General features: G+C 39.0%; 2 protein-coding genes and 2 pseudogenes across 7 annotated transcripts; 2 read left to right on the forward strand and 2 right to left on the reverse strand.

Moving 5' to 3' along the window:
- Positions 1-25,215: 25,215 nt before the first annotated feature.
- Positions 25,216-61,618, reverse strand: LOC104588746 (eukaryotic peptide chain release factor GTP-binding subunit-like; annotated as a pseudogene). Its single transcript, XR_016076347.1, has 12 exons — positions 61,432-61,618; positions 60,817-60,870; positions 60,624-60,698; positions 59,085-59,135; positions 58,858-58,956; positions 58,237-58,313; positions 37,745-37,807; positions 37,479-37,634; positions 37,321-37,385; positions 25,949-36,409; positions 25,786-25,858; positions 25,216-25,701 (listed from the first exon to the last, which is right to left on the reverse strand). The product of XR_016076347.1 is annotated as a eukaryotic peptide chain release factor GTP-binding subunit-like (transcript).
- A 13,039-nt stretch (positions 61,619-74,657) lies between these two features.
- LOC104588732 (uncharacterized) lies at positions 74,658-87,396 on the forward strand. 2 transcript variants are annotated; one of them, XM_010246790.3, is made up of 5 exons: positions 74,658-76,199; positions 76,316-77,115; positions 77,219-77,308; positions 85,313-86,107; positions 86,778-87,396. In XM_010246790.3, exons 1-5 carry the CDS (start codon positions 76,091-76,093, stop codon positions 86,919-86,921), a joined length of 1,938 nt encoding a protein of 645 aa, XP_010245092.1. In that variant the 5' UTR covers positions 74,658-76,090; the 3' UTR covers positions 86,922-87,396. The 2 variants fall into 2 exon arrangements, with proteins under 2 accessions (XP_010245092.1, XP_010245093.1); XM_010246791.3 differs by having other exon boundaries at positions 74,664-76,199; positions 76,403-77,115.
- Positions 87,397-91,860: 4,464 nt separating this feature from the next.
- Positions 91,861-92,181, reverse strand: LOC104588745 (SKP1-like protein 1B pseudogene; annotated as a pseudogene).
- Positions 92,182-113,383: 21,202 nt separating this feature from the next.
- Positions 113,384-117,618, forward strand: LOC104588731 (WRKY transcription factor 72A-like). Of its 4 annotated transcripts, none has more exons than XM_088888701.1 (6): positions 113,384-113,707; positions 113,886-114,008; positions 114,096-114,431; positions 114,556-114,669; positions 114,809-115,502; positions 117,449-117,618. In XM_088888701.1, the coding sequence occupies exons 1-6, from the start codon at positions 113,483-113,485 to the stop codon at positions 117,493-117,495; spliced, it is 1,539 nt and encodes a 512-aa protein (XP_088744827.1). In that variant the 5' UTR covers positions 113,384-113,482; the 3' UTR covers positions 117,496-117,618. The 4 variants fall into 4 exon arrangements, with proteins under 4 accessions (XP_088744827.1, XP_010245089.2, XP_088744829.1 ...); XM_010246787.3 differs by having other exon boundaries at positions 113,387-113,707; positions 113,871-114,008; positions 117,449-117,612; XM_088888703.1 differs by lacking the exon at positions 117,449-117,618 and adding an exon at positions 116,562-116,689 and having other exon boundaries at positions 113,387-113,707; positions 113,871-114,008.
- Positions 117,619-144,179: the final 26,561 nt, after the last annotated feature.

The following is a 144,179-nucleotide window of genomic DNA, read 5'->3' on the forward strand; positions in this document are numbered from 1 at the left end:
TTTGATGTTGCACAATCTGGGCACTCCTAATTCGCTGCGAGTTGGCTCCTACCTATGATGGACGACACCTAAGAGGATGAAGAAAGTGAAGGGTTCCCGGGGAGCTCTCCCGGTGGGAACACTCTGATGGCTAAGTTAGAACTCAGGAGAAATCTCAAGGAAAAATAGAGAGTAAGAGTGCTGAGAGTGCTACATTCAATACCTTCGCTTCGTGAGGGTTGGGGTTCTTTTATATCGAAGCTCGGTGACATCTGGCATAACCGCCACTCCCCTAGCCGTTACTGCCAGGGCATGCGTGGTAGGTGCAGGTTGCTGCTACAGGCTACTATTGCAAGGTACGGACTTGCCAGGCGTGCCATGCTTTTCAGAGACGGCAAGCAGAACACAGCATGGCATGCAGAATGCCGCTTGGCAAGCAGGACGCCGCCTGGCAAGGGATCAGAGCCCTGCCACTGGATCCTGAAGGGATGGGATATCCATCACATGGATGCCCAAGTCTTGCGGAATGGATTGGGCGAATTTCAAAAATTTCTCCCATCTTTGCAGGGATTCGAATTCCCTATTTTAGAAAAACATATTTTTCAAGGATCAATCTTGAACCATGAACCAAACCAGATCTGAACCAAAAGGAGTAGGAGGGAGGATGTACCTGATACGGAGAATTAGTATCTCCCAATGGAGGTGTTCACACCCAAGGAAGGATCCAAAGACTGCTCCCACTGAAGATGGTGCAGTGTAGGATGAAGCAGAATCAGCAATGTTCTTCAAAAGAACTTGACCCTTCGCAAGAATCAATAGGATGGCTTGTGAGTACAGCTCCAATCAATCTTTTCCCAAAAGATTGGTATCAAGATCAGATCTTGATTTCTCCCAAGAACTGGAGAATGAACTGAAGGTAATGGCGGCGGCAGGAAAGAGGTAGCAAGAGAGTATTCGTAGGGTGTAGAATTCTCTCTTCTTGTGATTTCAGCTCTGAAGAGAATTGAACATCAATCCCCAAAGGCTGCCGCCCCTTTCTCCTTTTACAATCATAAAGGGATCAGCTCCTAATCCTATTAGGAGTTGCTGATTGAAACCATATTTGGATTAGAAGTCCCTTTAAGTGATAAGGGAGAGCCCTTATGTTATCTGCAGATTAGATCAGTCTTCTCCTAATCTTATTAGGAGGCTTCCAGATCTAAATCTTATTTAGATCTTGGACTCTCTAAGTGGATAGGGTCTAGGCCCAATCCTATCAGCTGATCCATCTCAGAATTCGCCCCCGTTTTATTGACTGATCAAATCAGCCCAGTTCGAAATGGGCTTAAGGCCCATTTAAGGTTATGTACTCACCTAGCCTTCCAAACTGCTGCCCAGTTGGGCTTCCTTGTATGGCGTGGGACCCAAACATTGATCTACACATCAGCCACATGGGTTCAGCCCAGCTTTTGTTACAAGGCCTGGCCGAATACACTGTTATGGACAGTGCACCCCCTGAAACCCATCTTATGGGCTCTATGGGCCCAACACTTACCCTAAGTGGTCCTTGGGCCAAGCCACCTTGTAACACACAGGGACTGTGGGCAGATGCAAGATTAGCCCATCAGTTATTATCCTCAATGGTCTTACACTTAACCTCTCAGCCCATAATGATCAAACACTGCCCGACAAGGGAGGACCTCTCCCTCGACTGCAAGGAACAATGTTTCACTCTCTGCTTACATGGATCCCAGGAATTAAAACCTTTTGCAAATCATTTCGAAACCATAACATATATATATCTTTGTATAAATATATTTTGCAAAGCAAAATCTCAACAATTGAAATTGGTTGCCGGTAGTCTTGGTTTCCATCAGAGAGAGTGCATCCCCGATCATTACCTTTGTCCGAAAAAGGGTCTGATCCTGTCACTATGATCACCCACTCAGATGAATTCTCGGACTGTCCCAACATACCCAGGTTTTCACCCCGCTAAGGATCTCACTGATTGGTACATCAAAGACAGCCCAATCTGACACCTAGTGTAGTATCATAATCGAGTCTAGGGGTGAGGTGTAACTTTCCAGTTTTGCCCATCTATCTCCAAGGTCCTAGGCAATACTGAAAATCTGGTCCGGTTCAAAGGTTCTATTAATCATACATTGCATGTGCTTCAGGTCTCACCCTGGTAGCTGAGACAAGCCACCCCAACAGTTGGCAGCACACCAGTGTCAGCCTTGGCAGGATAAATCTCCCCAGACTTTCCCAACGGCTGTGAACATTCTAAACTAACACAAGTCTCATTAAGTGTCCAGTTTAAGGGTATTACACAGAAACACACCACAGGAACATGAATCAAATGAGTACTTTCTTCATTTACAATAAATTCATAATGTACATATTTCTGATTGAAGCTAAGGGCATACAACTATCTATCAGCTCCCACTTGCACTTAGGTCCAATCTGGTATAAGCCGGAGTCTCATACTTTCCACGTGTTTCTCGAACACTTTCTGTGTCCGTGGCTTAGTCAATAGGTCTGCTACATTCTCTGTTGATGCTACCTTCTGAATCAAGATGTCCCCTCTACCAACAATCTCCAGGAGTACGTGGTACTTCCTCTCAATGTGCTTCGACTTCGAGTGGGCTCGTGGCTCCTTAGCCTGAGCAATCGCTCCATTGTTGTCACACAACAATGGGATGGGTGATGTGCTGGACGGAACTACTCCCAATTCGTGAACGGACTTCTTCATCCACACGGCTTCCTTGGCAGCTTCACTAGCAGCAATGTATTCGGCCTCGGTTGCGGAGTCTGCTGTGGACCCCTGTTTGCTGCTTTTCCAGCAAACAGCACACGATCCTATCATGAAAACATATCCAGATGTAGACTTTCTATCATCCGGATCCGACTGGAAATCTGCATCTATATACCCTTGGATCTGTAGTGAACTACCATCGAATACCAGACAAAACTCTTTTGTCCTTCGAAGGTACTTAAGCATGCATTTGACAACAGTCCAATGCTCCTGCCCTAGGTTGGACTGGAATCTGCTTACTACACTCACTGTCTGGGCAATGTCAGGACGAGTGCACATCATGGCATACATGATACTCCCTACGGCTGAGGCATAGGGAACGTCTTTCATACTCTCGATCTCCTCAGAGGTCTTTGGAGACATCTTCTTGGAGAGATTGACTCCAAGCCTGAAAGGAACATTTCCTTTCTTGGAGTTTTCCATGCTGTATCTCTTGACTATTTTGTCAATATAAGCAGATTGGGATAATCCTATTATCTGCTTCGATCTATCTCTATAGAGTCGAAGACCCAGTATATAGGAGGCTTCTCCAAGGTCTTTCATGGAGAATTGTTGTGATAGCCATACTTTTATCATACTTAACATTCCTATATCATTCCCAATGAGTAGAATATCATCTACATACAGAACCAGAAACGTAACCTTGTCACCACTAGTCTTCCTATAAACACAGGGTTCATCCAGATTCTGCTCAAAATCAAACCTTTTGACTGTAGAGTCAAATCAGATGTTCCAACTTCTAGAAGCTTGCTTGAGTCCATATATGGATCTATTCAACTTACAGACCATGTGTTCCTGACCCGCAGCTATAAAACCTTGTGGTTGCTGCATATAGATATCTTCAGTAAGATCTCCATTCAGGAACGCAGTTTTGACATCCATCTGCCAAATCTCATAGTCATAGTAAGCTACTACAACTAGCAGTATCCTAATGGATTTAAGCATGGCCACGGGCGAAAAGGTTTCCTCATAATTGATGCCTTCTTTCTGAGTGTATCCTTTCGCCACTAAACGAGCTTTGTAGATCTCAACCCTGCCATCGGGGCCCTTCTTCCTCTTGTAGATCCATTTGCAACCAATTGCTTTTACCCCGGAGGGCGGATCCACTAGAGTCCAGACTCCATTGGTCTCCATTGAGTTCATCTCAGCTCTCATGGCATCTACCCATTTAAGGGAGTCTATGTCCAACATAGCTTCCGTATAAGTCACGGGATCCTCTTCACTAGTCAAGGTTTCGACCAGGTAACTATCCTGATCGTAACCAAAACGGATCAATGGCTTGGACACCCAGGTAGATCTTCTAGGTTGGTCATTACCTGGAACTTGTGGGACGCCTCCCACTGCATCTGAGCTCTCCTCATCAAGAACAATTTCCTGACGAATATTGTCCAGCATGTAGTCATTTTCCAAGAATTGTGCATTCCGACTACAGAACACCTTCTGCTCACTTGGATCATAGAATAGGTAGCCCACTGAGCCCTTTGGGTAGCCTACAAATAGGCAATGGCTTGTCTTGGATTCCAATTTGTCCGGATTCGTTCTTTTAACGTGAGCCGGACAACCCCAAATCTTTAAGTGTTGTACACTTGGTTTCTTTTCGGTCCAAAGCTCATAGGGAGTCTTAGGAACTGATTTGGTTGGAACTCGGTTCAGCACGTAAATCGTAGTCTCTAATGCGTATCCCCAAAAGGATGTGGGTAACTCTGAATGGATGAGAAGTGACCGGACCATATCTAATAGGGTCATATTCCTCCTCTCTGAAACACTGTTAAGTTGTGGTGTAGCAAGAGGAGCTAACTGTGATATTATCCCATTTACCTTTAAGTAGTCCCTGAATTCGTTAGAGAGATATTCGTTGCCTCGATCTGATCGAAGGAACTTAATTTCTCTCCCTAACTGTTCCTCGACCTCTTGTCTGAACTCTTTGAATTTTTCAAAGGATTTAGACTTATGTCTCATTAGGTACACGTAACCATACCAAGAATAGTCATCAGTGAATGTAATGAAATACACGTGTTGGTTACGGGTCCTAACACTCAGGGGACCACATACATCAGTATGTATAAGGTCAAGCGTGCTTGTACATCTTTCAGGCTTACCATTAAATGGTCTCTTTGTCATCTTACCCTGAAGGCAAGGCTCACAAGTGGGAAGATATTCTATAATTAGAAAATCCAAAGGACCATCCTTTACCAATCTTGTGATTCGATCAATACCGATATGGCCAAGTCGGTAATGCCACAGGCACGTGGGATTAACTGTATCACGTGCTCTTTTCTTGGGGATTTCAGCCGACGTAGTTTCGACTATGTTTGTTTCTGGAGAAGGATGTAGAACATAGAGACCGTTCTCCAGTTTCCCATATGCGATGAATTTATTGTTTCTTTTAATGGTAATTGTATTACTGAAAAAGACAGAATATCCATTCGCACACAGTTTTGAGACAGAAATCAAATTTCTTCTTAGATTTTGCACAAAAAGAGAATCTTTAAGTACAATATTTCCTTCTCTAAATTTTAATTCTACAGTGCCTATTGCCGTAGCTACAACGCTTGCAGAAGTCCCCAAGTAGAGCATCACTTCTCCATCATTCAGCCTTCTGCTTACCTTGAACCCCTGCAGTGAGTTACACGCATGAGTTGAAGCCCCAGAGTCAATACACCAGGACGCAGAAGCCACCAATAAGTTGGTTTCTATGACACAAGATTCGAAATTACCTTTCTTGGATTCCAGGTACTGAGGACAGTTCCTCTTCCAGTGGCCGGTTTGTTTGCAGAAGTGACATGCATCTGTTGTCCTGTCCTTCTTCCGCTTCTTGGGCTTGGTAGTCTTCTTCTAAGACTTCTTTGCTTTCCTCTTTTTCTTGCCCGTTTTGTTAGATTCAACAAGCATCACCACAGGCTCATCCTTCTTAAGTAGGTCCTCGGCCCTTTGCAACATATTGCTGAGCTCTTGGACGCTAACATTCGGCTTGTTCATATTGTAGTTTAATATGAACCCATTGAAGGAAGAGGGCAAGGAGTTCACAATGGCATCCACTTGAGTGCCAAGATCTAGCCCGGATCCAAGGGCTTCCAGCTCGTTAATGTATCCCATCATCCGAAGACAATGGTCGTGAACTTTTTACCCCTTGGACATCTGAGGGGTCATAAACATTTTCAAGGCCTTCTGCCGAGTAGAACGGTTCTGCTCTTTGTAGATTGTTTTCAGACTGTCCAATATGTCCTTAGCAAGTTCGATCTGATCGAACTGCCTCTGTATTGAGTTGTCCAAAGAAGCAACGACATAGCAGCGGGCTAGGGAGTTTTTATGCTCCCAATCTTGGAATTCTCTCCTACAGACTTCGGAAGCTCTATCACCCGAACGATCCAGGGTAGGAGACTTGACTACCTTGTCCAATTTTTTAGATGTTAAAGCCTGCATTAGGTTACGGTACCAATCGGCATAGTTTGGGCCCTTAAGCTTGTTGTCGTCAAGAAGCTTTGCAAATTGTCCGTTTGTCATTTTCTGATAAAATAACAAATATCAGTCCACAACCTTATTTGATTCATGTTCATATCACAGACATGGAGTTTTCCCTCCTTCTCAGGGACGGAGACAGCGACTTGTCTCTGGAAATGTGGGAAACCACATAGGGTGCATGGAGCTAATTGTTTCAGCTGCATAACCCCACCACCTTTGTATGAATGATCATATCCACTTATCACATGAGCTTTCCCTTTGGCCTCTGTCAGACAAGGTTCAGAGCCGTTTTCAAGTAAACATTTCTGTCCAGTGATTGCTTACCCATCATGTTCGTGAATGCCAAGGTACCGTGAAAGAGTTCTCATTTTCCGGTGAAACGCCTCCCGCATCGATCTATGACACCCCTATCATCTTATGAAACATTCAGACAAGCCCAACAACAAATGGAAAGCCCATTTTCTGGTGCGTTTCCTCATTACTAAAGGACCCATCCTCATGCTAATAATGGAAGGCCTTTAGAGAGTTCATCACATGAATCTCCCTATCACGTGCACTCATATTTACTAGAGGGAATAAGAATTACGCCCTAGTTTATTTTAGGTCAAACCAAAGTGGCTCCCACTGACTTTCATAAAGCCAGATTTCGGTGAGCCTAAATCGGCTAGGGTTCCACACGTAACCTCTTCAAGAGGTGTGGGGCCCACCAATGAGGGAGCTCATCCAATGACCAGGAGGGACACCATGGCAATGATGTGCATTCAGCCATGCAGTTTCACAAACTGTAAATCGCAGGTAGCGAATGTCCCATCTACGAAATCTCCTTCCTTGTGCCGCCATCTTTGATAAAAAATAAATAGAAACAGAAAACCTAATTTCTATTATAATTACATCAGATCGAATACCTAATAAATTGAGTCTAAAAAATAAAAATATTTATTTACAGACCAAACGCAATGAATAAATTAAGAAACTGCAAATCTTGTAGGTTCCCTGCGCAAACCAAGAATTCGATCTCCTCTTGTACGAACAGCCCATAAATCAAGAAAATCATAAAGAACTATTCTAAACAATAATCAGATTTATATAAAATTTAATTTCAGATTATTCGCCCATAATTTTGGGAGCAAATTCCCAAAAACACTTATCTGCGCAAATTGGGTAGAACACCTTCTGCCCATTTGCGCAGGTTCAGATCGGAATTAAAATGGTTCCAAGATTTGAACTTGGCTCTGATACCACTGAAGGGATGGGACATCCATCACATGGATGCCCAAGTCTTGCGGAATGGATTGGGCGAATTTCAAAAATTTCTCCCATCTTTGCAGGGAATCGAATTCCCTATTTTAGAAAAACATATTTTTCAAGGATCAATCTTGAACCATGAACCAAACCAGATCTGAACCAAAAGGAGTAGGAGGGAGGATGTACCTGATACGGAGAATTAGTATCTCCCAATGGAGGTGTTCACGCCCAAGGAAGGATCCAAAGACTGCTCCCACTGAAGATGGCGTAGTGCAGGATGGAGCAGAATCTGCAATGTTCTTCAAAAGAACTTGACCCTTCGCAAGAATCAACAAGATGGCTTGTGAGTACAGCTCCAATCAATCTTTTCCCAAAAGATTGGTATCAAGATCAGATCTTGATTTCTCCCAAGAACTGGAAACGAACTGAAGGTAATGGTGGCGGCAAGAGAATATTCGTAGGGTGTAGAATTCTCTCTTCTTGTGATTTCAGCTCTGAAGAGAATTGAACATCAATCCCCAAAGGCTGCCGCCCCTTTCTCCTTTTATAATCTTAAAGGGATCAGCTCCTAATCCTATTAGGAGTTGTTGATCCAAATCATATTTGGATTAGAAATCCCTATTAGTGATAAGGGAGAGCCTTATCTTATCTGCAGATTAGATTAGCCTTCTCCTAATCTTATTAGGAGGTTTCCAAATCTAAATCTTATTTAGATGTTGGACTCTCAAAGTGGATAGGGTCTAAGCCCAATCCTATCAGCTGATCCATCTCAGAATTCGCCCCCTTTTTATTGACTGATCAAATCAACCCAGTTCGAATGGGCTTAAGGCCCATTTAAGGTTATGTACTCACATAGCCTTTCAAACTATTGCCCAGTTGGGCTTCCTTGTATGGCGTGGGACCCAAACATTGATCTACACATCAGCCACATGGGTTCAGCCCAGCCTTTGTTACAAGGCCTGGTCAAATACACTATTATGGACAGTACACCCCCTAAAACCCATCTTATGGGCTCTATGGACCCAACACTTACCCTAAGTGGTCCCTGGGCCAAGCCACCTTGTAACACACAGGGACTGTGGGCAGATGCAAGATTTGCCCATCAGGTATTATCCTTAATGGTCTTACACTTAACCTCTCAGCCCATAATGATCAAACACTGCCCGATAAGGGAGGACCTCTCCTTCGGCTGCAAGGAACAGTGTTGCACTCTCTGCTTACGTGGATCCCGGGAATTAAAACCTTTTGCAAATCATTTCAAAACCATAACATATATATATCTTTGTATAAATATATTTTGCAAAACAAAATCTCAACAATTGAAATCGGTTGCTGGCAATCTTGGTTTCCATCAGAGAGAGTGCATCCCCGATCATTACCTTTGTCCGACAAAGGGGTTGATCCTATCACTATGTTCACCCACTCAGATGAATTCTCGGACTGTCCCAACATACCCAGGTTTTGACCCCCGCTAAGGATCTCACTGATTGGTACATCAACGACAGCCCAATCCGACACCTAGTGTAGTATCATAATCGAGTCTAGGGGTCAGATGTAACTTTTCAGTTTTGCCCATCTATCTCCAAGGTCCAGGGCAATACTGGAAATCTGGTCCGGTTCAAAGGTTCAATTAATCCTACACTACATGTGCTTCAAGTCTCACCCTGGTAGCTGAGACAAGCCACCCCAACAGTTGGCAACACACCAGTGTCAGCCTTGGCAGGATAAATCTCCCTAGACTTTCCCAACGGCTGTGAACATTCTAAACTAACACAAGTCTCATTAAGTGTCTAGTTTAAGGGTATTACACAGAAACACACCACAGGAACATGAATCAAATGTGTACTTTATTCATTTTCAATAAATTCATAATGTACATATTTCTGATTGAAGCTAAGGGCATACAACTGTCTAACAGATCCGGCAGGTACGGATGTCAGGAAGGCACGGATGTCAGGCAAATCTCCCTACAGCCTGCCGAGCTATTGTACACCGAACCACCTGGGGAAGGTTTGCCTTGCACCGAGGTGCCGAGGTGCCTGCACTGGAACAGGAGTCTCGACGGTGCTGCCCTGAGGTGTTTTTCCCTCGGGACACTTAGCCAAAAACCGGGGTGCTCCCTTCTTAGCAAGGGAGAGCTCGGGGCCTCTTAGGAGGAGCTCGGGTCTCAAGGGGAGCTCGGGCTCTGAGGGGAGTTCGGGGTCTCCCATACTTGGTAGGAGTCAAGGTTGGTAGGGCACTAGTCCCTGGCAAGTCGCTTAACCTGCCGAGTGCCAACGTTGGACTCGATAGATCCCTCCCGTCGAGTCACGGTTGTGTTGTTAGGCTGAGCTGTTCATTGAGCCAGGTCACGCACACGTTTCCTTATGCTACGAGGTCGGGCCAAATCACCCTCCATCAATTGCCCCACACTCCCCGTGCTGGGGGTGCTGACCCAACACGGGGAGTTCACGGTGCGACAGGTGGATTTGGCTCGGCACTTATACCACCCTATCGGGTAACCCGTTGGCCAGATCGGTATGGCGCTCGGTTCACTCGGAGGAAAACTCGGGCTGCGTACAACTCACGCGTGGACGTCATGCGATATAGACTTCGCGGATGCCAAAAAATGCACTAAACTGATTTTACCTCAAGAGCCTCGCAGCCGGTTTTCTTGACAACCGTCAGATTGCTTTGATCTTGACCGTTGGTGCCTGGGCCTAGCAGCTATAAATAGTGGGGGACCCTAGCCATTTTCTTCCGCCACTAAGTATCCTTCGTCTAGCTTAAGCACGCGTCTAGAGTCTTTAGCTTGGGTCTTCTAACTCGTCCAATTCTAGTTCGGTTGCGTTTTTCCTCAGTGAGTCCCCGAGCCTCCCTTTCTCTCTTTTCAGTTCATTTCATTCAATGTCTAGCGGGGATAGTCTCTTAGACAAACCTGAGGTGGGCACCTCGGGTCAGGGTGACCCCGCTGTTGCCCAGCCTTCCCATGAGGCGCAGGTGACCTCGGGTAGGTGGGTGTCCACCTCCTGTCGAGTTCGGGTGCCGGATCAATTCGGTCCATCCACTATGATGCTGGAGAGACTTCAGCACCTCATCCAGCACTTCAACCTACCTCAGGAATACACCTATAGTCTTCCTACCGGTCACTTCCCTTGGGAGCACGGTCTGGATGAGATCGTGGTCTTTAGGGAAAAACTCATCGGCGGGCTTCGTCTCCCTCTTCACCCTCTTATCCGCGAGGTGTTGAGACGCTTTAACGTCACGCTGAACCAACTCCACCCAAACTCTATCCGAAACGTGGTCAGGACTATCTCCCTTTGTTTCGAATACAACCTTCCCTTAAATATAGATATCCTTTGTACTATTTTGTCAATAAAGAAGAGCGCCTCGGGCGTTCTCCCTGAGCACAGGCGGACTTACTATCTGTCCCCTCGCCCGGGCTTCAAATTCTTACATAAACTCCCAAGTAAGGTCCCGGCCTGGAAGCGAGACTACTTTGTAGTCCGGAGTAGCACGAGGTGTCCCTTCCTTACTAGCTGGAGGGTGGCTACCCAAGACCCCGGCATTATTCTCGATCGGAAGACGAGGGAAACACTTCACTCATGGGCTCAGGTTGGGTTCGATCACAAAGATTACATTGCCGAAGAGAAGCTCATTTAGGCCAGTTTGAGCCCGGGTAGGTCTATTTTTACTTTAGCGTATCGCTTAATCAACTAAGTGTTTTCAAGCTTACTAACGTCGAGCTCTATTGCAGGTCCCTTGGAGGAAGAGAGAATTACCGGTCAGAGGCTCCTTCGCCAAATGAAGAAGAGGAAGAAGCAAGCCACCAAGAAGGCGCGCATAGAGCCTCCGAGTACCCCCACCCTGGAGCCCAACCTCCCACAGGCTCCCATCTCAGAGCCTGAGCTCCCACAGGCTCCCGTCTCAAAACCCGAGCTCCCGCAGGCTCCCGTCTCGGAACTCGAGCTCCCTAATGCCCCTCCAGTGATAGATTTGGAGGGGGACTTTCCATCTCAGGAGCCTAAGGTGGCGGCAGAGCCGGTCGTTGAGCCAGTTAGGGCTGCTGCCGAGGCTTCCGAAGAATCGGCTCATTGTGCTGCTGAGACGGCGGTGTCCAGCTCGGGGAGCCAGGAGGAGGAGGAGGAGAGCATCTTGATCCCCCAATGTAGCCTTGAAAAAATTAAAGGGGTTGTCTACCCCGCAGAGGTTATGGACCGCATCAATCTCACTCCTGGTCAGCTCGGGGCCCGTGCTACAACCCACGCTATGGTGGTGAGTTCACACTCTAAGAATCGTCATTTTCGCATTCTTTCATTCTTCTCTATGGTATTGACCGACCTCCTTTTGTCAGGTGAACACTGTCATGCACTCGTTGACCCTTCAGTCTGACAGACATTTGCAACGGGCCTTGGTTGCTGAGGAATCATCTCGCGTAGCTCATACTGATCTGAGGGCAGCTCGATGTAAGATCCATCAGTTGGAAGGTGATGAAGGGATGAGAGATCCATCCTATGGACGCCCAAAGATTGCGGAATAAGGGGCGAATTTCAAAATTTTATCTCTCCCTTCAACTGGGAATCGTATTCCCCATTTAGAAAATCATATTTTCAAGGATCAATCTTGAACCATAAACTGAACCAGATCTGAACCAAAAGAAGTGGGAGAGGATTATACCTGATACGGAGAAATACTATCTCCCAATGGAGGTGTTCACGCCCAAGGAAGGATCCAAAATCTGCTCCCACTGAAGATGGCGCAGTGAAGAATGGAGCAGAATCAGCAATGTTCTTCAAAAGAACTTGACCCTTTGCAAGAATCAACTGGACGGCTTGTGAGTACAGCTCCAATCAATCTTTTCCCAAAAGATTGAAATCAAGATCCAATCTTGATTGCTCCCAAGAACTGGAGATCGAACTGAAGGAATGGCAATGGCAGGAAGGTGGCGGCAGGAGAGAATTAGCAGTATGCAGGAAATCTCTCAATCTCTCTTTCTTTAAGAGAAGCCTTCCCCTTTTATAATCTTAAAGGGATCAGCTCCTAATCAGATTAGGAGCTGCTAATCCAAATCATATTTGGGTTAGAAGTCCCTTTGTGATAAGGGATAATCCTTATCTTATCTGCAAATCAGATCAGCTGTCTCCTAATCTAATTAGGAGGTTTCCATATCTAAATCTTATTTAGATCTTGGACTCTCTGAGTGGATAGGGTCTAAGCCCAATCCTTTTAGCTGACCCACTTCAGAATTCGCCCCCTTTAAATGACTGATCAAATCAGCCCAGTTCGAAATGGGCTTAAGGCCCATTAAGGTTATGTACTCAAAAAACCTTCCAAATTGCTGCCCAGTTGGGCTTCCTTGTATGGCGTGGGACCCAAGCATTGATCTACACATCAGCCACATGGGTTCAGCCCAGCCTTTGTTACAAGGCCTGGCCGAATGCACTGCTGAAGACAGTGTACCCCCTGAAACCCATCAAATGAGCTCTATGGGCCCAACACTTACACTAAGTGGTCCCTGGGCCAAGCCACCTTGTAACACCCAGGGACTGTGGGCAGATGCAAGATTAGCCCATCAGGCATTATCCTCAATGGTCTTACACTTAACCTCTCAACCCATAATGATCATACACTGCCCGACAAGAGAGGACCTCTCCCTCGGCTGCAAGGAACAGTGTTGCACTCTCCACTTATATGGATCCCGGGAATTAAAACCTTCTTGCAAACAATTTAGAAACCATACATATATACTTTTATATCTTATATAAAATATATTTTGCAAAACAAATCTTAACGGTTGAAATCGCCTGCCGGTAGTCTTGGTTTCCATCAGTGAGAGTGCATCCCCGATCATTACCTTTGTCCGACAAAGGGGCTGATCCTGTCACTATGATCACCCACTCAGATGAATTCTCGGACTGTCCCAACATACCCAGGTTTTGACCCCCGCTAAGGATCTCACTGATTGGCACATCAAAGACAGCCCAATCCGACACCTAGTGTAGTATCATAATCGAGTCTAGGGGTCGGGTGTAACTTTCCAGTTTTGCCCATCAATCTCCAAGGTCCAGGGCAATACTGGAAATCTGGTCCAGTTCAAAGATTCAATTAATCCTACACTGTATGTGCCTAGGGTCTCACCCTGGCAGCTGAGACAGGCCACCCCAACCGACTTGGTGGCACCACAGTGTCAGCCTTGTCAGGATAGATCTCCCCAGACCGACCCACTGGCCGTGAACATTCTAAACTAACACGAGTCTCATTAAGTGTCCAGTTTAAGGGTATTACACAGAAACATACCAAGGGAACATGAATCAAATATGTATCTTTATTCATTTACAATAAACTCATGAAGTACATCATTCTGATTGAAGCTAAGGGCATACAAAACTGTCTAACAGGTGACGCTACAGCTCAAAAGAGCTTCATTGAAGCTCTGTTGTCAGAGAAATAGGAGCTAGCCCGCGAGAAGGACAGGTTGAAGGCTAAGGTGAACGGGCTCAGACCAGGCCAGGAGGCCTTAAAGCTTGAGGTGGAGAGCCTCAAGGCGGGTCAGAAGGCTTCGCAGCTCGAGGCGCAGGCGCTTAAGGAAGCCAAGGGGGCCCTAGAGCACGAGGTGGAGTACCTCAAGGCTGACATTAAGGAGAAGACCGAGATCTTCGATCAAGCTCTCAGGGAGACGAAGGTCCAGGCCGTCATCGACTACGTCAAATCATCTAAGTTTGATGATGTGATGTCGCAGATCTACCGTAGGGGGTTTAAGCTTAGCAGGTGGTTGATAAGGCATACATACCCCGACCTCGACACGAGTGCCATCACCACATGGAGGATCACGGACGACATGGCCCGCTAGGCCATGAATGACGCGGACTCCGAAGAGGAGGACGGCGATGAGGAGACCGGTGCTACCGACCTGGCTGACACTCCCGAAGAGGCTCCGCGTGAGGTCGACCAGCCTTCGAAGTAGTTGTGTGTTCCTTGTACCTTGGGCCTGCGAGCTCAGTTTTACTTTCTCCTTTTATTGATCCTTTGTACTGAGGGTTTTGCAATGGAAACACATATCATGAAATGAAAGTACATATTTTGTAAAGTGTTTGTGTAATTCTCTTCTGCCGAAGTGTTTGTCTTATCCCGAGCTATCGAGCTAGCGAGTTTAGTTCTTGACATGGCTACTTAGGTTGGTGTTTACCCCTGTCAGCGCATATTGAGGTAGGCTAAAAGTCAGGGAGTTTGTACCCGAGACTCCTTTTGTCCTTGGCATACTAAGCCTATGCTGGCGAGACGGTTAAGTCATGCATAGCGTCGAGGTCTTCAGTTAGCTCGGCACGTTGGCCCTTAGGCTAGAGGGAGCAACTTGCGGTCCATTCTCCTGAAGGCTACCCCTACCGAGGGGGTGACTGGGTCTCGTGTTGTCGAGGTCATCGCTAGCTCGGTGAATTGGCTCTTTGCCTCTAGGAGAGACCCGTGGTCTACCCAATTTGGTAATTTATGGGTAATATTGTCGTAGTAAGACACAGTAAGGCAAAGTAAGGCATAGTAGTGCATATGCCCGAACTGTCTTCCGGTTGTATGTCGAGGTGAGCTAAGCATTGCGGAATCCACTGGTCTGCTTGCACCCTCGATACATCATGTACTGTGTTGGCCGTTTAAAATTTATTCGTGTCATAGAGGTGGTCCGCTCTCAGAGAGACTCGTGGTCCGCTCTCGGAGTTTTATTGCACCGAGGTCTTTGTTAGCTCAGCATTTTGGCCCTTTAGCCCTGAGAATGACTCGTGGTCTACTCAGTTATAGGTAATACTACCTTAGGTTGACAATATTCCATGCTCAAGGTACTTGCTCCCCTTCCAGGGTTTCGAGCTTGTACGTTCCTTCCCCAAGTACTCGCTTTACTCGGTAGGGTCCTTTCCAGTTCGGATTGAGCTTACCAACACCGGGCTCAGGCACCATAACCTTACGAAGGACCAGGTCGCCAACGCGGAGAGTCCGCTTTTTGACCATGACGTTATAGTATCGAGCTACCCTTTGCTGGTAGGCCACGGTCTTGATGTATGCAAGGTCCCATACTTCTTCAAGCAAGTCAAGGTTGGTGCGTAGCTCGTCTTCATTCGCCCTGTCATCATGCGCTTCTACTCTCAGCGAGGGTACTTCGATCTCAGTTGGAATGACTACTTCAGTGTCGTAGGTGAGGTTAAAGGGGGTTTCCCATGTGACGGTCTTTTTTGTGGTACAATAGGCCCATAATACACTGGGCAGCTCGTCTGTCCATAGTTCCTTAGCTCGGTCCAGTCGCGCCTTTAGTCCGCGGAGAATAGCTCTATTCGTGACTTTCGTCTGACCATTTGCCTGAGGGTGCACCAAGTTCTGCTGAATTCCCATGTCTCGACACCAGTTTTGGAATTTGATGTCTTCGAACTGCTTACCATTGTCTGAGATCAGTACCTAAGGTACTCCGAAACGACACACTATGTTCTTCCAAAAGAAGTATTGCACATTTCGAGCTGTGATTGTTGCGAGAGGTTCAGCTTCGACCCACTTTGTGAAATAGTCAACTACCACCACTAGGAACCTTCTTTGTCCTGTAGCCGGTGGGAATGGTCCGAGTAAGTCAATCCCCCATTGTGCAAATGGCCACGGGCTAGTGAGGTACTTCAAGTCGGCGGCAGGTCAGTGGTGGATGTTGGCATGCTTCTGACACTTGTCGCATTTTTTAACAAGCTCGGTCGCATCTGCTTTCATCATTGGCCAGTAATACCCTTGTCGTAGTGCTTTCTGAGCGAGGGCTCTACCCCCCAGGTGTCCACCGCATAGGCCTTCATGAGTATCGCGGAGGACGAGCTCGGCTTCAGAGGGTCACAGGCAGTGCAGGTAGGGGAGCGTGAAGGATCTTCGGTATAGCCGCCCGTCTATCATGACGTATTTGGCTACCAGGCACTCTACCCTTCTGGCGGCATTACGATCTGCAAGGAGGGCCCCGTGTAGCAGAAAGCTCGTGAGCGGATCAATCCAGCTCAGCTATGCTTGAACGATGGGAGCAACCTCCTCTGCCCCCCTGAGAATGCTAGGCTGAGGCAAGTTTTCTATATACACAGTCCTCATGGTGTTATCTCCCGTGCTGGCTAACCATGATAGGGCATTGGCCTCAGCGTTTTCTGATCTCGGTATTTGCTGGATGAAGTGTGACCGGAATTTGAGCAGAGTCCTTCTTACTTTGGCTAAGTAGGCCACCATGGTTGGCTCGCGAGCTTCGTACTCACCCAGAACCTGATTGACCACGAGTTGGGAGTCACTGCAAACGACGATGTGTTTGGCTTTCACTTCCTTTGCTAGATCCAGCCTAGCTAGCAGTGCCTCGTACTCTGCTTCATTGTTGGATGCCACGAACTCAAAGCGTAGCGCGTACTCTAGTTTCACACCGCTTGGCCTGTATAGAACGATCCCGGCTCCACTACCCTGCCGATTTGACGAGCCATCTACGTGAAGGATCCAAGGTTCTTCATCCCAGTTCAGGCTTGGCCTAACTAGGAAAAATGTCGCGCTGGTTGCTACTTCACGGCGCTCGAGTTCAACCAGCCCGAAAACTCCGAGCTCTCCCGTACTGGGGGCCTCGTGTTCTACCAGCCTGGGGACTTTGGAGCTAAAGGTGCATTCCACGACAAAATTTGCCAAGGCTTGGGCCTTGATAGCAGTTCGCGGTTTATACTGGAGTCCGTACTCACTGAGCTCGATGGCCCACTTCGTCAACCTTCCCAAGACCTTGGGCTTGAGCAAAACTTGCTTCAGTGGTTTGTCGGTAAGGACAACGATGGTGTGAGCTTGGAAGTATGGGCGAAGCTTTCGGGCTGCTATAACCAGTGCATAGGCTAACTTTTCTATCTCTGGGTACCTTGTCTCTACTCCCTGCAACACTTTACTAACATAATAGACGGGTCATTGGACCCGATCTACTTCTCTTATTAGTATCGAGCTGACCACCTCGCCACTTGCCGAGAGGTACAGCTCTAAAACATCACCCATTTCGGGTCAGGTTAAGACTGGAATGCTGGCTAGGTGTCTTTTGAGCTCGTCGAACGCGAGCTGGCACTCTTTGGTCCATTCAAAGCCTTTACCTTTTATGGCCTTAAAGAAAGGCAAGCAGCGATCTGCTGACTTGCACAAAAAGCAACTCAAGGCGGCTAACCGGTTGTTCAGCTTCTGAACCGCCTTTAATTTCTAGGGTGGTCTCATTTCTAAGATGGCCTTGATTTTGTTCGGGTTGGCCTCAATGCCTCGCCGGTTAATGATGTATCCTAGGAATTTACCCGCGGTGACACCGAAGACACACTTGTTCGGATTCAGCTTCATATTAAATTTACATAGAATTTCAAAAACTGAATGTAAATCTTGCACGAATTCATGTGAATATTGGCTTTTGACGACCATGTCGTCTACATAACACTCTACTTTTTTGCCAACTAGTGGCTCATACAGCTTATTTACAAGTCTTTGAAAAGTGGCCCCAGTGTTTTTCAACCCAAAGGGCATGACCTTGTAACAGTACAGGCCGAACTCAGTTGTGAAAGTGGTTTTCTCTTCATCAGCTGGGTCCATCCTGATCTAATTGTAGCCCGAATAGGCGTCCAGGAAGCTCAGCAACTCGTGCCCCGAGGTCACGTCCACTAGATGGTCGATCCTAGGAAGTGGGAAGCAGTCCTTTGGGCAAGCTCGGTTTAGGTCGGTGTAGTCGACGCACATGCACCATTTACCGTTGGCCTTTTTTACCAGAATGGGGTTGGCCACCCAACTCGGGTAATGAACCTCCCTGATAAAATCGGCTGCAAGGAGTTTCCCAACCTCCTCATCAACCGCCCTTCATCGTTACGGGGCTAAGTTGTGTTTCTTCTGTCTAACGGGCCTAACTACAGGATCAGTGTTAAGTCTATGAGTTATAATGTTGGGGTCTATGCCGGGCATTTCTGCCGCTGACCATGCAAAAACATCTAAATTTTCGATTAAGAAACTTACTAGTTGAGACCGCAGGGGCTCTACGATAGAAGCGTCGATCTGGAGTACCAGAGTTGGGTCATCTGTCGAAGCCGGGATGGGGATGGCCTCCTCAGTAGGTGTAGCTCGCTCCGCGAACTGCTCTGCAGATCGTCCTAGCTCGAGGTCATCAGCTACCTTGGCCTTTCCTTTGAGGGCGGCAACGTAGCACTTGTAGGACTCGAGTTGATCGCCTCATGCCACTCCGACTCCAAAGTTTGTAGGGAACTTCATCGCTAGGTGGTAGGTGGAGACTACCACTCGCAAGACATGGGTAATGAGCCGTCCTACTATCGGGTTGTATGGAGAGGGGGTCGCGACCACCAGGAACTCGTGATTGAGCCTTACCACATTGGGGCAGGTACCGACCTCCATCGGCACAGTGACTTTCACCAAAGGCCTGACCTCCTCGCCGCTGAATCCCACCAGTGGAGTGCTTGCGGGCTTCAGGTCGCTTACTGGGAGTCGAAGCTGATCGAAGGTTGCCTTGAAGAGGATATTCGCAGAACTGCCCGAGTCTATTAGGACGCGCCTGACTTCGAAATCATTGATCTTAATCTTGATGACGAGTGCGTCATCGTGGGGGTAATGGACCCCTCATGCATCATCTTTAGTGAAGAAGACCGGTTCCTCCACCCTTGGCCGCTTTGGGGGGTTTAGTTCTTCTCTGGCGGCTTCGCGAGCTAATGACCGAGCTGCTGCCGAAGTGCAGCCCGCGACAATCGACCCTCTGACGATTACGTGGATGGTCCCCCGGACTGGTCTCTCGTCTGGAGGCTGCCTCTGCGGCTACTCTGCCTATCTACTGGACTCGGGAACTTCTTTATTCTGCTCCCCGTGCCGACCTGCTTTATTATTATTGTTGTTATGCTGTACAAAATTTCTCAAATATCCGCGACGGATGAGTTCTTCTATCGCGGAGATTCTTACAACTTTCGATACTATGACCGTGATCTCTGTGGAAACTACAATACATGTTCTTGTTCCTAACATTGGGATCGGCCTTGAGCCGAGGTGGCCACTTTACATACGGGGCGTCCTTCATCGCCATGAGGATCTCGGCCCGTTTTGTGTTGAGGGGTGTAAACACCCTTTCTGCTGCTGGAGCTCGGAAAGGCTGGACTGGCTTTGCCCCCCGAGCTTGGTCCTTCTTCTTCTTGTAGTCATTTGGAGTCGGGGTTCCGGTTCCCTTCTTCTTTTCTCGAGGGCATGCTCGTCCTTCTGGTTGATCTCCTCCTTTGTTCCTATGAACCGATCTGCGAGCTCGAGGAACTCGGTCACGGTCTTGGGTTGGTTGACGACCACATGTCATTTAAACTCTTTGTGGGTGATGTCTCGTTTGGCCGTAGTGAGCCGAACTGCAGGGTCCAGGTCGGGTATCTGCAGGCAAGCGTCATTAAACCACTTGATGTAGTTCCGGATGGACTCCCCATCCCTCTGGACTATGTTGAGGAGGCTTTCCTGAGTCCTCGGGCACCTCTTACTGGTGACGAAGTGGGAGGTGAAGACCTGCACGAAGTGCGCCCATCTCCTTATTGAACCCGGCGAGAGGTTTCGGTACCTAGTGCGGGCCACTCCCTTGAATGTAGTGAAGAAGACCACGCACATGCAAGATTCACTCGCCCTGGCCAGATGCATCTGGGATTGGAAGGAATCGACATGGTCGTTGGGGTCGAAGGACCCGTCGTACTTGTCCAACGGTGGGAGCTTGAAGTCCCTAGGCATGGGGTCGGCGAGGAGCTTCGGAGACAGAGGAGAGAGGACTGAGAGAAGTGGTGCAGCTCTTACCTCTCCTGAACTTATTTCTATTTTGCCCTTGAGCTCGGGCAAATTGTGGGTGGTGGCAGTTCGACGAGCCCGGCGGCGTCTCCGCTACTTCTTGGCCGGCTCGGCATTGGTGTTGCTGGCCTTAGTATTGCTTAGCTCGTTGGGCCAGGGGGAGGCAGGGATGGCTATCGGTAGCTGCAGACAGAAGGACCTTGTTCCAGGTCGTCAACTAGCATTTTGAACCTGTTCTCCGCAAGCAGAGGCTCGAATTGTGATTGCTGAGGTGACGTCAGCCTAACCGGCTGGGGAGCCCCCGACCTGACTGCGGGTCGCGTGGTGGGGGTAGGGGGTCTTCCCTTCTTTCCATGGGATGATGCCGAAGTCTCTCCCCGGCGGGAAGGGAGTTCATTGCGGCGGTGAGGCTTAGTTGGCTGTGCAGCCAGGTGTCGGGGAGGGAGTGACGAGAATTGTTGCTGGTACTGATACTGAGATACTTGGTGCAGCACTTGCTGCATCTGGGCCTGCATGCCCTGCATACCCTGCATGCACTGCATCAGGTCTTCAAGTTGACCTTGGCCGGCCACCGGAGGGAGGATGGTGGGTTCAGCGAAGGTCGTCCCGACTGCAGGGGGCAGTGGATCAGTCACGGGTGCCACCGTCGTAGGCACGTTCAGGCTAGGAACCCCGTCCACAGAGAGGGGGACGATGAACTGCCCAATGTAGACGGTGGGCAGTTGGAGTTGCTCCTCTGGGGTGTTCCAGCGTCCGGAGTTGCTGGAAGAAGCCATGGATGTCGGTGGTGCTGATGAGTTACGAAGAGGGAAGTTTCACGGAAGTTAGAGGGAACCTTTTTGAAGCGTTTCCCACAGACGACGCCAAATGATGCTGCACAATCTGGGCACTCCTAGCTGGCTGCGAGTTGGCTCCTACCTGTGATGGACGGCACCTGAGAGGATGAAGAAAGTGAAGGGTTCCCGGGGAGCTCTCCCAGCGGGAACACTCCGACGGCTAAGTTAGAACTCAGGAGAAATCTCAAGGAAAAACAAAGAGTAAGAGTGTTGAGAGTGCTAGTTTCAATACCTTCGCTTCGTGAGGGTTGGGGTTCTTTTATATCAGAGCTCCGTCACATCTGGCATAACCGCCACTGCCCTAGCCGTTACTGCCAGGGCATGCGTGGCAGGTGCAGGTTGCTACTACAGGCTGCTATTGCAATGTACGGACTTGCCAGGCGTGCCATGCTTTTCAGAGACGGCAAGCAGAACGCCGCCTAGCAAGCAGAACTCTGCCTGGCAAGGGATCACAGCCCTGCCACCGGATCTAGCAGGTATGGATGTCAGGCAGGTATGGATGTCAGGCAGGCACGGATGTCAGGCAGATCTCCCTATAGCCTACCAAGCTATTGTACACCGAACCACCTGGGGCAGGTTTTCCTTGCACCGAGGTGCCGTGGTGCCTACACTGGAGGCGGGCCTTACGCAAGTTTGAACAGGAGTCTCGATGGTGCTGCCCCGAGGTGTTTTTCCCTCGGGACACTTAGCCAAAAACCGGGGTGCTCCCTTCTTAGGAAGGGAGAGCTCGGGGCCTCTTATGAGGAGCTCGAGTCTCAAGGGGAGCTCGGGCCCTGAGGGGAGTTCGAGGTCTCCCATACTTGGTAGGATTCAAGGTTGGTCGAGCGCTAGTCCCCGGCGAGTCGCTTAACCCGCCGAGTGCCAACATTAGACTCGACGGGTCCCTCCCGTCGAGTCACAGTTGTGCTGTTAGGTTGAGTTATTCGTTGAGCCAGGTCACGCACACGTGTCTCTATGCTACGAGGTCGGGCCAAATCACTCTCCATCAGGTTTTATCTTACATAATTCCAATATCTTGGGTTTTCATAAGATAGCTGAATCCAATGATCACTTATGTTTAAATGTTGGGCCCAAAATGAATCCAACTTGTTAGATTTAGGGGCTCATTGCCCATAAGTAGTGAATTTGGCCTATCACTTTCTAGGGATAGGCCGAACCCTTGTAGACTTGTTTAAAACCTTTGTGGATCCCACTCCATACAATATTCAAGCCTAATTCCTAATCCAAATCTAACTTGGATATGGGTATAGAGCACCCATTCTCTTAAGAAGATAATGTGCTAATCCAAATCTGATTTGGATTAAGTCCTAATCCAAATTTGATTTGGATAAGCTTTTAATAGGATTAGGAGAGTGTTCAATATAAGGGGGGTAAGAGGGAAGGGCGAACTATCCTTTTTCTCAACTCTCGTGCTCTATTTCTCTTCTCCCTTTGTACCCGAAAACCCTAGGTCGAATCAGTTGTGGTAGGGGCTGATTTTCATCAATCATCGGCTGTGTTTTTGAAGAAAAACATCAGAGGATGCTAGGTTCACAAAGATATATTTATCTGAGCACTAAAACAGTGTTGTTGAATCAGCTTCACACATACAACTATGCCATGTTCAGTTGGAGGCCAATTTGGGTCTAAGATTGGGTGTGAATCGCAACTCTAGGAATTGCATACTATAGACTCCATATCAGGCATGATCAGTTTTAAATTTGGATTTCAAATCTGGCCCGAGTTCAATGCAAGATGAATCCAAAAATTTAGATTTCAAAATACCAATAAACTAGTTCTCGAGTTGGGTTGGAATTTTTTTTTTTTTTTCAGCCAGCAATTATAGCAAGTACAGCCATGTTTAATCAAGTTTTTAGCTCTTCCAACATGTTTATCCTACTAACCTTTTTTTTAAGAGGGGGAAAGATAAACAAGGCATGAAGGCAAATAAAGTTTGTTCAGCAAACTATTTTAATTTATTTAACTGTCGTAAGCATTTTATCATATGAACATGAAGGAAAAAGAAGAAAATTAGGAGGACAATATACCTGATTCATTTTTGAACATGAGTAGAAACTTCAACGCGATGTATATTAACATAGAAATAATCTCGTTGAGCAAAGAAACTTTGAACGCAAAAAAAAAAATAATAAATAACTGATATGTGGTGGTTTACCTTAAAACCAAAGTAGATCTTTATATTAACATAGAAATGAACTGGTTGAACACATAAACTTTGAATGAAAAAAAATATTTGATGTGGTGGTTTACCTTCAAAACCGAAGTATGTTCTATTATATATATTGAGAGACTTTGGGGACAAAGCCCCTATTTTAATGTCCAGAAGAAGAACAATAATAAAAAATATGAACATACATGATGAAATTCTTTTATGCGGATGTTAGCAAGAAGAAGATGGTTTAATCTAAGATGAGAATAATAAAGTGAAAACGTTGGTTTCTCTGCCCTTAGCTGTTTTTAACTTGTAAACGCAAACTTGAAATCTCCAAGATAGGATGTGGAAGCAAATGAATCATTTTGAGAGGGAAAAAAAGATTTCATAGTAGGATAGGGATGGAAGGTTTCCTATGTAGAGTGAGAGTTATTATTGGTATATTCCTATTATATCACGACTATGAAGCGTAATTGACTATGAATAGGGTGGGAAAGGGAGTGGAGGAGATTGCTGAGGTGGCAACTTGAGAAAGGTGGGAAAGGAATAGGAGACTGCTGAGGTTGCTTCTTAAGATAGCAAGGAAAGGTATAATGCAAAGAGATTAGGATCTCTCGATTAGAGTAAGGGAGCAAGGAGAGGGCATCTGACATAACCATTCTTATAGATAGATAGATAGATAGATAGATAGGTAGGTAGAGGAATGTATGGAGTATAAGGGTCCTTTCACCATAGGTCTCACACTTACTCCTCTCCATTTTCATACAATACACGTGTGTATGAATATATATTAAAAACCATAATTATTTTCTCCTCTATTTCTATTACAATTTGCACCTAATCCCACCACCTACACCATATCCCTTGCATTTTGGTTCCATTCTTTTTTTGGTAATATTATTTAATCACCTAAATTCTCTCCTTGTGTATAAATTACTTTCTAAAGAGTTACCCCCTATTAACCTATTCTTCAATTTCCCTTATCCTCTCTTTCATTTTCTCAATTATAAATTATTATGCACAAAATTCTCTCCTTGCAAAAATTCTCATTGGTCTTCTCAACCTAACGACACCTTTCACCTTGTTCTCATCTTCCTATCCTCGGCAAAATCAAATTACTCGTTGCTTCTGTTATGGTTCCATTTTAATAGAGAGGGCATTCACCACTTTCAGCAGAGGTAATCTTCCAAAACATTCATAATTCTAAAACGTTGAGTAAGTCATTCATCCAAGATTTGTTATGAGTGAAAGTAAAATAGGGTGTGGGATAGGGATGATCTTCACGTGCCGATTCAGCTTGTCTATTGGTATGGAAAAAGCAACACGGTGACTCCAAATGACTACACATGTATGAAAATCAAGAGACAGCATTGAGACACATGTGGAGGGGGCAACGTGATATGGGGAGGTACCTCACTATTTTTTTGAGCACTGTTATAACAATTTTGTTCAACTAGTAGGAAAGCTTTTGATTCCCTTTCTTGCACTTTCTTTCTTTCTTTCTTTTTTTTCTCCACAAGGTTACACAATACAAGGAGCAGTTCATCCCCAAACCCATAACCCCCCAACCCAGGTGCAGGCAAGATTTTTTTTTTTTTTTTTGAACCCCAAACTTTACTCCAGACGGAGGAGAGACCACCTTAAAATCTATACTACCTATAAAAGAGCGAATGCCCCTTCTTTCTGAAATTGTCATTTGACATTTTCTATCCCCCTTATCTAAACATAAAATGGGCATAAAGAGGACATATATGACTTCGAAACTGACCACTTGTAACTATTCAAAAACTAACCATGAATTATAAATAGTTTTGTCTTAGAAATACCACCATGTGCAAATGCATATACATATTACTAGGGATATTGGTAGTTGCCTTTTTTTTCCTTTTGATGCTTAACAAGGCAAATTCTTTAGCTGCTTTAGGCTATGTTTGCAAGTGCTTATATTAAAAATAAGTGCTTAAAAGAGAGTATTTATTTGAAAAAATAAACATTTATTTCATATTGGATGTTTGGTGATCTTTTTCACCAATAAGCGCTTGTGGCTCTTTTGTCCTTCATTTTTTTTTCAAATTTTCAAAATATACAATTGATTTATGTCTTGTTTTTACCTCCCTCTCCTTTCTTCAACTAGGGATATTGGTAGTTGGTGAGTTGCCATATATCCCTTCCTATCATATCGCCCTCAATTGTGGTGAGCACTCATGATGCCAGAAAGCACAGACAAAGATCAACAATAGATTCTCAATTTTGAAATCTATGGTAAGAGAACAGTGACAACCAGACAAGGTTCTAAATATTGATACCCCTGATACACCGGTAGGAGCATATCGGGCGGTATCGGTACTGTTTTTTTTTTACTTTTTTTTTTATTTTTTTCGAAACCGGTTCAGGGGAGCATATCGGGCATTTGCTCCTTACTCTTTACACCAAAATTGCCGGTCTGGTGCTTGGAAGACCTGTACAAGACACTATCCCAAGTAACTACCACAACATACAAAGTAACGCGTCTCCATAGAACAAATAAACTTCCTATTTCTTACCTTCAGTGCGAAGAGTAAATCTTCCAAGTTGTGGAAAATCAGAGAACTTCTCAATGCAAATCAAGTTACTAACCTGTGAAACACATTTTATTAAAACAACTTAGCAACTACCATCCTGACTCGAGCAAACACAACTTCTAAATCCATAGTTTATAGAATTGACCTGAATGCGGCATACAACAACAGCACCATTCTTCACTAAAAGGACCTTCTTCTTCATGGGTTTCCTTGTCTTTGGATCAATTTGCTGCAGCAGTTCCACAATTTCACACTCCTCAACAACAGCATGAATGTGCAGTACTGCCTTGTAACCAGCAGTAAAAATCTAAGATAGCAGTAAAATTTGTCAAAAGTGTAATACATCATTCATTTACTAGGATTCCTTAATCTGCACTCCTGGCCTCATGACCCCTATACAAGGTCCTGTCTCCTGTGTAGTCACTATAAATCTATCAAGGGAGTAAACCGAAGTCTTAGCTGGATGAGAATCCATTTGAATGAGCTTTTAAGTTTAGCAGCCAAAAAGTTTTCCCCCTAAGGGCACACCTAAGCAGCAATGGGCCCTTCTGAAATTCTTCATAGAGAATCAGCATAAAATTAAATAGGTTCTGCCATAAGATTTCCATCTCAACAAGGAAGCTACCAATCTTTACAATAAGGCCCTCAGATTTATAAAGAATAGAGGACCGATTAAAAACAAACATCCCTTGAACCTTCTTTAACACCCCTTCCCCACCAAAAAAAAAGTAGTAATCTCCAATTTATCAACTTTATAGATGCTCATGTAATCGATGTTTTAAAACCCAGCCTGGAGGTTGAACCACTATTCTCTCCAGGTCAACAGGTCAGCAGTTCAACCATCCGGATCAAAGGTCTCTCACCATTGAACTATCCCCTTGTCCTTTGGTTTTATTTTTTAATTTCCATGCCTCTTCAATGGCACAGCCGTTTGTTTTCTATTTACATTAGCATACCTGTTGAACCTATTCCTCTTTATGCTGTCCAACTTCCTTGTTCTATGGACTCCAATACTCTCCCTTTTTAACTGTGAAATTGAGATCATTAGGGCTTTGTAGTAGGGTTGAGGAGAAACATGCTCAGGTTCACCTTCCTTCTATTCCTGATCCTCCCTTGTTTCGTGTTTCCTTTCATTGGCATTAGAGCAAGCCGAGTTCAAGAAATGTGGAGCGTCCGGATGCTATACCGCCAGCCCCAACTTTTTGACTCCAAATCTTCTCTTCTTTCTTCCTCTCTTCTCTTCCTTCTCTCTTCTATTCAGCAACTTTTCTACCAAGAAAAACATGGTACCAGAGCAAGTCTGATAATCCAAACGAACAGAGTAGATTATTTCAATAGCCATCATAGTTGATCCAGATTGAAACTTGTTTCAGTTCCTACTGATTCAACCTAAGTTACTTTTTTTTGATGAATAAATGAAGAATTTTATTAAGATGAAGTTTAAAGTATAAAGTACACTGACAAGTGATTACAAAGTAAAATTACAATTGAGCCCAGAATAAGTGATCCCAGTTCACCCCTTGCTTAGCTAGTAGGTCAGCCAGTCCATTTTCTGACCTCTCCCACTGAACTCTCACAGTGAGATTAGAGGTAAGCCACCTGAATCTCCTCATCTCTCCCCTAAAAGACCAAGCCACTGTTTCTGGTTTTTTCAGCCACCCAGTTACCACTTTAGAGTCACCTTCAATGACCAACCTCCTAAAGTTCAACTCTTTAGCAATTTGTGCTCCCTGTAGAGCCGCTTGTACCTCTGCACTAACTGCATCCCCCACTCCAATTGAGCCAGAGAATAGGGTGACAATCTGTCCCTCTTCATTCCTGAATACACCCCCAATACCAAAAGGTCCAGGATTGCCAAGGCTGCTGCCATCAAAGTTGAGCTTTATAGAGCCTTTTTCTGGGAGCTTCCAGTCTACTACAGGTTTGTCCTTAACTGAAGAAGAGTTTGCAACAGATTCCCAGTTTCTCCACATAACATCAAAGGAGAAAGTTGAGAGTAAGTCCATAGATTTGGCCCAGTTAATGGCCCTTATTAGGACACGTTCCCAAACAGTAGCTATATCCCTTTCTTTATCATTAAAAATCCTGTAATTTCTTTCCTCTCAAACTGTCCAAAGTAAAGCAGCCCTAGCACACCTCCATAATGCTCTACATCTCCCAGTTTCTCTCTAGCACATCTCCAAACAGGTTTGTCCTGAACTTAAGTTACTATAAGTTAAAAAATATATTTCTTTCATCAATAACTCAGAAATTGATTTCAATAAGAATAATAAAGCAGCACAACAAGTTGTGAAGGATACAATTAGACACCATGTGTATAACCCCCCCAAGAATTACAACAAGCCCAAAACATAGTCTGTCTTTGTACCCCTTGCTTATCTAGACCATCCGCCAAACTGTTGGCAGATCTTCTCAGTTAACTTGAATAAACCTGTCCCTAGAGAGCCATTTGAACCTCCTAAGATCATTCCTTAGATGCCAAGAAACTCCTTCTCCCTTCTTTAACCAGTCCACAACTATTTTGGAGTCACCTTCAATAATTAGCCTTTCAAAACCCAACTCCTTGGCTTTCTCAACTCCAAAAACAGCTGCCAAAAATTTTGCTGTTGCCACATCACCTTGATCAACTGGACCTGTGAAGAAAGCACATATATTGCCTTCCTCATCCCTGATTACCCCTCCAATTCCAGAGGAGCCTGGATTGCCTTCACAACTCCCATCGAAATTCAGTTTCAAGCAGCCACAAGGTGGGGGTGACCAGTCCACTGCTACTATCTGTCTTCTAGAAGATGAGGCAGCTATAACCCCCCAAGCTCTGAAAAAATCAACAACCTTAAAATCTGAGAAAAGATCCAAGGTCTTGACCCAATATGCCACTCTTAGGGTTATGACCTCAATCAATATGCCACTCTTAGGGTTACGACCTCATTCATAAATATAAAAATATGCATACGTGTATATAAGTTGTAGTACTGCCACCATTCTCTGCTGCTTTTATCCATGTTACATCACTGTTGTCCCACAATGGCTGTAGCAGTTGCTTGTTTCTAGAGAGAGGGGGGGGAGAGGTGTACGTATGTGTGTGTGTGTGTGAGAGAGAGAGAGAGAGATGGGGGGAGACTCTACCAAAGCAGAGCTACTAGCTTCTGTACAGGGGATTCAGCTACCCAGTCAACTTGGAATAGAAAGCCTGATAATTGAAGGTCATTCCCAGGTTGTTGTGGGGTGGTTGCTGGATCCGGATTCGACTGTCTGGGGTTTAAGAGATCTTCTTAAGAAGATGGTTTGGTTAACAAGGAATATGATAGTGAGGATCCAATTGGTGAGAAGATTGCCTAATGAGATGGCTGATTCTCTTGCAAAACAAGGGGTTAACAGGGATTCTCTGTTCTGGGCAGCTTTGTAATTGTGTATAATCTCTCTACTAGTGGTTACTTGTTTTCATGTAGTTCTAATATTTATTCTTAAGAGTGACGCTGCACCTCAAGCCTCTCTTTGGGCTTATTTGTAACATATCTCTTGATTAATGAATTAAATTTCAATTATCAAAAAAAAAACATTAATTGATATAGTGCAGGAAAGGGCATATATAATCACTTATGTTTTGGTGATTGTCCCTAGGTCCCATACAAAGGATTCTTTCTGACAGACAAATGCATCAGGTGGGCAGACTCCTCTTCCCTTTCCTTTTTATTTTGGAAATGTACCTGGGAGTTAGGAGAGGATGCTTAGGGAAGCACACATTTGAATGGAATAGTGTGAGATCACTACATCCCATATGTATTATGGACAACACTAAAGGCATTCAATTGCTTCAAATGGGTTTCTGGTCTTAATACAGACCGTAATAAAAGCTAAATGCTTGGAATTAATGAGAAACTGCTAATAGTATCAGCATACAACGCTTGATATAGCCTCTAAAATGTGACGTTTCTAGTCTCTTGAGTATCTTAGGTTCTGTCTATGTGCTAATAAGAATTGATAAAGTTCTAGCAAAAGTGTACATTTTAATTAAACCCACCTTCACCAATATACCTATCTTATTATCTGTTTCAACACCTCCATCATAAGTAAAAAAAGAAGCCTGAAAGGATAATAAGAGATCTTTTTCAGGAGAGACAAGTGCAACTTGTGTAAGGAAGAAACCACTGCCATAGGTAAAATGAGTTTGGAGCTTCTCTGAGATGAATCATAATTTATGGCATTCAAAAACCATAAGCAAATATGATTTATATAATGGAAAATTGTAGGTTCTCTATCCAGGTATCCTCCCAATAAGGACACTCTCCTTGGAAATCCACCAAAAGTCCATCACCTACTTTCATCCAATACATAAAGTATGACACAGAGTCAAGATTCAGGATTAGATTTTGGTAGGATCATTGGTAGACAAATGGTCATTTTAGTCAAAGTTCCATAAGACTCATTTGAGGCTGCTAACTCTTGGAATTCTAGGTATCACGATGGTTTGAGTAATCATTAGTAGGGATGAAGTTCCTTTAACTGGCTGTCTTAGAAATTTCTTCCTTAAACAAATTCTCAGTTTTACATTTTGAACTATAAGTTGTTTGTTCTCATTCTCCTCTAGGATGTTTCAATGCCTTTCTGAGCATGACCACATTTTCACAAAAGTGTTATAAGGGTAGCTTGGCAGTAGTTATCATGATGTCCAACAAATACAAGTTTCTAATCAACTTTATGCTGGTTAAGAAATGAACCTGAAAAATAATGTAAGTGTCAAAAAGTGAATCAAAACAAAGTATCTTGCATTGCAAGTTTGGGAATAATGGAGCAATAAATAATTGAGCAAAAGCACTATCAATTAGGAAATGAATAAAAAGAGAGAGCATCTACATAACCAGCAAAACAATGAAAAAAGAGACTGTACTTTTGACAAACTTTATATTGTGCATACGATATTGTAACATTTAACCATCATATGATTTTTTTCAGAAAAGGATCGAGTCATAATAATTGAACCCAAACCCTTGAGTGGTTTGTGAATTATACTGTAAATTGTAAGGATTTGACAACTATAGTACAAAGACTAATCAATAAACTATATAAATTATATTTCATACCTAAATGGACCTTTTAGGATTGTTATCAATGCAATGATGTAAGAGAAAAGAAGAAAAGAAGAGAGGAAGAAAGAAGAGAGAGAGAAGAGAGGAGAAAGATTTGGGAGTCAAAAGCATGCTGGCAGTGCCAACTATTTGTTATATATACTAGGGCGACGGCAACTAAAAAAATAAAAGGGTAAAAATACAATAGTACCCCTGCGGTACTATACTTTGGAAAATAACAGCTTTCAACACTCCCCCTCAAGTTGGGACATAGATGTAAATCATGCCCAACTTGTCACATAAATCATGATGCCGTGAGTAGTGTAGACCTTTTGTAAAAAGGTCTGCAAGTTGATCCTCAAAGCTGACATAAGGAGTACACACTTCCCCTGTGACAACCTTTTCTCTGATAAAGTGTTTGTCGACTTTGATGTGTTTAGTTCTATCCTGTAGCACTGGATTAGCAGCAATGTTTATAGCTGCTTTGTTATCACAGAATAGGGTCATAGGTCTGTCCACTAGAAAACCCAACTCACTCAACAGATTCTTTAGCCACATAATTTCAGCCACTCCATGAGCCATTGCCCGATATTCAGCTTCAGCACTAGATCTAGCTACCACATTCTACTTTTTGCTTCTCCAGGTAACTAGATTTCCTCCTATGAAGGTAAAGTAGCCACTTGACTTTCTGTCATTCAGGGATCTTGCCCAATTTGCATCAGTGTACACTTCAACTTTCAAATGCCCATGCTTTTGAAACAACAAGCCTGCACCTGGGAACTTCTTAAGATATCTGAGAACTCTTTCTACTGCTTCAAGGTGAGTGGTCTTGGGAACATGCATGAACTGGCTAAGAACACCGATTGCATAAGCTATGTCGGGGCGGGTCATAGAAAGATATAACAATCTTCCTATAAGTCTCTGAAACTGTTTCACATCCTTGATAGGTTCACCTTGGCAGTCACCTAATTTGTGGTTAGGATCAATAGGGGAATCAACTGGCTTCACTCCCAATTTTCTTGTATCCTAGAGTAGATATAGGACATATTTCCTTTGGGAAATGAAGATACCCTTTTGTGAGCGGGCAACTTCAATTCCAAGGAAGTACCTTAGAGGACCTAGATCCTTTACTTCAAACTGTGTAGCAAGAAAAATCTTTAACTTTTGGATTTCATCCTTCCAATCGCTAGTGATAATTATATCATCAACATATACTATCAAAGCAACAATTTTTTCTTCCCCTTTTTTCACAAATAATGTGTGATCAGATTGACACTGCTTGTATCCTTTCTGCTGAACCGCTGCATGGAACCTGCTGAACCAGGCTCTCAGTGATTGTTTCAGCCCATATAATGATTTCTTCAACCTGCACACTTTCTGTTCATTACCTTGAGCCCGAAAACCAGGGGGTTGTACCATGTAAACTTCCTCTTCAAGGTCACCATTCAAGAATGCATTCTTAATATCAAGCTGATGTAGATCCTAGTCAAGATTAGCAGCAAGGGAGAAAAGGACTCTAATGGAGTTCATCTTGGCAACGTGTGCAAAAATCTCTACATAATCAACTTCATACACTTGTGTAAACCCCTTTGCCACTAAACAAGTTTTATACCACTCCATCGTGCCATCAACCCTATGTTTGACTATGAACACCCATTTACATCCAACTAGGTCCCTTCCCTTATGAAGATCTACTAGTTCCCATGTGCCATTTTTATGTAGAGCATTAATTTCTTCATTCATTACATCTGTCCATTCAGGCACTGAAAGAGCTTCTACCACATTCTTAGGGATAGGAACACTGTCAATGGAAATGAGAAAGGCCCGAAAAGAGGGTGAAATGTATTCATAGGAAACAAAGTGGGAAATGGGTTGTTTAGTGGTGCAAGATCTAATACCCTTCCTGTGAGCAATAGGAAGGTCAAGGTCATTAGCAACAGAGGTATCAATAGCAATAGGGTTAGGGACATCAATAGGAACCAAGATACCTGAGTGAGTATGATCCGCCCCCGAAGAGTTTGATGGCATTGGAGGTACAGCTTGTAGGTTCTCCACAACTCTTGAATTTGGTTGGCCTTTGTGACAACGAAAGAAGACACGAAAAGGAGGAGGATCAGAAAGATGAGGGAGTTGAACCAGTTTCTCCTCATTCCTACACTCCCCCTGAGGACAAACAGGGAAAAAAGGCTCACTCTCAGAGAAAGAGACGTCCATGGAAACAGAAAACTTCCGAGAAATAGGATCAAAACAATGGTATCCCTTCTAAGTGAAAGAATACCCCAAGAAGATGCAAGAAATAGCACGAGGGTCTAATTTTCCATGAGTAGGTGACAGATTTTGGACAGAAAAACAACCAAACACACGAGGAGGAATGGAAAGAAGGGGAGCCTTAGGAAAAAGAAGTTGATGTGGTGCTTTGCACTCTAACCAACGAGAAGGCATACAATTGATGAGATAGGTACCACAAAGGACAGCCTCAAGCCAAAATCGTTTTGGGATATTCATATGGATTAGTAAACCCCAGGCCACTTCAAGGAAGTGTCGGTTCTTTCTTACGGCAATACCATGTTGTTGTGGTGTTCAGGCACAAGAGCTACAGCGAAGTGAACCACGTGAAGCAAAAAATTCCATGAGATCACTATGAAAATACTCTTTGGCATTATCTGATTGATGAAATTGAGTGAAGATCATCCGCAGAAAATCTCAGATAATTTTTGGTACTTCATCCCTGGTCCGCATGGGATATACCTATGTATATCTAGAATAGTCATCGATAATGGTAATAAAATACTTGTAGCCATTCTCAAATGGTAAAGTAAAAGGCCCCACACATTAGAATGAACAATGTGGAAAGGAAATTCTGATTTATTATTCTTTGAAGGAAAATGATTTCTACACTGTTTACTCAATTGGCATGTTTGACAAGAAAAATCTAAAACTGACACTGGCTTAAACAACTCTGGAAACACCACTTTAAAGATTCAAAAGATAAATGACCAAGACGACAATGCCATAAATAGACCTGACTCTTACAGGACTAACTCTTAGACTGTGTGACTTGAAGACCAGCCTTATTCTCTAGCATGTAAAGTCCATCCACCATACATCCTCTACCAATCGTCTTCCCCGAGGCCAGATTCTAGACCACACAGTAAGAAAGGAAAAAGGTTACTGAGCACATTAAGGAATTAGTAATACTACTAACAAAAAACAAATTAATGAGAAATTTTGGGACATGTAAAACATCAGAGAGGGTAAGGCCAAAAGGAAGAGAAATGGTTCCTTGACCAGCTATGGTAGTGTATGATCCATCAGCTAGTCTCACCTTGTCTCTTCCAGAAAGGAGGTGATAGGTTTGAAAGTAAGAGGGCGTACCAGTCATGTGTTTAGACGCTCCAAAATCAATGATCCAGGGAGTGTCAGGGGTATGAGATGCAGCATGGAAAGTTGTGGCAGAGTTACCTGATGTAGACACAAATGAAGTTGAGGGAGGAGCATCCATTTGATGAATTGCTTTACCATAGAGCTCTAAATGGTCACTAATAATATTCTTCCTTGGGTCAGATCCAGAGAAGTGAGTCGGTGTCACAGTAGTAATGGGGGGCTGATTTTCCTGAGAGGCCATGTTTGCCACAGTGTTCTTTCTTGTACTTAGCCTGTCCTAATTTTTTATTCAGATCTGAACCTTGCTTCTTATTCAAATCTTGAGCCCATTTTGGCTTCCTATGAAGATCCCAGCATGTATCTTGGGTGTGTCGGGGTTTCTGGCAATGAGTACACCACGGTTTGTCTTTGTCATCCGCCCTTTTTTGAGAATCCACCCTCTTAAAGGTATTCCCACCACCTGTAATCACACTTCCTTTTGCTGCCAACCCAACTGCATCCCCTCCAGAACTGTTCATCAAGTTCCTTCTACTTTTTTCTAATTGTACAAGAGCATAAACTTCTTGGACGGAGGGAAGATCCTTGCTACCTAGGATCTGAACTCTGATAGATTCATATGCAGGATTCAAGCCATGTAGAAAAGCAAACACTCTCTGCTGAGATACAAGTTTCTTGTATAATTTTGCATCTTCATCACACTTCCAGTCCACAGTCTGATAATGATCTAACTCCTTCCAGACAAAAGTCAAGTCTGAGTAGTACACAGAAAGACACCTCTCCCCCTATTTACAAGTGGATGATTCTACCTGTAATTGATAAATCTTTGCATAGTGATGCAGCTAAGAATAGGTTCATTTTGCATGTTCCCAGATTTCATTTGTTGTTTCAGCCCACATACAGTTCCTTCTTATTTGGGGTTGCATAGACACTAAAAGCCAGGACATGACCATGTTGTTTTCCTAGTTCCATCTGTCATATTCAGCACTCCCAGAATTGGGTTCTTTGATTCTCCCATTTATATAACATATCTTTCCCCTTGCAGTAATGTACAACTTGATCCCTCTTGACCATTCCAAACAATTTAAACTGTCGAGAGGAATAACAACCATGGGAAAGGATAGGTCCGCACCTCCACTCATTCCATTCTGCATTGAGGAAACACTGGACGTAACAGAATCTTCACCGCTCATGATTACAGATTCAAAAAAGACTCTTAAGAGTGGGGCAAAACTTTAAAAAAAAAAAGCTAACACCAAGGGAGAAAGGGAGCCCCCCTTTTTCTTCAAAAAACACAACCCCTTTTTGATAACACCAGGTGCTGTTACCCCCCTTTTTTGAAAAGCACAGGTGTTGTTACAGCACTAACAGGCCCCTTTTGATAAACACCAGTGCTGTTACAGGGCGGACAGGTCAATTCTTGATCTACGCATCAAACATGGATGCTGTTACAGCAAGTACAGGTCACCTTGACCTTATGGTTCAGCATAAAAGCTGCTACCGCAGCACATAAAAGGTCTTCACCGACCTACAAAATTTTTCAGGGGTCAGTCAACCCCACAAAAAAGGAAATACAGAGGTGCTGGTCACCTCACATCCAATCAGCAGACTTAATACAGGTTCTGCCCTGGCGCACAACCAGAAAAAAAGAAAAAAAGAGGGAAAGAGAGAGATTACTTCAGGCGTGAGAACTGTAGATGATGGCGGCAGATCTTCAATCACTCGAACTGTAGATGGTGGCAGCAGATTTGGAAGCCTGGGCGATCTCTCCTTTTCAGATCTAATGGTCTGGCTCTGATACCATGTTATCAGTGCAGTGATGTAGGTGAAAAGAAGAAAAGAAGAGAGGAAGAAAGAAGAGAGAGAGAAGAAGAGAGGAGAAAGATTTGAGAGTCAAAAGCATGCTGGCGGCACCAGCTATTTGTTATATATACTAGGGTGACAGCAACTAAAAAAATGAAGGGGTAAAAATACAATAGTACCCCTGCGGTACTATACTTAGGCAAATAACAGCTTTCAACAAGGATCACGTGGTGGGACTTCTATGGCATCAAGAGCTTCAAAAAGGCACGGTCCATTCCACCATGAGCATACACCCTTTTCCACCCTTGTTTTCATGTTAGAGCCAATAAGACCAGATATCGGGAGAAATTGAACATCTGCACAAACAAGAAATAGCTTAACTATCACAAGCATTTAATACCTTCACAATTGTCACAAGCAATCAGCATATGGCCACACATGTAACAAGGTAAAGACTAAATAGTAAAGACCAATTATATTCAACATCATAGCTGCATATGTTTTAAAATAAAGTCCCACGAATATTTTTGTCCTTCACTCCAAAATCCAAAAAAGAAATGATGATGATGATGATTGTGGGAAAGGACTCTATTGGGCCTTATAGAACCAAGATGGTGGTATCCTAATGGTCAATTCAGGTCCAATTGAGGAGGGACTTCAATCTGGGTTAAGGCGCTAGCTCTTCTTCAGGGGTTGATATAGATTGTCTCAATTAGTTACCCCAATATGGAAATTAAAGGGGATTACCACAAGGTAATAGGATGGTTGAGGGGAGATGTATTTGTTGCATGGATAAATTTGTCTGCTATTAGAGAGGCAAGGTTTTTGAAATCAGTCTGAAAACCTTTTTCAGGTGGGCCCATAAAACTGCAAGCTCATAAGTGGTTTCATTGGCTGGAAAAGGGGTTATCAGAGAGACATGTATTTGGATCCTACTCAAGGGAGAAGGCTGCCATTTATTCTCTTGCTGATCTAAAAAAAAATGCTAGGTAGACTAGAAACTGAAAATTTAGATAACAATTATAGTTGAAATAAAAAATACCAGAGGCAAGTGGAAAGTTGAAGTATGTGGACAAAATAAGCTATATCCAGATCCACACATCATAAGACTTGGAACAGGTGAACATAGGACCTAGTATGGTTACACATGGATCTGATGATGACTCCTTTGTTCTAATCTATAAGTGAAATTGGATGTTTTTGAAAATCAAAATAATAACCATGTCAATGGTAGCTGAACAAACAGTAAAGGACCCCCCCCCATTACCTTTCTTCACATTGTAACCTGACAATTTTAGGAAAGGTATCATCTTTGACTTTATTTCATCATACCTGGGAAAGCAATAAATGTGAAGGACACATTGGAAATATTACAAATTACTCAAACCTAAAAAATGCAGAGAAAACAAAGTTCCTGTAAAGCACCTCTCTTTTGACCATCTTACAGTAGGATCATCCATTTTGTTGACAACAATGAGCAACTTAGAAACACCTAAGGTCTTTTGCAAGTTGGACATGTTCACGAGTCTGTCCACCCTTTTCATACCCAGTTTCAAATTCTCCCTTACGTGCAGATGTTACCTAAATATCACAGAAGGAACATTTATAGTTGAAAATAAGTAGGGAAATTCAAATACTCATCCAAAAACTTTAACGCAATATAAAAGAAAAACATCACACCATTAGCTTACCAGAACACCAATATCAGCTTGAGATGCTCCACTAATCATGTTCGGAACATAACTCTTGTGACCCTAGAGTGACAAACAGATATACAAACAAATTAATTAACATGATTGTAGAGAAGATGGGCCGAATGGCCCATAGGCTGTTTATTCTTTCTTGTTATTTATGTTTTTCTGTAATGGGCCTTATTCTGGGCCCATCCTGTCTATATTAAGTTCTTTGTAATTTATTGCCCAACTAAGGGCCTCCTTGTAATTATTCAAATCTATCTTAATAAAATAGTGTTAGGGTGCTGAGAGAGAGTAGGTTCGAAACTCTCATTCTCAAACCCTCATTGCCGAACTCTCAAGCTCTCCTCTCTTCAGTTTTCTTCATGGTATCAGAGCAGGCCTGAACTTCAATATTCTAGGGCTGGAAGCTTAGGCTCGTGTTGCCTGATTCTTGGAGGTCATTGGAAGTGCCCAAGACTAGAATCTCTTGGAGAAGTGGTTCGGTGACCAGAAAGAATCAGAGAAAAAAAAAGGAAGGGGAATAGCTCGGTTCTGGTTTGAAGCTCGAAACTGTAAGTTGTGCTCAGATTTCTGGGTTACTTTCAGCTGTGTTTGGACTGTTGAAGTGTCTGAAAATTTCTGGTTGTTCTGTACTACATTCGGCTGCCATTGAATCCGGTTTAACCCAGAAATTTCTGGGCTGTTTTTCACTCCTTCTTGGACTGTCAAAACTGCCTAAACATCATTGTAACAAGGCTGTGGATTGTTACTTATATTTGGCTGTTTTTTGGGGGGCTGTACGAACTGTTCTTGAGGCCTTTTTTTCTTTTTTGACAGTTGGGTTGTCTCTATTGCCCACACTGTGTTTGTAAAAAGGCCTTTTCAGCAATACCAATTGGTATTTACTCTTCTTGGCTATTTCTTTGGTGGTTACCTTGAAGTCCAGATTTGAAAAGGTACTTCAGCTGAGTGCACAGTGCCTAGAAGTTTCTGATTACTTCTTGAAGGCTGAACTCAGTGTATTGCCTTCTTGTGATCGGCTGAACTCAGTGTATTGCCTTCTTGTGGTCGGCTGAACTCAGTTTTTGCTCGTCCTCATTCAGTATACTTGTAGAAGTCATCTGAAATCATATTTGAAGTGTTTACATGATGTACTCCTCAGAGTTTGAAAACAAAAGTGGTGCTGAATATGGACTGGTTCAGGGGACTCCAAGTGATTCCTTATTGACTGTTACCACAGTCAAACTAGATGGAACTAATTATCTGGCATGGTCACAATCAGCAAAGATTTATGTATGTAGTAGAGGAAAGTGAGGGTTCATTTCCGGGAGTAAGAAGGCTCCCCCAGAAAATGATCCATCCTACGAGAAGTGGATGCAAGAAAATTACACTGTCATTGGGTGGCTTGTGAACTCAATGCAGCCAAAAATTAGCCAACACTACCTATGGATGAATTCAGCAAAAGAAATTTGGGACAGTGTTGCAGAAACCTATTCCCAAAAACTCAATGTGGCCCGAGCATATAAATTGAGAAGTGATGTAAAGAATTTAAGGCAAGGGGAGAAGCCTCTAGCTGTGTATTTCTCAACCCTGAAGTCTCTATGGCAAGAGATTGACCTAATAGAAGCTGTAACTTGGGACACCACCAATGATGCAGAGACCTACAGAAAATTGGTTGAAAGGAACAGGGTTTTTGAGTTCTTAACTGGACTAAACCCGGAATATGATATCACAAAACAGAATATTCTTTCCAAGGAGTGTGTCTCATTGTAACAAGATTATGCATTGGTGAGTAGTGAAGAGAGCAGAAGGACTGTCCAGGTTCAAGGGGCTGATATTAGTGATCACTTTGCCAATATGGGGGTTAAACCTAAAGGGATGCTGGAACTTCTGGTGGCACAGGAAAGAAAGAAGTTATATGTGAGTATTGCAAGAAGCCGAAGCACACCAAAGACAAGTGCTGGAAACTACATCCTGATCTTGTTCCCATTCGGTTTCAGAAAAAAAAAAAAAAACATGATAGTAAAAGACCAGGAAGTGCAAATGTAGTTGTCGGGACAGATAGTGAAGAGATGTCTGCTTCTGCACAGTTGGCAGCCATGAGAGCAGAATATGAAAAGTTTGGGAAGATGATCAGTCAGCTGGGTGATGTGACTTCTCCTTCCAACCCTTCAAGAAATTCTGCTTCTTCTGCATTTGCTCATTCAGGTATAAGGGCTTCTGCCAATCATGCTACCACTTCAGGTAATCTCAAGATCCCTTGGATTATTGACTCAGGTGCATCTGACCATATGACCAATCTTTCTACCTTGTTTGTTTCATATGACTTGCTTCCTGAACGTGATAAAATCACTTTAGCTGATGGTTCACTTGCCCCTATCTCTGGTAAGGGAACCATCAAGGCTACGGATGAAAGGATGAGAAATCCATCCCATGGACGCCCAAAGATTGCGGAATTAGGGGGTGAATTTCAAAAATTTTTCTCTCCCTTCAACTGGGAATCGCATTCCCTATTTAGAAAATCATATTTTCAAGGATCATTCTTGAACCTTAAACTGAACCAGATCTGAACCAAAAGGAGTAGGGGAGGATTATACCTGATACGGAGAAATAATATCCCCCAACGAAGGTGTTCACGCCCAAGGAATGATCCAAAGACTGCTCCCACTGAAAATGGCGTAGTGCAGGATGGAGAAGAATCAGCAGTGTTCTTCTCCAAGAACTCTGTCCTTCGCAAGAAACAGCAGGATGGCACGTGAGCACAGCTTCCTATCAATTCTTCCTCCAAGAACTGATGTCAAGATCCAATCTTGACTTCTCCCACAACTGGAGATCGAATTGGCAAACAGGGCGGCAAGAACAGGGAGGCGGCAAGAGAGTATTCGCAAGGTGCAGAAATCTCTCTTCTTGTGATTTCAGCACTGAAGAAAATCTGATGTGTGTCTCTTCAAAGCTGCCACCCCCTCCTTCCTTTTGTTAATCTAAAGGATCAGCTCCTAATCCCATTAGGAGCAACTTATCCAAATCATATTTGGATAAAACCTCTCTTTAGGTGATAGGGATAAACCCTTATCTTATCTGCAGATTAGATTAGCTTTCTCCTAATCTCATTAGGAGGTTTCTAGATCTGAATCATATTTAGATCTGGACTCTCTGAGTGGATAGGGTCAAGACCCTATCCTATCTACTAATCCATCTCAGAATTCGCCCCATAAATAATTAAATAAATAGCCCAGTTCGAAATGGGCTTTAGGCCCATTAAGCTTATGTGCTCACTTAACCTTCCTAACTACTGCCCAGTTGGGCTTCCTTGTATGGTGTGGGACCCAAGCATTGATCTACACATCAGCCACATGGGTTCGGCCCAGCCTTTGTTACAAGGCCTGGCCGAATACACTGTTAAAGACAATGCACCCCCTGAAACCCATCAAATGGACTCTATGGGCCCAACACTTACCCAAAGTGGTCCATGGGCCAAGCCACCTTGTAACACCCAGGGACTGTGGGCAGATGCAAGATTAGCCCATCAGGTATTATCCTCAATGATCTTACACTTAACCCCTCAACCCATCATGATCATACACTGCCCGACAAGAGAGGACCTCTCCCTCGGCTGCAAGGAACAGTGTTGCACTCTCTACTTATGTGGATCCCGGGAATTAAAACCTTCTTGCAAACATTTTAGAAACCATAGTATATATACTTTTATATCTCATATAAAATATATTTTGCGAAAACAAATCTCAACGATTGAAATCGACTGTCGGCAGTCTTGGTTTCCATCGGTGAGAATGCATCCCCGATCATTACCTTTGTCCGACAAAGGGGTTGATCCTATCACTATGATCACCCACTCAGATGAATTCTCAGACAGTCCCAACATACCCAGGTTTTGACCCCCGCTAAGGATCTCACTGAATGGTATTTCAAAGACAGCCCAATCCGACACCTAGTGCAGTATCATAATCGAGTCTAGGGGTCGGGTGTAACTTTCCAGTTTTGCCCATCAATTTCCAAAGTCCAGGGCAATACTGAAAGTCTGGTCCAGTTCAAAGATTCAATTAATCCTACACTGTATGTGCCTAGGGTCTCACCCTGGTAGCTGAGATAGGCCACCCCAACCGACTTGGTGGCACCACAGTGTCAGCCTTGTCAGGATAGATCTCCCTAGACCGACCCACTGGCTGTGAACATTCTAAACTAACACGAGTCTCATTAAGTGTCCAGTTTAAGGGTATTACACAGAAACATACCAAGGGAACATGAATCAAATATGCACTTTTATTCATTTACAATAAACTCATAAAGTACATCATTCTGATTGAAGCTAAGGGCATACAAAACTGTCTAACAGCTCCCACTTGCACTTAGGTCCAATCAGGTACTAGCCGGAGTCCCATGCTTTCCACGTGTTTCTCAAACACTTTCTGTGACAGTGGCTTAGTCAATGGGTCTACCACATTCTCTGCCGATGCTACCTCTTATCATCATCCTCCCGTAGGTCCAGTGTTGTCGTACAACAGTGGAATGGGTGATGTGCTGAATTCCAAATTCAGGAATGAACACCTTCATTCATGAGGCAGCCTCACTTATGGCAATGTGCTCGGCTTGGGTTGTGGACTGTTAATTTTCTACTCGGGACACCTGTTTGTTGACATTCAGGAAACAACACACGATCCTATCGTGAAAACATGTCCAGATGTAGACTTTCTATCATCAGGGTCCGACTGGAAATCGGCATCTGTATACCCTTGGATCTGTAGTGAGCTACCGTCGAACACTAAACAAAACTCTTTTGTCCTTCGAAGGTACTTAAGTATGTTTTTCACAGCAGTCCAATGCTCCTGCCCTGGGTTGGCCTAAAATCTGCTTACTACACTCACTGCCTGAGCTATGTCAAGACGAGTGCACAGCATGGCATACATGATGCTCCCTACGGCTGAGGCATAGGGAACGTCTTTCATGCCATCAATCTCCTCAGAAGTCTTGGGAGACATCTTCTTGGAGAGAGTGACTCCGTGCCTGAAAGAAACATTTCCTTTCTTGGAGTTTTCCATGTTGTATCTCTTGACTATTTTGTCAATGTAAGCAAATTGGGATAATCCTATTATCCGCTTCGATCTATCTCTATAGAGTCGAAGACCCAGTATATAGGAGGCTTCTCCAAGATCTTTCATGGAGAATTGTTGTGATAGCCATACTTTCACCGTAGTTAACATTCCTACATCATTCCCAATGAGTAGAATGTCATCTACATACAGAACCAAGAAGGTAACCTTATCTCCACTGTACTTCCTGTAGACACAGGGTTCATCCGGATTCTGCTCGAAGTCAAACGATTTGACAGCAGAGTTAAAACAGATGTTCCAACTTCTAGAAGCTTGCTTAAGTCCATAAATGGATCTGTTAAGTTTACATACCATGTTTTCCTGTCTTGCAGCAATGAAGCCTTGCGGTTGCTGCATATAGATATCTTCAATAAGATCTCCATTCAGGAATGCAGTTTTGACATTCATTTGCCAAATCTCATAATCATGGTATGCTGCTACAGCTAGCAGGATCCTAATGGATTTAAGCATGGCCACAGGCGAAAAGGTTTCAGTTGAAAAACAGCCCACTTGATGTGTGGAACTGTTTGAGATTAGATGCAAACCAGAAAAGAGAACAAACAAGAGAAGTAGAGAAGGAAGAGCTGGCGGCAATGAGTGTTAGAGAGTAAGAGGTTCGAACATAACCTCTCTCTAACACTCTAAACATCTTATTAATAAGTTAATCTTTGACAAATTACAGAGAGGCCCTTGAGAGAGCAGGAAAATACAAAAAACAGAATAATACAGAGTATGGGCCCAGAATAAGGCCCACAACAGAGAGAAACATAACATAACATGAACTAACTGTCTATGGGCCATTCGGCCCATCTTCTCTACACTCCCCCTCAAGCTGAGCATAGATGTTAATCATGCCCAGCTTGCCAGTGTCATGTTGAAGCCTTGCCTTGGAAATGCCCTTGGTGAGAAAATCTGCCAGTTGTCCGTCAGAAGTAATGAATGGAAGACACACTTCACCGGAGGAGACTCTTTCACGAATAAAGTGTCTATCAACCTCAATATGTTTGGTTCTATCATGTTGTACCGGGTTGTGAGCAATGTTGATGGCAGCCTGATTATCACAGTACAACATCATGGGTTTGTCATGATCTACCCCAAGTTCTTCCATTAATGACCTTAACCACAACAATTCCGAGACTCCATGTGCCATGGCTCTATATTCTGCTTCGGCGGAGGATCGAGCCACAACTGTTTGTTTCTTACTCCTCCAAGAGACAACATTACCAGCCACCAGACTGCAATACCCTGAAGTAGATCTTCTATCATCAATATTTCCAGCCCAATCAGCATCCGTATAGGCTTCGAGTTTCAGATGACCATGTTTGGCAAATAGAATTCCTTTTCCTGGAGAGCCTTTCAGATAGCACAAAATCCGTTCTGCTGCTGCCATATGGGTATCTCTAGGAGCATGCATGAACTGGCTAATGCAACTGACAGCATACGCAATATCTGGCCGAGTCATGCACAGGTACAAAAGCTTCCCAAGAAGTCTCTGAAAGACCCCTTTGTCTTCCAACAAAGTTCCATCCGAAGCTGAAAGTTTGTGACTCATATCAAGAGGAGTTGCAGCTGGTCTTGCACCCAATTTTCCAGTTTCAGACAACAAATCAAGGACATATTTCCTCTGGGAAATAAGAATCCCATCCCTGGATCTGGCAACTTCTATGCCAAGGAAATATCTCAACTCCCCCAGATCCTTAATCTCAAATTCTGTACGGAGGAAAGACTTAAGGCCCAGAATGCCTGAGACATCATCACCAGTCACTATAATGTCATCAACATACACAATGAGATACACTGCTAGAGACCCACTTTTCTTCACAAAAAGAGTATGATCTGACTGTGTCTGAACATAGCTGAATTTAACAAGTGCAGCTCTAAATCTCTCAAACCAGGCTCTAGGAGATTGTTTGAGGCCATAAAGAGATTTCTTCAGTTTACATACCTTTCCTTGCATATCTTTCCCATACATTCCTGGAGGAAGACACATGTAGACCTCCTCATGTAAGTCACCATTCAGAAATGCATTCTTTACATCTAACTGATAGAGAGGCCAATCAAAGTGAGCTGCCAGAGATAAAAGAACCCTCACAGATGTCATCTTAGCAACAGGGGCAAAAGTCTCCAGATAGTCAATCCCATATGTCTGTGTGTAGCCCTTTGCAACAAGTCTGGCCTGTACCTCTCAATAGTCCCATCTGCCTTGTATTTAATGGTAAAAACCCACTTGCATCCAACTGGATCCTTCCCTTCAGGCAAATCCACCACCTCCCAAGTACCATTTTCATGTAGAGCATCCATTTCAGCCTGCATGGCATCTCTCCATTCTGGAATCCCAAGAGCTTCTGATACAGACCTAGGAATGTGGTTAGAAGCAACTGAAGAGAGGTAAGCACAATATGAAGGGGAAAGTAGGTCATAAGAAAGGTGTTTGGAAATGCAGTGTGCAGTACACTTCCGCTTTCCTTTCCTAACAGCAATGGGGACATCAAGATCTGGGAAGGGGGATTCCAAGGGAGCTGAAGCAGTACCTGGTATCTCATCTGTGATTGGGAGGGTATGAGCCTCATCTGTTGTAAGGGAAACCACTTGCTCATTCCTGGATCTCTGCCTCTGATACACTTTGGGATTATGGGTAGGACGAGGAGGTAAAGAAATAGGAGCACTAGGACAAGAGGAATGGAGTGGCTGATCCTCCTTCGATTCATTTTGTGAGGATACAGATTTGTCAGGAGACTGAACTGGGACAGGAAGGGGAAGAGCAAAAACTTGTGACAGACTCTCCCCCTGTTGACAATGTCCTTCTTGAGGGGAACCATAAAAAGGAGAAGGTTCATCAAAGGTAACATCCATAGAGACATGTCTGGTGCCAGTCTTTGGATCAAAACAACAATAACCCTTTTGTGTGGGGGAGTAACCGAGGAAGATGCATTTGTGGGCTTTTGGTTCAAACTTGTGTCTCTGCACACTTGGAATGTGAACATAACAGGTACAACCAAACACACGAAGAGGAATTGGGAAGAGATCCTTATCTGGATGAAGAAGACTGAAGGGGGATTTAAACCCTAAAACCCTGGATGGCATACGGTTTATGAGATAGGTAGCAGTAAGTGCAGCATCACCCCAAAATCTTGTGGGAACATGTGAGGCAAATAAAAGGCTCCTTGCAACTTCAACAATATGTCTATTTTTTCTCTCAGCAACTCCATTTTGTTCAGGGGTTCTAACACAGGAGCTTTGGTGAATAACCCCCATGTCAGAGAGATACAAGGATAGGCTCTTCTCAAAATACTCTTTTGCATTGTCAGATCTGAAAACCTTAATTCTGGTACCAAATTGAGTCAAAATAAGCTCATGAAATTGCCTCACAAGTCTCGGGACTTCATCTCGGGATTTCATTAAGTATATCCAAGTGAATCTAGAAAAGTCATCAATAAACAGGATAAAGTATTTGTAGCCCCCCATAGAGGATAAGTGGTAAGGCCCCCACACATCAGAGTGTACAATATGAAAAAGAAAAGAGGATCTTTTATTGCTCACAGGGTAATTTTTTCTACAATGCTTTGACAACTGACATGACTCACAACTGAGACTGGACACACTAACTCCCTTAAACAGTTTAGGAAGCAAATGACTTAAAGCAGAAAAAGGTAAATGACCCAACCGACAATGACTCAACATAATTTGACTGACAGACTCTGAAGAAGTAGAACCGAAAGCAGCATTCTTGGGATGATCAAAGCATTGGCCAGGGGTGTCGAGCAAGTATATTCCATTCGCTTCATGGCCACTCCCAATCACCTTCCGAGACTTTAGGTCCTGAAACACACAGTGAGAAGGGAAAAAGGTTACACAACAATTCAATGACTTGGTCAAGCTACTTACAGATAACAAGTTGGTATTTAACTTTGGTACATGAAGAGTGGAAGATAAAAGTAAAGAGTCTGTAGGCTTGACAGTTCCCTTGCCAGAAATGGGGGCAAGAGAACCATCAGCTAAGGTGATTTTGTCACGACCAGGAAGCAAATCATATGACACAAACAAAGTGGAAAGGTTGGTCATGTGATCAGAAGCACCTGAGTCAATGATCCAAGGGGTCTTGGGATTACCTGAGGTAGATGCATGGTTAGCAGAAGCCCTTATACCTGAGTGAGCAAATGCAGTGGTGGCTGGACTTCCAGAAGGGTTGGATGATGAAGTTACACCTTCAAGCTGGCTGATCATCCTTCCAAACTTCTCATAATCAGCTTTCATGGCTGCCAATTGTGCACTTGCAGACTCAAACTCTGTATCTGTACTTGTGGCTGTATGTGCACTTCCTGTCTTTCTACTGTCATTCTTCTTCTGGAATCGGATAGGGACAAGACTGGGATGCAATTTCCAGCACTTGTCCTTAGTGTGTTTCGGCTTCTTGCAATATTCACACACTACCTCCTTCTTTCCTGTGCCACTGGGGGCTCCTGTAACCCCTTTGGGTTTGATTCCCATATTTGCAAAATGATCATTGATACTGACCCCTTGAACCTGCACTTGCCTCCTGCTTTCTTCACTGCTGACCAAGGCATATGCTTGAGACAATGAAACATCTTCCTTGGACAAGATGTTTTGCTTTGTAATGTCATATTCAGAATTCAGTCCTGTCAAGAACTCAAAGACCCTATTCCTTTCAACCAATTTCCTATATGTTTCAGCATCCTTAAGGGTATCCCATGTCACGGCCTCTATCAAATCAATCTCTTGCCATATAGATTTTAGGGCTGAGAAGTATGCTGCAAGTGACTTCTCCCCCTGTCTTAGATTCTTCACATCACTTCTTAGTTTGTAAGCTCTGGCAACATTCAACTTCTAGGAGTAAGTTTCTGCAACACTATCCCAGATTTCTTTAGCCGAGTTCATCCACAGGTAATGTTGGCTAATCTGTGGCTGCATTGAGTTCACAAGCCACCCAATCACTGTGTAATTCTCCTGCACCCATTTCTCATAAGAGGGATCCTCCTCTGGGGGAGCTTTCTTGCTCCCAGAGATAAACCCCCACTTTCCTCTACTGCAAATATGAATTTTTACGGATTGTGACCAGGCCAAATAATTGGTTCCATCCAGTTTAACTGTAGTTACAGCCAACAAGGAATCAGTTGTAGTTCCCAAATTATGTCCATATTCAGCAGTGCTCTTGTTCTCAATTTCTGAGAAGTCCATTATGTAACAACTTCAATTAGGGTTTCGGCAGGCCCTTAAAAGTGATCTGATTTCAAGGAACTCAGATTGAGTTGAACAATAGCAAACACAACAACACACAAAACTCAGTTCAGAACTGACAGCCGTGAGAACCAAGTTCGGTGGCAGCACTTTCAAAGAGGAGAAACCTTGATTCAGCCTTCAAGAAAAATAGTAGTAGGCCTCCAAACAATATGTATTCTTGGTTCCCAACAATAATTTCCCAAGGAGAACAAAGAAAAACAGTTCACAGTACCTAAGAGGACTTTTTACAAACACTATGTATGCAACAGTCAACACTTCACTGTTAACAAGCAGAAATCACTTCAAGAACACTTTGTCTAAGTCCAAGAAGCAGCTGAACTAAAGTAGAGGCTTGTACCACTTAATTTAGATCAGTTTTTAGCAGTTTGGAAGCCCAATAACAGCCGAACCACACTTCCAGAATAACCCAGAAATCAGTCCAGCAACAGTGGGCCGAATGGAGGTGTGCTTTGAATGCTTTAACAGTCCTCCCAAATAACAAAAATAACTCAGCAAAGAACTGAGAAAACAACTTACAGTATCTCTGGTTTGAACTTCAAACCAGGCCGAACACTTTCTCTGAGCTAGCTTCGAAATCTAGCTTCGGAATCCCTTTTCTCTGATTTCAAATCAGGCTGAAAAACTTGCTCTCTGATTCCTCCTGGTCACCGAACCCTTCTCCAAGTGTATAGAAACTTGGGCACCCTCCAATGACCTCCAAGAACCAGGCGGATGACTGTAAACTTCAGCCCTAGAACCTCCTCATGTAGTTGGCTGAACTAGAACCACATGAGGGACACGCCAAGCAATGGCCCGCTCTGATACCAAGTTGAAAAACAGCCCACTTGATGTGTGGAACTGTTTGAGATTAGATGCAAACCAGAAAAGAGAACAAACAAGAGAAGTAGAGAAGGAAGAGCTGGCGGCAATGAGTGTTAGAGAGTAAGAGGTTCGAACATAACCTCTCTCTAACACTCTAAACATCTTATTAATAAGTTAATCTTTGACAAATTACAGAGAGGCCCTTGAGAGAGCAGGAAAATACAAAAAACAGAATAATACAGAGTATGGGCCCAGAATAAGGCCCACAACAGAGAGAAACATAACATAACATGAACTAACTGTCTATGGGCCATTCGGCCCATCTTCTCTACTGTTTCCTCATAATCGATGCCCTCTTTCTGAGTGTACTCTTTCGCCACCAGACGAGCTTTGAAGGTCTCAACCTTACCATCGGGGCCCTTCTTCCTCTTGTAAATCCATTTGCAACCGATTGCTTTTACCCCGGAGGGCGGATCTACTAGAGTCCAGACTCCATTGGTCTCCATTGAGTCCATTTCTGCTCTCATGGCCTCCACCCACTTCTGGGAATCTATGTCCAACATATCTTCCGCGTAAGTCACAGGATCCTCCTCACTAGTCAAGGTTTCCACCAGGTAACTATCCTGGTCATAACCATAACGGACTAGTGGCCTGGATACCCGAGTGGATCTTTTAGGTTGGTCACTACCTAGAACTTGTGGGACATCTCCCACTGCTCCTGAGCTCTCCTCATCAAGAACAATTTCCTGACGATGGGTGTCCAGGATGTAATTGGTTTCCAAGAATTGCGCATTTCGACTGCAGAACACTTTCTGCTCACTTGGGTGGTAACCTACAGAGCCTTTTGGGTAGCCTACAAATAGGCAACGGCTGGTCTTGGATTCCAACTTGTCTGCTTTAAATGTTAAGTGGGCTTTTAGCAGTTTTAACCTTTTAAAACTGGGCCTTTACAGGTTGGGCCGAATTAACCATTTAATTAAACATCAATCCTTAGGCCCATTAGTGGGAAAATTAGGGCTGACTTTCAGTATTGATTAAACCCTAGATTCGGTCCAAACAATTTGAACCAATCTTGGTTCGAATGGGTCTAGGGTTTGATTTTTAATTAAATCTTTAATTCAAGAAAATAATCTGAAATTAAATACTGATAAAATCAAGAATCAGTCAAACAGGGGCTGTTCGCACAATCCACCCTGCAAAACAGAGGTTAGATCACAGTTTGCAGTTTCACAAACTGCAAATCGCAGATTGCAGTTCTCCCATCTGCGAAATCTCCTTCTCTGTGAAATCTCCTTTTCTGCGCCGCCATCTTCGATCCAAAATAAAATAAATAGAAATCCTATTTCTATTAATAATTACATCAGATCGAATACCTAATACATTGTGTCTAGAAAACAAAAAAAAATTATTTACAGACCAAATGTAATGAATAAATCAAGAAACTGCAAATCATGCAGGTTCCCTGCGCAAACCAAGAATTCGATCTCCTCTTGTACGAACAGCCCATAAATCAAGAAAATCATAAAGAACAATTCTAAATAATAATCAGATTTAAGTAAAATTAATTTCAGATTATTCGCCCATTAATTTTGGGAACAGATTTCCCAAAACCCATATCTGCGCAAATCGGATAGAACACCTTCTGCCCATTTGCGTAGGTTCAGATCTGAAACAATATGGTTCAAGATTTGAACCATGGCTCTGATACCACTGAAAGAATGAGAGATCCATCCCATGGACGCCCAAAGATTACGGAATTAGGGGGCGAATTTCAAAAATTTTTCTCTCCCTTCAACTGGGAATCGCATTCCCTATTTAGAAAATCATATTTTCAAGGATCATTCTTGAACCTTAAACTGAACCAGATCTGAACCAAAAGGAGTAGGGGAGGATTATACCTGATACGGAGAAATAATATCCCCCAACGAAGGTGTTCACGCCCAAGGAAGGATCCAAAGACTGCTCCCACTGAAAATGGCGCAGTGCAGGATGGAGCAGAATCAGCAGTGTTCTTCTCCAAGAACTCTGTCCTTCGCAAGAAACAACAGGATGGCACGTGAGCACAGCTTCCTATCAATTCTTCCTCCAAGAACTGATGTCAAGATCCAATCTTGACTTCTCCCACAACTGGAGATCGAACTGGCAAACAGGGCGGCAAGAGAGTATTCGCAAGGTGCAGAAATCTCTCTTCTTGTGATTTCAGCACTGAAGAAAATCTGATGTGTGTCTCTTCAAAGCTATCGCCCCCTCCTTCCTTTTGTTAATCTAAAGGATCAGCTCCTAATCCCATTAGGAGCAACTTATCCAAATCATATTTGGATAAGACCTCTCTTTAGGTGATAGGGATAAACCCTTATCTTATCTGCAGATTAGATTAGCTTTCTCTTAATCTCATTAGGAGGTTTCTAGATCTGAATCATATTCAGATCTGGACTCTCTGAGTGGATAGGGTCAAGACCCTATCCTATCTGCTAATCCATCTCAGAATTCGCCCCATAAATAATTAAATAAATAGCCCAGTTCGAAATGGGCTTTAGGCCCATTAAGCTTATGTGCTCACTTAACCTTCCTAACTGCTGCCCAGTTGGGCTTCCTTGTATGGCGTGGGACCCAAGCATTGATCTACACATCAACCACATGGGTTCGGCCCAGCCTTTGTTACAAGGCCTAGCCGAATACACTGTTAAAGACAGTGCACCCCCTGAAACCCATCAAATGGGCTCTATGGGCCCAACACTTACCCTAAGTAGTCCCTGGGCCAAGCCACCTTGTAACACCCAGAGACTGTGGGCAGATGCAAGATTAGCCCATCAGGTATTATCCTCAATGGTCTTACACTTAACCTCTTAGCCCATCATGATCATACACTGCCCAACAAGAGAGGACCTCTCCCTCGGCTGCAAGGAACAGTGTTGCACTCTCTACTTATGTGGATCCCGGGAATTAAAACCTTCTTGCAAACATTTTAGAAACATAGTATATATACTTTTATATCTCATATAAAATATATTTTGTAAAAACAAATCTCAACGATTGAAATCAGCTGCCGGCAGTCTTGGTTTCCATCAGTGAGAGTGCATCCCCGATTATTACCTTTGTCCGACAAAGGGGCTGATCCTGTCACTATGATCACCCACTCAGATGAATTCTCAGACAGTCCCAACATACCCATGTTTTGACCCCCGCTAAGGATCTCACTGAATGGTATATCAAAGACAGCCCAATCTGACACCTAGTGCAGTATCATAATCGAGTCTAGGGGTCGGGTGTAACTTTCCAGTTTTGCCCATCAATCTCCAAGGTCCAGAGCAATACTGAAATTCTGGTCCAGTTCAAAGATTCAATTAATCCTACACTGTATGTGCCTAGGGTCTCACCCTGGTAGCTGAGACAGGCCACCCCAACCGACTTGGTGGCACCACAGTGTCAGCCTTGTCAGGATAGATCTCTCTAGACCGACCCACTGGCTGTGAACATTCTAAACTAACACGAGTCTCATTAAGTGTCTAGTTTAAGGGTATTACACAGAAACATACCAAGGGAACATGAATCAAATATGCACTTTTATTCATTTACAATAAACTCATAAAGTACATCATTCTGATTGAAGCTAAGGGCATACAAAACTGTCTAACAACGGATTCCTTGTTCCTACCTTCTGCCCTTCATGTACCTAAACTAAATACAAATTTGTTGTCTGTAAGTAGTTTAACCAAGTCACTAAACTGTTGTGTAACATTTTTTCCTTTCTACTGTGTTTTTCAGGATCTGGAGTCTCAAAATGTGATTGGGAGTGGCCATGAGGCGAACGAAATAACCCTGCTTGATGCTCCGGGACAATGCACTGATCATCTTGGGAATGTTGCTCTCGGATCTATTTCTTCAGAGTCTGTTAGTCGGATTATGTTGTGTCATCGTCATTTTGGTCATCTGTCTTTTTCTGCCTTGAGTCATCTATTCCCTAATCTGTTTAAGGGAATTAGTTTGTCCAGTCTTCATTGTGAGTCTTGTGAATTGTCAAAGCATTGTAGAAACATTTATCTTTTGAGCAATAAAAGATCTTCTTTTCCTTTTAATATTGTGCACTCTGATGTGTGGGGGCCTTACCACTTACCCTCCATGGGTGGCTACAAATATTTTATCTTGTTTATTGATGGCTTTTCTCGGTTCACTTGGATATTCCTAATGAAATCCCGTGATGAAGTTTCGAGACTTGTAAGACAATTCCATGAATTTGTTCAAACCCAATTTGATACCAGGATTAAAATCTTCAGATCTGACAATGCAAAAGAATACTTTGAGAAGAACCTATCCTACTATATCTCTGACATGGGGGTTATTCATCAAAGCTCATGTGCTAGGACCCCAGAACAGAATGGGGTTGCTGAGAGGAAAAATAGGCATATTGTTGAAGTTGCAAGAAGTATCTTATTTGCCTCACATGTTCCTACAAGGTTTTGGGGTGATGCTGTTCTTACTGCTACCTACCTTATAAATCGTATGCCATCCAAGGTTTTGGGGTTTAAGTCTCCCTTCAATCTCCTTCATCCGGAGAAGAACCTTTTTTCCTGTTCCTATTTGTGTCTTTGGCTGCACCTGTTATGTACATGTTCCAAGTGTCCAAAGGCATAAATTTGAACCCAAAGCTCAAAAGTGTATCTTCCTTGGTTATTCCCCCACACAGAAGGGTTATTGTTGTTTTGATCCAAAGACTGGCACTCGGTATGTCTCAATGGATGTCACCTTTGATGAGCTTTCCCCCTTTTATGGTTCCTCTCTAGAAGGACATTGTCCATAGGGGGAGGATTTGTCACAGGTGTTTGCTCTTCCTCTTCCTGTCCCTATTGAGTATCTTGATGTGTCTGCTTCTCCTTCAAATGTATCAAGGGTGGATCAGTCATTCCATTCTCCCTATCCCAGTGTTCTTCCCTCTTTACCTCCTCGTCCTATTCTCAATCCCAAGGTGTATCAAAGGCAAAGATCCAGAAATGTGCAGGTTGTTTCTCCTACAATACATGAGCCTCATACACTTCCAGTCACAGAAGAGACAACTGGTACTGTTTCAGCACCTTTAGAGTCATCCTTCCCTGACCTTGATATTCCCATTGCTGTTAGGAAAGGAAAACAGAAGTGCACTGCACACTGCATTTCCAAGCACCTTTCTTACAGTTTGCTTTCACCTTCTTACTTTGCCTATCTCTCTTATGTTGCTTCTAACCCTATTCCCAAGTCTGTGTCAGAAGCTCTTAAGATTCCAGAATGGAGGGATGCTATGAGATCTGAAATCGATGCCCTACACAAGAATGACACATGGGAAGTGGTGGACTTGCCTGAAAGGAAGGATCAAGTCGGTTGCAAGTGGGTCTTTACTATCAAATATCGAGCTGATGGCACCATTGAAAGGTACAAGGCCAGGCTGGTTGCAAAAGGTTATACACAGACATATGGGATTGATTATTTGGAGACCTTTGCACCTGTTGCCAAGATAACATCCGTGAGGGTTCTTCTATCTTTAGTTGCTCACTTTGACTGGCCCCTTTATCAATTGGACGTGAAGAATGCATTTCTGAATGGTGAATTACATGAGAAGGTTTATATGTCTCTTCCTCTAGGGATGTATGGAACTGATATGAAAGGGAAGGTAATGCAGGCTGGAGAAATCTCTTTATGGACTAAAACAGTCCCCTAGAGCATGGTTTGAGAGATTTAGAACAGCACTTGTTAACTTTGGTTATGTGCAGACACAATTCGATCATACTCTTTTTGTGAAGAGGAGTGAACCTCTGACAGTATACCTCATTGTGTATGTAGATGATATTGTAGTGACTGGTAATGATGTTTCAGGAATTCATGATCTAAAATCTTTTCTCCATACAGAGTTTGAGATTAAAGATTTGGGGGAATTGAGATACTTTCTTAGCATAGAAGTGGCTCGATCCAAGGATGGGATTCTTATCTCCCAAAGGAAGTATGTTCTTGACTTGCTCTCTGAAACTGGAAAGATGGGTGCTAGACCAGTTGCTACTCCTATCGATATGAGTCATAAACTCTCAGCCTCAGAAGGAACATTGTTAGAAGACAAAGGAATCTTTCAGAGACTTCTTGGGAAACTTTTGTATCTATGCATGACTCGGCCAGATATTGCATATGCAGTCAGTTGCATTAGTCAATTCATGCATGCTCCCCGAGACACTCATATGGCAGTAGCAGAGAGAATCCTATGTTATTTGAAGGGCTCCCCAGGAAAGGGTATTCTGTTTGCCAAGCATGGTCATATGAAACTTGAAGCCTACACCGATGCTGACTAGGCCGGAAACATTGATGACAGAAGATCTACTTCTGGGTATTGCAGCTTGGTGGCTAGTAATGTTGTTTCTTGGAGAAGCAAGAAACAATCGGTTGTTGCTCGGTCTTCTGCTGAAGCAGAATACAGGGCCATGGCACATGGAGTTTCTGAATTATTATGGCTAAAATCATTGATGGAAGAACTTGAGGTTGAATATGACAAGCCAATGATGTTGTACTGTGATAATCAGGCTGCCATCAACATTGCTCACAACCCAGTGCAACATGATAGAACCAAGCATATTGAAGTTGATAGACACTTCATTAGGGAAAGGGTCTCTTCAGGTGAAGTGTGTCTTCCTTTCATCACATCTGAAGGACAGTTGGCAGATTTTCTCACCAAAGGCATTCCCAAGGCAAAACTTCAGCATGATACCAGCAAGCTTGGCATGATTGACATCTATGCTCAGCTTGAGGGGGAGTGTAGAGAAGATGGGCCGAATGGCCCATAGGCTGTTTATTCTTTCTTGTTATTTATGTTTTTCTGTAATGGGCCTTATTCTGGGCCCATCCTGTCTATATTAAGTTCTTTGTAATTTCTTGCCCAACTAAGGGCCTCCTTGTAATTATTTAAATCTATCTTAATAAAATAGTGTTAGGGTGCTGAGAGAGAGTAGGTTCGAAACTCTCATTGCCGAACTCTCAAGCTCTCCTCTCTTCAGTTTTCTTCAATGATAGTATAACAAAGAATTGGTTGTAACTAATACAACTACAATACAAATAAAATATAAATGCCATAATTGTTATGGACCAAAAAAAAAATGCTCCTCTCCCCAAGAAACGCAAAAGAAGGTCCCTTCCTTTAGGATCAATCTCCATGTCAATTTATCTTGTTGATCCCCAAAATGATAGTAATTGGAAAGTTTTAAGGCACTCAATCTCCATGCCCGAGGGAGTTCCACACAATCATGCTATTATGAAGATGAGATAAGTCATCAATTGTCTTGTCAACATGGCTAAACAAGACAAAAATCCCAAGGCAAAGATCCCAAAACAATAATCCTCGCAAAAATGAATACTTGCATGTCTTAAGGGGCTGAAACTGGCTTCTTCATCTGTGTAGACTAATTTGGTTATTGAAGAGGAGGGTCAGTTTGTAATCGTGTGGCTCTTCTCAGAATGGAGGCCCTTGGATCCTAAGAAACCTGATTATAGCAGCAAAAACATTGGCATATAACCGCCAACTGGTGGTGGCTCCGTTGTAGCAGAAACCTGGGCTCAAATTCCGCTGCCCCCAGGGTTGGGGAGATTAAGGGGAAGGGGAGGGGTATATATATATACCCAAAAAGAAATTTGGCATATAACTTTTACTCGGAGACCAAGGTCTGCCAGGACTTGCTGATTCCCAAGGGTAACCAGAACACAGATTGTGGGGCACCAGGCCCAGGGGTGAATATATAACCTTATCACCTTTTGAAATGTTTGTAATTTCAACCTCTTGGTGCATCTTTGACTCCTTGTAATAGTCCCTTCAAAACCCTTAAGAAAGGTTGGGTCTTGTCTCTCTTATTACCATCTTTTTAACAAATAACAGAATTGCATTAAAAGAAGAAAAAGAGCCAATACAGTCCAGACTAGATGGTAGGGAGATTACAACAACAGCTAAGAGCTGCTCACACACATGCAAATTTCAATTAGCATATTAAAATTGGACCCATAGTCCATGCATTCTCCAAAGACACCCTTGAAAATTAACACAGCCCTGGCTAGACTACTGGCAAGGGAATTAGCCAATCTTGGGACTCAATTGAACAAGCTGTTCAGGCTTCTTCCCAAATTTTTGGCTTCCCTGACCAGGACCCTGAACTTCCAAGCAGGTTCTTCCTCAGAGCTGAGCCAAGAAATGACCACCTTGCAATCACCTTCAACAGTCCCCCCAACCAATTCTGAAATGCCAAAAGTTTTAGTCTTCGTATCACCGCCAACAATTCAGCCCTCAATGAACTTCCAACACCAACTGCTCCTCAGCAACTTAACTTTATAGTACCCACTGCATCCCTTACAAAACCTCCTACCCTTGATTCACCTGGACTGCCTACTTGGGGTGGGAATCAATCAATCAGTCTCCTAGGTCGTCCCATTTTAAAATCGTCCCAGGTTTCCGTCATATTAAGAGAGATCATCCATTTTAATACCTTTGAACTCTTCACAAATTAATACCCAACGGGCCATGGCCATCCTTGATCAGCTAAATCAAAAGATCTACCACCACCTCCTTATTATCAAAAATTCTTTCCTTTATTTCCCCCAAATGCTCCAAAATATTGCAGCCCTTACACAATGCCATAATAGTTTCTTTCTCTTAGCATTGCATTCTAGCAAGTCTTGTGAGAAAGCTCCATTTAGGAGCATTGACATTTAATTAATGCATCAAAACATTGATCTTTTTTTAGTTGACAAAAGAAGTGGATATATATAATAGCTTTATTATATAATTATAACATATATTTTATACAAATATTGTATGGCATATTATATATATATATATAGATAGATAGATAGAGATATAGATATATTAAATATAATGTATTTAAAGTCATAGGGCCAAAGTCCATGGGCACAACCCCCTGTGCTGTAAACAAAATCAATATAAAGGTCTGGACTACCCAGTAGCTGTCTTTGCAGTAAGCTGGATCTATCATTATGGATCATTGATGAGTCCAAAGGTCATTTGGCATTTTACTCATCAACAACCAATGAAGAAAGCATTTTATTAAAGACGATAAAATGAAAAAGTCCTGTTGCCAATAACCAACAGGAAACAATAAAAGAATATCATAAGCTGGCAATCATTTAATACAATGAAGAAGCATAATCTTTGTTGTTCACCCATTGGACCCAGTACCCCCACTCTAATCCGTCTTCAATTCATCCTTTGAGCAAAGTGTACCATAGAATCCACTGAACTGTTAAAATGATATGTAATTGACTTAGCTTCTCTAGGTGTAAATCTGAAAGACCAGGAACCTCCTCAAGCATGGACATCCAACTTACAACAATTTGGCAATTGCCTTCAATTAACAAGCCATTCCAGCTTGATGAAGACCATTTAGCATCAGGCCACCAAGTGTCTACCCTAAAGCCACTCAACAACATTAGATTTCCAACTGCAACAAACTAGCGAATAGAAGCTGAAATAGAATATCCCTAAAATTCATGGAAGTACAAGAAAGAAATAGCACATTCAAAGATGTTATACCCCAACAATAAAAAACCACATCTCCTAGAAATTAATAGAGAAATAAGAATTAAACGCTGTCTAACCAAACCACCTACATGGGAATCATATGATTAATTATCAAGTTGGTAACACACACCACCGACAATAACAACAAAGAACAGAAATCTAAACCAATTAGATCTTATGTGATTATTTCCATGAAATTGGCTGAACTTCAAATTCTATGTCAATTACCCCCATCCATAATTTAGATCTCGTCGCCTGAACATGGTGTAATTACTCCATAAAAACTAGGTTCAGGCATAAAAGAGGTAAATAAAGGAAATATATATATAGACATCCACAAACATGACACTTAGACAAGGAACATCAAAGCTAAGCAAGAAATATTCAATATTCAATGAATATTAGGTCCTACATTTATGAAAACATACCAACATGACCGATAAACACAACATTTAGGTGTTGGTTCTTGTTTTCTTCCTTTTCATCTGATTCTTCAACATCCTCTTCAGGAGAAGTCATTTCCTTATCTTTCATTGATATTTCAACAGAATATGCAGCATAGAAAAAAAAAATCCATGAGCAATATCAAACAAGAAACACAAACTTAATTTGTAAAGAAAGGAAGAAAGAAGAAAATATAATATGAATATGGCACCTTTAGGCTCCTTCACTGGCTTCATGTTTTCCTGGACCTCATCCTTCAAATCTGCAATTAGCCAAAAAATAGAGAATTTTAGAGGGTATACTTCTATATTACATTAGATGCTATGATAATAAGGTGCCTGCCATCAATGTGGCAGCAATGGAGGAACTATGAACTACAAATCTAGTGGTCCAGCATCACCACTTCCGTATTATCCATTTCTTTAGCAATCTAAAATAAGACCTCATAGTTAATAACTTCTTTGTAAATAATAAATGGAATTAATATCAAAAGTTAATGCAAGCATGCATACAAAGCCCCAGATTAGAAATTTCAAAAATAAAGCTGACCAGACCAATCCCAACCTAAAAAACAAAAAGACCATATACAAAATGCACAAAAAAAAAAAAATCATTCAAATGAGATCCCCACGCCAGGCCATCCCTCTGCACTTACCTGTTAGAAAGGTTATCAGCAGTTCACTTGGCCAATCTCATAGCTCATAATTTGAGCCAATCTTTCATTATGGAACTGAATATACCGTCCAGCAACTAGCAAGAAAAAGTCAAGAAAAAGATCTATGGTTGAATCAACTCCCAAAATCACAGTATGAAAGGCTTATCTTTTACAGATAAGACTACCATAGTTGGCTACACTATGTAGATGACTACTCAGTCATCTAAACCACAATAGAGACGGATGGAAAAGGCCAATTGGGAAAGAGGTATCATGAAAACACGCATTTGCTTTTTGCACAAACAAACAACCATATAAAAAATGCCATAAATTAGGAAAATTAAACCCATAACTCTTGATTTTGTGTCATAAGCCATCTGGTATTCCATCTCCTGGAAAGGATTTCTCAACAAGCATATCTAATGAGGAAGCTGTCTCAATATCAATAAGTACTGCATAAAGGCAATCATCCATGCAGAAGATACTCCTCTAGTTTACCATTCTTGTTGCCAAATTGAAAATTGAAACAATAATGACATTAAAAAAACAAAGAAAAGGTCAGTGTTTGGCATTAGAATAAATAAAGGGGTAAAAAACGAGTGCAGCACCAACTTCAGGGAAAAGGACTCCAGAAGAACATTTTGATAGCCAGTAAACAATCAGGATATACCAAATTCATAATAGGAACTTAAAAAGATAACAAAGGTGATGTTTGGTGTGTGTTTTCGGTGCGTCGTTTGGTCTGCTGAAAGTACAAAAGATCAAAAAATGGTCCTTTCCCATTTGGCATCATGTAGACCAAAAGGCCCAAAAATGAGCATGTGAAAAGACTGAAAGATCAGTGCATCTTCTCGTCTACTGGGCTATTGAGAGATCTACATAGCAAGACTTGCCAAACAGCCCCAAAGTAAACTTAATGAAATGCTGGTTATTCGCAAATAGCTTTATACAAATGAAATCATTATGTTAAACTAAACCGTCAGCTATGGCAATTTTTCAACTATATCAAATCAAAATGCAAATTCGCCTGTATAAACCTAACTCTGATATACATTATCATATTTTCTCAAGCTATCTCGGAGTACCACCTCCTACCTTCTTCCATTTTATCTGGTTGTTCAACCTCTTCCAGCTTTACATCCTGTGGAGCCGTCACTTCATTATTATCTTCTGCAGAAATGCAAAGCATTCACAATTAGAAAACAAAATACATCAATGCAGAAAAAAAAAATGTCTACCCTCTCTATATGAAAGATAACCAACTGGGTCATAAAAGTTATAGGATTACCTGCGGAGTCCAACTGCAGTGACTGGATGCTTGACCGGATCTCTTCATCGATATCTGGAACCAGACACAAGTTAAAACAAACCCTATTACAGTGAAGGCAAATAAGGAAGTCAATTTGTCTCAAACACAGAAATCCCATAAACAGAATAATAAAAGCATCCATCTAAATTTCCAAATACCCCTCTAATCACTTGATAAAATCAGCAAAGAAAAAAAAAACTTTAGAAAAGTACAAACTCTTAAATCTTTCTTTCAAATTGTAAGGTATTGGTGTCCATCCCCGTTTGCATGTATCCTTCGCTTTCATATCCAAATTTAAAAAAAAAAAAAAAAACACCAGCATAGTCCACTTTCATAAAAAACAAAAATAATTTGCTCGTAAAAAAAAAAAACACCAGCATAGTCCACTTTCATAAAAAAAAACACCAGCATAGTCCACTTTCATTTAGACTGAAATCAAGCTCAGAATCAATCAAGCAATCAAAAAAGAAACTCAGAGGCAAGAACAAAAAAAACTGGAAAAAATATACAAGCAAAAATCATTCAACTGGAAGTGTGACAACAGAGAGAAAATAAGAGATTCAATAAGAGAAAGAGAGGAAGATGATCTCTTACCCATCATTGTAGAATTTTCTCCGGCTCTTTGTTCGAACAGAGCACAGGAAATGAAACGAGAAAAGGGGAAGGCTCAGACAACGCTGCTAGTGAAGAATTGTAATCTGCTCCCGACATTGGGCGCCTCACAATGACCTCACAGGAACATCCCACCGTGCATTGAGAATATTTCCCGTAAATAATAACAGATAAATACGAGAGATGTTTCCAATGGGATGTATTGTAAGGTCGGTGTGAGGCGCCATAAGTGAAGAGCAGAGTGAAATAGGAAGCTTATATATCAGGTACATGCCGCTGCATCACGGCTTTACACCTCTTCAACCTGCATAGATGGTTCATATTTGTCTTTGAACAGATGATGCACTTATTGACGGTTCAGATTTTATCTCGATCGTAAGATACAATCCCTCTGGTGCTTTTTTTTGTTTGTTTTCTTTTCAACAGTCTCCACTCTCGAATGGGTGAGAAAAAAATCAAAAAACTGAAATCGAACCAAAAAATTGATTAATCGAATCGATTCGGTTTTAATTCGGTGTTTTTAAAAATCGAAAATATCGATTTGGTTTCAATTAACTTAATATAGAAAATTAGCAGTTAATCAAATCGATCGATATATATATATTTCTATATATTTTATATATTACAAATATATATTTATAATATATGATATTTATTATTTAAAATATAATATTTTATATATATTTATAATTTTTTATTATATATTTATATATTTTTATAATATATATTTTAAAAATTAAAAAACTAAAAAATTGACAATTAACTAAACCGGTTAACCGATTAATCAATTGGTTTCGACTCGGTTTCAATTATCGATTTTCCAAAAAAAACCGGTAGTAACGATTTGGTTAGAAAAGAGCACCCCTTATTCCGAAGCAAGTTGCCAATGCAATTGAGTTCGTGCTCGGATTACTGGAAATCAGTGAATCAGTGGGCACGTTTTAGCACTTGTTGACGGTACAGATTTTATCTCGATCCTAAGATACATCCTTTTTTGGTTTTCTTCTCAATAGTCTTGACTCTTGATGCCAACGCAATTGAGTTCGCAGCCGAGTTACCGAGTCAATTCGGTAGGCATGTTTAGATACGAGGGACGACGATATGGAAGAAAAAAGAAAAAACTCCAAAAAGGTTTTGAAAGCTTTTCGTGGAAATTTTCTAATATGAACCATATAGGATTAAAAATTGTTTATTTAAATGGCAATAAACGAAAATGATTAAAATATTATGATATTATAAAATAATAAAAATGATAAAATAAGAAATTAAAAATAAATAATATTGATAAAAATTAAAAATACTATTAAACAATAAAATCATAGAAAATATTATAAAATAACAAAAACATTAAACAATGAAAATGACTAATAAATAACATTAGTATAATATTAAAATATATTTTTATCAAGTTTTTGTCTAGGAAATAGAATTCAAATTTTAAAATTGTATAGGAAACAAAATTATTTTTCCATTCAGATAGTGGATTAGCAATTCAACAGTTTAGGTTAATCTATAATGTCATAATTAAATAATAAGAATTAAAATTAAAAACATATAAAAATACAAAACACAAAGTTATAGAAAATTAGGAGATATCCTTAATACTATACATTTATTATTAAAATTAAGTGTCATAAAGAATAATTATTTTTATTGATATTGGAATGGAATAAAAGTTTTAAAATTTAACAAGGAAACGACCATTTTTTCTATCTAAGTTACATGGGTCAACCCATGTTGTCATAACTTAATAATAAAAAAATTAAAATAGATAGAATAATAAAAAATTATAAAAAAACATAAATACTATAAAAAAATTGAACACATTCTAATGATATTGCTATTGTTGTTATTAATTAGGCTTAGTTACTTGATATACCTTATACTTTTACTAAATTACGTAAGCATATGCTATTCCAAAATTACTTAAATGTGCCTTACCAAAGCATTTAATTGTTAATATTGACAAGAAAGATTAAAAGATATAAATGCCCTTAATAGTCCTTTAAATTCTCAAAATTGCTCTTTATTAAGTTTCACTATTTGAAATCTTTAGTTGCAGAGTTTCAATACACAGAAATGAAGGTAAAAGAGAAGACCAGAGGAGGTTCAAAAGCGCAATTTGTAAGCAGGGATTTCTTCTATTTAGCACAATTAACATCAACAACAGTTTTTCTCTTTTCCAAAATAATCAATTTCTTTGACATGCAACAAAAGTTGGAACTTCTTCTTGCTTAGTCTCTAAATCTCAATATATCTTTTCTTTTATAACTTTTCATTTCTCTTTTATATAATGGGCTTTTATTCTTTGAGGTCCTAATTACTAAAGTTCAAATCCATATCTATATCTATCTATATTACCTATAAAAGTGTGAATAAGGTATTGGCTTGTGAAATTTTTCTTTACTAAAATATCCATTTTCATGAATTTGGTTCACCTCCATTGTAAGGGCAGAAAATGTAATTAAAATAATACTATTAAATACATTCAATCACCACTCATTAAGTCTCACATTTAAGTCATTAAATAAATCACATCCTCTCTCATTGAATCCGAAATTAATACTTTTGTTTCTCACTATTAAATTCTACTAATAAATCTATACACAATAATTATTAATACAATGAAATTTAATATTTTTAAAATAAACCTAGAAATGAAATCATATTTTTCCATCTATGTTGTGGGTAAGTAGTTCAACCATTTGGACACAATTGTATTATTATATATTTGTCATATTAAAAAAATAAGTATGATAGGATAGACATAATTTTATTAATTATTGACACTGAATATACAACTTAAAACCGATGGGAAATGAAACAATTTTCCTATCTAGGGGGTGGGTTAGTGGTTCAACCTTTCATGTCAAATGGGTTAACTCGTGATGTATAATTAAAAATAAAATTTTTTAAATAGAATAATACAAAAAAAATACAAAACAATTTTGGGCACATCTATTATAGGGTGAGAATAATTCAGTTAAAACCAAACCAAAAATTTTGGTTTGTTTTTTTAGGGTTTTGGTTAATTCAGTTTTTAGAATTAGAAATTTGGTTAACCAAATAAACTGAACTTTTGTATATCATATGCAATATATAATATATAATATTATTTATATATTAATATATAATATAATGAAAATTACTTTCATAATATATATTATATATTATATGTTATAATGTATATAATATAGTATATACATTATTAAAATTTGGTTTTAATCGAAATAAGTAAAAGCCAAATCGAAAATTTTGGTTTTTCTATTATTCGGTTTCAATTTGTTTTTATTTTTTAATTTGGTTTTAAATTTTTTTCAATTTATTCAGTTTGGTTCTTAATCGAATAAACCAAATGCTCACCCCTACATCTATAATATTATATCTTAATCATATAAACAAAAAAATAAGTATGATGAATAATAATTATTTTATTAGTGATATAAATAAAATGCAAATTTTAAAACCAGCTTGAAAATGAAACCATTTTCATATCTAGGTGATAGGTCAATGATCTAATCTTCCAAGTAAAATGGGCTAATCTATGATGTCATAACTAAGTAATAAATATTAAAAAATATATAGAATCTCAAAGAAAAATATAAGCTTTGTATAAAACACTTTGATACAATTCTACTGTTATATATTCATAATATTGAATATGACAACAAGAATTACTTTTATTAATGATGAAAACGGAATACAAGATTTAAGTAGAAAATGCAATTAAAATAATACTATTAAGTACATTCAATTATTAACTCTCAAGTCTCACATTTAAGTCATTACATAAATCACATTCTCTCTCTCTCTCTCTCTCTCTCTCTCTCTCTCTCTCTCTCTCTCTCAATCGAACATTTATACTCTCATTTCTCATCATTAAATTCCACTAATAAACCAATAAAAAATAGTTATTAATATAATGAAATTTTATATTTTTAAAATAAACCTATAAATGAAATCATATTTTTCCCTCTAGGTGGCAAGTAAGTAGTTCAACCATTTGGTAAAATGGATAATTTCATGATATCATAAATAATTAATAAAAATATAGAAAATAAAGAAATTTTGAAACTTTTGGATACATTTCTATTATTATATATTTGTCATATTAAAAAATAAGTATGATAAAATAGACATAATTTTATTAATGATGAACACGAAATATAGAACTTAAAACCGATGGGAAATGAAACAATTTTCCTATCTAGGGGGCAGATTAGTGGTTTAACCTTTCAGCTCAAATGGGTTACTCATGATGTATAATTAAAAATAAAAATTTTAAAATAAAATAATACAAAAATATGAAAGAATTTTGGCACATCTATAATATTATATATTAATCATATAAATAAAAAATAAGTATGATGAATAATAATTATTTTATTAGAAATATAAATTAAATGCAAAATTTAAAACCAATCTGAAAATGAAACCAATTTCATATCTAGATGGTAGGTTAACAATCTAATCTTCTAGGTCAAATGGGTCAATCTATGATGTCATAACTAAGAAATAAATATTAAAAAAAATATAGAAACTCAAAGAAAAATATAAGCTTTGTATAAAGCATTTTGATACAAGTCTAATGTTATATATTCATAATATTAAACAATAATAAATATGAAAATAAGAATGATTTTTATTAATGATGAAAATGGAACACAAGATTTAAAATAAACCAAAAAAGCAAAATGGTTTTTCCATCCAAGTGGTGGATTAGTGGTTCAATTGTCCATATCAAATGGATCAACACAAGATGTTATAATTAAATAATAAAATACACAAGATGTTATAATCAAATTATAGATAAATTTGAGTATATTCTATGATATTATATATTCATCATATAAAAAATGTGATAAATGGGAATTGTTTTCATTAATAATGGAAATTGGATAAAAAATAGGAAAAATAAAGCATTAATGTCTAACACATGACTCCACTAACCATGTCAAATGGTTCCATGATTTAATTAGCTAGGCCATCGTAGGCAGGTGGTTTGGTGGTAAATGAACCTACAACCTTGAATTGGATGGTCGGCTAATCAATCTAATAAATTGATTTGACCCCAATATTAAAAACCAATATCAAACAATATATTGGAATTGCATTTCCTCTTGTTAAATAAGTAATTTTTATTATGTCATAAATTAAATAATAAAAAAAATGTAGATTTTTTTATAAAATTTATGAAAAAGTTTGAACATGTATTAATATTATATATTCTTCGTATTAAACAAAAATATATTTGAAAAAATGAGAATTATTGTTAGTAAAAATTGAAATAGCTAAAATACCAAAAAAATGAATGTATTAACCATAGCCCATTTTCCTAGTTAAATAGGTTAGTGGTTCTATTGGTAAGGCCCTCATTTGGTTCTTGACCAAATCAATGTTTTTTCTGATTTTTTGTAATAAATTGGTTTAGGTAACATAATAAAAAAATGTGTCCAATTAACAAACCAATAAATCCAACTCTATGGTTCAATCGCATGTTGAAAACTTTGATAGAAAGTATAAGAACATTTGAAGTTAGGTCTTTGAGTTGAACGACAATATATACATTGCCACGTGCAATGCACGTGCACTTTTACTAGTAGGGAGAAAAGGCCAATGAACTTTTAGATGCTTTTGCTTTCTGTTTTACCTATGATTTATGTCTTGTTCACCTCAATTTCATTAATATCTTATTAAGGATTTTTTTCACCACCAAAATTTCCTCCTCCACTTCATGATTTTCTTCTCCCTTTTAATAGTCTCTAAACATTTATCCCACTACAAATATAATCCCATCAATGGCTTACGAGAAACAAAAAAATAGTCTTTATAGAGCCTGGGTTCACTAGCCATTTACAAACTTTCTTACTAACAATGTGGGTAGAAAGGACTTTTACCTTCATAAACATGATTGCATCTTTCTTTCTAAATCATCCAAAGGAGTATTGAAGGAGTAATATTGATCACATGCTTTCAAATCAAAGCAATTCATATATTTGATAGCAAATATGTCACAATAATTAACCTATATATAAAAGAGAGACTAATGATTAGTTCATATTAAATGCTTAAAAATATAATCATAAATGGAATTAGAAGCAATAGTAAAAGATGGTCATACTGTATTGTTAGGCTAGTTTGACAATTTCAAATGGATACCTATTTATATCATTACAAAAAGTTCAAGTTGGTCTTTGTAATATTGGTGCTACAAAATTATAAATGCTTATCATTTGGTTTCTTTATTAATATTTCAATCACCATATACAAAGAAAAATGTAGATGAAAAAGTGCTATGTTTTTAGCAAAGTTATCGTGTGTTATTATGGTGATAATATAAATTGTTTTCAATTTTTCATCTAATTTTGAGTACATATTCATATTAACATAATCATATAATAGCCAATGACCCAATACTTTTTTCTTCGTATAAAATATATTCATTAAAATAGTAACCAAAATAGGAACACACACAAGCCACTAAGGCTCACACATTGTATCTATATAAACACCTCAACTACATACCACTACAAACAAAATTAAAACAAATACTAAATGGTTCAAATTACTAAGTTAATATTTAGTTCTCCAATTTCTTGGGCAGTCTCACAAGTTGAAATCTTACTAAACTCATCTCTATCTAATGTGCAGTAGAAGTAGCTTATAGCCCTAGCATTTAAAGATATTTTCTTGTTCTCATCTTCAATCTATTATGAAGAAGCTTTCTCAGTCATTGTCTCTCCTACTTTCTTGGTAAGCCTATGAGGTCCAATCTCAACTATTTGTCAAAGTTCATAGTTAAGAGAGATGAGATAGACTCCCATCCTTACTTCCTAGTATTTGTAGTGTCATTGAAAAATAGGGGGTCTAGAGATAGATACCCCCTTCAATATAAGAGGTACTAGCGTGGGTGGTCATTCTACTTGACATAGTCGTTAATCTACTAACTATGGTGAACTTGCTTTGATATTAGACTTGTTCATGGGTCGGGTGGCCTGACAGCCCAGCTTGTTATAAGTCGGGCTTGGTCATAATTTTAGGCATGCAGGCTCGAGCTCGGGCTTGGGCCTAAAGCACCGAGTTCGATTTTTTTTGGCTTGGGCTCGGGCTCGGGCTTTCTCAAAAAAGCTTGGCCCGAGCTCAAGCCTAACATGATACTATATATTAAATAATAAAAAATATATATAATATTTTTTCTTTGTTCTTCTTCTATTTTTTTTTCAAGTAATAGTGAGATGTTTATTATTTTTGAGTTTTAAAGGCTTTTAATATAAATAAAACACTTTTTATTGAATAAAAAAGAAAAAAATTGTTTTCAAATTCTTGGTTGGGCTCGAGCTTGGGCCTAGGCTTCGGGCTTTATATGAGGGTCAAGCTCGGGCTCAAGACCTAGGCTTGATGGTCGGGCCAGGCTTGGGCTTGGGCCTGAATGTATTCTATTGATACATAGACAAAGCCTAGCCCGACCCATGAACTAGGCCTATCTGATAGCAGTTGTTGCCCAGGTTAGGTAGCCTAACCCATTGATGTGTAAGTCAAGTGGGCTAGGCCAGTTTATGGTCAACCTAGGCCCCATCCTAAGAATTGGGTTGAAGGTCCAAGCTTGATCTTCTTCCTAACCTAAGGCCAGCTTGCATTGTAATTTGATGCACTTGGGTTGGGCTTAAGCTCGGGTCGAGCTCAGGTTGGTCAATGAACCCACCCTAAAAATATACATGTATGGATGCAAATATGCAAATATGCAAATATATATGCATATGTGTATGTATGTGTATATGTTAGTACGCATGTACAATTGTAAATACATATCTATATATCTATGAACGTGTATTGGTGAGTTGAGATCAAGTTAGGTTCGGGCTACCTAAGGTCTAGGCCTAGGGTCAACCTGAAAAATAAAAAAGTTTGAAGTCTTGGTTCTAAGGATAGCTTAAGGACTAAAAATCCAAGCCTAACTCCTATAAAATTTTGGGTTGGGTAGATTTGGGCTCCGGTTGGGCCCACCTAAGTTGCACCCCTACTAACCCAATAGGGGGTTGAATTGTGTTTTACAACTTTCTTTCACAACTATTGCTTCTTTGAAATTAATGCAATACGATAATGACTGAAAAGCAATAATTTGAAGTGCAAAATATACAAAGATAACAAGAAATAGCGTAAACAAACTAAGAGCACACAAAATCTATAAAGGTTTGGCTAAAATTGGACCACATCTCCTCAAGCAACTTCTTGAGAATTTCATTATACTAGTTGGAGTAAAACCTTTATACTAGTTGGACTTCTAAGTGCTAATAAGACCTCTATAGCAGTTGACTTATAGGTGGCAACAGTGTTCAATCTCTGAACATTGAACAATACTCAACTAGAACACCATTATCTGATCAAACGCAATAAGCATATCAATGATGAATACACTAGATGAACAATGCAATGCCTCTATAAGGCTAATATGCAAATATAAACTAAACTATTTAGATGCAAGAGAATGCATGATAAAATATGGGCTATAACACTTGAAGATACTCAAGTTCCTTAATGAAAATCAATTTAGTACAAATGGCTATTAAATTTTCTTACAAAAATAAAACCCTTTTGGCATAAAATCTCTTCAATTTCTTTTTTTTCTTACTTTTGCTCTCTTTCTTAGTTAGAACTTTTTGCTTAACGCACTTTCTTACATTTTTTTTATATCAAACCCATGCATAAATAGCATGAATCAAGGCTAGAGGGCTTGTGGCAGTTATTAAGCCATTAGGAGAGGATTAATCCACTCTAATAAACATTAAGAATTTGTTCCCAATAACATTGAAGGCTTGCCAAAAGAGAAAAGAGTTGAGTTTTCAAATAGTCAAAATATTGAGATTTCATTATGAAGTGGTCAACTATCACAGTCGAGTAGTCGATTACTACTCATAGAAGAGAATCTCTTTTCTATGAGTGGACTACTACCTTTTGGTAGCTGATTACTAGGTGAAACTCAATCTCAGCTATTACACTTAGTCAAGTACAAAATAAACCCAGGTTTAGTTATGATAACTAGTTAACTATTACCTTTCAAGTAGTTGACTACTAAGTGACACCAAGATTGACTGTCACAATTAGTTGTCTATTGCCTTTTAGGCAATCGACTACTAAGTATAACCTAACCTTGGATCACTTAAGTAGGTAACCCATATGGTTTGGGATTCAACTCCTTAGGCTTGCAAAGATTCTAGATTCTTTTGTCCAAGATAAATCCTAGAAAAAGCCTAAGAACTGTTTCTAACTTAGCCAACATTGGATCACTTAAGGAGGCAATTCATATGGTTTAGGATTTAACTCCTTAGGCTTGCAAAGATTTTAGATGCTTTTGTCCAAGATAAAACCCAGAAAAAGCCTAAAAACTGCTTCTAACTTAGCCATTAGTCTCTAAGCTTTTAGTAGAACCGAAGGTATGTTTGAGTTTAGACTATTTTGGTTCTTTTTGCAATCCCATTATATCGTGTCCTAATGAATGTAATAAACTTATGGACTCTTATCACTTACTTCTTCTTACTCTTCTTGTTTGTGAAAGTAGGCTTGCATTCTTTGGATAAGCTCCAATCCATCCAAGGGGATGATTGGTATATTTTGACACTTATATTTCAAATTATCAGTACTCATAATGAGTTTGTTATCATCAAAACACATAGGGTCAACAAATGACCAAGGTGTCATCATGTGGGACTTGGATTCCCTTAAGGTCCTCTTATGAAAATGATATGGCATCCTCGGGCCATGACTTCATCAATGGCCATTGGTGGACCTGTAGTGTCTAGCATACATTTTTTTGGGTCGAGGAGCTCTCTCCTCCTGAGGCCGATCCCCTTAAGATGATGGTTATGACTTTGGATGTCAGTTGGTTGTTTGGCTCAGGTTCTCGCTCTCCCTTGCGCTACTCTTTGGGCTTGTCTCTCCTTGACCCCTCACGATAGATGTAATATCATAGTAGCCCTACTGAATTAGGTGTTTAATCTTATTCTTGAGCTTTCGACAATCCTTAATGTCTTGCCCATGGCCTTGGTGGAATCTGTAGTACTTATTCTAATCTCTCTTATTACCATTGGGTTTGAGCTTGTTGGGGTCATTTAAGGAAGGGTTTATCTTAGACTTTGAGCAAGATTTGCATTTGCGGAGCATTCAAGGGGGTATATCGATCATAATTTGGAGTCTCAAGGCTCGGTTAGGGTTTTTGGTTGGGACGATCTCCTTTTACAATTGTCTTCGTCTCTATCTTTGGAGTCGTCTCTATCTATATTTCTTTTCTTCAATCCAATTTATTCTTTTGTTGCTTGGCAGTACACTTGCGTTTCATTAGCATTGATGTACTTTTGGCATGGGGGAGGAGGTTGGCCATGTCTTTGGTGGCTTCTTCACCATGGAGAAGCTAAAATTTTAGGTCCTTATGTCATTAATGAGGGTGGTCATTGTAAATAAGGGGTTGACGTCCCTCACCTCAAGGGCCTTGGTGTTGAACTCGATCTCAGATATGAGATCCGAGAACTCAGATCCCATATATGAGATCCAAGAACTCAGATCTCAAATCTGCATCTATTGCCACTGCCTCGCCGTTGCCGTCGCCGATGAACATCAAATCATCCTCCTTCTCTTCCTTCTTCTTCCTTCCTTCTCTCCTTCCTTCTTCCTCTTTTTTTTTTCTTTCTTAGTCGACAATAGTTCTCCTTTCTCCTTCCCGACTTTCTCAACTGACATCTCTTCTTTCTTATATGAGGTTTGCATATTAGGGCAAATCTCTTCTTTCTTATAAACATTTGCCCTAATATGCAAACCATTCAAACCGTTCGACCTGGATGGTTGAACCGCTAACCTGAAAACCGGTAGCTAGAACTTTTCCGTTTTTGAGTCGGTTTTTAAAACCTTGGTTAAGGTTGAATTTAAAATTTGTATTCCATTTTCATCATTAATAAAAGAAACTCTTAGTTTTACACTTTTTTTTTTGTTTAATATGATGAATATGTAAGGTTAGAGACATGTCCAAATATTTTCTACAAATTTTTTGTGTTTCTATCTTTTTTGAATTACTTACTACTTAATTAATACATCATGGATTAACCCATTTGATTTGGAAGATTGAACTATTGACAACTTACCTAGATATGAATTAACAAACAAAATGGTTTTGTTTTCAAATTGGTTTTAAGTTTTGTATTGCATTTACATCACATTATTGAAAAAAATTTTTGTTTATCACACTTATTTTTGTTTAATATGATTAATAATGTATTATTAGAGACATGCCCTAAGTTATTCTACTATTTGTTTGTGTTTTCCATAATTCATTGTATTTTTTATTTTTTATGTATGATTTGATGGATTAATCCATTTAACCAAAATGGTTGAATTGCTGACACACAACTAGGGATGGCAATTTTCTCAAATTCCTCGATCTTCGTGGGGACCTGCCCCAAATGGGGTGGGGTTGGGGATCATTGATGGGGATGGGAAAAATTTCATCCCCATTGGCGAGGACGAGGCTCTCCCCATCCCTACGGGTCCCTAGTGGGGATCCCCACCATATATATAATTTCAAACTATAGATATTTAGGTTTTTAATAAATGGGTTTAAGGCCTTGGGGCCCCAAACTTTGGAATTATGTTAAGTATTTATGTTTTTCTTATGAATTAGTTAATGGATGTGTTAATTATGGTTGAATATGTTTGAATATACTTGGATCTATTTTTATAGGATTGCAAATTTTAACTATTTGTTTTTTTTTGGAATGATGTAGAAATAAAATATAAAGTGAAGTTGAATCATAAAAAATGGTTGTGAAAGGGGTTTCCATGGGGACTCCTAAATGGTTGATTTTCTTATCCACCACCTAAACAAATTGAAGTTTTTGTTTCCTAGTTGATACTATTAAAATTATTATGCATATATTTAATAGATACAATTTAATGATTGGAAACAAATATACCTTAAATATAGGATTTAATGAGAGGGAAATGTATTGTAGTCGAAAAAATCCAAAAAATCTAAGACCTCATTTGTGTTTTTTTATAGTGTATGCATACATACATACATACATATGTACACACGTATGTATGCATAAATTTGTAGAAATGTATATTAACACACATATTATTTTGTTTTTATGACTCATCATTTTCATGTTGGTATCAAGAGAATATTCTATCAAAAATTTAGTAGGGTTTATGCTTACTGTACATACATATTTTATTTATGTATTTAATCTTTCTTAATTTTTTATGTAACCCGAATGTAATGATTGGCCATGTTTCTCTTTTACATTTATTAATCTATATTGAATCTTGTGTAATGATAGTATGGTACCAATAAAGCTCTAATGTCCTCCATAGTTAGTAGATCAATTGTTGAGGGAGACATGATACAGTGGAACAATTATATTCTATATTATCCATATTTGGACATGAATCACATTTGCCATGTGGCTAATAAAAATCTGTATCTATACTATATGAAGTGAATACTTGCCTTAGTTTTTATAGAAGCCATAAAAGCTAAATCACTTAATTTATATTACATCATACATACAAGATTTGTTGTTTTAATTTTATCTTTTTATATTGCACACATGCATAGCACATGCTATTGCACTAGTGAAAATAAATAATAAAGGAAATTGGTTTATACCAATTCCTTTATATATATTCCAAAAATGCATTTTTTGGCTCCAGGACTACACAAAAGGGGGTAGCCCATCCTCTAAACCTATAGCCTCCCAACCTTGGTGCAGACAAGATTCAATCCCAAATCTCCCCTACAGTCAGCTAGAGACCTCACCAACTAGCCAGTTGGCAGATAGAATGTATTGTGCATTCAATGGGTTTGCAAGTGTAATAACAATCACCAATGAACACACACATCCCTTTGTACAATAAGGGCCTCTGGCTTCACTCATATGAGTCAATCTACCAACCTATTCTATTAAAAGCCCTTGAAGTAGTGTTTGTTAGTTATCATATTGGAGATTGTTTCCCCTTAGATTCCAGCTTCTAACTCCTAAGACCACACCAACAGCCCACCAACCCTTGCTCATGGTGCATGTGCTGTCATAACAAATTGACCTTGGAGAGAGAATCTTATAGACCCAAATATCTATCTACAGGAGGGAGCTCATCCTTTCTGTTCTCACATACGGTATAGCAAAATCTGACCCCAAAAGAGGCAAGAAACAAAGGTGAGCAGACATTTTTTGTAGAAGAGGAAAAACAGGTTCCATTGTCCTTGTAGCCCATATAGCAAGAGAGTTTCTTCTTCATACGTTTCTCGTCTCAGTGAGTCAGTGACCCAAACAACACAAAAGAAAAACACTCAAAGACCTCTCTTCTCTCTTCTCCTTTATTTTCTCTCACTAGACTCTCCCGGACTCGGATAAAACCCTCTTTCCCTCCACGGCAGCCACCCAAGCGCATGTTCTTTCTCTCTCCTCTCTCTAATCTCTCTCTCTCTCTCTCTCTCACACACAAGACCTAATAAAAGGCTCTGTCCCGCTCGGCACTTCAATTCCCATCGGAAGCGCCTCCACACACACTCTTTCCTTCTGCTAAACTGTTCAGCTTCTCCGTCTCCCATTCGAATTCCTTCAAACGACTACTCAGCATTGGAACACACTCGGCGGTTGATCCAACGGTTAGGGTTTCTCAACTTGGATCCTTCGGTGGGGATTGCCAGCGCAGAAACTTTCTGGTGTCGTCCTTCCCATCATTCCTTAAGAGGCAAGGGTTAGTCAAGTCTCTTCGTTCGTCTCTGTTTCTGCCCCTTACCGTTTTGTCTGGTTTTTGTTTCAATTTCTGCCTTTCTGTGCTCTGCTAACCCTAGTTTTAGGCACTTCTGTTCGAGGGTTTCCTCGTTTTTGGATGGTTTTGGGTCCGTGATAATCGTATCGCTGCCTAGGGTTTTTATATTTATAGGGTTGGGTGTTTCTCTTCGTTTGCTGTAATGGATTTGAATTCTTATTCGAGAAGCATTGTAGTTCCTTCATTGTCTGCGAAGGGCTAGGTTGCTTTGGGCGTATTAATTTGAGTCGTTAATGCGATGAGGGTCTTCTGAGTGTGTTTCGGCCGACTGCAATTCCATCTCTTATTGAAGATGGAGGCGTAGAGAAGCCCTTATTGTTGCACCTTTTTCGTCTTCTTTCTTGTATTGTGTCTCTCGTTGTTGCCATTGTCTCCGACCTTCCTTTGGCTGCATGGTAGTGTAGAAGTTCGCATCTTTTCTATTTGGTCTTGCTGAATCAACGGTGTACAGAGAGCAGAAAGGAACCCTACTTGTGGTTTTGAGGGAATAGGTCGTTTGTTCCACTGGAGGTTAGAGTTTTTCCGTCTTGTACAGGAGCCGCTGGATTCTTTTGAAATCTCCGTGACTGCATTCGATAGGATTAAAGGTTTGCGAACTCTGTTCAAACTGGTCGACTGAAGTAGTGTGTGGTTTCATTTCTGGTCCATGTGAAGGAGGCGCAATTGCTGATAAACTAAAACTAAGGATGGGCTGGATTAGTTCTGTACAGATAAACAACATTACTAGTAAAAGTTGAACTGAGTTAAGTGGATTGACCGCAAAGGATAAGCACATTGGCACATTTATTTTTATTGTCTCTTATCATGTTCAATACCCGTAATGGCAAAAAGTGAACCCACATTAGTTCCAGAATGGTTGAAGGGCACCGGAGGCATAACTGGTGCTGGCAGTACAACCCACCATTTTGCATCATCGTCATTGCAATCTGGTAATTTAACTTGGTTTTTTTCTTGTTTTGTCAGTCTTCTTCCTTTATCTCTACAGAATGCCAGTTTTATATTGAACATTATTTTTTCTATGGTGTATTCTCTTTTTGTTGTTTAGATGATAATGCTGTTGCACTTCCCACAAGAAACAGATCATCTTTGAGCATTGGAGATTATGATACCCCTCGATCTTCTGCCTTTTCAGATAGGACCTCTTCAGCCTACTCCAGAAGGAGTTCGAGCAGCAATGGCTCCATTGTTCATGACAAGGAGATTCCTAGCTACACACGGTCTTACAGTGCTTTTGCTAGGAGCCACCGTGATAGGGACTGGGAAAAGGACATCCTTGATTTCCGTGATAAAGAGAGGTCTGTCCCAGGGGATCACAGGGACCTTGATTTTTCTGATCCTTTGGTGAGTATTCTGACTAGTAGGATTGAAAAGGACACTTTAAGGCGCTCACAATCAATGGTATCAGGTAAACGGGGTGAGGTCTGGCCCAGAAAAGTAGCAGCTGACTTGAACAATGGTAACATTAATCAAAACACCAGCAATGGTTTGCTTGTTGGTGGCAGCATTGTTAGCAGCATCCAAAAGGCTGCATTTGAAAGGGACTTCCCCTCGCTTGGAGCAGAAGAAAAGCCAGGAACTCCGGATATAGGAAGAGTATCATCACCTGGTTTGAGCTCAGCAGTCCAAAGCTTGCCAATGGGTAGTTCGGCTTTGATTGGGGGTGATGGCTGGACTTCAGCTTTGGCAGAAGTGCCCATGATAATTGGAAACAATGGCACAGGAATCTCATCTGTTCAACAAGCCACTCTAGGTAGTTCAGCCTCTGGGGCAACCAACTCGTCTACTGGTCTCAATATGGCTGAGACATTGGCACAGGCCCCTTCAAGGGCTCGCATTTCTCCCCAGGTAACTGAGTTATTCCTTCCCTTCATGCTTTTATTTCTGTAGTTCTCTTGGTTATTGCATTTTTGACCATTTTTTGTTTGCATCCCTTGTTTCTTGTTTGTAGTTATCTGTTGAGACTCAGAGGCTTGAGGAATTGGCCATCAAACAGTCGAGGCAGTTAATACCAATGACACCTTCGATGCCTAAAACTTCAGTAAGAGCTACCACTTTTTTTTTGAGTTTTGTAACAATTTTCCATTTTAGGACATCTGTTTTCTAAGTTTCCCTTATTTGATTTCAATGGGCCTTAATTAATTTAGTTGTTGATATAAAAAATAATAATTGCAATAAGGTTGAGTTTATTTTTTTCTTTTTTTTTGATAAAGTAAAGGAATTGTATTAAAGAGAATAGAGGTTTAGTCATGGTGAGGCATGATGGTGTATTAATGAATAAAAGTATATAGCTTAAATCTTCATTCTTCAATATAAAACTAACTGGGTATTGAGATTTTTGCAAAACAAAAAAACCTTCCAACACCCAATTGAGTTACTTCATTGATTTTTGTTCTTGAATTCTTCCTGATTTCTGAGATGGATGCCTAAATTCCCATAACTTTGTTTAGGTAGGTTGCAGATATCAAGTCTCTATGATATGATCCTATCCTAGCCAAGGTTCAAAGTATCGACACAGGCTGATATGCCATCAGAACTTTTTTTTAGGTTTTATTTATTTTATTTCGAAACTGGTTCAGAGTGGTTGGTTTAAGGCCCGACTACCCTCTGAACCAGTGTCTGACCTGATACAACCCCTAGAGGGGTGTATCGGGAAGCCATCGGCACGATAGTATCGGCCCGTGATACGTATTGATTCTTTGAACCTTGATCCTAACCCTCATATTTGTTAGTAATATCATCTGTTTGTCCTCTTCAATGGCTGATGAAGTAAAGTTGAGATTGCTGGTAATTTGCCCTCTAGAAAGAAGAGGGAGCACCATAGCCTTGGTTGAATCTGCATTGCTGATCTGATGGGTACCCCAAATGGCCACAATTTTGCTGCTATCTCTTGAGAAACACCTTCCTATCCCAACCATTAATTTTAATTAAAGCCTCCAAGAATCTCAGAGGGAACTTGGAATTGCTTGTTAGATTGTGTAACATGAGGCAGAATTTCATGACATGGCAAAATGGCTTAAGGATGGATCAGCATTGGAGTAAAGTACCCTGGTCAGCTAAATTTTGAGTCAAACAGATCATTTTACATGTTTAATGGTTGCACAATCTAAAAAATAAGAAAAAATGGATGCTGCTTGCTTGAGTGTTGTTAATGATCTAACTTTCATAGTATCATCAAGCCACAGTTAACCTTAGGATGTTTATGAGTTGCCATTTGGGCCATGTAATCTCTTTCTTTCTCTCTCATTCATGCTAGTTTGCAAATTCAGGAAAAACCTTTTAGTTGCTTTAGTTCTATATAGTGATAAGATTGGTTCATGGTTGTAATATGGAAGTTTTGCTTTTTGGTAAGCCCATAGTTTGGCAATATTGAATACCATGTTGGCATGTCCTGGTCTTTGAGAATGATCAAAGAGAAAAGGTCAATGTGGGGAGAACAATGAGAAACATTTTGAAAATAGAAGAGATTATGCATTTAAATCACTCTTGGAGTCTGGATGCCAATTGAACCGACACATACAATAAGGGCCTTGTTCGTTTACAACTTTGTAACTTACCCGGGTAAGTGTACTTAACCAGCTAAATGTTTCCTGGGTAACATTTACACATGTTCTTTTGATTCCCTGGATTCCCAGGTAAGTAATAGAATGACATTTTTACCTATAAAAAGTTAATATTAAAATGGGCAAAGTTGTCCTATTATGTTTTATAAATTTTCCTCTCAGGTGGGAAAGTTACTTACCCAACTGGGAGATGGGTAAGTTTTACCCAGGGAAGTGGAGCTGATTTTACCATGGGGCCCATTACTTAATGCAAAAAGAACATTGTAAAGTTGGTCAGTGGGAAAAAGATACACATTGACCAACTTCCCCTCTCTTATTTACCTGTAAATGAACGGGGCCAAAGGGAGAAAAGATAATAGATAAATAACAAGATCCAAGCAAACTTAACACCGGAAATAGTTTATTCACATTGGGAGGTTTAGAATGCACAAAATGCGAATTTTTTTACTCAAAGTTAGATGCTCAATGGTTACTATCGGTGGTTAGGGGCAGTTGGTGGTTCCCAATATGACAAGATTTCAAGGAAGAAGTTTCATTTGGGATCTTTCATACCATATTTATGTAACAAGCTCTCAAGATCTTCAGTGCCAAATCATTCACATTCCAAATTTCCACCTATTATGTTACCTAAATACAACAAAGAGATGGCCAGACATGGTGTTGGATGCAGAATTTATACTAAAAATCAAAGAATCCTACTTGATATGATACCTTGGTGCAGGTTTTTGGGTATAGGCCACCTAAAACAAGGGTACCATTTTACCTTATATTTTCTTGATGAGAATAGCAAGTACTTTAGACATATTTATAATAATAATCTGGATTTCCTCCAAGAGTGTACAACATACGCTATATAAAAGGAAATGAAATATAAAGATGTCTTTTAATTCCTCACAAACTTTCCCATTTTTAATTGAGTCTGGTTGATTCATTCTTTGAAAGAGCCACTACTTCATAGCCTTTTGGAATTGTTGTCCTTTGTAGCAATTCCCTTGTAGGAAGCTCATCAAGTGATGGATGATCCTCATCATTGTTTTGATTTTGTTTTTTTTTTTTTTTTGATGAGTGGCAGGGATTTCATTAAAAAAGAGAATAATATATACAACTTTACATTCTAATTTACAAACAAATACCCTTACTCATATCTATCCTTACCCACTGATATATATTACAACTTAGCCCAAAATATTTGTTCCCTCTATTTGTAGTGTTGTACATGATATTTCCCACCCTTACTCTTGATGTATGTGGATTTATTTTATCAATGATATACTTTACTTTGCCTTTTTCTCAAAAAAGCATTTTTTTTCTCTCAGAACCCCTTGCTTAGCTAGAGTGTCCTATAGAGTTGGCTGATCTTTGAACCCACTGCACTTTCACAATCACGACAACCTTTGAATCCCCTTCTATGATTAATTTCTTTATATCTAGTTCTCTTGCTCTTCTAACCCCTTCCATCACTGCTATCACTTCTGACCTAACAGAATCACAAGTACCCTATTGGCCCTGAAAACATTGCGACCAGGCTAGTTGCTTTCTGCGGGTTTTTATTTTCTTATTTCAAAGAGCAATCCTATTTCTATTTTGTTCATTAGGTAGTCACATTCTAAGGATTTTAACGTCTTAGTGCGTGACTTAACATTTGAGGAAATCAAGGAAAGATGAGAAAACATGTAGGGGGCACTAGTAGAGGAGAGATTTGTCATTACTAATAATGTTGGAAATAGCACGTACCTTTGTAAAATTATAATTGCTGAAGTGAAAGAGACACTTCAGAAGGGAAAGGCTTTAGGACTAGATGGTGTGTCAATAGAGGTGTGGAAAGGTATGGTAGAGGTAGGCTTATTATGGATAACTAAGCTATTTTATAAGGTAATGAAAGAAAAGATGCCTGATGAATGGGGAAATAGCAGCATAGTGCCTATATTTAAGAACAAAGGTGATATTACAAAGTTGCAGCTTGTTCCTCTCCAAGGGCTGTTGTATGAGCTTACAAATTTAAATTAGTTTCTGAATTAATAAAATTTTACCTTCATTCATAAAAAAAACATTGATCAGGAGGTCTTGATGAAACTAATGAAGGGTTAAATGCAAAATTAAGTTTATGGACAAATACCCAAAGAGAAGTGGTTTTAAAATAAGTAGGACTCAAGAGATAACACAATGTGCCCTTTTTTCAGTACCTTGGTTCAATAATTCATAAGAAGGGAGAGATTGTGGAGGATTATTGCCCATAGGATTAAAGTGCTATGGACAAAACAGAGAGGTGCATTCGGAGTCTTATGTGATAAACAAATACCACTCAAATTGAAAGGAAAATTTTATAAAACAGTTGTAAGGCCTGCTATGTTGTATGGGGCAAAATGTTGGGTAGTCAAGAAACATGTCTGAAAATTGATTTTAGAGGAAATGCATATGTTGAGATAGGTGAGTGGAAAAGCTAGAAAGGATAGGGTAAGAAATGAAATAATTTGAAAGAACCTAGGAGTAGCCCCAATAGGGTGATAAAATGAGAGAGTAGCCTAAGATGGTTTGGACATGCATAGAAGACTGCCAAAAGCACCTATAAGAAGACTTGATATATTGCAAGTTGAATGGGCTTAGAAGGATTAGGGATAGACCAACATGAGTCAAAGTAGTAAATGATTTAAGTGCCCATAAGTACATGGCATTAAACAAAACAGAATGGCGAAACAGGATTCATGTTGCCGACCCCATATAATTGGGATAAGGCCTGGATGTTGATGATGAACACAAATGACTTAACTAATTTGGAATGTGATGGACTGATGGAGGCTTTGAAGATTGTTGAATAAAGACTGTTGTGGGTTGGACTAGCTTCAGTTATGTTTTTTATCTTCCAGTCATGCTCTAATAGGTTTGGCTGTAATAAAAGGTGCCCAAGTTATGACAGTTTCTTGTCTTTTCTAGAAGGCATTTGAATTTTTGTAGGATCTTCAATTTCCCTCTTACAGTTGGAATTTGGAGGGTGCTAAGAAATGATATGAATTGCAATCAATGTTTAGTTGTTGTAATGCCCACCAGATGGTTAAATGTGTTGCTTATCCTCTAATACAAAAGAAACACATTAGCTTTTGGTCACATTTTGTTACTGTCTATTACTCTAAAACATCTTATCACCTTGGAAGAACACTTTTGATACAGTGTAACTTGGTTTTAGCCCTTCTAGAAAAGCTCATTGCTAAACACTGATGTGCTAAGGTTGATAAAAAAGGATCTCCTTATCAGGAGGAGTTTCAAACATTTTTTTTTTTCTGATCAGCAACACAAAAGACTTCATTAATTAGAAAAAATCAGGTTACACCAAGTTGTGAAAAGAAAATCCAGCTTTAGAAGCTGATCCAAACCAAGATTACATTTGACCCCAAAACATATGTGTTCTATGAAGCCCTTGTTTGGCTAAGCTATCTGCCAAACTGTTGGCAGTTCTCCTCACCATCTCTCTTGGATTGACATGTCCTTTGATAGCCATTAAATCTCCTGAATTCATTCCTCAAATGCCATGTCATCCCTTCCCCTTATCAGCTATTTTACCACAGTTTTCAAGTCTCCCTCAATAATCAGTTTACTAATACCCTGTTCTTTTGCCTTCTCAACCCCATATTCCACTCTGACCTTGCCACATCACCTTGCTCCACAGGACCGGAGTATAAAACAAGTATGTTCCCATCTTCATCTCTATTCCCCCCCAATTACCTGAAGGGCTGGGGGAGACCATGCCTCTACATATCTCTGTCTTGTAGATGAGGATGCAGCAACAACACCCCAAGCTCTAAAAAGACTTCAATCTTGAATTCTGAAAACAACTTCATGCTCTTTGCCCAGTGTGCCACTCTTATGGTCATTGTTTCTATGAAGGCTTCCTTGCTTCTTTCCTTTTCTTCAAATATTCTTGCATTTCTTTCCTCCCAAACAGTCCAAAGTAATGCTGCTCTAGTGAATCTTCACAAGGTCCTACCCCTCTTTTTTGTATAGCTAATGCCATTAGGGCTAAACAAACCATCTAGCCTGTCAAGAGAGAGAAGACCACCTGCAGCCAAAGAGAAGCAAACCAATCCCAAATAAAGCTAACAAAAGGGGGCAGGAGATTAGAAGATGAACTACAGTCTCACCATTCAATTTACAAAGGACACACTAGTTGGGGGGCAAGCACCAATTTGGTCTTTTTCTTTGGAGAAGATCATAGGTATTAGTACAACCATGAAACACTGCCCAACAGAAAGCACTGATTTTAGGGGGAATGGGAGAAAACCAAATTTCCAGTTCAGTCCTGAAGGATAACAATGCTGACTTAGAAAGTTAGAAATATGCCTACCCTTAAACCTAGAAAGATCAAAAAGAGAAGGGAATTTGTCACCCAGAGGGATATCCCAAATCCACACATCCTCCCAAAAGCTGCTTTTTGGACTGGAAGCCAAATCATACCTTATATGGTGTAAAAAGGTAGGAAGAATTTCATGAATAGCCTTCCAGGGGGCAGCGAAGGTAGCTCTACGAAGACATCCAGCATCCCATCCATTACTTGACATGCCATGAATACTTGCAACAACCTTGTGCCATAATTTATCATTTTCCTTGGGAAACCTCTACAGCCATTTGCTGAGCAAAGCCTGGTTCTTCAAACATCTTTTAAACACTTCTTTGAGGCTTTTTTGTCTGAACTATTCCATGTTTTTGAATTCCTTTCCCTTTGCTTTGGCTGTTTGGCAATGATGCATATTGATTATTTCATTATCCAGTCCCTAATTTAGTTTTGTTGTTATCATTTATAATTTGTTTAGAGTTCTTCATTAAGCAGTGGTTTGTCGGTTAGAAGGTGTGGCTTTTGTTTTTTTTACAAGAGAGTCCAGGGTTTTGAATGCCTAGTTGCCAATTCGTTTTCTTTTTTGGCATGATAGGTTTCATTAATGTCTTTAACTGTTGAACTACAGCTATACAGGGGGGTTGTTTTGGGTGAGATGGTAAAATTATTGTTCTTTGGCTGACATGCATGAGAAAACACAATTGTCTCTGAGAATAACTCACTTCGTGCTGATAATTCTATAGCAAAGTTTCAAAGGCAAAAATTGGGGTGAAGTGGTTAGTCCTAGAGAAGTAAAGCATGATCCTAAAGATGTTTTCTAAGTATCAAACAAGAAAAAAATTGTGACTGCAGATATAATCCATAAATCTATAAACTACATATACATTACATATACAAAAGCATTCAAGTCTGTCAAAAACAAATATATCTAACTCCATGTACATGGCATGCCGGAATTACCCTCGAGCTGGCTCATCAACACAAAGATGTTCACCTCCACAGCAATACATGCTGACACTCCCACAAATGACATGTGGAACAGTATTCTCAACGCATATCCAAACCTTTTTCTCTTCTGAATATACTAAAAATTATTATGGTAGTGTTTTTTTTGAATGTAACCAATACAGTCCATTATGTAGTTAGTAACTATAATTGGTTTGCTGATACATATTTGAAAGTAATTTTATTTATATGTATTTAACCACTAATGCTTGGTAAGTTAGAAAGATAAAATTAGGCACCAAGGTTTAAACTTTAAAGTATGAATGCACCTGATACATATGATCTTGCATATTGGGTTTTTCAAAGGCACACTCCTCTTTTTTGGTTTTTTCTTTTAAATTTGTCTTAGGCCTGTTACCCTCTGAAAGTTGTCAAACCCCAAAATAATGGGTGTTTAGCCATGTCGATGGGCCAAAGATATGATGTAATATGATATGCCCGATACAAGGCATATTGTATTGATACTTTGAACCTCGTTAGGCACTTCTTATCAATAATAAAAATGTGTAGGGAATAATGCAATAAAGGATGTTCAAACAACTCAGTAACTTTTTTTGAGAAATGGTAACTAATAATTATTTTTGAGAACTATCAGTTACTATTGTTTCCTTTTTATGGGTCAAAGTAGTTACTATGGTTTACTGAAGGGCCATGCTACAAGGAAGGCCCTCAAACAAATTTGTGGTGTTCATCACCCTTCAATTGCCACATGCCCCATACATGATCTAGATCCACCATCAAATTTGTTTCACTTAAAGATCATTTATTCTTATACATAATCCAAAGGGAGTTTTTTATACCAGTATATTTAGATTTTTATCATTAAATATTTAATAGCTTCTACTAGGTATACATACTTAAAATTCTATGACTATCTTTTTGGTGTGGTGTTAGTGGATACTTTTGGCAATTGGTGTAAAAAAGAATACTTTCGGCAATTACTGGTTAGCTGCATAATTTATCCTTTTTGGTAGGCGGATGAGCCTGCCCATTGGATTATTGAGAAATGATGAGTCTGTCGTATGATGGTTGAAACTTGATATGCCTGTTGGTGGGTCTAGATTTTTCATTGTGGAAATACATTATTTAGTTTCAAGCAGCAGAAGTTAATATTAATCTTTAATGGCTAATCATTGTACAATTATCTTTTCAGGTTCTCAATTCTTTAGAGAAAGCAAAGCCCAAGATATCTGTCAGAACTGGAGAGATGAATGCTACTAAGACCATTCAACAGCAGCAACTCTCATCTCTACGTGGTGCACCTATGAGATCTGATGTTTCAAAGACATCTCATGGTGGGAAACTTCTTGTCTTGAAAGCTCCACGGGAGAAAAATGGTATCTCACCTATTGCAAAGGATGGTCAGAGTCCAACAAATGTCAGCAAAGTAGCGAATAACCCGCTCGCCCTTGCTCCATCGGCTGCATTCACTCCTCTGAAGAGCCCAAACAATTCGAAACTTTCCAATGAGCGCAAGTCAGCTGCTGCTTCTCTTATGCATGGATCTTCTGTGGAGAAGAGGCCCACAACATCTCAAGTCCAGAGTAGAAATGATTTCTTCAATCTTATGAGGAAGAAAACTTCAGGAAACCTTTCTTCAGCTGCCCCAGATCCAAGCCCTGTTGTTTCATCTTCTCTGTTAGATAAGTCAACTGAACAGACAGCACTCCCTGCTGCTCCAGTTAGCCCTCAGAGTAGTGATGCCCCTTCACCAGATCCCTCTTGCCTAGACTGGTCGACTGAAAATGGGTCTGAAACCATTAGTAATGGCAATGCCTCTGAGGAGTCCCAAAGATTTTTGAACAATGGAGAGAAACATTCAAGCCCTGATGCATTTGTGTATCCAGATGAGGAAGAGGCTGCATTCCTTCGTTCACTTGGATGGGATGAAAATGCTGGAGAGGAGGAAGGCCTTACAGAGGAGGAGATCAGTGCTTTCTACAAAGAGGTAGTGGGGACCTTCAGTTTTGGTTTGGATATGGACAATGCCAAAGTTTCCAAATTTTATTTTAATTTTTTGGCTCCATGGGGCTATACAACTGGGGGGAGGCCATCCCCCAAACACATAACCCTCCAAACCCTTGGTGCAGCTAGGATTTGATCCCAAGTCTCTGCTACAACCATCTGCAGGTAGGGGTGTGAATTGGACTGGATTTGGTCCAATCCGGTCCAGTCCAATGTGAGTCCATTACAAATGGACCTGGTCCAATCCAGTCCAATTATAGTTTTGGACCATTTTGGACCGGTCCAGAGACTGTCCAATCTGTTCAAATTCTTGTTAATTTAGATTGGTTTCAACTCAAACCTGGTCCATTGACACCTATGTTCTTATCTTCTATCAATGGACCAGATATTGGCGCAATCCAATATAAATTCATTATGGACGGACCAGGTCCAATCCAATATGTCATATTGGTCCGTCCAGTCCATCCAAATTCAATGTCTTATTGATCTGTCCAATCCATCCAAATGGATTTTGATTTGGATGGAGTCCAACCCAAAACCGGTCCATTGACACCCCTAGCTGGAGACCTTACCTTGCAGTTTCCAATAATTTATTGCAATTTCAGTAGTTGAACTTTTTCTTATCTTGTGGACATTTTACTTGTCTTGTGCAGTATATGAAACTGAGGCCATCCTCAAAATTATGCCGAGGCAGTCAGCAGCAAGTGAAACTTCCTATGCCACTTGAGTCACGTGTTGGCAGTTTTGGTGGTGCTTCTTCTGGATTGAGCTCGTCTGACTCTGAATCTGAAGCCTGAGATACCAGTCTTTTTACATACTGGATGAAGAAATTTTAGTTTGATGCCAGAGGGTACTTTTTATTTTTATTTTTTTCCATTACTGTTTTTGATTGATATTGAGATGGGAAGCCGTGAAGCTGAATGGATGTCAAAGAAAGGAGAGAGAGATATGGGTGGGATATCTCTATCCTTGCCTTTTGCTGAAAGCGAGTGTAATAAGTTACAGGTGCTCCAGTCCTCAGGAAAGACTTCTGATGTGCTGTGCCTGCCAAAACTTGAAGGTGCTATCAGGTTTCCGTGGGTGGATAAGAGGATAGGATAGGGCTTATTTTGGTCTGCAATGTAAGAAGGGAGGGAATTGCACAGTTTGGGAGATCTTTTTTCTTTTTCTTTTTCCTTTTTTTTGAGAGGGTCCCAATTCAAGGAAAAAAAAGGTTAAAATGTTTTGGTCATTGATGAAAAGAAGCAAAAAGAAGTCTCTTTTTTTGGTTAATGTTGGCTTCTTGGAAACATATAATCTCTGACATGTAACAATGCATAGGAAAAATGTCTTTTATATCGAGATATCAAAAACAAATAATAGAACAAGGAAAAATTTTATGACTACATATGGCTGTGTTTGGTAACGGACCTGACCTACAGGAAACATATTTTTCCTCTTGAGGGCACCAGAAATGCTCTTGGGAAAAAGTTACCAAAATGGCTCCTAATTTGTCCTAGTTCTTTCATAGGATAACGTCCAGTAGTACCTATGCAGTAATTCTCAATTTAGATACACCAGCAAATAAATCCATGCAAGTGCTTGGGCTTGAATGGACATTAGTTTTTTTTTTTTTTATAATTTTTTTATATGTAAACACACACACACACACTAAAGAAGCAACAAACGGTTCAATACAAGGGGGGCTGCTCAAGTAAAAGACTTGTTCAAAGACCTAAGAATGAACAAAACTTAACCTTAACTAAGAAAGTTTATGAGTAGCATCAATCCAGCTAAAGGCATTCCAAAAAGTTAATAACAACCTTCGGGTCAGAAATAATCAAAACAGAGATCCATTGATTGGCTTTTGCTATCTCCAGCTCTGATTTTACAGCAAGAAGCTACTAGAGGACTGTTTGAATAAACTGATATTAATGTGCAGAGATCTGTGTGTTTTGGGTCATGTTTTTTCTATCAGGATTTTTTTTGTTGGAATTGAATGTTTTCTCTCCTGATTTAATGTTAATAGGGATGGAAATGGGGTGGGTTTGGGGAGTATTTTTTAAATTCTAAACCCTATTCACCTCCTTAACCTCCCAATCCATATCCACCCCAAAACCTGCAGCGGGTTGGATTTTGAGAATCCAAACCTTCCCGTATATGAAAATGTAAAACCATTCCTGACCCTACTCTCCCCACATTCAATGGTAGGAGCAGGTTGGGTTTAGAATCTGCATCTAATTTCTATTATTTTTTTGTCATGTATAAACAATAAATAAGTAAAATAACACAAATAAACAATATTTCTAATTATTTGATTAAGACATGTAGAAATAAACAACATTTCTAATTTCTATTATTATTTTTTTCATGTATAAGCATCAAACTTCCTTTAACCTAATGTCGTATCCAACCTGTACCTGCATGGGCTATAGAATCCCAAAACCTGTCTCCACCCCAAAATCCATCCTTAAAGCAAAAGAACCCGTCCCGACCGGGTATGATAGAAATTGCCATCCTTATTAACAAGTTTTTGTACCCCCCGGCGAAGGACCTTGATGCTATCACTAAAATGAGTTTGGGTTGGAAAATTTGGATTTTAATATCAGTTTGGGTTGAGGTTAGATTCCATATTTAAGATTGGATTGGCTCTTAATCTGACATAAACCCATCTAATTTATACTTTTGCTTTATTAAGAGAGTCAAAAGGGGTCAATGGAGATTTAAGAGGACAGAAGGGATTTAGTGGGGGAAGGGGAGATGTTACAATACCCCAAAGAATAAAGTTCTTCATGTTTCATCAATACCCATGCACATAATAGAATGCAAAATGTAGCATGGCCATATCAAATTAAATCATCCATGGTGTATCCATAGCAAATTAAATCACCCTTGTGTGGTCTGCCCAAATCATTTCTGCATTTCTGCACCGTCTTTGCGTCTGATTTAGCAGGTATTTGGTTTATTACAAACGCCTTGCAATCACCCAGTCGAGATAACTATAAAGCTGAAATATACATGGATAATAAAGTAAGGTGAATAAGGAAGATCTTATCATATTAAGGGTAAAACAATTAAAGAAATTGGACAAAAGCTACAGTAGCACTTCTGCCTTGTACAAATATTCTATCGATCCAAGAAATTTTATCAACATTTTTCACAAATGTTCATTTTTTCTTGTATTATTTATAAGAAAATAAATTAACAATGGGGAAGAAGAAAAAGAAGATAATTGACATCTCAATTTTCTAGCATTTTGGCTTCTGAGCAATGAACATTGCTATCCACTTAACCATTTTTTGTTTGAAGTCTGTCAGATTGTCTATGTTCTCCGACTCTAACATTAGAACTCAGAATACTACTTTTCATTTCAATCTCATCTAGTCTCTCACTATTCTTACTTAACATGTACATGTTAGAACTATTATCGTAATGTTTTCTATGATAAAACTTTGATAAGAAATTGCCAAAAAAATATGGTTTTTAAAAACGAACCGGTGATCGAATCGATCAGGGGTCTGGTTATCGGTTTGAATGGTCTGACCGTTCGACCCAAACAGCCGGCTGTTTTGACAAAAAAATAAAAAAATTTAAAAAAATTAAAAAATTGGAAAACGATCAAAACCATTCGAACGGTTAACTGGCCGGTTCAGCGGTTTACTGACCAAAATCAACGGTTTTGAGGAAAAAAATGGTTTTGGAGGAAAACCAAACCAGTCAGATGACCGGTTCCCGATTTTTCCAATTCGACCATCCGGTCCGGTCCGATTTTGAAAACAGCGATACAACCTGTACAGGTTTCCCTACCTTTTCTTTCGACTCAAACACAGCCTGCCTAAGTTGATCTTTCATGAATAGTGAGATTAAATCAAATGAGATTTTTTTGGCTTGATTCTATGCCCTTTTTTTCATTGATATGTTTGTTTCACCTTTGCAACTACGTTGGCCAATCAACACACTGTACTCTCAATTAATCCAACACTAGATTTACAGGTTAACCTATTTCAAAGATGAGTGTTCAAATGGTTCTTTTCTTTTCAATCAGGTCTGGTCTCCAAGGCCCAAGTTAGTCCAGCTTCCATCTTTTTTTTTTCACTGATCATATTAGCTATTCTTTTGAAAATTGGCATTAATCGTAATTTCTGTTACACATTCTCTCTCTCTCTATATTAATAAATGCATTAATAACCCCAAATCTCGTGTTGAATTTATTATGATATAAATACATGGGACAAGTGTGGGACTTGTAGATATCCTACAATAAATTCACCAATAATGCATCAACTAATGTCTCAGCTCCCACTTTATATATTCGATACTTGATTAAGATAAAGGTACTGGGTCTCTACAAACCATTAACCAAATTTTTTTGCCATTAAACCAATCCATTTGCTAAATAAAATCATATGTTAACTTATATATTTGAGGTGCATTTTACTTGGACTGATACATATGAAAGCATCCTTGATCTAAATAACTCCCTTCACTCCTTGAAGGGAAAGGTCAAGTGGAGACCTGATACACAAAAGGCATTCATCACTTTTGACTTTTCTGTTCATTTCTTTAATTTGTTGATGTCTAGTCTACCATTCATTTAGTTTCGCCACTGGCTGGACTGGTAAAGTTAAGGAACTTCTCACCATCTATCCAGTCGAACTAATGTATAATATGCCCAATTTGGGCTCTATTCATCTTTACTGAGGACTTCAACAAGGTGACATGCTTTGCTGTTGCATTGAATTCTTTTAGCATCAACCAATGTCATTGAACCCTGAAAGATTTTTTTTTTTTAATTTTTATTTTCATGGGTTTGGTGAGGTAAAGGGAGGGAGGGTAGATTTACATAGTATTCAGATGAAGGATTTATAATGGCAATTGTATGAATTTCAGGTCTCTGCCAAGCAAGAGGAAAACAATGGATAGCCCCAATTTACACCTAAAAATTAATCCTCTACAATAAACATAATGTGAATCTTAATGCACTCAACATGTTCATCATCTAAACCTTTTTTTTTGTTTTGATATCTTTTGAAGGGCTACACAATGGGGTAGCCTATCCCCCACATTCGATCCCATATCTCTGCTACGATCAGAGGAGACCTTACCAACCAGCTGATTGGCACCTTGCATCATCTAAACCTTATCCCAATTATATGGGGTTCACTAAATGAATCCGGTTTTACCATTGTTTAATGTCATATCCATTATTAAATTATGAACACTTAAAATCATTTGTTAGTGCACCCAATGCAAAAAGTTGGCTTTTATCAAAGACCAATATGAAAATTTTATGGAAGTATAAGTGAATACGATGAATACTAACGTCTGCAATATACTAGATATCTGGTGACAATTCTTTTGTCAGATGAATTAGCATCCTTTTTGTGAGTTTTTAGTGGTAAATATGCATGTTTGTTTGGATATTTACCCTAACATCTGCAATATTGTCAATGAATGATATATATTGACAGAAGATTTCAAAAGGTATTAGACGAGATTCGTGAGTCCTAGGAGATCCCGGATCTGTATATTTCCTGTACAGTTAGGAAGCTTTGTGTTTTAGAAGTTTTGTTTTTAGCAGCCTTGTTTTTAGGAAGATATTCTTTTTGGATTGGAAAGTCTTTTGGAGATAGAAGTTGCATTGCATTTAGGACGTAGGGTTTTTAGAAAGTTTTGGGAGCAAGAAACTCCATCGAGTTTGTATATATATATCATAAGATAACAATGGAAAGGGAACCTTTTGCTTCCGAAATTTTTTCATGGTATCCGAGCTACATTCTGACAAGTCAAATTCAGCAACCCTTTGATATGAAGGTAGTTGGCAGCCATTATAAGATGGTAAAGCTCATCGACACCGACGTTGATGTACTCTGAGTCCCAGTTCCTGATTTCTTCGTGAGCCTCATTAGGATCGTCCATCTTCTCCTTGGAATCAAACTCGACGTGTTTCCTGCAATAATCAATCACCTTGGGTAAGATATTACTGCTGACATTGAGCAACGGAATCACATCGACACCAAAGCCATCTTCGACCATTTGGTTGAACATCTCAGACGAGTCTTGCTGATTGGTCACCATGGCTGCCAACAACGACAGGAACCGTGAGAGCTCGAGTAAGTCTGTTGGACCGTCTTCTCCTTTTTATTTGCATCCATCAGATAATCCTGGAATTACTATAAGTCCAGTGGTCTTGAGAGGAGATAACTACGACAAATGGGAAAAGGCGATGAGAACTGCTTTTCGTGCCAAAAAACAAAAACCGGTTTCATCGAAGGCAGGGTCATAAAGCCAGAGAACGACGCTCCAGAGATCGATCTCTGGTGGATTGTGAACTCGATGTTGGTGGCTTGGGTTTTCAATACTGCCGATCCATCACTGTGTTCAACTATTACATATATGGAGACGGTCAAGGAGCTTTGGGATGATTTGAAGGAACGATTCTCGATAGGCAACGGACCCCGGATTTATCAGATTAAATCCGAGCTTGCTAACTGCAAGCAACATGGACAGACAGTGGTTGCATATTACGGAAAATTGAAGGCAATGTGGGACGAATTAGGAAGCTACTCTAAGGTACCCATGTGTACATGCGAGTGCAGGTGTGGAGTGGCAGCCGAATTGGTTAAAGAAAGAGAAGAAGAGAAAATCCACCAATTTCTGATGGGTTTGGACAACGATATATTTGGAACTATGCGTTCCAACATATTGAGTATGGAGCCAATTCCAAATATGAACAAAGTTTACTCAATGATCATACAAGAAGATCGACATCGATCGTTGACACGAGGTAAGGAGGAATGAGCAGATGCGGTTGGTTTTGCAGCACAAGCCTCGCAGACATCGCGAGACAGTAGAGCTGCTTCAAAAGACAAAACAATTGTGTAACAATTGTGGTCGATCTGGCCATGAAGGAAGGATTTGCTTCCAATTAATTGGATACCCTGAATGGTGGGGAGACAGACCCCGTGGTACGCCGATTAGGCGTGGAGCAGGATGAGGAAAAGGGGGTGGACCCTCTGGCAGACGTGATCGAGGCACGACAAAAGCTAATGCTGCTCAGTCATGACGAGCAATGGCAGACTCTTGTAAGCATGCTTAATGCTTACATAAACCAAGACGAATGAAAAACTCTCTAGTAAGAATTACTCCACTGAATGGATTATTGACTCTAGGGCGTTACATTACATGACATGGAATTTAAATGTGCTCGTCGACACCTATAATGTTGCACCTTGTCCTGTTAGGTTACCCAATGGTGCGCACACCGAGGCCGTGAAAAAAGGCAATGTTGAATTTGGAAATAATTTTAAATTGCTGCACGTATTATATGTCCCAAAACTAAATTGTAATTTATTGTCAATAGGTCGGTTACTTCGTGACATAAATTGTATTGTGACGTTTACTAATAAGTTGTGTGTGATACAGGACTGTATCTCGAGGACTCTGATTGGTGTGGGTGAACAACTTGATGGGGTCTATGTGTTCAAGGGTGTGGTGCCGGTTCGTGCTTACAAAACAGATGGAATTGGGTCATGCGATTTGTGGCATGGAATTGGGTCATGCGATTTGTGGCATCGGAGATTGGGATACCCTTCTTATCAAACGGTTAGCTTGTGATGAGGGCAAATTTGGCCCTCCAGTGAAATTGCGACATGTGGCACCTCGTGATAACTAGGCAAACACCCAAGCAACAACTTACCAAGTTGGTGTCCCCCCCCGGCCACCGGTCTGGCGCGACCTGCACGCGGCCTGGAGCGGCCCGCGTGGCCTGCGTGACCTGGCCGTATCAGCCTGCCACAGGCGCCGACCTAGCAACCTGGCCCGGACACCGACCCGCCGAGTGACACAAGCACCGACCTGGCAACTTGGCCCGGACACCGACCCGCTAACTGACATAGGCGCCGACCTGACAACCTGGCCCAGGCACCGACCTGGCCGCCTGACACAAGCGCCAGCCTGACAACCTTGAGGAGTTCATCACCGTGCCCCGGTTCTGACGGGATATAACGTCTTACCGTTTAAAGGCTTTTCACCCACCTAACCGCGAGGGCACCACTATATAAGGACTCCGACCCCCAAAGCCAAAGGGGAGGAAAAAGGATGGTAACCCCCGCTCTCTAGCTCTCTCATTTCTCTCCAAGCCCTCTATAATCAGAATGCTTAGGCATCGGAGAGTCCCCGCCGGGAAAATACCCCAGGGTCCTCTGATTCAGTTCTCGCAGGTCCCTCAGCTCCCACCGCCTACAAAGGAGAGAAAATCACCTCACGCGGAGGGTAGTCGGGTTGCGTTGCACCAGGGAGCTCCACCATCCTCTGAGTTGCAGACCGCCTAGGAGCAAGTCAAGTGACGAGTCCACCAGACAGTTCGGCACCAGGCAGTTTGCCACCAAGCAGTTCTCCCCCAGGGTGTTTGCCACCAGGCAGTTTGCCACCGGGCAGTCCGCCACTAGGCAGCTCGCCACCAGGCAGTTCGCCACCAGGCAGCTCTCCACCAGGCAGTTCGCCACCAGGCAGTTCGCCATCAGGCAGTTCGCCACCAGGCAGTTCGCCCCTAGGCAGTTTGCCACCAGGGAGTTCGCCACCAGGCAGTTCACCCCCAGGCAGTTCGCCACCAGGGAGTTCGCCACCAGGCAGTTCGCCCCCAGGCAGTTCGCCATCAGGGAGCACCACCAGGCAGTTCGCCACCAGGTAGTTCGCCACCCGGCAGTTCGTCACCAAGTAGCTCTCCACCAGGGAGCTCGCCACCAAGCAGTTTGTCACCAAGCAGTTCTCCCCCAGGGAGTTCGCCACCAAGTAGCTCATCACCAAGGCACGTCACCACCGGGTCAAACAACGAGGTACTTAGCCAAAAAATTTATACATCACAAAAAATGGTATGTGACCAAAAACGGTTACATCAATTGGCGCCGTCTGTGGGAACACGCTACGAAAAGCTAAGTTCTCATCTTACAAAAGCTAAGTTCTCATCTTACCAAAGCTAAGTCCTCACTTTTTTGAAGCTATCACTTTATAGTTTACATTTTTTATGAACTCAAAAACTATGCAGGGAGCTAACAGACTAAGTAGCTCTACCAACCTTACTTTCAATTCAGATAATGCCTCATCATTCCTCTCCGCAAGGTCCCCCCTACAAAGATGAGCTCTTTGTGGCTTCCGTGGGAGTTGACGGCCAACAGACTACATAGGCGCCCTTACCGGTCGAGCCTTCCAAGGCTCCCGTGTGAGCTGGCGACCTAAAGTTAGTAGTGCTGCCCTCGAAGGTCGAGCTCCTAGTAGCTTCTTGTAGGAGTGGGTGACTGACATTACGAAGCTGATGCAGCACAATCATAGCTCGACACCTCACAGGCAAAGCCTACGAGCCACATTACTGCTTATGACCCGGTCGCCTCTCCGGCACGGGCAAAGTCAAAAAAGAGTAGACTACGAGTCACTCCCAAAAGCCTACGGGCCACATTACTGCTTAAGACCCGGTCGCCTCTCCGACACGGGCAAAGTCAAAAAAGAGTAGATTACGAGTCACTCCCAAAAGCCTACGGGCCACATTACTGCTTAAGACCCGGTCGCCTCTCCGGCACGGGCAAAGTCAAAAAAGAGTAGATTACGAGTCACTCCCAAAAGCCTACGGGCCACATTGCTGCTTAAGGCTCGGTCGCCTCTCCGGCACGAGCAAAAGTCAAAGAAGAGTAGACTACGAGTCACTCCCAAAGCCTGGGGGCCACACTATTGCTAAATATCCAATCGCTTCCTCAGTAGGAACAAAATCAGCAAAAGTGAACTATAAGTTGCCCCAGAGCCTAAGGGCTACACTACTGAACTGGCGGAGACCCCCTCGTCTTACTGGCAGCTCGCCACATACAGGCAACTCCCAAAGAATAAGGAATTGGATCAAAACTTACTAGCTCGTTGACTTACGAGCCAAAAGAAATCTACTCCCTTCGCTGAGTTACTCTCAACTCGAGAGTGGGGGGCAATTGATGAGGGCAGATTTGGCCCTCCAGTGAAATTGCGACACGTGGCACCTCGTGACAACTAGGCAAACACCCAGGCAACAACTTACCAACTTGGTGTCCCCCTCGGGCACCAATCTGGTTGGCCTGGCGCGACCTGCACGCGGCCTAGCCCGGCCTGCGCGCAACCTGGCGCGGCCTGCGCGACCTGGCCGGATCAGCCTACCACAGGCGCCGACCTGGCAACCTGGCCCGGACACAGGCGCCGACCTGACAACCTGGCCCGGACACAAGCGCCGACCTGGCAACCTGGCCCGGGCACTGACCCGCCGACTGACATGGGTGCCGACCTGACAACTTGGCCCAGGCGCCGACCTGGCCGCCTGACACAAGCTTCAGCCTGACAACCTCGAGGAGTTCATCACCGTACCCCGGTTCTGACGGGATATGACGTCTTACCGTTTGAAGACTTTTCACCAAGCAGTTCTCCCCAGGGAGTTCGCCACCAGGCAGTTCGCCACCAGGTAGTTCGCCACCAGGCAATTTGCCACCGGGCAGTCCACCACCAGGCAGTTCGCCACCAGGCAGTTCGCCACCAGGCAGCTCGCCACCAGGCAGTTCACCAACAGGCAGTTCGCCACCAGGCAGCTCGCCACCAGGCAGTTCGCCATCAGGTAGTTCGCCATCATGCAGTTCGCCACCAGGGAGTTCACCACCAGGCAGTTCGCCACCAGGCAGTTCGCCCCCGGGCAGTTTGCCACCAGGGAGTTCGCCACCAGGCAGTTCGCCACCAGGGAGTTCGCCCTCAGGCAGTTCGCTACCAGGGAGCACCACCAGGTAGTTCGCCACCAGACAGTTCGCAACCCGGCAGTTCGTCACCAAGTAGCTCTCCACCAGGGAGCTCGCCACCAGGCAGCTCGCCACCAAGCAGTTCTCCCCCAGGGAGTTCGCCACCAAGTAGCTCATCACCAAGGCACGTCACCACCGGGTCAAACAACGAGGTACTTAGCCAAAAAATTTATACATCACAAAAAATGGTACGTGACCAAAAACGGTTACATCAGCTTGCTTCTTAATATCAGTAATAGTAAGAACAAAACCTATGATGTTTGTTTGGAGGCAAAGCATACTAGAGATGTTTTTATTCAAAGCGGCAATAAAGTGACTGATTGTTTTGCATTGATTCATTGTGACTTATGGGGTGCTTATAGAGTACCTGCATCTTGTGGTGCTGTATATTTTTTGACAATTGTTGATGATTATTCTCGAGCGGTTTGGATTTATTTGCTAGCTGAAAAAAGTGAAGTTGGTCGAAGACTCAAAATTTCTGTGTAATGATTGAACGACAATTTAATAAGAAGGTTAAGGTGGTGAGAAGTGATAATGGAACATATTTTAAATCCTTGAAATCATATTTTGACGAGTAAGGAATTTTATTTCAAACTTCCTGTGTTGGAACACCACAACAAAATGGTCGTGTGGAGAGAAAGCATCGTCATATTTTGAATGTGGCCAGAGCACTCAGGTTTCAAGCTCATCTTCCGATCAATTTCTGGGGTGAGTGTGTTTTGACCGTAGGGTCCTTGATTAGCCAGACACCTTCGACCCTTCTTGGTGGTAAAACACCTTACGAGATGCTATTTGGACAAAGTCCTTATAAATATCTCAGAGTTTTTGGTTGCTTGTGTTTTTCGCATACTCGAGACTGTGACAAATTTGCCGCTAGGAGTAGGAAATGTGTCTTTGTTGGGTACCCTTTTGGGAAAAAGGGGTGGAAATTATACGATCTTGAGTCTGGTGATTACTTCGTCTCACGAGACATGGTGTTTAGTGAGGCCGAGTTTCCCTTTTCCACTCCGGAACATCAAACCTCAGTAACCAGTCCTCCCATAGCCAAGGAAAATGTTGGGTTGCCTTGGACTATCCAACCACCGAACTCTGCGACCACTCCTCCTGACATGGTATCTGATTCACCTCATATAGAAGTCAGAGGGAGAAACACGATCGATGAAGAAGGACATCAGAACACGGGTAATGATGAGGAGGCAGGTACTCTTGATGAGACAAGGAGCCATACAGATTGCAGGAATAATGAAACTCTAGCTGCTCCTTAGCCTACCACGGAGTTATTAGGCCGTGAACATCGAGAAAAGCGGACCCCCAACTATTTACAGGACTTTGTCACACACTCTGCTCATCGTTTAGACCCCTCCGCTTTTTCTCCTGCATAATCTCAGTCCTCAGGTACTCCTAATCCCATAACTCATTATGTGACATATGATAATTTTTCTGTGAAGCACAGACATTTCTTGGCAGCTGTTACTACAGGCCGAGAACCTACTCATTTCTTTGAGGCAATGGCTGATGCTCGGTGGTGCGAGGCTATGCGCCAAGAGATACATGCTTTGGAAGACAATGGGACATGGACCTTGGAAGACCTCCCACCTGGAAAAAAGGCAATCGGGTGTAAATGGGTTTACAAAATCAAGTACAATTCTGATGGATCCATTGAAAGATTTAAAGCACGGTTGGTAGTCTTGGGCAACACTCAAGTTGAAGGTCTTGATTACAACGGGACCTTTGCCCCTGTGGCTAAAATGGTCACAGTTCGAACCTTCTTAGCAGTTGCTGCGGCCCAACATTGGGAATTGCATCAGATGGATGTCCACAATGCTTTTCTGCACGGTGATCTCCATGAGGATGTCTATATGAAACCTCCTCCAGGTTTTTCGGCCTCCGGGACTGGAAAGGTATGCAAACTCCAGAAATCTTTGTATGGTCTACGGCAAGCCCCCCGGTATTGGTTCTCTAAATTAAGTGCTGCCTTGAAAACTTTTGGGTTTGATAAGTCCTATTTCGATTATTCCTTATTTACATATCGCAATAATGGGCTTGTCTTGCACGTCCTGGTTTATGTTGATGACTTAATCGTTGGTGGGAATAACCCGGAGTTCATACACAAATTTAAATAGTATATGAACCGATGTTTTCACATGGAGGACTTGGGTGTTCTTAAATATTTTTTGGGCATCGAAGTGACTCGCGGATCATCAGGGATATTTCTTTGTCAAAGAAAATATGCGCATGATATTATTACAGAAACTGGCTTATTGGGGTCCAAACCTACTAACTTTCCTATTGCTCAGAATCATAAACTTGCCCTTGCTGACGGAGAACTCTTGGATGACCCTGAACGATATCGACGTCTTGTGGGCCATTTGATCTATTTAACCATTACATCGTCGGAGCTCAGTTATTGCATCCATGTCCTGGTTCAATTTATGCAGTGTCCTCGTGTTGATCATTGGGATGCAACATTACGTGTGGTTCGTTATCTGAAAGGACGTCCTGATCAAGGGATATTTCTACGCTCTGATAGTGATATGCAATTGTATGCCTATTGTGATTCCGACTGGGCGAATTGTCCTCTAACTTGTCGCTCTCTTACTGGGTATTTTGTCATGTTAGGACATTCCCCCATCTCCTGGAAGACTAAGAAACAACATACTGTCTCCCATTCCTCTGCCGAGACTGAATACCGGTCAATGACTACTACCAGTTGTGAGTTGAAGTGGCTAAACTGTCTGCTGTTGTCTTTGGGTATATCTCATCCTCAACCTATATGCTTGCTTTGTGACAATCAAGATGCTCTGCACATTGCTACGAACCCTATCTTCCATGAGCGTACCGAACATATTGAAGTTGATTGACATTTCATTCGCAATGAGCTCCAAGCTGGCACCATTGCGCCTTCCTATGTACGTACCGGTGAACAACTTGCTGACATTTTCACAAAGGCTCTCGGACAAAAACAGTTTGATTTTTTCCTTCCCAAGTTGGGCATTCGCAATCCTCATGCACCACCTTGAGGGGGAGTATTGGACGAGATTCGCGAGAGTCTTAGGAGATCCCGGATCTGTATATTTCCTGTACAGTTAGGAAGCTTTGTGTTTTAGAAGTTTTGTTTTTAGCAGCCTTGTTTTTAGGAAGATATTCTTTTTGGATTGGGAAGTCTTTTGGAGATAGAAGTTTCATTGCATTTAGGACGTAGGATTTTTAGAAAGTTTTGGGAGCAAGAAACTCCATCGAGTTTATACATATATATCATAAGATAACAATGGAAAGCGAACCTTTTGCTTCCGAAATTTTTTAAAAAGGTGTGGTTTAACTAAAACAGGTGATCCTTGAAACCTTTGCATATTTGCTATATATCTAACAAAAAATGCAAATTTATATATCATATAAATGATTCACACCTTTATCCTTGAAAGACCATCAATTTATTTCTATATATCTAGAGAACCATCTGAATTGTATATTTTATTCTTTGTAAATCATGATCTTTATAAAGCAAGCTTTGAAGTCATTTGGGCATGAGGATTAAAATTATGGGAGCCTTTCAAAAATCAAAACCCTTTAGGCATGAGCATTAATACTTCAAATCTCCTTAAGTAGCTGGTTCAGGATCTCTGTAGTTCCTGAAAAGCCAACCCAGTTGGCCTAGTATATATCTCTGTAGTCACCGAAAAGCCAAACCACTTGCACACCCTTACCCATACATACACTATTTGGCACAGTAAAAGAAACACTATCAACCATCTAGCTGAAAACCTAGATCAGGAATCCAAGGAGAAAAACCTAACTCGCATCTGTTGCTGAGAAAGCCAACGACTCTACTGCATGCAAACTGTAAATTTGGATAATCTTTTTGAGAGAAGGTAAAGTATAATAGAAGAAATTTCTTGTAGGATGGAGTTTTACAATAGATGTTTTCTGCTCACCCATTGACCAGAAGAAATTGGACATTACTTACTACTTTTTTTTTTTCAAAGAAATTTAAAAAGAAAACACTCATCAAAAGTCTACCTATGTATAGAACACTTCTACCCATCTTTTGTCCATGTGGGCAAGGAAGCTTACCCAGGAGCTAGCACACTATGTATAAGTAATTTGCTCTCTAGATTTCCATTTCTATAGCAGTGGACCCATGTACTCATGACTATCTTCCTTCTGATGAATATATATTTTCACATTTGAGTGGTAAAAAGGGAATGAAATCACATATACAGTGGCAACCTTCCTTCTCATCATAATCTTATTCCTTATGAAGCTATTATGTTTTGCCCTCTCATAGAAAAATGGGACTACTTGCTAGTTGCTACATGAGTAGAAGATTAAATATATGTCAGAAATATCTCAATGGGAACAATCCTTACAATGTTATTTGGATATTTCATTAAGGACTTAACCTATGCTCAAAGACACATGATCTTGGTGCTAGAGGGCCTGCAGAGAAGATGCATCTCCTATAAATCATTCTTGCCCAATTAATTGCCAAAACCTACAACTGTTGTTGTATTTAGAAACCTAAATTAGGTTTCACTTTCTAGTGTTAGACCGTGTCATCTGGCTGCCTGAAATTCCCAAACTAAATGGTCTTTTAGAAAATTATTATTTAATCGCATTATGTATACTTGCTCTATATATAATTAAATTCCTTATAATAAATATGGAGAATTATTTGTACTGGAATCAATGCAGAATTATTCTGAAATAATTTTAAGTCCACAATACCAATTCAAAATCTGGCATGATCAGTCTTTGGCCTGAAAGTTGTTCCTTGAATAGTGGGTGATAGTTGGAACAGGTTGAATTGGAAGGGCAGATTTAATTTGGTTGCTTTTAATCAATCAAATTTAGGGATTCTAAACCAAGTTTCATGGGCCAAAAGTATACTGGACTATTGTTGTACAGTATACTGGACCTAAAACAGGTCTTGAAGCGTCAAACATGGCAGCAAGAGGGATCCCAGAATTCAATATTAATTACAAATTAAAGAACTTTATGGGTAATAATAATTAATTTTTACATAGACAAGTGGCTGGGGTAGTTAATGAAACAATGGGCGAAGATAGAAAATGTCCAGGTCAGGTCTATGTCATATTAACTCACATATCTTCTGAAACAAGAACTTATTAGTAAGGACAATGTTTACTATAACTTCTTGTCTTGAATGTGTCCAATGTACTCTTTTAAGGGAATTGTTGAACCAAAATCAGTCTGTTCAGACTACTAAAACTGTCACCAAGTACTATTCTCATCCAAGCATGATTCAGAGTTTTGATGGGATCTGATACATTAATGTGTTGATATGATCCGCTCTGATCACTCAATTATTTAAAAAAAAAGACTATCTTCAGTGTGTTTATCATATTCCACATAGGAGGAACATTATATTACAGTACCTTGCTGTATTATTATCAATGGCGAAGTTTCTGTAACAACTGTTATAGAAAGGGAACATGTAACATCGGCTGTGAAGTTAACAGAGATGCAATCTGAAGGAGAAAATTTTCTTATGGTTGTGAATTCTGATCTCCCAAGTTAAGCCCATTTTTAAAAATTCATTCCTCAAGGAGAAAAAGTGAAGAATACTGTGGATTATCCTATCGTTTTCTCTCTCCTGCCACAAATTTGTCTATTTGAAAATTAAGTATAGCCTACAGTCAACGAGGTTTGATCTTCGATCCTTCCCTAGATGATCCGTCTATTGCTGCCATGTGGCCATGTGGAGGGATGGGGTTCCTCCGGATTAGCCATATATCACTCTTCTACTTCTGCCAATGCAGAAGAAGAAAGATTTATTGGTTGTCTAGGCTTCTTCCCTGAATGATCCGACTAGAGCGATCCCAACCTAATTTTGAGATCCCAAAACGTGCCTCGTGTTCATCTCTCCACCCTTTACGCGGATGGTCAACTTGGGCTCTGGAAAGCTTTTTCTTTTCTTGAGAGCAAACTCAGAAAAAAGCCTTTTGACGTGTGTATGTCTTAAATTAAGAAACTGGAAGTTTGATGGGGTTTTCATGACTCCGCAAAGTGCAACGTTGGATGGGGTACTATAGCGCAGATATGAACCATTGATCTCTACCTGATGGATGGCTTGGATTGGCCACGGAGTTACTCCACGTGGCATGCCTATAGGTGGGGTCATCTGGGGGAATTTTTCAAAGAGAGGGTCAATGCGATGCCTTGTTTGGCTGTTAATAAATTGAACTGCATGCAGAAATATTGAACTTTTGATTCACTTCAAAAGACTAGAACAAAGGACACAACCCCTTAAAAATGCATTATATTGGCAGTTTCTCATAATTAGAGGACACCCCAAATCAAATGAGTAATCCACCTGCAGAAAAACAGAAAGGATAAAAATTAAAAGACCTTAACCTCAAACTTAATTTAGTTTTCAACTACGTACTTAGGATGTGTTTAGATTAAGGTGGATTTGGAGTCAAACACTCAGATTTGTTAATTCTGTGAATCTTCAGATTCTTTAAATTAGGATGGTTTTTGTTGGTGCAGAATTCAGAAAAAAAAGAAAAGTTGGTGAATTTTGCATTTTAGTAGAACTTGAATTTCTTCCACTGGGCAAGTTTCATTTTGGGCCATTTGATAATTGCTGAAATGGATGAACCTCTGAACTGATTACTTGTTGCTTTGTCTTTTAATGAATAATTATTAAGGAGGTTGTGAGCTCCTTAAGAACTGAAGCTGATTAAGTTGTACCTTTGAGTATTTTATTATTTAATTATTTTGTTCACTGAAAGACAATCAATTAAGTCATTTAATTCAGCCACTTCAGCCATGTATGTACCATCAAAATCCAAATCCATTATGGTCATAGTCTAAATGCCACTTACTGAAAATTTCACCACCAATCTCTTTTTTCCTCATAAAGAGATGATACTATTGAATTCTTATTACCGGATTACTTCATCAAAATTTCAAGGTCCAGCAATATTATTAAATGAGTCCTTGAAACAATTCTTACATAAAAGATCAGCATGATAAAGGGATCTTTAGTTTCGTTAGCGTTTATTGAAAAAATGTTACGACATTAGCGTCACATAGGTATTGGCATTTATTGTAGATGAAGCGAAATGAAATAATTATTTGGTTTCACCGTTTATCAAATAAATGGTAGAAAATTGAAACATTTTGATTTTTGTGTATAGGGCATTTGGGAAAATGTCAAATTCTTGATTCCCCTATCGCCCCAACTTATTGAAACCAAATGCTGATGTGGCACACTTTAATGGGTATTAATATGAGGTAGAGAATAAAAAATGTTTAAAGTGAAGTTCAAACCAAATAACAAAAACAGTAAACGTTTAAAATAAAAAAACAATTAAAGTGAAAAAGATATAAATAAACGTTTAAAGTGAAAAAATACAAATAAACACCCTATCCATAAATGCCCATAAAACCAAACACACACAAAATGCCATCAATTTTCTTATTTCTTCTTCCAACTTCTAATAAAACCCTTCATTATTTCATTAAAACACACTAAAAATACATTAATATTCCTCTGGTGGGATCGTCCTTTCAACTTCCGGTCAATCTGAGTTTTTTGAGTTTCATTGTACATCAATGGCTGAGTAATAGTTATTGTACACTGAGTTGCCAAGAAAAGAAAAAGTGACCTCAGCCTCCTGGTAGACTAGGGTCCAAACTAGGAAGCAATCATGAATCTAATGAGTTATGCATACATCAGAATGTAGTAGTCAAGGTGTCCTATATATGTACAAAGAATTGGGACATGCGTTGAACAGACCCTACCTAAGAGACTCTTAGACAAAAATTAATAATACTCAGCTGGATCACATGATCACTTTTCAATGCACTCATCTGGGTTTGGATGGTGAGATACAAAGATTAGTTGTTTTAAAGTCAAATCTCATGTGGGACCCACATGAGGAGGGGGACCTCAAGAGAGGCTCAGAGCTCTGGATGAATGTTGCACCCTCATTTCAATATTGCCCAGTTAAATATACCAAACTCTACTGTTTAATACTTTGGTTCCTTCTAAGAAGTAGCTCAATTAGGCCTATACTATATACCATTTAATGCAAATGCATGATTTCACCACAAGGCAAGCACTCTTTGTTGACCACTATATAAAAATATGAAGAAATATTGTAGTATATATAAAGTTTGTTGAGAAAAGGGGCTGTCTCCTTGATCAGCCATTTGTGCTGCACGTGATCTCCCCTGATTCCATCTTCTAATGTCCATTATCAATGCATTTATCCTTTATTAGTATTTTCTAATGTCTAAGGCTGTGTTTGGTCCTCACCCGAATTAATGCATTATGCTTGAATCTCGGCTAAAAGCAAAACTTTTTCATTAAGCCTTCAACTAAAAAAGTGGATTATTTATAGCTCCAGCTGCTCTGTACTGGGGATTAATGCATATAAGAAACGAGTACTAGATGGGCTGCTTAATATATTAATATTAACTATGTAGAAACTCAGTGATGATTTGATTATTGCAACTGATCAGTAATCTGACTCAATTATTTGAACATGTGGAAACCATTTCTTACTATGACAATGGATAATAGAAAAACAATACAGAAACCCCTACAAATTAATTCTTTATAAATCAGATGGTTAGCATCAGATCCCAAATGTGCTGGATTTGAGAGATAGAACCCTTGAGTGGGTATACATATATTTGCAGAATTAAACAGATTAAAGCACAATGTTGCAAAGAACTTGCTGAATACAGGCCACTAAGGGGGTATTGGCTAATTAATATTGCGTGGTTTTGTTTCAAAACAAAAACAATTAGCTTCTTCTTCAGTTTTTCAGCATCATCATCATCAGCAGCATTCAGCCTTATCCCAATTATATAGTCTCAATTACATGAATCATGTTTTGTCATCCCATTTTGTTTCATGTCATATTGTTATGGACGCTTTGATTATTTCTTACTAGCTACCATCTATGTCCTTTATGGATTATCCTCAGCCTTTATAACCTCTTTAACTTCCAATAAATCACTTCTTAGGGGGTGCTGTTGATGGTTTTTTATGCACATGATGATCAAACTATTCTAGACTGCATTTGGCATTCTTTATTTTAAGGACTTATCTTCTTTTTATAATTAAAAACATGGTGTTTATATGGGCATTTTAACTGCAAAAAGGAAATAAGTCCTTAAAAATAAGGAATACCAAATGCAGCCTTAGTATACTCTCTCATTTGATCACCTATCAGAGTTACTTCTAGTTATTTTTAATGATTTCATTTTGATATGGTCATTTCTATATTTTTCGGTCATCCATCCCATCATACCCGTTTCTAATTTACCACACCAGAATAACTAGTGTTTTTGTGATACCTATATGTCACTAAACATATTTCTGTACAGTAGAATCACCCTTTTCTCCAATCTCATCAAAGAAAAGTATCAATTTTTATTTTTATTTTTTGTATTTTCCAAGAAAGAATGAATAAGTTATCTTAATATATAACAAAAACTCTTATGTAGATCATGCGCCAATAGAGAAGAGCAAGTACATAACAGTAAACGTTCACCTCAGTATTGTTTATGTCTAGGTATGTGTTTGGTTCTGTGGGTGTTTCTGGATAGGGCATTTATTTGTACTTTTTCACTTTAAATGTTTATTTATATTTTTTCATTTTAAACATTTTTTACTTTTAACGTTTTTTGTTTTTGTTGTTTAGTTAAATTTCACTTTAAATTAACGTTTTTTATTTTCCACCTCAGATTAATACCTATTAAACTGTGCCATATCAACATTTGGTTTCAAAAAACACTGGAGCGTTAGGAAAAACAAGAATTTGACGTTTCCCCAAATGTCCTATACACAAAAATTAAAGCGTTTCAATTTTCTACCATTTATTTGATAAATGATGAAACCAAACAATTGTTTCATTTTGCTTCGTATATAATAAATGCCAACACTTATGTGACCCTTATGTGATAGCGTTTTTTCAATAAATGCCAAAAAAACCAAGCATCCCCTATATCAGACATCTAACTGGAATTTACTCATCTGAAATCAAACGTTGAGTTTTTATTGATAAAATTTTGAGGTGGCTGCCTCTCCACCTGAAATATTTGGAGCCAAAGAAAGAGATAACCCACCTAAACTTCGCACTAGACCCTACACAGGATCAGTTTCATCACACTAAAAGTGCAACAAGGGCCGAGAATTATGACCATGATTGGTCAATGTTGGCTCATATTTGGAATGGTTACTGTTGAGATAAGATTAAGAAAGAAATCTAATTTCTGAGGCTACGTGTGTGCGTTCTGATACATCATAGGCGGAGGAGGTCAAATTAGGAGAAATTAAAGAAACCCATGTCGGTCAATATGGACCCATTTCTTTTATTTTTTATTTTTTCTCTTTTCTCACCCAAACAGGAGATTGGATCTCGATTTGCTCAACCAGTAGTCATTTAGAGCGAACTAATAGTAAAGAAGTGAAAAAAACAATCTAATCTTAATAATGGACCCATTTAATAAGACACCTATTGGTTTTATCCTCCTAATACTAATACTAATAGTCTAATATGATCAACGATCACAACGATGAAATGTCCAATCGTCAACATCATCTAAGCCTTGTTCCGACTCGGGGCCCATTCTATCATAGGCCATCTCAATAACTAGTTTTGTCATTAGTTCCATTTTTAATGTAAGACACTAGGTGGGTCCTCGTGAATCTCGCCTGCTAGATGTCAGCCACGTAAAGTGATAGACCGGTTTCTAGGTTTAGATGACAAGAACCCTACATGTTTTATAGTTTAGTATAAAGTATTAGACTTCCACCATTAATTAATTATTTTATATCAGGTGTTCATGAGGTTAAACAAATGGATTAGGAAAAGAGTTGGTGGTATCGGGCTTTTTGTTTTTAATTCTTTTAGGAGGATACATTGTTTATACTATATATTTATCTTTAATTTGTCTCTGTGGAGCGCCTAACGGGAGAAGTGGCTGCGGCGCCGCTTGCTGCCAGCTCCACGCCATTCTTTTTCTAATATCACTACATCATCTCACCTCAACCTCAACCTACTTGTTCAAACCCATATCTTGAAACTTCTCAATCTTTCTGGTAGCTGTAGCATTGTTTTCCAACGGATCTGACCGGAAAATCAGGAATCGGTCAAGGTGATTGGTTCAATTTTTCTATTAGTTAAAAAAAAAACATTGATTTTGGTCAGTAAATCATTGAATCGGGTAGTTAATTGTTTGAACCGTTTTGGCTTTTTTAATTTTTTTGTCAGAATGAGCCGATCATTTGGATTGAACAATTGGACGGTTTAGATTAATAACCGAACCTCTGGCTGGTTTAGTTTTCGGGTCAGTTTTAAAAACCATGAGCTGTAATAACAACAGTTGTTGAAGGAAAGAGGGATATGAAGTTATGTTTGGTTTGATAGAAAATAGGAGAAAACAAAAAATTGAGCGAAAAATTCTAAAATAATTTAGGATTTTTTTCTTTTAAATTTTCTTCAAATTTCTGTTTCTATCTAAGAAATTTTACAAAATTATTTGTTAGGAATATTTCTCTAATCAAAATTTTCTATTTTTTGATTATTTTCTATCAAACCCAACATAACCAAAATTCATAGTTTCATGGTTTATGGCTGTTTTTGTAGTTTAGAAGAACTACAAATTACAAACAACAAACTATCAAACACACATCATAATCTCTCAATTCGTGGTAGTTGTCTTAGCGGTTGTGTTGTCAAACTCAGATAAGGTTGTACAGTTTGGCCATTCAAATTGGGAAGATAAAACAAATTGTCAATCATATTAGATGGGTAAACCTCAAGGTGCCAACTGTTTGGTTTAAGGTCCTGGCTGGTTGTTGTGGAGACTTGGGTCAAATCTTGTGGGAATAGGCTAATGGAATAAAAAAAGGATAAATCTATGATACTGGAAAATCCGGACCTGCTCCTTACACAGCACTCCTCCGGCCGCTCATACTTGCAATCGAACACCAAATCAGAGTTAATGCTGGTTGGAAAGGGATGATACTACAAGAGCTTTAACCAATCAACCCCCTTCTTAAATTTTAGTGAAAACTATCTGATTGATTACTATTTTTATAATATCAGGTTATTAGTTCAATATCATACTCAAATCCTTCTTAAAGGTTTTGAGTTGATAAGAAGTGTTTCTTTTGGTAAGAAGGGTTTGTCTATTTGGAAAAACATATAACCAATGTCAATTGAATTGGATTAGATCCAATTTGATCTGATCCAATATGAATCTATTACAAATGCATCAGGTCCAATCCAATTTCATGAGTATTTTGGACTGATCCAATTCAATGTTTGGACGGTCCAATCTGTTTAAATTAGTTTTAATTAGATTTTAAAATTCCAATCCAAACCTGATCCATTGACACTTGTATTTTTAATAGATCAGATATTAATTCAATCCAATCCAATCTAATATATACTTGAATTATTGAGTTTGGATTGATCCAATTCAATATCTCATTGATCAGTTCAATCTGTTCAGATTGATTTTGATTTGAATGGATCCAATCCAAAACCGGTCCATTAACACCCTTAGCAATAAGTGGTATTCAACTATTCATCAAAATTCATTGGGTTACATGCGTTTGTGTAGTATATAAGTTCTGGTATTTAATTTTTTATCTTTTTTTTTAATTTAAAATGATTTTAAAAGATACTTTACACTTATTTTATATATTTATATATTTTTATTTGAATTAGTAATATGATCGAACCATTCAAACCATGACCCCATGACCCAATCACCAGAGCTATTCTATAAGCGAGGGAGAGGGTGGGACCGTGGGAGGAGATTTCTTTTTTCTTTTCTTTCCAGGTATCAACAGAAAGAGATAACATAATTTTCATATGAATAATTACGTATCAAAAAAAAAAAAAACATTCCATACGGAAAATTTATAGTATATATATATGCAGAATCTACTCTGAATCTTGCTAGGCGTCTTATTATCATTAAACGACCAATTTGCCCCACAATTCCAAAAAGAAACTGACCTTTGTTTTTTGACGCGTAGTCTTAGCAGAGCCCATTAGTCCAAATACGACCATACTCTTATGACCACTAGAATTTTGATTATCAAGTGGTGAAAGTGTGGGGCCATGGATTATCTTATAAGTCCCAAATCAGATCATCACCTGAAAATAAATATAGATTTAGGCTCAGTTTGGAAAGTAAATACATAAAAAATAATATAAAATAAAGATTTTGCAATTGTATTCCTTCCAAACTAAGCCTTAGTAGTAACAGAAGAACATAATAGAAAGACCGTCCATTTTAGGAAGGATGAATGAAATGCATCATAGAATAATAGAATTACTTTTGACAAGTCAGAACTGTGAAGTTCACCTTCTTCCTTTTAGGGACCATTTGTGTTTGGGAGAGTTGAGTTTTTTGATTGAATTGATTTTATTAAACTGCTTTGAGAAGCCACAAAAATAAGAGCTTGTTTGGGAGGGTTTCTACATTGATTAAGGTTTTTAAAACTGAATTAGACAACGAACTGGTCAGGGGTCCAGTTCTCAGGTTGAATGGTCTGATTGTTTAAATCGAACGGACAGTCCGTTTTGACAAAAAATAAAAAAAACCGTTGGATGGTTTGAATAATTTGACAGCCTGGGTCAACGGTTTATTAACCAAATCAACATTTTTGGAAAAATAACGATTCTAGGGTAAAATAGAACTGATTATCTGACTGGTGCCCGGTTTTTCCTGTCCGACTATCTGGTCTGGTTGGGTTTTGAAAAGCCATGGATTGCTGAACTGCATTGACTAAATAATCTCGAAGAATCTATCAAAACTAGCTTTATTAAAAAGTTGATTTCTCAGCTCAATGAAAATGTTTTTTTTTTTTTTTAGCTTTGCAGGTTTTCACTAAATAGAAATACAGTTTCATAGCTTTCCATATGGGGCCATGCCGTTGCGTGAAAATCCTCCCAAATGGGCACATGGTTTAATTGGAAAGTCTCTTTTTCTTTTTGACTATATGATAGTATTACTTGGATTATTGTGGAATTTTCATCAAATCTTCAATAAGTTGTCCATTTGGGGCCTACCTTGCAAAGCGAAAATTAAAGCTGCTGGCCTCAAAACCTCTGAAACACGTTCATAACCGATCCATTTGATTTGAAGTAAAATCTCATCTTACCTAAATATAATGATAAGGTTCAAAATATCGTAATATATATTGTTATATATCATATAATATATATATATATATATATATATATAATCCGTTTTTGAATCTATTCAAAATATCAAATATTAGTATGAATTGAGTTACACTATGATGTATTTAATTTGATAGAGAATAAGAGAGAAATTGAAAAAAGTCTAATTATGATATAGGCAAAACTTGTAACCAATCAGGTGCTATTTATCGAAATTCGCAGGAGATTTTGATTGGTCAAAGCCCTTCTAGTCACATAGATTTTCCCAAAAGAAAATAATAGAAAAACATAAAATTCCTCCAAGAACTTTCCCTCGACTTTCTGTTTCTCTCTTGTTTTTATCAAACCAAACATAATATTAGGGACTGCTCGTCAATGTGGTTGATTTTATTTCCTAAAACAAAAGCAATTACAATGTCAAAAAAATCATTTTAAATCTATAAAAACACAAAAAATCACATTTTACGTAGGTATTTGGTTTTGTTCTGAGTCAGAATAATTGAACGAAAAAAGAGGAAGTTAAAAAATAGAAAATTTAGGGAAATAGCAGGCTTTGTGAGAATTGCTACGGTCCATGCAAGAAAGTAAAATATCAACATACATAGAAACATGACAATATATATATTGAAAAATAAACCAATTTTTTGTTAGTGGTGTTATCATCATATATATAATATATTTAGCGGACGATCACAAACTGATAACCGATGTAATGTATTCTTCCATGCCAACAGACAGTAGTTCCTTCCTGAGAGTCACCCTCTCGATATATCCTTTTAGAAACTAATGCACAGAGAAAATGAGAAAAGTAGCCAAATGAATCATCAGTTAGCTTTTAATGAATTTCGGAAGAGAAAGAAAGAATTTGAAGTTTTACAACAACTTTGAGAGGTTTTCAAAGGTGGAAATTCTTAAACAATATAGTAGACTGCAAGAAACTCTCAGAGAGTAATATTTAGTGTAAAGAATACTTTAACTTGATTTATTTATTATATAAATATTTTAATGGGTTTTTAATAAAAAAGAGTAGAATAGAGGGTTGGGGAGTCTTCTGGTTCTGGTCGACATATTCAAGATCTGATCCCAAAGCTCTCTTGTTTTGGGATTTCGTACAGGGCTCGTATTACCAAGATGAGGTCACACAGAATTCTTTTATTTTATTTAATTTCTCATTTGTTATGCAGGGAATTCTAAACAAACTCGAGTTTTGAAAATCCACATGGGTCTTTTGGTCAGTGCCTTTGTCAAAAGGACAAAATATAGGGTCATTTTGGACAATAAAAGGGCTTACCTTTTGTCCTTTTCTGTTACGTGTATGTTCTTATTGGTCCGAATGTTGTAACTCGAGTTTCTGTAGCATATTCCCCACGGTCAAACCTACCAAACAAACCTAATTGAATTTGATTATGGTATATCCTTGTCCAACTTAACAAACTAAATTAAAATTTTGTATTAATAAGGTTCAGTGAATAATTATACAATAATCACCATAACTGATTATGAAGTTGAATATTAATTCCCTAAAAGAATTAATAATTATGAGAATATTAATGGACCACTTGGGCTTTATTTTTGGTTGTTGCACCTTATTCTAAGGGACCTAACGACCATGAACTTTCTTTTGAATTTCTACTTCTAATAGTAATAGCTCTGATAATTACTTGTCAACTATTTCTAGAGAAACTGAATTATAGATAGTTTTATTAAGATTGGGATATATATTTTCCTTTTTGAATATGGTCCTTTATAATCAGTAAAGGGTATAATAATTTGAGAGTTAGCATGACGCCATAATATTCTTTTGTTATAATGGGCTTCAAATTAAATTTAGAACCATTCAATTTTTAATGTAATTTGATGGAAAGATGGATCGTCATTTTAGTGCCATTAAATATTTGTTATAGCCAGTTCAGAGCTGTTAATGAAATGAAAATTCTATAGTGATCAATATTATTACAAAATTGGTTTTTATTTTTCTCTTGAAATTAAATTGAAAAAAAAAGGACGATATGAGCTTGCAATTTCCCTGGCTGTCCATCTAGTTTACCATGTTTTTCCATTTTATATATTCCTTTTTGAACTTTGCTATTTAAACCTTGAAACATATATAGAATGGTGTAAAGAACTACTGTACTATTGGTGGGTAAAATGGGGTAATTCAAAGGTCTTCTTTGTTAGGCATTGAAGATCCAAACTTGGCCAGTTGTTTTTTGGGTTTTATATTGTACTGTTTATTTATTGCTATTATTTTAATGCCAATTAAAGTCAAGACTTAGATGCGTCCTTGTGTGTCTAATAATACGTCTTAAGAGATGGGAATTGACTTTGGTGCCTCAAAAGCAGCACTCTGAGAGGAAGAGAGAAAGAAAGAGAGGGGTCTGCAACTTATTTCCATTAATGGTGATGGAAGAGAGGGCAATGCAAATTGATCTGTCTCTGAAGTTAGAAGGCCAAGATGAAGGGGAAAAAGATGAAGAAAAGCAACACGAAATATCACTAGATGATAAACAAGGCAAATTGCACCATGAAGATGGAATAGAAGAAGCAGAAAAGAGGGAAGAAGATCAAGATGATGCATCGCCAGAAAATCTCTTGCAGGGAAACAATTTAAAGATAGAAAAGGTAAGAAAATTTAGACATTAGAGGTGCAAAACAACAAATCATATCATCTCTCTCTCTCTCTTTCTGTGACTACAGATTTTTGTATGCGTGTCTGTGTGTCCATGTGCATGTATTTTGCTTCTTTTCATTTGAAAAGACTAATTAACTGCCATTTTGAATTCAGCTATCTGTGCTGCAGATGGAAATGGACCGCATGAAAGAGGAAAACAAACAGTTGAGGAAGGTGGTTGAACAGACCATGAAAGATTACTATGACCTTCAGATGAAACTTGCAGTCATCCAACAGAATGACACAAAACAAGTACGTAAGCCCACTGTTCTTTAGTCTAATTAATTCTGCAGATTTCTTTCAATTGTTTTATGATAATTTTCTTCGTTTGATCTATAGGACCCTCAGATCTTTCTGTCACTCCGCGGAGGTCCCAAAACAATTCAAGCATCGAAACAAGTGCCTGAAATCGAAAAAAATAACAATAATCAAGGAACCCAGTTAACATCTGAAGCTGACAGTGGCGAAGAAGATGGGGAATTAGGATTGACCTTGAGCATGGGATCTCATGTGCAGCAACGGGGAAGAGATGAGTCTACAGAAGAGAGGAAAAGCATGGAACCAATAAACAAGCTTCCCAGGACGACCCAATTGCCGGGGATCACAAGCTATCCTCCTAACCCACCCAACAGAAAAGCAAGGGTTTCAGTCAGAGCAAGATGTCAAGCACCCACTGTGAGTTGAGTTGAAATTGAAATAGAAAAAAATAAAAATAGTACAAAATTCCCTCTAACTTAATTGCAATACTGATCAGATCAAATGCAAAAAAATCTTGAAATTAATTATTAAACTGGTGTAGATGAACGATGGTTGCCAATGGAGGAAATATGGGCAGAAAGTTGCGAAAGGAAACCCTTGCCCAAGAGCCTACTATCGTTGCACAGTGGCTCCAGGCTGCCCAGTGAGAAAGCAGGTATTTGGCAACCCAAACTTCACTAACTTTAGTTTTAATTCTTTCAACCCTTTATTGCAATCAACTGAAGCAACTACTGCAGAAGGAAATTCGAACCCATAAATTGAGTCCTGTTCCATCTTATCACTGTTCTGATCAGGTTCAAAGATGCCTAGAAGACATGTCCATACTCATAACAACATACGAAGGAACTCACAACCATCCATTACCCGTCGGTGCAACTGCAATGGCGTCGACGACGTCCACAGCGGCGACCTTTATGTTACTGTCAGGAGTAAATTCAGGTACTCCTGTCGTTGCAGATGGCATCATCAGTGATGCACAGACACCCATTTCTTACCGCAGTCCTCATTCAATAAGCCCTCCTCCTCATTCATCATCAACCCTCAGCAACATCATAAACGCTAGCGACCACTCTAAAGGGATTGTTCTTGATCTTACCAACAACTCACAACAATTCTCCTTTGCTGGTTCTTCACATTCACAGCCACAGCTGGTTTACCCATGGATGTCTAGTAACTCAGGCCATCATCATCATAAAGCTGGTTCATATGGTGGTCTGTCAATAAGCAACGAACTGGGTAGCCTTCGAGGAGTGGATAAGGGCAACTGGAAGACGGAAGAAGAGAAATCGTCTTTAGCTGAAAACGTCAGTTCTATTGCTTCGGATCCCAAGTTCAGGGTCGCTGTTGCTGCTGCCATTACATCATTCATGAGTAAAGAGAGCCCAATGGCTCAGCCTAATGGGTCTTCTTTGGTACTTGGGGATGGGGAAGCTGCTGGTAGCTCTAGTGGCAGCAAATGGGTTGCTGCTGAGTTTCTCCCCGCTTGTGGTAAGCCGCTTCAATAACCTTAATGCAGTGAAGGGCAGTTCCACCAAATTTTGTATAAACAGATCCAGGGATATATATATTTACATGATGCATAATTAGTTTATCTTCAATTTATGTTGCTTAATTAATTAGGTTTGGTTTTAATTTCTACTAAATAACGTTGCTTATTAGATTCAAATTTCTTTTAAATACTTGGGGCTGTGGGTCCCTTGAATTTGTTTCCTCTTTTTGGCATTGCTCAAAGGGTTGATATATATTTCTCAAATTTTCAATGTTTGACAAGTTTTTATATGAGTGTTGAAACTTAATTAGGATCTACTTACTTAGTCTAGTCAGTGTTTTAGTCTCATATGACTACGGGTCCTACACGTTTATTCAAATGCTGGTTTCAAACAAGGGATCAACAGCATGATAGCGTATTTATTAGAAAAAAAAGGGACCATTGGCTGGAGACAAAATCATGTACACAGCGGGCTGGGCAATCTATCACAATCTATCACAATCTATCACAAGTGAACAATTCAGTCTTTGGTATAAATGGTCCCACAATATGAGGGTGTTTAGTTTCCTGGGCGTTTATTCAATAAAAGTTGCCACATAGGTGCCACTTCAGAAGTTTTCCTTTCATGTATTGTTGTATGCATGGAGAATAGCAAAAGATGACTTCGGTTTCTGTACATGCCTGTCATTTGGGAAAGTTATTTTTTAAAACTTGTTCAAATGGTTAGACGTTTTTTTCACTGTTAAGCTGATGTGGTGCTTAATTGTCATAAACAGTTATAATTATTACCTTTCTCATTTTGCAAACAAATAAAATAAACTGTTGAATGAAAAAAACATTAAGGGAACCAAACACATACTTTATGCATACAGAACACTGATATTGGCATTTCCACTCATGATAGGTTGTCCAGCCTGCTGTGCATGATTTTTGTCTCTGCCCATCCGGATTCAGAAAAACACTTGCGAACTTATCTTATGCATATTGATCACTAGCATGCTTATTTTCCTTTCACTATGTATTTGAACTTGAATGAACTCATTTCCTTTTGTTTGCAGTGCAAATCTGAAGTGGATAAAATTTTGGACCCAGTTCAGTTTTACATCTGTTTGTTGGCAATTATGATTTGTATTTTGTACTCTTATCTGATGCAATATATATATACACACACTTCATTTTTGTCTTATTTGTTCTCAGTGGTATTGCAAATTTTGCATTGCATCTAAAAAATTGATGTAAAAGTTACACCACTTTCCTCCTACCTTGAGTCTCTTTCATATAAATTGGGGATGACACCAATTCATAACCTCCATCTCCATTCTCTTTCATATAAGGTGGGGAGCGCATGGTTTTACTTCTTGCAAATAACAAATAAAACAAAGCCAAATTAATCTGAAGCAAAAGTAAATTAACCAAGATTTACACTCAACCCACTTGCACTCCTATTCATTTACACCAATGCAAATGAAATATATCCACACCGCAAGCAAACGGAGCTTTTAAAATATAGTACAACATTTTTTTCCCTTTAAATTCAAAGAAAAAACACTACAATATTTGGATAGTAGAATTAGCAGTGTATGGATTAATTAATTAGCACAGGTTAAACGTAGGTTGAATAATAATGAAAATGAAAGTGGCATGTCACGGATGGTTGGACTATTAAATGACTTAGTGAATGAACTTAGAGGGTTTGGTCGTTCTAGGACAAATCCACATAAATTGCTCTACTTGGTTAGTCTAGGGACACTGCAGTTTCTGCCATACTAGTTGAATTCTGAATGTACTTGTTCAAGTCTCAAGTGAGATTTTGAGTATTGTATTTATGATACAAGACTTACAATAAAAAGATCACATGTGCAGTGATAAATGATAAATGGTATTATTGATAGGATTTATAGATTTACTGGGGCATTATAGATATACTTAAGTCTTCTCTTTTCAGGGGTTGGTAGAAGGCTTCAAATTGACATGAACACCAAATCTGGCTAAGCCAAGTCCTGGTGCAGATATTGATCATACCTGATCTTTCTTCAAGATGTATTGGACATTTAACTATTTTATGGAGGGGGCTCTTTTTGGGCTAAATGAAAGGCAATCTAAGGTAGTGTTTGCATCATGGTGTTGCATAGGAGTTGCAGAGTCGTTTAAATGCCATGTAAGCACCACATAGGTGTTTTCACTTTACCAAATCAAAATCCTATTTGATTTGATTTTTAATTATCCTTTTTCTTAGGTTATGAAGAAATTGATTTTTGGAGGAAATACCATTATAAACAATTATAGATTGTAAATTCTGCACAACACTCGATCCTTCTGATTTAAAACAGTTAAATCAAGTACAAACACAATAATTATGCAACACCATGATACTAAGGGTCTGATTGGTTTGCAGGAATAGGGGTCTGGAACTGGAATCGAAATGACTATTCCGGTTCCAACTGTTAATTGGAATCCCATTCCCATTCCTGTTGGAATGACACTCTCCCATTTGAGGGAATAACCATTCCCTTCCCTTCCCTTGGGAATGAAATCCCATTCCTGCTGATTTTAATCTCCATTCCCATTCCTATCTGAATCAAACAAACTATGAGAATAGACCATTCCGATTCCGATTTCAAAGGATTTTGATTCCGATTCCGACTACGAACTAAACGGACCCTAAATATTATAAATAATGGGGTTGGGCATGTGATATATGTTGCCTTGAAGTTATCACACCAAATATAGGTGAAGTAGGGCTGTAAATGGATGGACTTGACTTTGATGTATACCAGATAATCCTCATTTGATTCATTAATATTCAAATACTAACCAAATCTTATCCATCAGATTTATATATTTGGTAATTCATGAATGCCATTAATAAGTTAGTCTCAATGATCAAAATATTAAATATTATTTATAAAATAAACTAAAAATGACTCATTAAAAATAAATAAAAATATAAAATTACAAAGGTTACAAATTTTTGTGTAAACTTTTAGGTGCATTTCTATATTATATAAAATAATAATAAGTATGATAAACAAGAAATATTTTATTAATTATGGAAATGATAGAGATTTAAAACTGACATAGAAGTGAAACCATTTTCCTATTCAAGTAGTCAATCAATGGTTCAACCTTATAGGTCAAATGGGGCAGCCCATTATGTCATAACTAAATAAAAAATTTAAAAAATAGAGACAAAATTATTAAAAATAAATATGGAAAAAAACATTTGGGTGCATCTCCAATATTTATGTACTGATCATATTCAATAAAAATAAGTTTGATAAATAAGAGTTATTTTTATTAATGATAGAAATAGAATAAAAAATTCAATTAACTTGAAAAGAAATTTGATTTTTCATCTAATTGGTGGTCAATGGTTCATAGGGATGCAAATTGGGCAAGCTTAACTCTATCTAAATTGACCCAACTTGCAATTTTAGATAGGTTAGCTTGGATTTTTTGTTGTTAAGCTGCGCCTCGGCCTAGGCTCAAAAGTTTTTGTTTTTCTATTTTTTAGGTTGGGCCCAAGCCGAGCCTTTAGGTAGCCCAATTTAGGCCTGTGTGTGTGTGTGTGTCATTGGATTGGCACACATAATTGTATCAAATTTTAGTGTGGGTTGGACCTATGTTGCATAGATCATGCTTGACTTAGTGTGGGTTGGGCTTGGGTTGAACTTAAACTCAGCCTAATGTATTACCATGATGGTTGAATCATTTAGGTAAAATTTGTCAACCAACAATGCAATAATTAAATAATAAAAATTAATATACACACATATATACAAAAAATTACGAAATCATGAAATTTATAGAAAATTTTGACATATCTAAGATATTATAAAATTATCATACTGAACAAGGATAAGTTTGCTAGAAAAAGAATATTTTTAGAATTAATAACAGAAATGCACTAGAACATTTAAAATTGCCAAAAAGTGAGACCACTTTTTCTTTCAAGTCAAATATGTCAAAACATGATGTCATAATTATATAATAAAAACTCAAAAAATAGATAGAAGTAAAAACAGATATAGAAAATATAAAAAGTTGTCCATAAAATTTATACACTTTCTCTAATCTTATATATTTTTCTTTTTAAATAAAATAAGTATGATAAATAAGAAGTATTTTTTTTAATAATAAAAATGAAAAACAAAATTTAAATCCAACTTTTCCATGCTTTGATTACTTATCTTTTTTAATGGGTTTTTTAAGGTATTTAGTTTTCTCACTAATACATCTACTAGTTAAATCTAAATTCAATACCTTTAATAATATAAGACTCATGTTTTTTAAATAGAAATGAATACAAAAATAAAAAATAAAAAATGCATAGAAAAATTAAGGTGCATCACAAATATTTTATATAAATCATATTAAAAAAATAACTATTATAAATAAGAATTATTTTTATTGATTATGGAAATGTAAAAACAATTAAAACGAACCCAAAAATGAAATTGTTTTTCTATTTTGTGGTAAGTCAATAGTTCAACCTTTCAAGTTAAATGTGTTAACTCTTGACATCATAATTAAATAATAAATAATAAAAATAAAAAAAAGATAAGAATACAAAAAAAATTGAGAAAATATCAAATTTTTGTAAGAAAAATTAGACATATATCTAATATTATATATTCATCATTATCAATATTCGTTTTTTTGTTCAGTCCTCCCCCTTTACCTTACAAAATACATTGTCAATTAGGAAACATACCAAAGCTCTCCAAATTTCCTAAAAGAATTGAGATTTGACAACACCATCTTTCACACCCCCAAATACTTGATCAGACTACTTAGATCACCATAGAACATTTGAAAACCTTAGGAAACCACACCTTATACCTGAATTCCCAAGAAATCAGAATAACCATCTTGTTCAGAACCCTAAAATATGTAACCTCACCAAATTTTATATCCAGATTCCAATTTTCCATTACCCGTTAACCAAATATTCCATTTCAATCTCCCCAAATAACTGAAATCTCCAAAACCTAAAACTACACATTTACACATCAATAATCCAATCAAGATCTACCATTCACCTGCCAAAATCAATCCCTATCTTCCTCACTAGTTCTTTCAATTTCTAGTATATTTAAACCAATTAGAATTTACCAATGAACTTAGAAACCCCTAAAACACAAGACCACCAAAATTATCTAAAAATACCCCTTCTAATCCCCAAAACAAATAGAGATTCTATTTTATGAAGTCACATTGGTCTATACTTGAAGGCAATCACTTAACTTAATCCTTTACATCATCCCCGGAATAAATCCCAACCACATAGATACCCTTTCTTATCCCTCTCTCTTAGATGGGAGTCATACATACTCGCAAAATTACCAAGCTACCCTTAAACCCACCAAATTACCAAATTAACTACCCCTTACACAACTTACCAAAGATAGCCCCAAAAACTACATATTAGCAAAATACCAAACACCCCCATTACCTATAAATACACCCGCATAACCATTCAATAAGGGGAACCGATTTGAGAGAGAAGGGGGATTCCTTGAGAACAAGACAATGGAGAGAGAAAATGGGGGATTATTCAAGAGAGTAGAATAAACCGGTGGTCTTTAGGTCTATGATGGTAGTTTTGCGACCGCCGGCTTAGACCATTTTTCTTGTAGTGTATTATATGGATTTTATTGATACAGTGAAGTCAAATTGGTTTTAGTGAAAACTCTTTGGTGGTATTGTTACGACCCCAAGTAGGACATAACATGAATTCCGTTTACTTTAAAGTTGATGAAAATCTCCAAAGAGATAACTCTCAATTAAAAAGGATAATTTTCATGATAATTTAATTAAGAGGAAAATTACATCTTAAATAGACTTCTACTGACCCACTTTATAATTAACTCCTATAGATTTAACCCCACCCATAAGCCATGTCTCCCAACTCAATGCAACCACTCTCTCCTTATAACAAATTAACATGGACTAACTTGGACGCATTACATGGACTCTAACGAGTCAGCACAAATACTAAAGTCTACCACCCCTCTATTTTCTTTCCCATAACTAGGGATGGCAACTGGGCGGGGCACCCCCTCCCCGTCATTAGCTTGTAGCCTTGTACTAACATGACACACCACTAAATTTTTCCATTGAAAATTACAAAGAAGGGACAAAGAGATTTGAAACCCTAGTCCATGGTTTTCAAAATTGGATCAGACCAGATGGTCGGACCAGAAAAACTGGGAGCCAATCAGGTGATTGGTTCCGTTCTTCTCCAAAATCAGGATTTTTTAAAAAATCGTTGATTTTGGTCAACAAACTGCTAACCCGGGCGGTTATTTGTTCAAACGGTTTTGATCGTTTTTTATTTTTTTTTTAATTTTCTGTCAGAATGGGCCGACTGTTAAGGTCGAACAGTCGGACCGTTCGACCCGGTAACTGGACCCTTAACCGGTTTGGTCTCTAGGTCGGTTTTAAAAACCATGCCCTAGTCATTAGCTTGTAATGACTACAAGTTCACCACTATGACATTCCCTAACTGTTTGTCACATTAATATGTATTTTAAGTCTTAATTAAATTCTCCGTTTAGTGGATGACTATCAATAAAAGCTAAAATTCATTATTAAAATATATATAATAAATATTAATGTTCAAATAATTGGACTAGACATCGACCTGGAAAAATGAGAGGTTCATAGGTTAGAAGTTCAATCGGACCAGTCAAAATGTGATGACATATATAAATAATATTATAAACCATATATTATATAATATATTCAAAATATATAATTATATTCTTCTATAACATATATTTTTTATCTTAATTTCAATTTTTTATAAGGTACCTATCTCGAAAAGTCACCCAAAATAAAAAAAAAAACAAACAAACAAGAGCACCCCAACCAGACATATGAGAAAAAAGTTATGGCCTTTAAAAGTTTGTATTTATGTGCTAATTAAAAAAAAAAACATCCGGTTTTCTAAAACTGGGACTGATTCATTGGTTTTCCAATTTGACTAGCTGAGTCAGCAGTTTTGACCAGTTTTTTACCAAACCCGGTTTTGGGGGTATAACTGAACTGACTAGGGGCCTGAGTCATGGTCCAACTGGCCCAACTGGCTGGTTTTGTCTGGTTTGCATTTATTGATTCTTTAAAAACTAAGGTAAGTGTGTATATACACACATTTTAATTCTTCCATCATTTTTAATGATTTCTAATTATGTCTTGATATTTCACACATTGTATAAATCATTGAAATATGATTTTTTATGTTTAAATAACTTATTTATAATCATATGAAATTCGTATTTTTTGTTATTAATATATTTTTTTAGGATTTATATGAGTTTTTTGGTGTATTTATGCGTATCTTAATTTTTCGTTCATATCCATGCATATCCAAAACGTATTTCGATATATCTCTTAAAATTAGCTCTCCAATATACATTGCATTTCCGATACTTTAAACCTTGCTTGCTAGAAGTGGGCATTTAGAAAATAGAGAAAACCTCTTAACCATTCAAGTGGGCATTAATTGGGAAGTTTTCATTTGGAAAACTCCAATCAACGTAATCACATGTCTGACGATTCATTCTATCAATGTCTCAACAACTTTGAGTTCAATTAGATCGGATTGAGTTAGGAACTTGTCAAACTTTCAATGTTTCTGAACCCTAACCTAAGTCAATGTAGTTGAAATTCTTAGTCGGGTTTCGGCCCTAGTTACAACCGTTGAAGGAAAATCAATTCGTTTGTTGAAATGGTATCCATGGTTTAAGCTGGTAAACAAATTAACCCGACAGATTTCTTTGATTTGATGCACTTCAATGCAAACCCTCACAACGCAATCCAATACATTGGGCTCAGGCCGGGCTCAAGCCCAAATAATAGCCGGGCCCAGTGAATTAGTCCATATGTTAAATCCACACCTCACAAAGGGTTAAGATTAGTTAGTTTGCATATCGGCTCTTGCTAAAAGTCATATGAGCAGAGGCCTCACAGCAGAGGAGGTGAAGGCTATTGCTTTTAGAGATGGGCTTTTTGTGCAAAATAGCTGGGTCTAACTTCTTTTACTCTTGAAGGATACACGCAAAAAATTGTTCAACTCCTGTTGGATCATGACAGAATGGTCTTTTGGCAAATCCATGCAACTAACATTGTTTGCCCTATGCCCACTCAAGTTTCTATGGGCCAGGGCGCCTGGCTAGGTTGGTTGGGCCATCCTGGCCCAATGCCCCAACCCTAAGTTCGGGCTCACCCAAGCCAAAGTTGAAGCTCTATTTGTTTTCCATGTTATGCCAAACATTATCCAAATAAATGATTCCGTTTCTTATTGGATATAATTGTCTAAGAAAATCATTCATTTTCTTTTTGTAAAACATGCATGCCACTAAATGCAGCCGTATGTGTCATGGTTTTTAAAACCGGACCGGATTGGAAAGTCGGACCAGAGAAACCGAGAACGGTCAGGTGACTGATTCCATTTTACCCCAGAACTGTTATTTCACAAAAAAATGTTGATTTGGTCAGCAAACCGCTGACCCAGGCTGTCGAACCATTCTAACCGTCCAATGGTTTTGACCTTTTTTTATTTTTTTTGTTAGAACGGACTGTCTATTCGGTTTAAATGGTGGGACCATTCAACCCAGAAACCAAACCCCTGACCAATTCATTGTCCGATTCAGTTTTGAAAACCTTGAATGTGCAAGTCCATTTCCAAGATGACGTAGCTTTCTTTCTTATCAAACATTTAACAACTTTATCGTTGGAGAAAATACAGAAAACATTTGCCATTTAATGCATGGTCATTGAAGCTTTCAAAATTTCCATCAAGAGACTTGGCTAGAAGAGGACTGATTTCTTTATAGTCCTTATGGCAGCGTGCACCTACCCTAAATTTGTGCAGCCCATGCCTTCATGGTGCACTTAATATAGGCGTGGGTTGAATTCATTGAATCATCTAGGCCGCCAACGCATGCCTCGCGGCACTAGGACCCATTTAGGAGAGTTGAGTTGAACATTCAGCTAAGCTGATTCAGCTGCTTTAAAGAACTCTGAATATTCAAAGAGGTTGAGGCAGACAGCCCTTCAAATGATTGATTGGTAATCAATTTGGGCTCTCTGGGTTTTTCACCAAACATAATATATAGACTGTTCTTGTGGAGCCTGCCTCGAAAAGCCAGAGGTCGCTGCGCTTCAGCCCTACTAATTAGGGGCGCAACTTGAATGGGTGCAGGATGACCATTTGTAAAAATTTGAATGGACCCAGCCCGAGGGCCCGAGGGTCTTGGCACCAACTTGCAATCCTATTTCCAAACAGGCACTCAATATTATGTGACAGTTTCATACCATTCCAATTAGTCTGAATACAAGAGTGGTTAAACATTGAATGAACGAATGTTGATACAGGACTTTGGGTGTTAACATCTTAACAATGTGAACAAGCAATCAATACAAATTTGGTTGTAATGCAATTTTATTTATTTTCAAACTACAAATACAAATATGTACAGTATAAATATATACAAAATAATACAAAATACAAAGTTTTACACAGTACATATTTGCACTTGTACTCCTTCCAAACTGAGTTACTAGTACAAATGCATAAGAGTGCAAATGTAAAAAATGAAAAATCTTGATTTGGATTTTACTTTATTCTGCTTCATGTCTTAATTTACTTCATTTATACTGCAATCAAACAAAATAAGTTAAAATTTGAAACAAAAATAGGTCAAAATTTATACTCAAACCATTTGCACTGCTGTGATTTTGCATCCTGCAAATTTATTTGCGTTGCAACCAAACACAACCTAGGCTTAATTTGAAAAGAGTACAAATACAAATATATACAGTACAAAAACATGAAAAATAATATAAAATATAAGTTTTTGCACTATATATATATAGGAATAACCCTATTTCCGTTTGACATATAAAATATCGAAAAAAAGCTATTAATGATAGGCACGCGGAGACTTTTTCAGCAGTTTTCCTTTGATTTGCATAATTTCATTTATAGCTCTCTCTCTCTCTCTTAAGAAATTGCACAATATGGTTGTGTAATCGTGATGAGAAGCCAGTCTTAGACACATGCAGGGGATCATCACGTCTGCTGAGTAGGTTGGGTGGCTTATAATTTGAACGTACGTGCAGGGATGATACAAATAATTCATATTATTATATAATAGTTTATATTATATACTATATAAAATAAATTTATATATATATATATTATATGACATAATATAAATTATTGTATATTTAATATTATATACATAAATAATATAGGTCTTGAATCAGGCCCAGGCTGGACCGGGCTTGTGTACACCTAGGCCAGGTTTAGACTATATCCCTTATCTCACAGGTGCTAAGCCCAGCCCGGGCCTTGCCTATGATCACCCCTATGTACATGCAAAAGAGAGATGCTAAAATTTTGAGATGCATGGTTGTCTTCAGTAGGGATAAGCAAATGAATAGATTCTACTCAGAACTGAATGGAGCCAACCTCAAATTGGTCTTGAATCAAACTCCACCTAAGTCAATTCCCAGGTCTAGGGATTTACCTTACACAAACAAACCTAGAGAACTGACTTTGGTGGAACCAACCTTGGTAGAACTAGCATTGGAGTCGAACTCGACTTGATATAAACCCCTTCAAGGAAGTGAAGATCTGAACCCAAACACTCATGGTTACAAAGTCCATGGTTTCATTTGACCATTGAGTCACTTAAGTGATTTGATAATTTTATTTTTTCATTTTAATATTTGTATGTGTATAATAAGTAATGTAAAATGTGTTGGGGAAGATGGGGTCATTGTAACTTTGGAGGAGAAGCTCTGAGGCGCGTCTGAAGACATTGTCTTTAGAACGTTATTTGCCCCACTCAGTTGTATTGAGTTTGCTGTTGAGTTACAGGCAAATTCGTTCCCAGGATACAATAGAGCCTTGGGCGAGAATCTGCAACCAGCAAAGTTGAAGAGTCTCCAAAGAAACCTTCTGTGAGACTGTAGTAGACCGGACTGAGAGAGAGAGAGAGAGAGAGAGAGAGAGAGTGAGTGAATTTCGAAATTGTGTGTTTTGGAGTCTGATTCATGCTCCTTAAATAATTTGTGAAGAAGTATGAGGAAAAGGTAGGTGTTGGTTTAGAGAAGGCACATTGAACAGTCACAATTTTAAATATTGTGACTGTTTAAAAAGTAGTTAACAATTACTAACTGTTAACTTTGAATTGTGCCTCTTGATCACACCCGATCGAATCGTGACCGTTGATCTCATCAACGGTCAGCAATGCACCAAAACCAAAGCTACCCATCGCGAGTGCGAGCAAAGTGCGAGCAAAGTGCGCCTCATTGTGCCGCACACACGCGCGTTGCGTGGTATCCGATCCCCATACTCTCCTCTACTAATTCTAAGGAGTGTAAATCAGTTCCTATTGAAATACTGAAAACAAAGCTTGTGATTTTCCAATGTGGGACAAGTTCGAAACTGGGTTTTGTAAAAGAAAAATTGATTTTTCAATCAAGTGTGCAAGTGCAACTTCTCATGTAATTGACTTCTCATGTAAAAGAAAAACTAATTTTTTAAACTGATTTTTCAGCCATATATTAAATTACTCAATTTAGTCAATAAAGATAATATAAATTATTATTATTATTGAAAATCAAATTTTTAAAGAACATGTTAATTTTTTTTTTGGGAAGGGATGGGATAAAGAATGAATAAATTCCACGAGTAGACCCTGGAACCAACCTCTAAACCACCAAGATGAGAATTGACCCCTACAGGATAGATTCTAAGTTCTACCTTAAAACCTTGGACGGAACTGAACTGAACCAACCCATACTCACCCCTACTCTTAACATGAGGCCAAGACAATTATAAGATAGGAGTGACCATGGGTTGGGCTGGACTTAGCACCTACATGTTAAGGGCTCTTGTCCAGGGCCGGGCCCAACCTCACATTGATCTTAGGTCTGGCTCGAGGTCTCCAATTTAAAAAATATTAAGAATAAAAGTACAGAAAGAAAACTAAATTTTATTTTCTATTACTCAAGTCAAAGTCAAATGTAGATTTAAAAAATTCCAATATTTGAACAATCATTGCAGAGACAAAAAGCATAGCTTTTGAATATATATTGTATTTTATTAAGTATCTTAAATCTTGAAAAGATATAAGATATTATATAATAATAATAAAGATAGTATTAAAAATGTAAGATGCTGGGCCAGGCCTGACCTCAAAATTTTGGGGCCTGATGATGTGGGGGCCCTGGCATGGGCTGGGCTGAAAATGATCACCCGGGCTGCCCAAGTGAAACTCATCGCTAAATGACACTCAATTTGGACCTCAAGAAAAGAAAAGAAATCTGCCAAAGGAAGAATTCAATCCCTTGGTCAAGACTTGGGCCGTCCACTCGATCTAAATTATAAAGAAAGAAACATTACGTCAAAAGAACTTTTGGCCACTAGTCTCGACTCTCGACAACGTGAAAATTATTTTCAAACATGTTTGGTGTCAGCATCAAAGACCGGTTTGCATTTAAAACATAAGGTCATGAGTCATGACATTGTCACAGAATTAAGACTAGTGAAGGAAAGTGGAGCTTTTTTAAGTAAACTAGATCATGTGGGGAAGTACTGATCAATTCACTATTGTAAAAAGACAATTTAATCACATTGGATCAATGCAAATTATCCATTAAAATTACAGTTTATTTCTTATCCTTTGTTTGTTTGTTTCCTTAATTTTTTTAGTTCTTTATTTCCTATTTTGTATTTTCCATCTCTTCTGGCATGCAGAATGGCCCCCAATTAAGAGCAATGAATGATAATAATACCCTTGCAAGAATCCTGAAGAAAGTTTGCAGCCAAAAAAGTGTTCTACTCTCCTAGACACAAGAACCCTACCCACAAGATACTAGAACCACACATTGAGAATATTTCCTGTGTTTATATGCTACCATTTATGGGAAGATGTTCCTAATGTACAGCTGTAGTGTTTTGCGGGTAGATGTGAATAGGGTTATTGTGGGTAAGAGATCCGGACTAACAAAAGAAATACCATTTAAGGTTTTGTTTAGAAGTGCTTTTCCGGTAGTGTTTCAACCTGTCATTGACCTGATCGGTTAAACCGTTGAACTATCACATGGCCAAGATTCTAGGTCAGGTTCTAGTAAAACCCAAAATTTGTTCAACAACTGTTGATCAGATAAAAAACCGTTTAACCCAGCTGGTCAGACTGTTGACTCATTCGACCTGGAGGCACGGTCTTACCCGTTCAACATAGATGGTCAAACCAGTGACCTGCAACCCGGATGCAAAAATGGTTCGGCCTCTGGCTTAGTTTTTTAAACATTGTTTTCCAATGGGCTTTTGTGAATTTTCATATTAGAGAAGTAAATAATTAAAAATTTGATCAATAAAATGTCTTCTTCTTCTTGCATAAAAATCCCAGTTTGAAAAAAAACTCCATTTATCTTTTCACCTTTATAAAAAGCTGTTTTAGGCAAAAAAGCTAGTGATCAGCCAAATATGAAGTGCTTTTTTAGGAAAAAATGTCCCATCAAAAAGTTATAACTTTTTCAAAACCATATTCAGGCCAAAAAACACTCAGAAGTAGAAGTAGGTTTTTGGTTTTGTGGTCATTATCTCACGAGAAACTGTCATATTAAGTAGTGTTTTTGTGGCCAAAAGCACTCCTAAACATATTAAATGCCATGTAGGCATTTTAAATAGTTCCTTATTTGGTTTCTAGCAAAAAGTGATTGCAACTCTTTACCTCAATTTCTGTGAAAGTCACCTTTCATAAAATGACTTTTTCATGTTTCTTGCTGGGTGAGGCATTTTTCACCTACATGATGCCTATGTGTCTTAAATCAAAATAAACTAAAATAAACAAATGAAGCTTGCGAGGTTGGGAAGAAATCACTTTTCTCCCAACTTCTCACAAAAAATCCTTGTCATAAACAATGACCACAATAGCAAACACCACCTAAGAGAGTCGATGAAACTGAGTAGCAAAAAGATTCCTAAATTAAGTTGAACTTATTAGAGGACAACTCAAAACAAGCATCACCATTCTAAAATGGAGTAGTTGCATATGTGCATGCAGATTGAGTCCAACTAAGTACTGTTTCATACTGCTCATGTTGTGGCCCGGTTGGCCAAACACCATCCTCAATCCTCCTTTTCTTTTGATGTTTAACCTCCTGCGGTACCTGTGGTTCAAGATTATGCAGATGTAAATGTTGTTTGATATAGAATTTTCATCTGCCAAAAAAAAAAAAAAGAAAAGCTGAGCCGAAGTTGAATTACTTTCAAAATTGTTAGTCTTGCCACTACTAAGTGGTGAGCAAAAAAATCAAAAAATCGAATCGATTGAAATCAAACCAAAAATTCGGTTAATTAAATCAGTCGGTTTGGTTTTGGTTCAGTATTTTAAGAAAATCGAAGGTACTGTCCCAATTTTGGTTAACTAAAATAGAAAATCGGCATTTAATTGAACCGACCGGTTTATATATATTTATATATTATAATATATTTTATATTTTCTATACATTATAAATTAAAAAATATGCATTATATATAAATATATATATATATGTATAATATATAATATTATATATATTTCTAATATTTTATTATATATTTATATATTTTTCTATAATAAATATTATAAATAATAAAAAACCGAAAAACCAACAAACCAAATCGATCAACCAGTTATTTGGTCGGCTTTGATTCAATTTTGATTACTGATTTTCAAAAAACCGATAACCCCGGTTCGATGCACCCCTAGCCACTACAAGAAAAACTGACTACGCCATTGGTTTAGAGCCAGCTGTCGTATAAACCGGCCGGCCTAGACACATCTACAGAGGCCGTTCTAACATGACCACCATCTGCGAGCTAAACAATTGAAAAAAAAAAAGGGGCAGTGGCTTACTATAATAAACCCACGGTTTTCATATTGAACCAATTATAAATTATTCTTAAACCGGTTAAGAGAGCAACTTCCCTCCTTTTCCACAACATCAAAATAGAAAATGGGAACCATTGTTTTTCTACTTCTTCAACACAACGGAAACACCAAAACGGAGCTATTTTCCTCCTCTTTGCTCTCTCCTTCGTTGATTGAGTTTCTTCTTTCTCCTTCGTTTTCAACTTAGATACAAATACCAAATTGTGACGGCCACTAAACCGCCGGCTCAGGTCTATATCGGCAGTTCTGTGACTGCCGGCTAGGTTATTTTACTAGCTTGTAGTGCTTGAATCTATGCATTTTGGCCAGCAATGCCAAGGCATGCTTTTAGATGTAAGGTGGTGTGAAACACTGAAACGCCTTAAACAAACGTTGAAACTCCAAGCTGAAGCTATTAATGGGTTGAATTTAGTCTATGTTTGGTTTGAAAGAAAAGGGAAAAAAAGAAAGAAAAACATAAAAAAAAATTTATACAAAATTTGTAAAGGTTTTCTTACATTTCTCTTCTTTTTCCTACATTTTCTTTCAAACCAAACACAACCAGTAGCCACATTCAAGCCTGGAGGTACTGTATGCACAAGAGGTAACTGCAGTAAAACAAAAGTTGCATATTTGTTTTGTAATTTGCTCCAAATGCCATCCTTCACCGACAATTCTCATTTAATTGTTCACAACTAACTATTCAACTTCTCTTTGATATAAAACTAAATAATGACCACCCCGTACTGAGTATAGGACTGTTATTTTGACTTATTTGTTTGACACTCATCATCAATTTAATTATTTTAGGTTTTTGATTTGATTATTTTGCTTATAAGTTTTTTTCATTTTATTTAAGAAATTCAATCAAGTTTTATTTGTAAATAATAACTCATTTTATTTGAGATTTTATTTAGAAATGTCAATACTCATAGATCACCCCTACGTACTTGCACGAGAGGGATGCTAAAATTTTGAGATGCATGGTCGTCTTGATGTGAGGCTAAGGCAAGTACAAGATGGGGGCGATCATGGGCCGGGTTGTGCTTATCAACTATGATAAGGGCTCTAGTTTAGGGCCGGGCCCAGACTGGTCTTGATCCTGGGCCTATCTCCGGGCCTACAATCTCAAGTATATTAAAAATGAAAATATGAAAGGAAAAGTAGATTTTACATTTTTTTATTTTTATTATATATTTGTTTAGATGACTCAACTCAAAATCAAAGGTTGGATTTAAAAATTCAGATATTTGAACAATCATTGCAGAAATAAATAAATATTATTAATTGCATTTCTTTAAATGTCTAAACTCGTGAATAGATTCAAAATATTATATATTAATAAATATAATATAAAACAGTATATATGTAGAGTGTAGGGCCAGGCCTGACCCCAAATTTTTGGGGCCTGATGTGGGCCGATCTGGGCATGAACTTGGCTGCGCTGAAAATGATCGCCCCTAGTGCAATTTCACCGATATGATATCCACACTAAAACGGTCAAGACATGGACTGTCCACTTGATCTTCCAAAGACATGGTTTTCAAAACCGGATGGAAAAATCAGGAATTGGTCTGTTTTACCACAGAACCATTATTTTGCTAAAAATTGTCGATTTGGTCAGCAAAACGTTAATTCAAGTGGTCAAACTGTTTGAACCATCCAATGGTTTAGCCATTTTTATTTATTTTTATTTATTTTTTATTAAAACAGACAATCCATTTAATTCAAACAGTCAGATCATTTGACCCAAGAATCAGACTTCTGACCAATTCGTTATCCGATTCAGTTTTAAAACTTGTACAAAGAGAAACCATGCAACAAAAGAATTCGTGGCCACTAGCCTAATTGGTGTCAACATCAAAGTCTGGGGTTTGCATTTAAATAAATAAATGGTCATTACATTGTCACAGAATAGGTCTAGCGGAAAGAAAAGTGGAGCTCTTCTCGCAAGCTCAAATGCAGTTAGCCTGTCGGCCCACATATACTCTGCCTTTGCCTTTGGAACTTAGTATAGAATTCTCATGGATACTTTGGAGTTCGGATTAGCAATGGATGTGTAGTGGGATGTGGAACTAATGATAACGCCTCACATCAGTCATAAAATATATGGACCCATCAGATCTGCCCACAAGAATCTTATCCACACTTGAGTTCAAATCAGCCCCCCACAAGATTGCATGTCACACAGCATGTCTCCACCATGTATTGAGAACATCTCCTGATGATAATATCAGAAATGATGATATTATCATCGAGCGCTGCTCCCAATACACAGCAGGGATGTGCTGTGGAACGTTGTGGGGGGCTGATTTGATCTCCCCTTGCTTACCCATTTGACATTATAGTGAGAACATTTCCCATGAACGGTAATATGTAAACATGGGAAATATTCCCAATGTACACAACTCTAATGAGGCATGGAGTTCTCATGGGTAGGAGATCCGAAAGGTGCAGATTCTGTCAAAGTTGGTAAAGACCAAGGCCTAAGCATCACTCATATTGTCTTCTCCATTATCAAAACACAACAAACACATCACCCACTGACCTCCACCACAATAATATACCTCACTTCCAATCCCCTCTTAGTAGGTGTTTGGAATCAATACCGTTTCTTCAAAAAATGGCACCACATCTGAAATCTGTTTTCTCATAAAATACTTGATATTTAGTTATGTGGTTTTTTGAAAAAAAAAAGGTTTTTTCAGATCATGTCTTAGAAATCAAAAAAGGGGTGGTCTAAGGAAACACCCTTTTTGGTGTTTTCTCGTTTTTTCTACTGTTGCTACTAAAAGTACACTGACATGGCATTGAAAAATGCCTATGTGGCAGAAACAGCAATAATGCCAAATAGAAAAAATAAAAAATAAAAAAGTTCTCTGAGAAACATCAAGCCAATGCAACACCATGTTCTCAAAATCACCTCTCAGGAAATGACATTGGTTCCAAACACCATCAAAGGACAGACAATAACTGCTACATTTTTCTTATGAATATGGTTTTGTGATTAAGGCTAAATTTGGAAGGAGTGCAAATACAAATATATATAAAATAATACAAAATATAAGGGTTTGCGCTCTATATATACATTGCATCAGGGATTGGAGCAACTAAGAAATGATTCTATCCATTCCAACCCATCAAGTATCACCGTCTCGGTCACCTATCTCATTGCGTTCAAACCATTATTTGAAGGTTGTTTTCCAAAGTACTAAAAATTGTAGGGTCTGCTCTCCGTGCCAATCAAGCAAATGTTTTAATCTACCTTTTACAATCCATCAAACTATTAAATTTTGGGAAAATTTCCAGTTAATACCATGTACTTTGTACCTAGTGCCACTTTGGTCTCCAAACTTTAAAATGCAACAATTCAGTACCTGAACTTTCAAAATGTGACAATCCAGTACCTACCATCCATCAAACTATTAAATTTTGGGAAAATTCCCAGTTAATACCATGTACTTTGTACCTAGTGCCACTTTGGTCTCCAAACTTTAAAATGCAACAATTCAGTACCTGAACTTTCAAAATGTGATAATCCAGTACCTACCATTAATCAATAGTTAATCTGCCGTTAAGTGACATTTGAAAAGGATAGGAATGCACTTTGGTTGTCATTTAATTTTCTTTATCAACCATCTAAACGTTGACAAAAAAATTAACAATCCCAAATCCTTTCTTTTTCCATTTAAAAAAGTTGGAGTTATGTTTAAGTAGGCATTCTAGTGACCCCAACTTTCTTAAATAAAAGAGGCAAAAATTTGAGACTATTAATTTTTTTGTCAATGTTTATATAGTTGATAAAGAAAATTAGATGGCACTCGAAGGGCATCTATGTCTTTTTAAAATATCGCATAACGGCTGATTAACAACGAGCTAACAGCAGGTATTGGATTATCACATTTTGAAAGTTCAAGTACTGAATTGTCCCATTTTAAAGTTTAGGGACCAAAGTGACACTAGACCCAAAGTATAGGATACTAATAGAGAATTTTTCCTTAAATTTTAATTCATTGACATGTTTGGGGATTTCCCCAGTTTTATCAATTTCAAATTATTGATATTACGTCTTATTAGTTGATGATTTTACTCACTATTCCAATTTGTTTCCCATGTACTTGATATTTGATTTCTTTGAAATCATTATGTACATCATTTAAAGCTAAAGTTGAGAATCTACTTGACTCCAAGATAAAAAAATTTTTTTACATTGTGGCAAATTTTCTAACACAGCATTCTCACCTTTCTTTACAACCATGGGATCACTCACCAACTCTCGTACCCACAAACAGCTAAGCAAAAAAACAAAATGGTGTGATGGAATGCAAACATCATCACATATATGAAACTGGACTCGGTCTTCTTACGTACTCACGCTTTCATGCCTCAACGTTATTGGGTTGATGTGTTCCTAATTACATCCGTCTACCTTATAAATCACATACCGCTAAGTTTAACCACTCATTATCAATGTCTTTTTACATCTCTCCTCCCAATTACATGCACTTACGGTCCTTTGATGTTGCATAGGGTAGAGACTTTGACAATGAAATTTTTGCAGGGGTCAGAGAGGGGGATGAGATGAATAGTTTGGTAAGTAAGTTGAGGTAACTACAAAACAGGAGGGTAGAGAGAGTAAGAGAAAGTAGTGAGTTGTACATTTGGAAAAGTCGCTTATTTGTAGGAGGAGCTAGGGGTTCAATCAAATCAAGCTCTAATTAAATAGTTCGAGCTTAAGTTCGATTAGGCTTGGTTTGAGTTTGATTTGATCTCAAATCTCAGGGTAAATTTGATTAATTATTCGAATTCATGCTCAGCCAATAAAATGTTCATCTTGAAAGGTTTATTTGGAACCAAATGGAACCAATCTCGAACCAATATTAATTGAACCAGCCCTACCTATCTGTTATAGGGTAGGGTATGGTTTTAAATTTTTGGAACTGACCCCCACCCAAGCTGGTTCTAGAGCCTAGGGGTTTACCCTATTCAAAATGACCTGATGAACCAACCTTGGTTGGTCTTGGTGGAACCGGCCCTAGAAGTAGGATCCTTAAAATTATGTTGTGGTGGTGACTTGCCTTTTATGAGTGCAGAGTTCCTTGAGGTCAAAACGTTTAATGTAGCTTGAGTAGACGAGGAAGAAACCATAAAAGGTTGAGGGTTGTAGTGGCACCAGGCCAAGAGACTTAACAATCATCATGGTGACATTGGTAGTAGTGAAATTGTCACTAAGGTCTAACTCAATCTTTCATTGCTTTGCAAGATAAAGTATCTCATCCTTTTAAGATAAAACAATTTTCAGTTGGATGACCTATCATCCAATGATATTGATAATACTTGAAATTGGTCACACATCCCTACTCTTTAAATCGCTTGAATAATTGAATTGTTCGGCCCGAAAACCAGTCCCTACAACAGTTCCTTATCCCATCCGATTTTAAAAACCTTGCAGGCTGTAAATATTGTACACCGAAGCTTGCAAGATTTACAATCCAAGTATGCAATTAATTGCTTAGAAATGCAACATTTACAGCCAAGTGCGTAAGATTTACAGCCCTACAATGCTTTTGCTAGGTGTACAACTTGGGCAGATTTGGGTTGAGAATTTGTCAAAATTTGAATGAATACGGCCCAAAAGATAGGTTTGATAAAGACTAATATTTTCCAATTGGGTATTCGATTTACACCCCAGATTATTTTACAGTATTGATATTTTGTTGTTAAAGCATGTTTAATTTAAAATAAAATATCTCAGTGTGGCTATAATATTCATTATTAAAAATTTGTGACATAATTTTCAGTAAAATTCTTCAAGAAAATGAATATGCATATTATATGGAAATTTACCATGCTCATAGTACTGGTGTAGTAGTTAAAAATTTGACTATTGCTCCAAGGCACATAAAGACACATTCTCTCTGATCCTCTCACTGCCATTTGCATTTAATGGCTACTAAAAAAAATTGTAATTGTCCTGATGAAATTCTACTCCTACTATAGAAAGAGCCAAAACTGATGAAGGAGAGCCACATTTATTTAATTAGCTTCTTATTTGTTTTTCCCTTTCTTTTGTAACCTCACACATTTGATTAGAGCTTTGGATTCCTACTTTTGTAAGTTTGCTTTGACTCTTGGGGTCCAAACTAATGACCATCCAGGAAAGAATAAGACGTAAGAGAGACATGAAATAAGACGTTGTGACCATGTACCTACTCGAATGATATTATATTGTTCTCTAACATAATTTCCAAGTACTAGATATCTCTCGAGATGGTTGGACTGGATTGTGTTTATATATATAAACCAGATTTATCATTTGTGTGGTTCACAATTGGACCATTCATCTTTGCTATATATTGAAGCTAGCTTAAGCAGTATATCACTGCCAAAGCGCATTTCTAGTCATTATAGTTGCAAATGTTTTATTAGAATACAGAAACAGGCTTATATGTAGAAGAGGTAGGGGTTAATTGAGGTTTTAAAAATCAGATCAGACACGGAATCATTATGGTGGGTTGGATAATTTAATCGTCCGAATTGATGATTTGACCGTTTGAGTTAATGGGTTGTTGATCAAATCAACATTTTTTTATTAAAAAACAGTTTTAAGATGAAACGAAATCAATTATCTAACCGTCCCCGAATCAATCGGTCCGGCTTTCAAAACCATGGTATAGAGCAGACTAAACAGGATTTGAATGAAAGTAATAAGAATTCAGAAAATAGAATTCATCATACAGCTAGCCGATCAACCCTTATAGTTGCCACAAGATTTAAATGATGATGGCTGAAATAGATAACATATAAATTGTCTGGCTTTCTCTGAAATATGTGAACTGTCCAGGTTTTTTCATGGTTTTCGAAACTAGTCCAGGCCGGATGGTTGGACTAGAAAATTGGGAATCGGTCACCGGTTCCATTTTTTACCCCAGAATCAATTTTTTGGCCAAAAATTATTGATTTGATCAATAAACCGTTGACTCAAACGATTGAACCGTTCAATAGTTTTTAACCTTTTTTTAAATTTTTTAAGTTTTTATTTCTTTTGTCAGAATGGACCGTCTATTTGATTTAAATGACCAGATCATTCAATTTAGGAACCAAACCCTAAACGGTTCATTTTCCAGTTTTGGTTTTAAAAACTTTAGTTTTTTAGTGAAGTGAGTGGTCCAAGATGTATATAACAAAATAGAAGTTTGAAAGGATCCGGAATCCAGAAAACACATTTTCTTCATGTTTTCCTTTTTGTTTATAGTATAGTATAGAAATTCTTTGAAATATCAGGTGCCATAATAGAAATAAATTTATTTATTAGGAAAAAAAAGTGCAAAAGCTTTATTGATAAAAAGGGGGAGAGAGAAAAGAGAGAAAGTAGCTAGTTTGGACTCACCAACTACATCCACCTCTAATATCTTTTTATTTATTTTTTTCTGAAAGGTGACTTCAGGTGTAATTAAACAACTCAGTTTTTTTTTTTTTTCTAGAAGGATGGGACCCACATCAAGTTATAACTCTTTGAAAATTTGTTATTCTTGACTTGTTATTAACAGACATGAGTTAATGGGACAAATAGACACGTCATTTGAAGGGAAGCCTCTATCATCCAAGGACTTTAACACACATATATACATACATTACCCTATCTCTCTTGTTATATGAAAATTAAGATAGATGGGACAGAAAGAGATGGGCAGTGGGGGTGGAAATATGATTTCATGTGAGGATAGTCATGATTCATGACTCAAGAAACATGGATGACAGGATCACGCCTTCAAATAAAACAGAAACATGGATAAGATGATCGCATTCGGTCGGTTCAAAGTCCGTTCCAACAGCCATTATAGTGTTACATTCAGAATATCTCTCTCGTGAAATAAATGACACATAGACATATTCACGATGCAAGGCTGTAAAGGCTGTTCGAACGGAGCTAATCTCGGATGAGAAATTGTTATTTTAAATAGGTGCATAAAAGATGTATACTTGGTTTCCTTGCATATGGAGGGAGAGATAATATATTTGAAGGTAATAGTTTGATAATAGGTATTCGATAGTGTGATAATAATTTTTTGTTGTCGTGATGTTTAAATTCTTTGATTGTGAGAGTATGTGATGGTCTTCATTAGGGGTGTTTTGTAGTGAATGAAAATTTAGTGGGTGTGGACTGGTTCACAATACACCTTGTGATAGGGATCTATCCACACCACACTACAGTCCATAATTGTTCTGAACTGTAGATAGATTGTGTGGACTAAATTAGTTCATATTCATGGTTGCATTCTATAGGTGTGTTTTGATTCCATATATCTCATATACATTTTATGGGGGATCTATACAATCGATCACAAATGTCTAATTTTTACATTTTATATGGTAAATGAATTGAAAAAAAAGGCATCAATAAATTAATATGTAGGCAACAATTGCATTTTTTTTATTTTATTGATAAAAATATTAAAAAATTAATAATAATGAAAAAAGAGTGGAGAAGAAAAACCATCAGACTTGTGTTAGATTTAACATTAAAAATTATTATTTTATTGATAAAATATTAAAATATTAAAAATTTAATAATTATTAAAAAGATTAAATAAAATGAGAGTAATTTGATCAATGTAACATGCACGCATTACACTGAAACCTTCCCACAAACTATCCACACCATAGTGTGGACGATGAATTGGGGTGTGGCCCGCCCCTGTTCACACTATTTTGTGGACGGGGACTATCCACACATAGCAGAACACCATATCCTACCGTGGATAGGATCAAAACAGTCCCGTCCACGATATTTCCACACTACCGAATGCCACCTTAGACAATAAAATTGTTCAATTAGTGGATGTGTCCCTTTCATACAAGGAGTAGTGGAGAAACTGAAGGTAGTAAGTAGTGTTTCTTTGCTGTGAGCTTGTGATGGTTTGCTTATTTCAGCCACAATGCAATGGAATAAACATAAGAATACATTATCTTTGATCCTATAAGAGTGTAATAAACAGTGCTTTTGAACCGCTATTGATCCTTATGGTCGGATCATTCGGCCTGAGAATCATTCAGACAACCGAATCCGTTTCACCCTTAACCCATTCTTTAGCCAAAAAATTGTTGATTTAATCAACGACCTACTAACCCAGGTGACTAAACCTTTGACCCATTTGACCTGTTCAACAGTTTTTGGGCTATCTTTTAATTAATTATTTTTTTGTTGATCAAACTGCTGACCCGAGGTGACTAGAATGGTTCCAGTTCCTAGATTGGTTAATTTTTAAAACCTTTGTAGTAAAAGAAATGCATAAAAAAAAAATTGTTAGTCGGTAATTGAAATAGTGAGATATTGTGTAAGAAAGCAAAGACAGTGCATGCAACACCTTCATCATCTTCATTTTTGCAAGATTAATTTATCTGGTTCAGGTAAGACCTTAATTACCAAAATGATGCAATGATAGTAGTGGTCCAATTACCTTTATCTTATCCTCAGAAGTGTAAGGAAAGAGTAATAGCTAGGGCACTCCTCAGGAGCAAACACTCATTTGAGATACCAGGAATTAATAAAAGACAATAATGATAAAAGAAGAGAACCCAGAAGAGGTGGAAAGAAGTGTGAACATGTTTCCAAATAATGAAGAAAATAAAGGCCATGGAGAAAAAGACCCATAACAACTGACAACCACAGTACAGAGATATCTAACACAAAGAACATGGTATTGCTAGTCTACTGCTCTAACTGGACCCTACCTACAAGTGGCTATTTTGAACTCAACTATATCAATGATGTTTATATATTTATCTTATTTGTTGGGTAGTTAATGACCAATCTCTTCATCTACACTTATATTGAGTATTGGACCACTATCCATCCCAACATGCAAGAAATTATATAGATTATAAATCTAAAACATCTCTCTATGAATGATAACAAGTACAAGAAATATTTCTGATGTGTGATTGTAGTGCTTTATGGGTAGAGTGTGGGTAGCATCTTGTAAGTAGCAGACCCGAACTCCCTGAACACCATTGTACAATGGCTATAAATTTTGTATACGCAGCATGAGACATTATTTATGGTGGGTGTACAAATATTTATGGACCCTATTTTTCTTTTAATTTGGATTGCACTAGTGTGGTGAAACATTTTTTTATCTGTGATGGGATCTGAATGCTTTTAAACATATAAATAGACTACTATTCATCAGAGATTGAAAGATAGGATCATAGGAATGGGGACCAACATATCTACATGTCCTCTTTTATGGTCATGCATGACTGCCTAGGTAGCCCATATCTATTAGGTGGAAGCCAAATAAAATCTCTTCAACCATTATAAAGTACAAAGAAAGAATAGTACAATTAAAATTTGAAGAAATGCAAAACAATAAAGGAGACTGGATTTCTGTGTGGTTCAGATTTTTTGTCAACATCCATGGGATAAAGTACCTTAAGCTTCATTTTGTTCAGTGTAAACCTATACCAGCTGTAAATTTTACACTGAATTCAGGTTCAAAAACATGTATTTTGTATTTATAAACCTTGTTTTGCACTTTACAATTTGTATTCTTCTCAAATTGAGCCTTTGATTCACATCCCATGTCTGATGTGAAACCCGCCCCTTCTGTCTTATTTGCATTCATTTGTAGTGTTGGATTTGCATCGGATTCTCACAATTTTTACTCCCACTCATGTAAAGTGAGGTTAATTATTTTACTTACCATTTTACTTTTCCCAAATAAACAACCTTCCGTGGAAATCGAATTTGCTCTTCACATAATGCACTCAGACCAACCTCATAGCACATCACAGTCATGTATTGGAAACATTTTCCCATGAATGATAGAGTTGAGTATGGACGGTGTTTTCAATGCACAGCTGAAGTCACTGTGAGGTTGGTGTGAGGCACACTCTGAGGAAAAAACCTAAAACATTTTTATAGTGATGACCACATCATTTTTATTATAATTTTTCTCATCTAAAAAATGAAGTAAAACCTGAAACAAAAAAAAAAAAAAATTGCACTCCCATACATGTGCACCCGTAGAAACAAAAGGAGCCCTAGGCCTGGTTTAATTGCAGTGCAATTTCATTTGTATCGGTACAAAATTGTGAAAGTGCACATTCTTTTTCTTTTCTTTTTGTTTCAGTTTTTACCTTTGTTTGTTTGTTTGCATTTCAGATGAAGCAAAATAAAACCTGAAGAAAACAAAAGTGAAACCAACAAAAAAAAGTGAACCAGAATTTACAATCTTCTCATTTGCACTCTCATGCATTTGTACTAGTGCAAATGAAATTGCACTGCAAACAAACAGATCTGTAGTCTTATTAATAGGTTGAAAAATGTAAATATACAAGAAAAGGCCCTAATCAGATTAGAAGGCAAAGAAAACTCCTGATACAGAAACACTATAAGTTTTCCAAACATTTTTTGTCTTGTAACTACTTTGAAGATCTTCATTTACAACTTAATCTGCTATAAATGCCTAGAAACTCAACATCAATTATAGACATTTATGGCAATCTATATACCCAAATCAACTTAAGGGTGCATTTTGCTAAAATTCTTCTCCACTGTATCACCACTTGAAGAATGATTTTTCAGACAAAAACAAAATTTTCAGTTTATTTTAACCCCCAAATATGACACCTATTCTTTAAAGGCTATGGAGGGTAGGCATCTAATTTAGGAAGTTTTATAAAGACTTTATGCCCTATATGCATGTAAGACTAATAGTTCTCTTTTAGAATCCCAAAATTCATTAGAATTATTGATTTAATTCTCTAGAAGCATTCTAAATGCAATCTTAATTATCAAAAAGGGACTTTGATACCACCATTCTACAAGAAGATTCACCACTTAACTTTTTTTTTTCACTCTTGACTACAACAAAAGAGATTACACATAATATGCCTATCATTTTGTTCTTTGCATCTCTATCCACTATGTACCCTTTTTCTTTTGTTAGAATTTAAGGCTCTGCTTAGAATCAGTGTAAAATGTGATCGATGTACACGGATGATGTTTTACACTGAACAATGAAAGTGATCGTTGATTTTTGAAAAACGCAATGAGTAAAGAGTGTAAAGTTTTACATCGATAAAATCAATGTAATATTTACATCAATAATCGATGTAAAACTCCACTCTATCCAAACATACACAAAACTGAACTGAAGTGAAATTTTACATCGATCATAATTATATTCTCCTTCTAAATGCAGACAAAATCAAACCGGTGTAAACTTTTACACCGATTCCAATCACAGGTTAAGTAGCTATTTGCATTTTTTATTACTCCATATATATTTTAATACCTCCAGGCCCTCCAGTTTACCAAATTAATTATCATATCTTAAATATTTCTATAACATGTCACAATGTCCATAATATCATCAAATCTCTTGACTTTTTTTGTTTAAAATCCTACAAAGTCAGAAGGAGAGACTTTTACAATGCCACATTCATCATCATTTAAACGTTGTCCTGGATCGGCTATATGAATCTTATTTCATCATTTTGTTCTATTTAATACTATATCCATTGTTATTCTCATATCATTTCTTATTACTTCATCCCATTAAATTACGACCCTTAAATCAAATGATTACATTTGAGACAATAAATTAGGCATCAAGTGGCTAAATTCTTTGCATTGTATAACTTTACACTGTTCTGGCTGACTCCATGTTTTGACATGTTTCTAACTCAAACAACTTTCTTGTCCTTTGAGCTTTCTCGATCCCAATATAGAACACTGATGTTGTCACCTCGTCTGGATCAAATGTCTTCTCTGTACAGTAGGATAGCTACTATATTGTCATAGAGATATCAAGAAAGATAAACAATAGATTATCTTCTTTCATCTTTACATCAAATACGCCTGTAACTTTTATTTTCATTTGGCTCCTTAATGAATATTTTCATACATAAAAGGAACAATAATAAAGGCATGTGCTTGCTGAAAGTCATTTAAGGAGAGATAAGGACTTTTAGAATCTTACACCTAAGATCATAATAGGGAGAGACCCTCATAAGATCTCCATGTATTCCCCCCTTTTGCCCACTATTAAAAGCAAATTTTCAGTTAAAAACCCCTTATCATGGTTGTAAGTTGTAACATGCATACGAATGGCAACGGGGTGGATTTAGGGTGGGGATTATATTCCTTGTCCCCGACCTTAATTCTGAAATTAACCCCATCCCTGTCCTTGATCCCTGACGGGAATGGATTCTCTGCAGAGACCCAAATCCTTGAAATTTTTTTAGATAACAAAATTTTTTGAAAAATAAATTTATTTAAAATAAATAAAAAATTTTAAATTATAAATAATGTTTTAAATATATTTTGATATATATATATATAATATAGATAATATAATAATATATGTATGTATGTATGTATGTATGTATGTATGTATGTATGTATGTATGCATGCATGCATGCATGTATATGTATGTATATAAATACATAATCGGGGTTGGGGCAGGGCGGGGACCTCAATCCCCATCCCCGACCCCGACTCCGATCGGGTATTCCTATTAATCCCCGCCCCCATCCCTGACCCATCGTGTCGGGGAAGTCGGGTCACCATTGGGGATGGGGAAAATTGCCATCCCTAAACATGCAGCTCATCTGTCCAACTACCAGTATTATGATGATTTGTTGGGTTATTATAAAAAACTCCCATCCCCGGGCCTAGTGTTGATCCCATGCCTAAGCCCCCGGGCCTAAAATCATGTCCAAACCTGATA

This window comes from Nelumbo nucifera, chromosome 5 (genome assembly GCF_055504915.1).
Source record: "Nelumbo nucifera cultivar China Antique chromosome 5, China Antique-T2T, whole genome shotgun sequence".
Classification (NCBI taxonomy): Eukaryota; Viridiplantae; Streptophyta; class Magnoliopsida; order Proteales; family Nelumbonaceae; genus Nelumbo; species Nelumbo nucifera.

What these genes read in the sequence shown, in the direction of transcription:
- LOC104588731 (XM_010246787.3), top strand. Translation starts at nt 113,483, where the DNA reads ATGGTGATGGAAGAGAGGGCAATGCAAATTGATCTGTCTCTGAAGTTA. An exon ending in ACAATTTAAAGATAGAAAAG is followed by an intron (nt 113,708 to 113,870) that starts GTAAGAAAATTT and finishes TTTTGAATTCAG; the next exon opens with CTATCTGTGCTGCAGATGGA. An exon ending in TGAGTTTCTCCCCGCTTGTG is followed by an intron (nt 115,503 to 117,448) that starts GTAAGCCGCTTC and finishes TTCTCTTTTCAG; the next exon opens with GGGTTGGTAGAAGGCTTCAA.
- LOC104588732 (XM_010246790.3), top strand. Translation starts at nt 76,091, where the DNA reads ATGGCAAAAAGTGAACCCACATTAGTTCCAGAATGGTTGAAGGGCACC. An exon ending in ATCATCGTCATTGCAATCTG is followed by an intron (nt 76,200 to 76,315) that starts GTAATTTAACTT and finishes TTTGTTGTTTAG; the next exon opens with ATGATAATGCTGTTGCACTT. An exon ending in TCAGTGCTTTCTACAAAGAG is followed by an intron (nt 86,108 to 86,777) that starts GTAGTGGGGACC and finishes TGTCTTGTGCAG; the next exon opens with TATATGAAACTGAGGCCATC.